Source organism: Amblyraja radiata, chromosome 1 (genome assembly GCF_010909765.2).
Source record: "Amblyraja radiata isolate CabotCenter1 chromosome 1, sAmbRad1.1.pri, whole genome shotgun sequence".
Classification (NCBI taxonomy): domain Eukaryota; kingdom Metazoa; phylum Chordata; class Chondrichthyes; order Rajiformes; family Rajidae; genus Amblyraja; species Amblyraja radiata.
The window spans coordinates 8,498,017-8,640,258 of record NC_045956.1 but is presented as its reverse complement, the minus strand read 5'-3'; the positions used below and the strand labels follow the sequence as shown (position 1 = coordinate 8,640,258).

The 142,242-nt window shown below is 42.4% G+C and overlaps 4 protein-coding genes and 1 long non-coding RNA gene across 8 annotated transcripts; 3 read left to right on the top strand and 2 right to left on the bottom strand.

Moving 5' to 3' along the window:
• Positions 1–24,964: 24,964 nt before the first annotated feature.
• LOC116970749 (alpha-L-iduronidase-like) lies at positions 24,965–55,695 on the bottom strand. The gene is made up of 3 exons (XM_033017232.1): positions 55,507–55,695; positions 44,143–44,283; positions 24,965–25,068 (listed from the first exon to the last, which is right to left on the bottom strand). Exons 1-3 carry the CDS (start codon positions 55,659–55,661, stop codon positions 25,050–25,052), a joined length of 315 nt encoding a protein of 104 aa, XP_032873123.1. The 5' UTR covers positions 55,662–55,695; the 3' UTR covers positions 24,965–25,049.
• On the top strand, positions 25,061–33,339 carry LOC116970674 (sulfate transporter-like). The gene is made up of 2 exons (XM_033017195.1): positions 25,061–25,710; positions 31,326–33,339. The coding sequence occupies exons 1-2, from the start codon at positions 25,078–25,080 to the stop codon at positions 32,850–32,852; spliced, it is 2,160 nt and encodes a 719-aa protein (XP_032873086.1). The 5' UTR covers positions 25,061–25,077; the 3' UTR covers positions 32,853–33,339.
• A 612-nt stretch (positions 55,696–56,307) lies between the features above and the next one.
• LOC116970687 (protein regulator of cytokinesis 1-like) lies at positions 56,308–97,580 on the top strand. 4 transcript variants are annotated; one of them, XM_033017202.1, is made up of 14 exons: positions 56,351–56,489; positions 57,149–57,281; positions 59,287–59,409; positions 62,258–62,491; positions 73,231–73,401; positions 73,503–73,643; positions 73,948–74,095; positions 76,605–76,741; positions 78,570–78,662; positions 78,820–78,966; positions 79,244–79,333; positions 85,889–85,957; positions 89,971–90,111; positions 96,919–97,580. In XM_033017202.1, exons 1-14 carry the CDS (start codon positions 56,476–56,478, stop codon positions 96,985–96,987), a joined length of 1,710 nt encoding a protein of 569 aa, XP_032873093.1. In that variant the 5' UTR covers positions 56,351–56,475; the 3' UTR covers positions 96,988–97,580. The 4 variants fall into 4 exon arrangements, with proteins under 4 accessions (XP_032873097.1, XP_032873093.1, XP_032873090.1 ...); XM_033017199.1 differs by having other exon boundaries at positions 56,352–56,489; positions 78,567–78,662; XM_033017206.1 differs by lacking the exon at positions 89,971–90,111 and having other exon boundaries at positions 56,308–56,489; positions 78,567–78,662.
• An 11,073-nt stretch (positions 97,581–108,653) lies between these two features.
• On the top strand, positions 108,654–120,213 carry LOC116970782. The gene is made up of 4 exons (XR_004411313.1): positions 108,654–108,835; positions 113,921–114,053; positions 116,307–116,401; positions 119,261–120,213. It is a non-coding gene; the product is annotated as an uncharacterized LOC116970782 (long non-coding RNA).
• A 2,930-nt stretch (positions 120,214–123,143) lies between these two features.
• Positions 123,144–126,707, bottom strand: LOC116970773 (interleukin-8-like). Its single transcript, XM_033017266.1, has 4 exons — positions 126,588–126,707; positions 125,010–125,145; positions 124,577–124,660; positions 123,144–123,822 (listed from the first exon to the last, which is right to left on the bottom strand). Exons 1-4 carry the CDS (start codon positions 126,649–126,651, stop codon positions 123,816–123,818), a joined length of 291 nt encoding a protein of 96 aa, XP_032873157.1. The 5' UTR covers positions 126,652–126,707; the 3' UTR covers positions 123,144–123,815.
• Positions 126,708–142,242: the final 15,535 nt, after the last annotated feature.

Sequence of the window (142,242 nt, the reverse complement as noted above, 5' to 3'; positions counted from 1 at the left end):
TGCTAAAAAATAATACGTGTGCTGGCAATAATATAAACCTTTTTTTCCAACCTGGTATCCTTAAACTCCTTCATTTCTCAAAGATGAATCATTACTCCTGGTTTATTTTCAACCATATTTCTCAACTTAATAAGCTTTATGTACGTTCAAGACTTGTTGTTAACTCAATTGTGAACTCTACATACTGAATACATAACTATCATGTTGTAGTTACTTTCCTCAGGACAATCCCTAACTTTGAGATTACTGATTAACCTTATCTCACATACAGGACTAAAATAGATTGTTCCTGAGTTGGTTTCATGATGTATAGCATCAGGGAACAGATCTGAATGCATTATATAGTGCACATAAGGTCACGGAGCCGCTCAATCCATCTGGAGGACATCGCAGCTTCCGGTATATGTTGTTCATACACGAAACGCGTACTTTCCTACCTGTTAAAAAACGCCAAAATGTTTGAATTTTTGCGCTGGAAAAAATTGTGGAAATCGGGGTAAGCGTGAGAGACATGTACCCAACTTCAGAATTCCAAAAGTGAAGCGAAATGAAGGTGTAGAGAAGCGAGAGCTGAAGGGACAACAACAGCTAAAGTGCTTGGCGAACATTGGCCGTGCAGATATCGAAATTGAAAATATTATTGCTTTGCTCACTGCATTTTATCAACAGTAAAGCATTATCTGTGTTTTTTCTTGATTCCTTTGGTATCTAAAAAGTCTCAGAAGTGATAAATCTGGTTGTAAATTTTGCTTCAGAGACGTTTTCTTTTTGTATGTAAAAACCCATTTGAGAACCATGGGCGATTTTAAAATTTTACAGCTAGATTTATCACTTCTGAAACATTTTAGATGCCAAAGAAATCAAGAAAAAACACAAATAATGCCTTACTGTTGATGAAATGCAGTGAGCAAACGGCCAACAACAGCCAAGCACTTTGGATGTTATTGTCCCTTCAGCTCTCGCTTCTATCTACCGTCATTTCTCCTCACTTTAGGAATTCTGAAGTAGGCTAAATGTCTCTCACGCTTATCCCGATTTCCATAATTATTTACAGCGCAAAAATTGACAATTTCGGCGGGTTTTAACGGGCCCGCTACGCTGGAAACAATGGTCAGTGCGTACCTGCAGTTCATCGCGTGTAATCCCTTTGGCGTAGCGTGGCAACAGTACGGGTCATGGGTCGTGACCCGACTGCCATGCAACCTCCCTATAAAATTGTTCTCAAAACTACTTTGCCAATTTGGTTTGCTCAGACTAAATGAGGATTCAAATCCCCATCTGATCACTTTGCCAAAGATTTGCCAAAAGCTTGACTTACTTTTAAGAGGGATAGGGGTGAAACACATGAGAATGGGAACAGTTTAGGTGGCCATATTGATTGGCATGGATGAGTTGAGCTGGAGGGCATGTTTGATTCTTTTAATTCCCTCTTTCCATGTGAGCTGACATCAAAGCAGGGCAGAAACCACTAATCGGAATTTGTTGCTCCGTGAAATCTCTTAGATCTACATCAATGCTTTTGTTTTCCAAGATCATTGTTCACTATTGACATTAAGTAAACCTTTATTAACAGTGCTATCATACCCATCAACTTCCTTACCTCATTTCTCACTTTGATTGCCTTTTCCTAAAGGTGAGAAACCCTGGAATCTACAGTTCACACTTGGCCACCAGTAACAGCTGTTAGATCAAGCCAATTTCTCTCCATTTGTGTCAGTATAATGTCTTTTTGTCTTTAATGCTTAATACATTTAGGTACAATGGTCTATAAATTCATCCTCGCAAGAAACTCAATAACAGCACTTCTGTTTCCAAATATAGTTCTAGTAGTTGATGAGATTTTTGTGGCTTATGCCTTTATTATTAATGTCTTAAAATTAATTTTACTTTGTACACCAATATACTATTACTATTATTTTTTTGTATCCTGCTTATCTTTAATCTGATTTTGCTCAATATGGCTTTGATCTTTCCCTTTAAATCTGTAACGTTTCTCTCAGCTAACCCTTCCCTAGTTTTCATTGTAAACCTCCATATACAATCAACCTTTGTTATTCCACTTAGTTTTAAACAAGGTGAGGTGCAGCCCATCACCGTGGAACAGCGCTCTCCTTTCCCAATATTGGTACGCTCGTGTCCTAGATATGGAGCCCCTGTCTCTTTCAGCCAGGAATTCAATTCTGTTGCACACAGCTCCAGGAAAATCCCCTTCCCTTGAAATTCTGCATTTTAATTTCAACCCTAGATTCACAAACCCCCAGCACAGTCTCACCCTCAGATCCAACAGTACATCAAGTTTCTATCAAAGATCCTATAGCAAGCAAGATGGCCCACTCGACGAAAAAGACCTAGTACGGTCACGGGCAGATTCATGGGTAATTTAAGGCCCCATTTCCGTAACTGGCTTCCGTCTCCGCACCAAAGATCCCATAGGATAATAGTGCGGAGACGGAAGCCGGTTACCGAAACATCCTCGTAAAAATAAAAGTTATTTGGTAAAAATCTTCTCCTCATTTTCAGAATTTTAATTTGTTAACACAAACTGATCCCCCGCAACGTTGATTACACTGCGAGTCGGGTCCGGTTACGGAAATGGATGAAAAAAAGGCCCACGTTCCGTTCCGTTGCGTACTACACGTCAGCCCCATTGCATTTAGCAGGAGTGGTCTATCTTGTTCCGCTATAGGATCTTTGGTTTCTATGTGAACCAGAACAACAGCATATTGCCCATCCCAATGCAAGTTTTTCTGCAATCCAGGGAAGATACCTTAATTTTATCCATCCATTATTCAGACTTTGCTCTTATTCATAAGGGAATCGTGCCTCACATATGTTGGATGTTGGTGCTATTTAATTAAAAAAATAATGATTCTTTTGTAAGAATTCAGCTGGCATAGCTTTATATCTCAGAAAGAAGGCACCATGCAGGAACATGCTCCAGCTAGACATTGAAAATGGCACTCTGTGCCATGGGGGAGCTCATAGCTCTTAAAGCGCTTTCTCACGGGGCGACTTGACGCAAGATGTAACCAGAGTGAAGTGGTCGTGGTCTAGCACGATATCACACGATATAACGGGTGGTAGATAAAGAGTTCCCACGGGTACTCGGCATTTCTGTTATTTGTGCGAATGACTTGTCCGTCTCCCGAGCTTTCCCGTTAAATCTTGAATGAACATTGTGAATCCCCATTCATAAAAGAGAAGGTAATTGCGCGGGAGGGTTAATAATTGACAATCTGTGGCTGCCTGCCCGCTGAGTTAAAAAGTTCCCACGGTCACGATATACAGTGTACCGTGAGTCTTGCGTGGGAACTTTTTAACTCAGCGGGCAGGCAGCAGCAGATTGTCGCTCCCTTCAGTTTCACCCCACCTACACCCCTCTGCTTCCCGGCCATGTGTGTGACCCCTTCCCTCCCCTCTTCAGCTCCCCGCCCATTGCACCGGCGCGGGGGCTTTGCACTGTCTTCACGTCGGCGATGCCAGCAGGTCAGTGCCAGTCACCGGAGACGTCAGGACCAACGGGACACCGACCCCCAGGCCCACTGCAAGCACTGAGATCCCAGAGACCCACAGCCAGCAGCAGCGCAGCCCCGTTCCAACTCCAGAGGAACACGCTCCCCGTAGGGACAGAAGCTGATGGTGTGCAAGGTACGTCTTGTTCTTGGGGTTGCGGATGAGGGGGCGCAGCTCGGGCTGTGACGTCTCCAGCCATCCCCCTGTACAGGAGCTGAGACTGGGAACTGTGGGGTTGTTTGCAGTTGCAGAGGGAGGGGGCAAAGGCGGTACAGTTCACAGTCTCAGCTCCAGTCCAGGGGGGTGGCCGGAGACGTTAGGACCAACGGGACACCGACTGCAAGCACGGAGATCCCAGAGACTCACAGCCAGCAGCAACTCTAGCCCAGCCCCGCTCCAACTCCAGAGGAACCCGGGTTGCGGATGAGGGGGCGCGGATTCCTCTGGAGTTGGAGGGACAGGGAGACACAGCGGCTTTTGAGAATGGTGGGCAATCACTTCCAAAGTTCTGCCCACACAGTCAGTACACCTCTCCTACACTTGTCTCCCGCACTAAGATCATCTCGCAGAGAATGATCCCAGCCTAACAGCATGTTCATTCCAGATTACTCACCTTCTGTCCCCTCTGTCCAGCTTCCGGGTTCACCGTTCGCAGGAGTTCCCACGGTAAACGTAAGAGTTAATACGGATATCGCACTGGCCACTACGTGCATATACTGTTGCAATCTTCAACCACAAGTGTACAAGTCACTCTTGGAGAAATTCAAACTTGCTTCAATTTTGTCCCGAGTCACCAAGTTACACGAGTACCTGCCGTTAGCGCCACGGTGGTCCACGAATGCCGTACGATCATCGCACGGGGTTCCCACGATGTTCAACTCTGGTTAACTCTTGCGTCAAGTCGCCCCGTGAGAAAGCGCTATTATAGAGCCTGTGATCCTTTGTAAAACAAGAATGAAATGTACTCGGCTCTCTTAAAGCAACAGTCCTGAAGAAGGGTGACGTTTCGGGTTTCATGTTTTCCTCATCTCGGTCCTAAAAGATTTCCCCCTTGTCCTTAAACTGTGACCCCTTGTTCTGGACTTCCCCAACATCGGGAACAATCTTCCTGCATCTAGCCTGTCCAACCCCTTAAGGATTTTGTACGTTTCTATAAGATTCCCCCCTCAAACTTCTAAATTCTAGCGCGTACAAGCCGAGTCTATCCAGTCTTTCTTCATATGAAAGTCCTGACATCCCAGGAATCAGTCTGGTGAACCTTCTCTGTACTCCCTCTATGGCAAGAATGTCTTTCCTCAGATTAGGAGACCAAAACTGTACGCAATACTCCAGGTGTGGTCTCACGAAGACCACTTCTTGAGAGTCATATAAATCATGCAGCACACCAAGGTAACTGTGTTACCGCCAATGCCTTGAAGCAGTCTATCCATAGCTGGCCCAGCAATAACCATTTTTTAAAATCAATTATCAAGATGGAAGCATCAGGACTATGCAGAATTCAAGCAACAGTCAGTAGAAACCAATCAACAACTAATCTCCATGTGGCTGGTTTGAGGAGGGTGGATGGGTGGGGGAGAGAATGTGGAGTTGCGACTGAGGTGGGCCAGTATCCCTGCTACCTAAAGCCTGATGTTGTGAATGTACTTGGGAAATATTAACTGGAGCACTGAAGACCAAGACAATGACATTAGCACCAGATCAACCACGCATGGATCAGGATCATGATTGATTTATTGCACATAATTCCAATAATGGATAAATGATACAAATATGTGTGCGTGTCACACCAGTATCATTCTGAACTGAAAACTAAAACGGCAGGAAACCCATGGATGAATTTTCTATGTCCCGAAATGCTAGAGGTATCCCAACGTTTAACAAGAAAAGCATTCTGAGCTCTGTTCACTATTACAATCCCTTCAGAATTAAAAGTGAGATATAGCTTACATCAGTTTTTAATCTTTGAGAAATATTTACACATCACTCATTGTTAGTGCTTTTAAGTGCAGTTATCATACAATGTATAGATAATTTGGACTGTCACCTGCCAAAGCCCTGAACCTACATAAATAACAATGATTCCATAAAATCTAATGCATGCCCTATTCACCTCTACTATTTAATAAAACTTTTATGTATCTATGGTCACACATTTTGTACTTCAACTGTTTCCAAATCTACATCATGTACATATTGAGTAATGCTTTGCATTCAGAGAGGTGGTTGTTTTTGCCTAATTGCTGACATCACCTGCAACTTCACATTCAGACAAGTTGGATGTTAGTGATTAACCTGTATATGTCACTTCCCATTAGTGATTAACCTGTATATGTCACTTCCCATTAGTGATTAACCCGTATATGTCACTTCCCATTAGTGATTCACCTGTATATGTCACTTCCCATTAGTGATTAATCTATATACAGTGCCCTCCATAATGTTTGGGACAAAGATCCATCATTTATTTATTTGCCTCTGGACTCCACAATTTGAGATTTGTAATAGAAAAAAATCACGTGGTTAAAGTGCACATTGTCAGATTTTAATAAAGGGGATTTTTATACATTTTGGTTTCACCATGTAGAAATTACAGCAATTACAACATAGTCTAGTCCCCCACCCCAATTTCTGCTGGGCAATAAAAGTTAAATGCAACTCGACAGGTTTGCATTTATTCAGGAAATCAATTTGTGTTTTGGCTCTTTCAACATGGCGTATAGAACTGTAACAATTTGAAAAAAGTTAATTGTGACAATGGAACTAGTAAAAGGTGACATTCTTATAATTATAAAAATGAAGGGAAAATTGAATAATGTTGCGATATAATATATTTCTAACCGGATTTTGATGGACTTACAATGTCATAACACTAGAATGTTAGAATGTGTCCCACCTGAGTCCCTGAGAAATAGTTGAACATTTTACACGATCCAAGGAGAAATAGGAGAAAATAAGATTACAAAGATATGAGTAACTGAAAAGGAAAGGCAGTAAATCTTGCATCTGCAAATTAATAATCTACAAAGTTCGACAATACTGCATTTGAGGTCAAGTTTGAGGTAGTAATATGGTTCTCAAAAAATGTCATGCCTCACCAATCTGGTGTAAATGTTTTAGGCCATTAAGCTAGTAGATTTGAACTTACAAAAAACACACACAAAAGTACAATAAGAATATGTCCTCGTTGTTCACGATCCCATCTAGTTTTGCTGAATTATCAAGCTTCTGCCATGCAGTCACCGGGTGATCATGCAAACTCCACACAGTCCTAAAGTGTGTTTATGTTTCTTGCCAGTTTACTCTCATAGTCTAAGGCACACATAAATGCTGGAGAAACTCAGCGGGTGCAGCAGCATCTATGGAGCGAAGGAAATAGGCAACGTTTCGGCCCGAAACGTTGCCTATTTCCTTCGCTCCATAGATGCTGCTGCACCCGCTGAGTTTCTCCAGCACTTTTGTGTACCTTCAATTTTCCAGCGTCTGCAGTTCCTTCTTAAATACTCTCATAGTCTATCTCAGTTTTCTTCATTAACATTTTAATCCTTCTATGTTGAGGTATAACATGTTTCCAACCTTAGGCTAACTGCTATTTTTGACAGCGATCTCTTCGCTGGATTAGGCATTTTTTCTTTACTGACCTTTCAATGTATGTTAATGTATCACTGCCAACTCTCCCCTCATACCTCAGTAGTTTCCTTCGCTTCGACCCCTAGTTTTGAATTGAATTGTGCCACCTTCAAACACTAAAAACACTGTCTTGTAATATTCACATTAAGGCTTGTAAGTAAGATTATTGAAAAGCCTCATTGCACAACACAAGATCTTAAAATAGATTGTTTTGTCATTGATCAGGAAAATCACGAAGCATTAATTCCAGATTCATCCACCATCTTATTATCATCGATTTGGCTGTCCAGTCTAATTGTAGATTAATGTTCCCATGAATCCCCATGTTACATTCAACACTCATTTGCTGACTTGCCATGCCAAAATGTAATTTTTACTGATGTTTTATGCCTTTTAGTTTGTTTTTTTAATTTGGCAAAAACGTATACTACTTTTACATCATGATCTGCCAGGCCAAGTCCATTTATCACCACTGTACTAATCACATCCATCGATGGCATATTTTCACCTTATTTTCCCTTTCTAATTGTCAAAAATCTTGGAACATTGAACTCCCAACTTTGTTTGCCCTGCAATTACATTTCTATAATGGCAATCATTTTCTCTATCTGTGCCAATAATTCTATCTTGTTGCAATGGCTGTGAAAATTTAGATATAGCATGTGTAATGTTGCCCATTTCACAATTTTCTGTACCTTGACCTCATTGGCTGCTTATCTGTTTCTGTGCCAATTTACTGTTAAAATGGAAGTCGTTTATACAGGTGCATAAATGCATTTGGCGTAGTTCAGAATGTTGATGTGCTGTGGACACAATTTTCTACATGGACCTTAGGCATTGTCAAAGTAATTGAGACCTGATTTGTATGAGGGGAGAATTGGGAACAATATGATGTTTGCAGGGAAGTTTGGGAAGGGGAGATAAGGGTGGAAGGCATTGTTATGGGGTACTTCATGTGGTTGAGGGATCAAGAGCTGAATCTATGTGGTTCTATCTGAGAAACAGTAGAACATTTATTCTGTTTGCGTCTAAAACATAGGCGATATGTACAGTATTTGGAGGGGATCAAATTTCCAAGCAAATTGCAAAATGATAGAATAACATAGATATTAAGGTCCCTTCAGTTACTTTGGTATAGTGACAGAGTAAAGGAAAAAGAGTTCCAGATAATTTTCATGACCAATAGGTTTACAGTCTTGCAAGGAAGAAAGTAATGCCCCTGTCCCACTTAGGAAACCTGAACGGAAACCTCTGGAGACTTTGCGCCCCACCCAAGGTTTCCGTGCGGCTCCCGGAGGGTGCAGGTGGTTGCTGGAGGTTGCAGGTAGTGGAAGCAGGTAGGGAGACTGACAAAAACCTCCGGGAACTGCACAGAAACCTTGGGTGGGGCGCAAAGTCTCCAGAGGTTTCCTTTCAGGTTTCCTAAGTGGGACAGGGGCATAATGCTGAATCTGATGGAACATAACATTATAGAGCAGTAAACAACATTCACTTGTATCATAATTTCAGCACAACAAATGATTGTGACATACTTAAGAAGAGTATTATCAAACAAAAAGTAATGCTAATGTTAGACCAGCTAATCAAATGATTGATTTGAGAGATACGTTTTATTTTAGGACTCTCATACAAGAGTAAATAATGTTTATTTGTCATATGTACCGAATATGAACTGGAACAATGGATGTTTTACTTGCTTTAGCTATACAGGGACTTTGAATGCAACAACGACAAAACAAAATATACAATTAACTATCAGTTATTCTAAGTAAATTAGAATAAACTAAGTAAAGAGAGTAACGAGGAGAAGACATTTAGAGAAGGCATTCTACAGCTACTGCTCTGTTGGTTGAAATGGTGATACCATTGAATTTGGGGATAATTAAGACAGCAGGTCTAGAAGAGTTTTATAGAGCTGGAATGTATTGGAGATAAGGAGATACAAGTCCAGAGAGTAGTTAAAATAAGAAAACCATTCAATCAAGATTTTGCTTCGGTAGGAGTCAGCAATAAAGGGTAATGAATGAATGGAATTTAGTGGATGTTAGAACATGGGAATAGTTTTAGATGACTTGAAGTTTGCAATTTGCTGAGAGCAAAGTGAAATAGGTTGGCGTGAATAACCAAGTCTGGACACGAGAGTGTGGACAATTTCAGCTGCAGATTTAATGGCATATCTTACAACTAGTGTTGATCAATGCTACAGTAAGTATTGTATTTTGACATTGCAGTAAGAATCATGTTTGTGCAATAGAAATGGTAGGTTTTGTCGGGACAAGTTTAAATCTAAAGAAGGGTCTCAACCCGAAACATCACCCATTCCTTCTATCCAGCGATGCTGCCTGTCCCACTGCATTACTCCAACATTTTGTGTCTATCTTCATCTTAAATTGATCGAGTAGTTTTTGGTGATTTATTATTCACCATCCAAAATGGTGTAAGATGGAAATAAATAAAATGAATGTACGTGATACAGTTCCCTCCATAATGTTTGGGACAAAGACCCGTCATTTATTTATTTGCCTCTGTACTCCATAATTTGAGATTTGTAATAGAAAAAAAAATTACATGTGCTTAAAGTGCATGTTGTGAGATTTTAATAAAGGCCATTTTTATACATTTTGGTTTCACCATGTAGAAATTACAGCTGTGTTTATACAGTCCCCCCATTTCAGGGCACCATAATGTTTGGGACACAGCAATGTCATGTAAATGAAAGTAGTCATGTTTAGTGTTTTGTTGCATACCCATTGCATGCAATGACTGCTTGAAGTCTGTGATTCATGGACATCACCAGTTGCTGGGTGTCTTCTCTGGTGATGCTCTGCCAGGCCTGTATTGCAGCCATCTTTAATTTATGCTTGTTTTGGGGGCTAGTCCCCTTCAGTTTTCTCTTCAGCATATAAAAGGCATGCTCAATTGGGTTCAGATTGGGTGATCGACTTGGCCACTCACGAATTGACCATTTTTTAGCTTTGAAAAACTCCTTTGTTGTTTTAGCAGTATGTTTGGGATCATTGTCTTGCTGTAGAATGAACCGCCGGCCAATGAGTTTTGAGGCATTTGTTTGAACTTGAGTAGATGGGATGTGTCCATACACTTCAGGATTAATTATGCTACTACCATCAGCAGTTGTATCATCACTGCAGATAAGTGAGCCAGTACCTTCAGCAGCCATACATGCCCAGGCCATAACACCCCCACCACCGTGTTTCACAGATGAGGTGGTATGCTTTGGATCTTGAGCAGTTCCTTCTCTCCTCCATACTTTGCTCTTGCCATCACTCTGATATAAGTTAATCTTTGTATCATCTGTACACAAGACCTTTTTCCAGAACTATGGTTGCTCTTTTAAGTATTTCTTGGCAAACTGTAACCTGGCCATCCTATTTTTGCGGCTAACCAGTGGTTTGCATCTTGCAGTGTAGCCTCTGTATTTCTGTTCATGAAGTCTTCTGCGGACAGTGGTCATTGACAAATCCACACCCGACTCCTGAAGAGTGTTTCTGATCTGTCGGACAGGTGTTTGGGGATTTTTCTTTATTATAGAGAGAATTCTTCTGTCATCAGCTGTGGAGGTCTTCCTTGGCCTGCCAGTCCCTTTACGATTAATAAGCTCACCAGTGCCCTCTTTCTTCTTAATGATGTTCCAAACAGTTGATTTTGGTAAGCCTAAGGTTTGGCTGATGTCACTAACAGTTTTATTCTTGTTTCCCAGTCTCATAATGGCTTCTTTGACTTTCATTGGCACAACTTTGGTCCTCATGTTGATAAACAGCAATAAAAGTTTCCAAAGGTGATGGAAAGGCTGGAGGAAAGACTAGGTGCTGAGAGCTCTCTTATACCTGCATTCAGGAGGCAATTAAACACACCTGAGCAATTACAAACACCTGTGAAGCCATGTGTCCCAAACATTATGGTTCCCTCAAATGGGGGGACTATGTATAAACACAGTTGTAATTTCTACATGGTAAAACCAAAATGTATAAAAATACCCTTTAATAAAATCTGACAATGTGCACTTCAACCACATGTGATTTTTTTTCTATTACAAATCTCATATTGTGGAGTACAGAGGCAAATAAATAAATTATGGGTCTTTGCCCCAAACATTATGGAAGGCACTGTATAGTAAATTTCATGGGTGTAACGCCTAAAAATTGATCCTAGCTAGTAGCATTAAACCCAATTGAAAAATAGCTTGATGGTACTTGGACTGGGATGGATTTTTAGGATAGGTTGCCTTGATCAGGTGACTTGTAAAGATACGAGTCAAAGTCAAATAAACTGTAGATACAGGGAAATATAAAATAAACACAGTGAGTGCTCAAAATATTCAGCAGGTCAGGCATAATAATGTTAATGTTTCAAATCAGTAAGTTTTCATCAGTCCAAAGTTATCCTTCCTCAGTCTGCTGAGTGGTCTTTGACATGATTTTTTAACTCTTTCTCTCTCTCCACCAATTCTTCCCGATCCTCTTGAGTATTTCCATCATTCTCTGATCTCATATGTGAAGCCCTATCTGCGGTTGTGGTCAGTAGACAAGATAGTATCATGCCTGACCAGAAGCGTAGAGGAGCAACGAGGCTCATGTTTGGTGAAAGAAGGACAGGGAGGAAGAAATTGGTAGGTTTTTCAAACGCAAAGGAAGCAATTCAGCTATATATAGGAAAGGGAAATATTTAAAATAAGTTCCTTTCATCGTGTCCTGTCCCATTAATTTATCATCATTATGGGGCGGCACGGTGGCAGCCTTACAGCACTAGAGACCTGGGTACTATCCTGATTACGAGTACTGTCTGTACAGAGTTTGTACGTTCTCCCTGTGAGCGCTTGGGTTTCAAAGGTCTGTTTATTGTCACGTATATCAATTAAGGTACAAGTTTTCGCCAGGTGCTTCGGTTTCCTCCCACAATTGGCTTCGGTAAAGATTGTAAACTATCCCTGGTCTATAGGATAGTGCTAGTGTGTACGGGAATCACTGGTCAGCGCAGACTCGGTGGGCTGAAGGCCTGTTCTGTGCTGTATCTCTAAACTATGTCTAAACTAAACTCATTAGTATTTATCCTCCAGAAAATGAGGTTAAATAACTTAGGCCTGATGGTGATGTAGGGAAGAGAAAAAACACAGTAAATGCCAGTTGAACAAAATAACCTTCCCCAAATGAATTAAATTTGGATGTGCTTAGCCCAGTTTCTTATGAACATGCTTTAACTTTAATTATGAAAAACCTCATACTTCGCAAAAAAAAATCAGTAGAATGAAATGAGGACATAAACCTATGGAACAAAATGATGATATCTACTTTTGTTGCTCAAAACAATTTTTTAAATTGTGAAAAAATATTGTAATGTTGATGTTCAAAGGAATTTAAGGTGTCCCTGTACAAAAGTCACCACCAAAAGCCAACCTGCCACAATTAAGAAGGTTAAAAGTACGTTGACCTTTATTTCATTAGGTTTTGAGCATAGGAGTAAATATATCTTACTGTAATTATACAGGGCCTTGGTGAGACTGCACCCAGACGTTTTGATCTTTTTTACCAATGAAAAGGAAACACTTTCCATAGAAGGAGCTCTGGTTTCATCTCACATTCCTAAGACGTACTAATTGGTTGATCAGTTGGCAATGGTAAATTGCCCCTAGTGTGTAGGTTGTGTTATAGATTCTGCGAGGACTTGAGCGGAATGTGCAGAGAGTAAAATGGATAAATGTAGGATTAGAGTAAATAAACAATTGATGGCTGGTGTAGACTCAGTGGGCCAAATGACCTGTTATGATGCCATATAACTGAAAGGTAGACAAAAATGCTGGAGAAACTCAGTGGGTGAGGCAGCATCTATGGAGCGAAGGAATAGGTGACGTTTCGGGTCAAGACCTTTCTTCAGACTCAACCCGAAACATCACCTATTCCTTTGCTCCATAGATGCAGCCTCACCCGTTGAGTTTTTCCAGCATTTTTGTCTACTTTCGATTTTGCCAGCATCTGCAGTTAGCTCTTAAACCATATAACTCAATAAACTTTATGAGCCTCCTCTTGTAAACACTATATTTATGTGGCTGGAATGATTAAGTTATGGATCAAAGGTGGCTTTCATGCTGTTGATAGTGGGTTCAATTAATGTATTAATGCTGAATATCACATAATCATTGAACATGATCATTAACATTAAGTTGATACTTGATAGTAAGCTTGTTATTCATGACGGCAACAATGTGCAAAGATTATCTCGTGTTTTAAGGAATTAGTTAAACATTTTAGAAGCCACTAACATGGTATATAATGGACAACTATTAATGTTATTTGAAGGTAGACGCAAAATGCTGGAGTAACTCAGCGGGACAGGCAGCATTTAAGGAGAGAAGGAATGGGTGACGTTTTGGGTCAAGACCCTTCTTCAAATGCTGCCTGTCCCGCTGAGTTACTCCAGCATTTTGTGTCTACCTTCGATTTATGACAAATATGACTAATGATCCCCACATAAAGATCTATGTGGGAAAAAGACCAACAAAAAATAAAGGTGCACAATAAAAGTTTCCTGATAATGGTAAATTGGGAGGAACAATAGACAATAGACAATAGGTGCAGGAGTAGGCCATTCGGCCCTTCGAGCCAGCACCGCCATTCAATGTGATCATGGCTGATCATCCCCAGTCAGTACCCCGTTCCTGCCTTCTCCCCATATCCCCTGACTCTGCCATTTTTAAGAGCCCTATCTAGCTCTCTCTAGAAAGCATCCAGAGAACCTGCCTCCACCGCCCTCTGAGGCAGAGAATTCCACAGACTCACCACTCTCTGTGAGTAAAAGTGTTTCCTCGTCTCCGTTCTAAATGGCTTACTCCTTATTCTTGAACTGTGGCCCCTGGTTCTGGATTCCCCCAACATCGGGAACATGTTTCCTGCCTCTAGCGTGTCCAAGTCCTTAACAATCTTATATGTTTCAATGAGATTCCCTCACATCCTTCTAAACTCCAGAGTGTACAAGCCCAGCTGCTCCATTCTCTCAGCATATGACAGTCCCGCCATCCCGGGAATTAACCTTGTAAACCTACGCTGCACTTCCTCAATAGCAAGAATGTCCTTCCACAAATTAGGGGACCAAAACTACACACAATACTCCAGGTGTGGTCTCACTAAGGCTCTGTACAACTGCAGAAGGACCTCTTTGCTCCTATATTTGATTCCTCTTGTTATAAAGGCCAACATGCCATTCGATTTCTTCACTGCCTGCTGTACCTGCATGCTTACTTTCATAGACTGATGTACAAGGACCCCCAGATCCCGTTGTACTAACCCTTTTCCCAACTTGACGCCATTTAAATAGAACGATTTATGGAATGTTGGAATTATGGTATGGAGCAATGTTGATGGAAGTAGAATGTTGCAAGAGGTTTTGACGGATTAAACTAGATCAGAAAAACTACAATTCAATTGAGGAAATCAGGAGATTTGTTTTTAGATGACAGGGGGTTAGAAGAACTAGTTCTTGAGAATGTAGGAGATTTTTGGAGGGGGGGGGGCATGTTTGGGATTGTGTACAATTGTTAAAACTCCCACAGGTATAGTAAAAACGCTGAAATTATTCTAGAATGGTGGCTTTCAGCTCAAAGAGACAAAATTACATGCATGAATTAATTTACTCATTAAGGTTGTACAGATTGGATTTAGATTTCCTCATGTCCAGAAGATAATGTATCTATTTAAAGTACTAGAGGATTTTAGATGCAAGAAGAGAGATATTAGTTCATGTGTGAATGAAAGGGCATAAAGCAATAACTAGACCATTCATTGATGTTGAAAGTAAACATTTCCTCAGAGAAACTGGAACATGCCAATTAAATTACTTTTTTTTTACCAAAACACTATCTTTCAAAAGCTGATTAATCTGTTTTGTCTTTGCAGCAATTTTTATTCTTGCGATTTGCCACATTTATATGATGGAAGTCATGATACAGCTTTATAGGACTTTGGACAGATTGTGTCCAAAGCATTCCAGCATTTGTAATGTTGCATGCAGTTCTGGTTGCCCCCATTATAGGATGTGGAGGCTTTGGAAAGGGTGCAGAGGAGGTGTACCAGAATGATGTCAGTATTAGGCAGTATTAACCAAGGGGACAGGTTGGACAGACTTTGATTGCTTTCTCTGCAACACCTTAGGTTGAGGGGAAACCTGATCGAAGTATATGAAATTATGAGAGCACTAGATAGGGTAAACATAATCTCTTTCCTCAGGGTTGAAATATGAAATGCTAGAGCGTATAGCTTTAAGGTGAGAGGGGAAACGTCTTTAGGTGAGAAGGAGATGTGGTGTGGTGAGTACCTGGAATGCACTGCTGTAGGATGGTGATAAAGGCAGATAGGATTGGGGCATTTAAGAGACTTTTGGATAAGCACATGCATATATGGAGAATGAAGGGATATGGATTATGTGCAGGCAGATAAGAGTTAGTCTTGGCATCATGTTCAGCACTGACTGAAGGGCCTGTTCATGTGCTGTACTTTCCTGTATTTTCGATCTACTTATCGATTTTATTAAATCTTGTTGGAGATTTTGATTCCCCCTGATCTTGTGTCTCCATAGTGTAAGACGAGTGTTGTTTTTTTTGTCTAGTTCAGTTAAACCTTTGGTTATTAGGTGGTGTTATGTGTGTGGGGGGGGGGGGGGGGGTGGTGAAACATGGCTTTCTGTCTCTCCCTTCAGGGGAATGCGACTTTTTTGTCGTATCCCCTTCTCTTCCCCCGCCTGAGCTGAGGCCTAATGGCGGAGCTGGCGGCCTCCAACCTGCGACCGACCTCGAGGCTCCGGAGGTAGAGCCAGCCAGGACTTACCAACGCGAGGCTGGCCGTCTTCGAGCTGCGGCAACGTTCGGGCAGCGGCACGACTCGGCGCTCCGGTGAGGGCGGACGGCGCGGGGCTGAGACACTCCTGTGTGGGTGGCCCGGCTACCGGCTGGAAGGCGCTCCCGTGTGGGCGGCCTGGGTCCTGGCTGGAAGGCGCTCCCGTGTAAGCGGCCCGGCTCTCGGCTGGAATGCGCTCCCGTGTGGGCGGCGCGGTGCGGGGCTGAGAAGCTCTCGTGTGGGCGGCCCGGTGCGGGGCGGAGACGGTGCTCCGGTGGCTGAGGCGGCGGCGACCTGAATCCGGGGCTCGGCCGCGGGCCAGTGGACGACATCGTCGGGAGCTCGCAGGTCACAAGCTGGTGCCTGTTTTCCGGAGCTCCCGTGGCAACAGCTGCGTCCGCTGCACTGGAGGGCGGCAGCTTCGACCAACCCCGGGCCTCGGAGCTTGAACCGCGGGACTGACTTACCATCGCCCGGTGGGGTATCACCTCAGCGCAGAGGGAGAAGAGGGAAGAGACAGTAACTCTAAGACTTTTGCCTCCATCACAGTGAGGAGGTGCTTGGTGAACTCACTGTGGTGGATGATAATTTGTGTTTATTGTGTGTTGTTATTATTACATGTATGGCTGCAGGCAACAACATTTCCGGAAGTGGCGGCGCTGTTAACAGCTGTGGCTCGCCTGTAGTCCGTCTGTCTTTACTTTTTTCTGTTGTTTTTTTTGTCTTGTTTTGGTTAAGTTTTAGTTTGTTGGGTTGTGTTAGAGGGGGGGTGAAACATGTTCTCTGTCTCTTCCTTCGGGGGAATGCGACTTTTTCGTGTCGTATCCCCCTTCTCTGCCTCCGCCTGCGCTGAGGCCTAATGGCGGAGCTGGCGGCCTCCGGAGGCAGAGCCAGCCTGGACTCACCAACGAGAGGCTGGCCGTCTTCGGGGCTAAGGCAGCGGTGGCCCGACTTGCTGGTGCGGCGTTCTGGCTTTCGGCGGGGCTCGGAGCTGAGACTGCGGGATCCGGAGCTGGGGCAGCGGCCCGGAGCTGGGGTGGCTGCCCGGAGCTGGGGCAGCGGCCCGGAGCGGAGACTGCGGGACCCGGAGCTGGGGCGGCGGCCCGGAGCAGAGACTGCGGGACCCGGAGCTGGGGCGGCGGCCCGGAGCAGAGACTGCGGGACCCGGAGCTGGGGCGGCGGCCTGGAGCTGGGGCGGCGGCCTGGAGCTGGGGCGGCGGCCTGGAGCTGGGGCGGCTGCCCGGAGCTGATGCTGTGGCGGGCCGTCTCAGAGTGGAGACGGCGTTCCGGCTTTCGGCAGCGGCGACATCACCACGGAGGTTCGCTGGACTGGAGGGCGGCATCTCCGGACTGGATCGATCGCCTCAATGCAGAGGGAGAACAAGGAGGGAAGAGACGGAGACTAAAGACTTTGCCTCCATCACAGTGAGGATGTGCTTGGTGAACTCACTGTGGTGGATGTTTAATTTGTGTTTATTGTATGTTTTGTTTTTATTGGTTCTGTGTATGACTGCAGGCAACATAATTTCGTTAAGACCAAAAGGTCTGAATGACAAATAAAGGATTCAATTCAATTCAATTCAATTTGGAAAATAATGCTTCGGTGGAAAATTAACTATGGTACATGGTAAATATTTCATAAGACGTAATATTCATATAATACTTTTATTTGTTTAAATGAAACATAATGGCTTTTCCCTCCGTAATGCATACATTACACAAATGATTAACATTGAAAAGATTACAAGCAAAATGAGAAAAAATAAAAGTCAGAGATATTTTATTCTAAACAAATAATAATGCCTGGAAATGGAAAAATGTTACCCAAGTCACATGGTAATTTGTCACCACTAAAAGGTTACATTTGCAGTAGCTGGACTAAACTAATTACATTTATCAAAAATAAATATTTAACATTTCACTGCTATACACGCTCATTTAGGAAGCAGAACATATCTAAATTAATCTAAAAAATATTCATCATTTTTTGAAAACCTGGGAGATAACATTATAAACGCATTTACCCTAATCATCCCCAAATCCATTGCAAAATTTCTACCTTATTTTTGTTTTTAACTGATGAGGACATTATATTCAGCGGCAGAATGGCTTATTCAGCTTCTTGCGCCTGCTATGTTATTCAGTAAGATTATGGCGGACGTTACCTCAGCAATACTTTCCTAGACTAACCCAGACAACTTGAAAGGTCTCCCTTCAACCTCTGACACCACACGTTTGTCGAATCTCTCCTTGTAGCTAATACCCGCTAATCCAGACAGCATTCCGGTATCAATATCAATCAATCTTTCACCAAGTAAATACTTTGCATTTCCATCTGCTACCCCCGTTAGCTATTGTTGTTTTGATTGCTTTGATATTTAAATAGAAACCTGTCCTCCTAAAATGGATAAAATTATACTTTTAAAAGCACAGAACAGCCAATACAATTAAAGAATAAGCTCTCACATATACATAGATACATAGCCAATAGGTACAGGAGTAGGCCCTTCAGCCTTTTGAGCCAGCACTGCCATTCAATGTGATCATGGCTGATCATCCACAATCAGTACCCCGTTCTTGCCTTCTCCCCATATCCCTTGATTCCGCTAGCCCTAAGAGCTCTAACTCTCTTTTGAGTGAATACAAGCCCAGTCGCTCCATTCTTTCATCATGTGACAGTCCCGCCATCCCGGGAATTAACCTTGTGAACCTACGCTGCACTCCCTCAATAGCAAGAATGTCCTTCCTCAAATTAGGAGACCAAAACTGCACACAATACTTCAGGTGCAGTCTCAGTACAACTGCAGACGGACATCTTTGCTCCTATACTCACCTCCTCTCGTTATGAAGGCCAACATGCCATTAGCTTTCTTCACTGCCTGCTGTACCTGCATGCTTACTTTCAGTGACTGATGTACAAGGACACCCAGGTCTCGTTATACTTCCCCTTTTCCTAACCTGACACCATTCAGACCATTCACCATTCAGGTGAGATTGCTCTCACCAGGGTTTCTTGAATACCCCGCAACACTGCTCAGTGCCCCTACAGATCAAGGCAAGCACACCATATGCCTTCTTTACACACATATCTTAGTGTGTAGCCACTTTCAGGGAATTGTGACTTGGACCCCAAGATCCTTGCCATTAACTGCATACTTTCCCCTTTCATTCAACCTCCCAGAGTGTAACACCACACGCTTGCCTGGATTAAACTCCATCTAAATTTTTTCTGCCCATTTCTGTAGTTGATCTATAACCTGCTGATTACTTTGACAGCCTTCCTCACTGTCTGCAACTCCACCAATTTTGGTGTCATCAGCTAAATTACTAACCTACCCATCTACATTTACATTCAAGTCATTGTTATGCTTCACAAACAATAAAGGTCCCAGCTTAGATCACTGCAGGATTCCATTGGTCACTGACCTCAAGCCAGAATAACACTCTTCCACCACAACATTTACTCTATGAATAAACCAGTTCTGAATCTAAATTACCCAGCTTCCATGGATTCCATGCATCTTAATCTTCTGGATCAGCCTACAAAGATCAACTTTTTCAAATCAATATAGACAACATCCACTGCCCTACCATCATTGATCACCTTTAGCACCTTCTCAAATACACAAACAAGTTAGAAAGACAAGACCTGCTACAGGCAAAAACATGCTGTCTGTCCCTAATTAGTCCATCCTCTTCCAAATGTAAGTAATCCTACCCTGAATAATCATCTCCCAATGGGTTCCCTGCCACTGACATAAGGATCACCGTCTCACAGTTTGTGGGCTTTGATCAATCTATAGCCGAATTAACAGTTAACAACTAAAGTTAATGTCCCTCCTGGATGCTAGCGTAAAAAAATGGAAAAGCTTATTTGGTCAGGACATGGTATATGGACATTTATATGTCCAGGACATGGTATATGGACACATTTATCTGTTTTGTAGTAAATGCCTACTATTTTCTGTGTGCTTAAGCAAAGCAAGAATTTCATTGTCCTATACAGGGACACATGACAATAAACTCACTTGAACTTGAACTTGAAACTAGAGGTATGAAAAGGTACATAACAAATCAGAGGTGGAACCAATGACCAAGGGAATGTGGAGCCCACAATGGTCCATTGTTGGCTGTCAATGTGATAATGAAGAGATATATGGATGCGAACAGTGGAACTGGCAGAATGACCAGGGTGGGGGAGGGGCGGAGAGAGAGGGAATGCAAGAGTTACTTAAAATGAGAGAAATCAACATTTATACCGCTGGGTTGTAAGCTGCCAAAGTTGCCAAAGTGAAATATGAGGTGCTGTTCCTCCAATTTGCCTGTGGCCTCACTCTGACAGAGGAGGAGGTCTAGGACAGAAATGGCAACATAGGAATTTTGTTCTGTATCGGAAAAGGGGAGGTCAAGGGTGATGGTGAAAACACGACAAGGGTGGGGTTGGGGTCAGAGGGGGGCAGGAGAGTGGAGGGAGGTTTAGACGAGGTCCTGAGGGGATGGTAAGAGTTCAGAGGAGCGGGGGGGGGGGGGGGGGTTGTTGTGGATTAGGGGCCATGGAGGTTCCCCTCCTCTATCATAGATGAGGCCCTCACATATGTCTCCTTGTTATCCTGTAGCTGCGCTCTAGCTCCCCCTCCACCCAGTCGCTAGAGGTACAGAGTCCCGCCAGTCCTCACCTTTCACCCCATCAGCTGTGGCATACAGCACATAATCCTCCGACATTTTCACTATCTCCAAATAATGAAAAAATGTCTTCAATTTTGTTAACTGACCTTTTATTTGGGACTTTGACAAACACCTTCTTAAAATGCACATGGCTGACAAGTCTATTGCAATCCCTGCATTTATTACCATATCTAAATATTCAATTGGTTTTGTGAAACATAATTTGCAAACAAATCACTGTTGACTCAGTGTGATCTACTGTCTTAAACTCTAGGGACAGCACAGTGGCGCAGTGTTAGAGCTGCAGGCTCGCAGCGCCAGATACCCGGGTTCGACCCTGACTACGGGTGCTATCTGTGCGGAGTTTGTACATTCTCCCTGTGACCACATGGGTTTTCTCTGGGTGCTTCGGTTTCCTCCCACATTTCCAAAGTTGTGCAGGTTTGTAGGTCAATTGGCTTCTATAAATTGCCCCTGGTGTGTAGGACGTGAAACTAGTGTGCGGGTGATCAATGGTAGGCAATATTGGTATGTGTGACACACAAGGCAAGTAATAAAAAGTAAAAACTCCGCAACATGAATTCACTTCTATAAAATGTATTTGCAGAATTAGGTTTTCCATGCTGGAGTGGTTGCTTGGCAGTAAATAAAATTAGCCTTGACTCTTGCAGTTGGGGTTAGTGGTTGAGTAATGGGAAAGTGTCCCAACTTTGTAGAATTTGCATGGATTTCAATTATACGTCTATTGTCACAGTTTAAATAGAAGCAGAGTAACTTGGGCCATAACTTCCAGATTCCCATGTTTAATTATCCATGTGCAGAAGCTGCTGGGTGATAAGATTGTGATAGTCTTGTGCTAATCTGTCCCTCACTCCTGCCTGTTAAATCGGGCCCATCTGCCCTCAGAGGAACCTAAATCTGCCCTCAGAGGAACCTCACAAGTATCCGGTGGGCGGCGCGACTCTCGTCAGCAGCGGCCTCTGCAGTCCGTCTGCGTTTTTATTATTTTATGTCTATGTTTTTATGTAGTTTTTGTTATTTTTTGTTGGGGTATGTGTGTGGGGGGGTGGGGGTGGTGTGGGGGGGAGGGGGTAACTTTTAAATCTCTCCCTGCACGGGAGACCCGACCTTTTCTTTGTCGGGTCTCCGTTGTCGTTGGGGCTGCAACGAGGAGCGGCCTCCAACAGGAAGACCGGGGGCTGTGGTGCCGACTACTCACCTCACCGTCGCGGAGCTGGCCGAGTCCAGAGCGGGTGGAGCTGTGGTGGACGCTGCTGCGGCCCGACCTCCGGAGATTCGGTGGCTGCAACTGCGGGTTTGGCGGACAGTGACACCGGGAGCCCGCGGGTCCCTGGAGGGAGACCGCTTTTCGGGGCTTCCGCAACGGCGACTTCTCCCGCCCGAGTTGCGGGGTTGAAGAGCTCCTGGAGCGGGGCCTTACATCACCGCCCCGCGCGGCTTGGAATGGGCGCGGGAGTTTGCGAGCGCGCGCCGGGGGCTCTAACACCAAGACCCGGTGTGCGGCCTTGCATCACCCGGCGTGGCTTTAATGGCCACGGGACAATTCGCCATCGCCCGCCGGGGGCTTTGACTTTGACTCTGACATCGGGGGGGGGGGGGGGGGGGGGGGGGGAGTGCAGGGGAGAGATACGTTTTTTGGCCTTCCATCACAGCAATGTGATGGATGTTTATGTAAATTATGTTGTGTCTTGGGTCTATTTGTTTGTAATGTATGGCTGCAGAAACGGCATTTCGTTTGGACCTCAAGGGGTCCAAATGACAATAAATTGAATTGTATTGTATTGTATTGTATTGTAAAAGATAAAAATGCACTATTTCAAAGTCCAGAGGAAGTTTGATTAATATTTAATTTACCAGCCAACATACTTAATGGCAATTTTTCATGTTTTGTTAATCTTATAATCTTGCTGTCAATCAATCATACTGCATCCAAATTGGATGCCATGTTTCCACAATAGTGACCGCACTACCATGGGATATTTTAGCCGTGAAAAGCAAACTATGCAAAAGCCTTTCCATCCTTCCATCAAAACATTCATAGACATCTCATTATTTATTTTACCAATAATTTACATAGAAAAATGCAATTACACAGACATGAATTAAATAAATCAATATAAAATGTAACTTAAATTGCCGTGCTTTTTATTTAATTTAAAGACAACGTTGTTCCTTTCTTGAACCCATCCAATTCTCCCTACAATTCATCACTTAAGTCTATGTTGTGTGGACGACTAATTTAATATCCAATATAGAGGCACAAATAAACTTCAGGTGCTGGGATCTTGAGCAAAGCAAAAAGTACACGAGGGACTCAGTAGGTCAGGCAGCATCTGCGGAGTTAATGGACAGGCGACGTTTCGGGTCAGAACCCTTCAGACTGATGGGGGGCGGGGGGTGAGAGCTGTAAAAGAGAGATGGGGACAGGACAAAGCCTGGCAAGTGATAGCTGGATACAGCCTGAGAGGTAGTTTGATTGGCAGATAGGTGGAGTATAGGGCCTGTCCCACTTAGGCGATTTTTTCGGCGACTGACACAGCCGTAGTAGGTCGCTGAAAAAGCAGCGACAGGACCCCTCCTACGACAATGTCTACGACAACCTACCGCCTAGTCGGCGTCAAGCTACCGACAACCGGCGACCCAATCGTCGCGACTTAGGATGTCCACTTACGACCACACCTACAACAACCTACGACAACGGAAGTCAATCTACGTCCACAAGCTACGACAAGCAATGACCATGTCGGCGACAACTGAAGTTAATTGAAGACAATTCAGTCGGCGGTTGATGTAGGTTGACGTAGGTAGTCGCCAATGGAATTCACCAAAGTCAGCACCCGGCGACAACCAATGTCACCTGGCGACAACCTGCATCATCCTGGTGACAACCTACGACAGCACCTACGACAGAAGAAGGCAAGCTACGTCAAGCCGACAGTGGCCGAAAAGTTTTGAACATTTCAAAATCTAGCGGCGACCAGAAGAACGTTATGACTCTTTATGCGGCTTGAGGAGACTGCTCACGACCATACAGGCGTCAACACGCGCGCGAGAACATGTGAGAACAGCCTAGTCGCCTGTAGTCGCCGAAAAAATCGCCTAAGTGGGACAGGGGCTTTAGTGACAAAGGCTGGAGATGAAAAGAAGATAACAGCGGATCAGATATTCAGAGGAGTGAAATGCAAAGCCAGTGGGAGAGTGGGGACAGGGGGAGGGAAAAGATGGGAGATGAATGGAAAACGGGAACGGGGATGGGAGATGAGAAATGAAGGATGGGAAAAGAGAAAGATGACGGTGTGGAAGAAATAGGAGCATACCAGGATGGGGTAAGAAAGGAAACGGTGGGGGGAAGGGGGTTAGTACTTGAAGAAAATTCAGTGTTCATACAGTTGGGTTGTGAGTACTGAGATACTGTGAAAAGCTTTTGTTGTGTGCTGAGCAGTCAGTGGAAAGACTAAAGACTATGATAAAAGGAATAACGTTTGGTGCAAGATAAAGTCCAGGAAAGTCCGATTAAAGATAGTCCAAAGGCCTCCAATAAGTAGATAGTAACTCAGGTCCACTTTTTAGTTGTTGATAGGATGGTTCAGTTGCCTGATAACAGCTGGGAAGAAATTGTCCCTGAATCTGGAGGTGTGCGTTTTCACACTTCTGTAACGCTGCCTGTTGCGAGAGGGGAGAAGAGGGAGTGACCTGGGTGAGACTCGCCCTTGATTAAGGACAAATCTCCTTAAAGAAGAAATATTGGGCCACAATTTCCTGGTAAATCCTTGCAGTTCTGCAAAAAGCAATTGCCTACATACTATCAAGAGGCTTTCTGCTCCAGGAGAAATCTGCTCCATTGTCACACTAACTGCGTTGACGTTAGATTTCTTGTGGAGTTCAGCACAAATCTGTTTTTTTTCAAACATTTTCCTGATATTTTAAAACAAGTAAAAGCAGTTCCACTAATGATTATTGATTCTCCAATGCCTTTGAAGTATAGAGTAATCCACATGATAATTTTGAATTCTCACATTTATTTTACAGCTCAGCATTTTGCACATGCCCCAGGATTTAGGAGAAACATTTATTCTATTCATTGCAGTGTTCAATTAAGTTTTTAAATCCCACAAAACGTTCTTCTCTATTTTACTTGTTCTCCCTAGACAAAATCATTGAATGAATAGCATTATCAAAATATTGCAAAATTTGCATGTTTATCTTAGTAACCCGCAATTATGATCCAGACATAAATGAATACTTGGCTGACTCAGAATATTTACATACTATAAAAGTCATGAGAGCGAAGTAGTGTGTTAAAGTTGGTGTTTGCAGAAGCAAAGGTTTGACTTGCTGTGAAATATTTTGCATTTCAATTGCAGAGCTCTAGACCTCCATCTATCATAGTCTAGGGGAACATCTGAAAAGAATGGAAAACGAAGAACAAATGACCAAAATGGAACTTCATTTGGAATCTCAAATACGTATTGAAAGGACAGTGAAAGAAGAAGTTGACACGAAGAAAACCATTGAAAAGAAGCTGCGTGAAAATTGCTCGTGTTCGTTGGATAAGCTTAAAAACCTTATTACTGGTTTCTTCCCTGTCCTCCATTGGCTCCCACGATACAAGTTCAAAGAATGGATTTTAGGTGATACCATTTCAGGTTTGCTTGTTGCTGTTGTTATAGTTCCTCAAGCAATAGCATATGCATTGCTTGCTGGTCTAGAAACCAGCTCCAGTTTGTATGCATCCTTTTTCTCCTGCATTATTTATTTCTTAATGGGTACCTCACGCCACATTTCAGTGGGCATTTTCAGCTTAATATGCCTCTTGGTGGGCCAGGTGGTCGATCGAGAACTTCTTCTGGCTGGATATGAAGTTGAAGATTTCACAGTGTTGCCATCAGCAATGAACAATGCAAATAACTGGACCAGCAGTAATGTTACTACATCCATGATAATGAATATCACTTTTCCTGGATCACTGAATATGGAATGTGACAGAAAATGCTATGCAATCAGTGTTTCAGCTGCCCTAACATTCATGTGCGGTGTTTATCAGGTAAGATTTTCATTATGAGATTATGTGTTTAATGCAAAAGTGAATAATTTTGGTATTTAATTTACCGTTATATTTTAGAACTAATTCAAGAAGCACTCTCTACTATAATTTCAGAATCCACCCCAATTACATGATAATGTTCCATGACAGTATGAAATAATGCAACTGTAGTCATCTCCATTTTAAGAAAAATCACAAAAATCAAAATGATTATGTTTATTAGTTGCCGCAATCTGTATGCAAAAATTTTGGCCACATTCACCATTTCAAGCGTTTTATGTTGTTAACACTTGTAAACCAGATCGGAGTAGAAATAGAGACAAAGAATCATTGCTACTAAGACTGGAGCAGTTACAAACTAGCAATGATTTCCCTTCATATTTTGTAAGTTGTAATCTGAAGGGTAATGAGATTGTTGAGGCAAAAACAAATTTACAACTGTACAAAAGTACAAGATGTAATCAAGCTTGAACAGATGATAAAAACGGATCTTAATGTTAAATTAATATATTTACTACTCTGCTAACTGCTAATCATTTTCGACAATTTACAAATAGAATTTACAAAATAATTCAGTAATTACTCTGCATTCTGTAAATTAATTCAACTTTACTCAACGTTAAGAATAAGGGATAAGCCATTTAGAACGGAGATGTGGAAACACTTTTTCACACAGAGAGTTGTGAGTCTATGGAATTCTCTGCCTCAGGCAGGTTCTCTGGATACTTTCAAGAGAGCTAGATACGGCTCTTAAAGATAGTGAAGTCAGGGGATATGGGGAGAAGGCAGGAACTGATTGGGAATGATCAGCCATGATCACATTGAATGGTGGTGCTGGCTCAAAGGGCCGAATGGCCTTCTCCTGAACCTATTGTCTATTGTCTATTTAGAACATCTCCCATGATCCACTAATTAGTTTAATTGTTTTTGCAACTTATAAGGTTGTAAATATTATTTTAATAAACCTTTCTCATATTCAATTGTTTAGTATCTTGAGAAACAAGTCCAAAGTGTATGTCCAGAGATCACTGAAGGTAGCCAAGCTGGTCAGGCAACATCTCTGGAGAAAAGGAATAGGTGACGTTTCAGGTTGAGACCCTTCTTCAGATTGAGACTTAGGGGAAAACGAAACAAGAGGTATAAAAGGTAAATAGAACAAAAGAATGAAAGATATGTAGAAAGCAACAAAGATCAAGGAAAAGTAGAGCCCATAATGATCCATTGTTGGCTGTGGGGTAGATGATAATGAGTTATACAGTAAAACTCAAAAGGATGAGAGTAAAACTAGTACGACGATTAGTGTGGGGGAGGAACGGAGAAAGAGGCGATGCAAGCGTTACTTGAAGTTAGAGAAATCACTACTCATACCACTGGGTTGTCAGCTGCTCAAGTGAAATATGGGGTGCTGTCCCTCCAATTTGCGTTTACTGAAGGTGACAGCACAGTAGAAGGGACAGTGAAGAGGACGTACGGAATGTTTGGTTTTATTATTGAGGGCATAGAGTATAAAAACAAGGCAGTGTTGTTACAACATTGGTTAAACCATAACTGGAAAACTATATGCAGTTTTGGAGCTGGCATGAATCAAATAGGCTGAATGGCCTCCTGTGTTGTAGTAAGTAGGCACTCCAATGAATATAGAATATAATGAGGTAAGTTTTCAAGATATTGAGCAGAATTGACAAGGTATTTGGAGAGAAACAATTTCTGCTAATTCTGGCTTCTGAGCCATGACTTCCCTATTTAAATATTGGAGCCCACGCTTGCTAAAATACAGAAGCAAGGAACTGCAGATGCTGGTTTACAAAAAATGACATAAAGCGCTGGTGTAACTTAGCGGGTCAGGCAGCATCTCTGGAGAACAGGGATAGGCGACATTTTTGGTCATGAGGGTCCCTCGCTGAAGTGATATTAGGAAATGATCTTAAATGTAGAGGCTGGAAATCGTAAACAGAAACGGCAATTCATGCTAGGTACGTTACGGTTTTAAAATCAGAGACTGATACATTTTACAAACAATTAGTAAGGAATGGATCAAAGATAGGCACACAGAATCTGTGTCACAGATCTGCCATTATCTTACTGAATGGCAGAGTAGCATCCCAGCAACTAACTCATCCAAATTGCCCATTCAGGTGCAGGAAAAGGAGGAGAAAAATGTAGTCTTCATTTTGGTCTCTGAGCTTGCTAGCATTTATGTGACATGATTACATAATGTGGGAAATTGTAGTTTACCTACCCCTTTGTGGTTTCTGTGAAGATGTGCTGGTAGCATTAGCTGATAGAACAATAGCTGGGAAACCACGTGACTTGTCTATCAAATATCCTGCTCAATAACGATGTGGTGCATGAGAAAAGAATGGTCTAGGTAGTACATAAACTTTGCATGTACAAATACTTTTTCTTAGCTAAATACTGATTAAATACTAAATACTATAGCAATATCCCCAATCCCTTACAGCATTCAGTTGACAAAAATTTAGGGCTGACAGGGCTGTAATGAATTTGTTAGTGAGGCCACAATTGGAATATTGTGTTGGTCATCCTGTGATAGGAAAAATGTAATTTAGCTGGAAAGTGCAGAGAAGATTTGTGGGACTATTGCCCAGACTGGAGGGCTGAGCTTTCGGGAGAGGTGGGCAAGTTAGGGCTTTATTTCTTGGAGTGAAGGAGGTTATGAGGTGGTCTTATAGAGGTGAATAAAATAATGAGGGTAATGCATCGAGTCAGGGTAGGGGAATGAAGAATCAGTGGACAAAGCTTTAAGATGATAGGAGAACCTGAGGGGCAACCTTTCACTCAGAGGATGTCGCGTATATGGATTGAGCTGTCAGAGGAGGTAGTTGACGCAGGAACACTAACAACATTTAAAAGACACTTGGGACAGGTACATGGATAGGAAGGTTTAGGGGGATATGGGCCAAATGTGGGCAAAAGTAATTAGCTTAGGCTGCCCATCTTGGTCTGCATGGATGAGTTGGGCAGAAGGGCCTGTTTCCATGCAGTGTGACTATGACTGGATTTGTAGTGTTTGTTACTTGTTAACTTGTTTGAAGATTGGAAAAAGCTATGCTTTGCTTTGTTGGTTGTTAATATCATTTAGTGGTTTCCATAGCTTGCTGCTTTGAATGAGTAGCATATGCATATTCCTGTGTATTCCTTGCACCATTTATTTCATTCTACATCATCTGATGCTGGTCCTGCCATGGTCTTCTATGCTCCAAACTAAACCAGGGCTTCCCCTGATATAGGTAGTGTGAGAGATGAGGGTGGAGTTCAGGTTACCAGTTGTTTCTGTTCCTGTTGATATCATATGATATTTCTTGACTGCAGTCGCTTCAGCTGCTCAACTATCGCAAATGTATCCTATTGTGTGGGAATGCCACATGGTGCACAGTAACGGCAGAATTTTGATTACCAAGAATAGTGATGGACACTCCCACAAAACCTAAAGACAAATCAATGAACAATATGCTGATTGATGAGGGCGAAATGTACTGACAATTGATTTTACACAGTTATCTCTTGCCCATGAGACAGGCAAAGAGGAAGGAAGCAAAGAATGATGTGAAGTCAGGAGCGGAGCAAAAAGGAACCACACCAGAGCTGGTCCAATCAGAGGGCCAATCAATGGAGTGAGCACACCCCAGAGGGAAGGAGAAGCCTGGAAAAGACTGACATAGGGAGGAATAAGCGAGTTTGGTATTCCGACTGCACATGCCCAGGTCATGGGTCACTTGCGATAAACACTCTCGGCGGCTGTGCTGTTGCATGGGTGCAGACCTGCGTTTCGTTTGTGGTCGGGGTTGGACCGGGTCTCTGGTGCTGCTGGGCCGTCCCCGTCCCCTCCTGAGTGTCCCATCCCTGTCCAGGGTGCGGCCAGGGATGTCCGGGGTGGCCCTGGGCTGGCGGGAGTGGTTGCCCAGGCTAGTAGCCAGCGCGGAGGAGGGTTGCTGGCTCCAGCTCGGCTTTGCCTGTCCCGCCGGGTTGATCAGCGGCCCTGGACTGGCGAGACGGGCTGGTGTCCAATCAGTCCAGGGCTGTCGGTTGGCCCGGCAGGTCAGGAAGAATTGAGCTGGGGTTGGCGGTTTTCTCCGAGCTGGCTGTGGGCCTGGGCCGCCGCTCCCGTCTGACTCCCCTCGGTCCAATGGCGGTTCGGCTGCGCTTGCGGTGCCGGGGACCCGGGTTCGATCCTGCTTGTGGCGGCACATTGCCGAGAGTGTTTATGGCGAGTGACCTTTGACAAATCCCATGATTCCTTGCGTTTTTCGGAATACCAAACTCGCTTATTGGTAATGAGAGCGTAGATGAATGATGAAGAGAGGATGGGAAATGGTTTGAGATCTGGAAATAGAACCATTTTGAGGTTTCTACTTCTCGACCTAGTCTTTGATAATTTTAACCAACCTTGCTTTAAAATTAACAAATGATCTGGTATCAATTGCTATCTGCAGAAGAGAGCTCCAAATTTCTACCATTCACTACATGTACACTTCCAAAAGGCCTGGCTCCAACTATTTTAAAGTGCCTACCCCAGGTTTGCCTGCAATAGAACATAAGCATATTTCTGCTCAGTCAAGCAATCTATTAATAATTATTTTTAATTGGAGCTTCCGTATACATTTATACAGTCCTTTAGCGTCGATGGCAAACTTGAAAGTCTCCATTCTATTATTTTAAAGTTATTTAAAATGCTTAGTACATTGTTTGTCAAAGAGATCCTTGTGAGATGTCAAATATCTCCTCATGTTAACTTTGATCAAGCCCCACATGTTTGTTGCCAGTTTAAATATTATGGTTAAAAAATATCTATTAAAGGACATTAACCCCTCCCTTTCAAGTGCTGCATTCCTACTGAACTTTGGTTTTATTTACACAGCAGAGTATTATATCCTCTTTAGTCTGATTTGGTTACGAAAGACTTAGCGGCTCCCATGTTTCCTATCAATTAATGGAGATGTTTCTAAAGCTGAAACTATTCATGCTGAAACATTGTGTTCAGGTACACAGTATAATTTTGTTTTTAAAGAACTGTAGGGCCACACAGTGGTACAGCGGTAGAGCTGTTGCTTTACAATGCCAGAGACCCAGGTTTGATCCTGACTACAGGTGCTGTCTGTACGGAGTTTGTATATTCTGTGACCGCCAGGGTTTTTTCCTGGTGCTCCGGCTTCCTCCCACATTGCAAAGATGTGCAGGTTTGTAGGTTAATTGGCTTCTTTAAATTATCCCTAGTGAGTAGGACAGAATGAATGTATGGGCCTTTTTCCAAGCTGTATCTCTAAACTAAACATTTTGACATCAGTCTAGAGTAGAATTTCACATTTTGCAAAAATACAACAATGAATACACATTTTATAAGTTCCCATATTATGTCCCTGAAGCATTATTTACAACAAAAAACTCAAATGCGGCAAAGTTTTAAAACGGCAGAAAAGAATATAATTTTAGTTTGTCATGTCATGCTATGATCACCATATTTCTAATGATGTCATTAAATCATCAATTAAGTTTTACAGATGTGATAAAAGCTAAAAGTTTTTTTTCTTGGGGATAGGCTTCTGATTTTATTATGAATGGTTGTTATTTATTTATTAATATGTTTCTTATTCCAGTTACTGATGGCAATTTTCCATCTTGGATTCGTATCCAAGTATCTATCTGAACCCTTGCTGGATGGATTTGCAACTGGTGCCTCGATTACCATCGTAACAATGCAAGTCAAGTACCTCATTGGAGTAAAGCTGCCGCGTAGCCACGGACCTGGCAGTGTTGTCGTAACTTGGATAAACATTTTCAAGAACATTCACAATACCAATTTATGTGATCTGATAACAACTGCCATTTGTATGCCTTTGCTAGTTATTTCAAAGGAATTAGGGGAAAGATACAAGGACAAGTGTAAGTTTCCCTTCCCAATGGAATTAGCTATTGTCGTTATCGCTACAATTATATCTCATTTTGTAAACCTAAATGAAATATATGGTTCAAGTATTACTGGCCCAATCCCCACTGGCTTCTTACCTCCCACAGTTCCGAGTTTGACTATGTTACCAAGAGTTGCTATTGATGCTATAACACTTGCAATCATTAGCTTTGCCTTCACAATTTCACTGTCTGAGTTGTTTGCAAAGAAGCATGGATACACAATTCAAGCAAATCAAGAGACTTATGCTCTTGGATTCTGTAATGTAATTCAATCATTTTTTCATTCTTATGCTTCCAGTGCAACTCTGGTTAAAACACTTGTTAAAGATTCCAGTGGCTGTCAGACTCAGCTCTCTAGTCTTGTGAGTGCTGTGCTGGTGTTAATGTTGCTCCTTTTCTTAGCTCCTGTATTTTATTCTCTGCAGAAATGTGTTCTGGCATGCATTATTATAGTCAGCCTCAGGGGAGCTCTCATGAAATTTCGTGACCTACCACAGTTATGGAGAATGAGCAAAATTGACACTATGGTTTGGTGGGTCACAATGTTGTCTGTGTGTTTAATAAGCACTGAACTGGGGCTTTTTACAGGGGTAACATTTTCACTTCTGTGTGTCATAGTTCGCACTCAGGTACCTAGGACAGCTTTGTTAGGTCGGAAGCAGGACTCAACTCTGTATGAAGATCAAGCAGAATATAATAATCTTTCATCTATTCCCCAAATTAAAATATTTCGTTTTGAAGCTGCCCTATACTATTGCAATAAAGATTACTTTATGGAGAGCCTAATGAGGAAGGTTGGTCTGAATCCTGCCCTGGAGATGGCAAAGCAGAAAAAAGCAGAAAACAAGCAAAAAGGAAAAAAGAAATCAGGGGAAACATTCAATGGTAACATCAATCAAGAACAGCCTGTTGTCATCAAAGAATTGATTCCCAAGATCTACAATTTTCACACAATTATTCTAGATTGTTCCGCCATCCAATTTTTGGATAGTGTTGGTATTAATACAATGAAGACAGTCCTGAAGGATTATAACGACATTGGTATTACAGTCCTCCTAGCCAACTGCAATCCTTCAGTGCTTGATTCTTTGAGTAGGGGACAGTACTTTGGAGAAAATTGTAAGGAGATGGACAACTTGTTTTTCTATTCTGTGCATACAGCTGTTCAGTATGCTGAAGTCAAATGGTCTGAGTCAGGTCATTCCTCTCTCTAAATGTTTCTGCATTTGTTGATAAATATTGACCATGCACTATGAAAATGGCAATATGAGTACATTTTAAAAGGCTTATAATCTAAGCTATAGATCACTGGATATTTTAATCATAACTGAAGCTGTTTTTTCATTTGTTACAGCACAGTAAATTAATCTACCAGATATTTGGTCAAATAAATTGGAAATATCCTTATTTAGAGCTGGCTCTAATTTACATGGGTAACTGAGGGTTTTTTACAACACATTTAATATTGCCTAGTGAAGATGGAATTAAATAATGGGGGGTATACAAAAGTGCTGGAGAAACTCAGCGGGTGCAGCAGCATCTATGGAGCGAAGGAAATAGGCAACGTTTCAGGCCAAAATCCTTCTTCAGACTTGGTTGCAAGCCAGTGAACCCTGATGGAATTATTCTTGAATATAAAAGATGACAATAATTGCCTGACAAATAGATATGAATAAATATTCAGTGGGAAGATGAAAGTTTTTTTTAAAAGATATTTTAAAACATGGTCAGGAGTGATTATTTGCTGCAAGTTACGAATAAACTTGGTACAATTAGTTTTTGTGAATTGTGCTGAACTATGAAACTGTACAATCCTCCCAAATGTTGTTGACAATATGGTACAAACCTATACTACTGTTATCAATGTGCTTAATTATCCCTTTACCATAGCTTTTTAAGTAGAAACATTTTACCAATGTCACATTGACAAGCACTGCTGATGTTAATTTGGTATAGCTAATGTAAACCATGGAATGAAGAGTTTGCTACTCGGAAAAGTAAAAAGACACCAATCTGTGCTTTCATCTGTATGTCTTCATCCCCATTGTTAACAACAATGATATTGTTATATTGTTATGATTAGGAGTAAGTCACTTTACTCTTTTATTATTAAATGAGCAGAATTAGCACTGGTCCTGAAGGTCACAGTGTTATTGGTGACTCAAATAAACACTGAATTAAGTGTTTTCTTAAGAGTACCATATTCATTTCATAGTACTAGGGCAGCCTTATTAGATGTAAACCTAAATAAATTATTTTCTTAATTTCTTTGAACCAAATATCTCACACTACATTGTGAAACAATAGTATCTGATAGATTTAATGAAATTATTTGTAACACAATAAATGAGAACATGTCTGATAATGATAAGTTCTGAGCATGGTAAAATAACCGCTAGAACAGAGATTGCAATCATCTTGAAATACAAGTAAATTAAGATTCGTTATTTATAATTCTGGTGTAATATTTGTTTTTTTATTCTAATATTGCTTTCTTACTATATAACAGACCAATAATTTTCAAAGTAGTCTGCACTTTCCAACAACCTGGATTGTTTTCTCTTGAGTGCTGGAGGTTGAGGGGAGACTTGATAGAAATACAGTGCCCTCCATAATGTTTGGGACAAAGACCCATCATTTATTTATTTGCCTCTGTACTCCACAATTTGAGGTTTGTAATAGAAAAAAATCACATGTGGTTAAAGTGCACATTGTCAGATTTTATAAAAGGGTACATTTTATACATTTTGGTTTCGCCATATAGAAATTACAGCTGTGTTTATACATAGTCCCCCCATTTCAGGGCACCATAATGTTTTGGACACATGGCTTCACAGATGTTTGTTATTGCTCAGGTATGTTTAAATGCCTCCTTAATGCAGGTATAAGAGAGCTCTCAGCACCTAGTCTTTCCTCCAGTCTTTCCATCATCTTTGGAAACTATTACTGCTGTTTATCAACATGAGGACCAAAGTTGTGCCAATGAAAGTCAAAGAAGCCACTGTGAGACTGAGAAACAAGAATAAAACTGTTAGAGACATCAGCCAAACCTTTGGCTTACCAAAATCAACTGCTTGGAACATCATTAAGAAGAGAGCACTGGTGACCTTACTAATTGCAAAGGGACTGGCAGGCCAAGGAAGACCTCCACAGGTGATGACAGAAGAATTATCTCCATAATAAAGAAAACTCCCAAACACCTGTCCGACAGATCAGAAATACTCTTCAGGAGTCAGGAATAGATTTGTCAAAGACCACTGTCTGCAGAAGACTTCATGGACAGAAATACAGAGGCTACACTGCAAGATGCAAACCTCTGGTTAGCCGCAAAAATAGGATGGCCAAGTTACAGTTTGCCAAGAAGTACTTAAAACACCAACCACAGTTCTGGAAAAAGGTCTTGTGGACAGATGAGACGAAGATTAACTTATATCAGAGTGATGGAAAGAGCAAAGTATGGAGGTGAGAAGGAGGCATGTAGGCTGCTGAAGGTACTGGCTCCCTTATCTTCATTGATGATACAACTGCTGATGGTAGTAGCATAATGAATTCTGAAGTGTACAGACACATCCTATCTGCTCAAGTTCAAACAAATGCCTCAAAACTCATTGGCCGGTGGTTCATTCTACAGCAAGAGAATGATCCCAACAAGTTTTTCAAAGCTAAAAAATGGTCAATTCTTGAGTGGCCGTCAATCACACGATCTGAACCCAATTGAGCATGCCTTTTATATGCTGAAGAGAAAACTGAAGGGGACTAGCCCACAAAACAAGCATAAGCTAAAGATGGCTGCAATACAGGCCTGCCAGCACATCACCAGAGAAGACACCCAGCAACTGGTGATGTCCATGAATCGCAGACTTCAAACAGTCATTGCATGCAAAGGATATGCAACAAAATACTAAACATGACTACTTTCATTTACATGACATTGCTGTGTCCCAAACATTATGGTGCCCTGAAATGGGGGGACTATGTATAAACACTGCTGTGATTTCTACATGGTGAAACCAAAATGTATAAAAATGGCCTTTATTAAAATCTGACAATGTGCACTTTAACCACATGTGATTTTTTTTAAATTACAAATCTCAAATTGTGGAGTACAGAGGCAAATAAATAAATGATGGGTCTTTGTCCCAAACATTACGGAGGGCACTGTATAATAAATTATAAGGGGCGTAGATAGGTTAGACAGTCTGAACTTTTTTTCCAGGGTGAAAACATCAAAGACTAAAGGGCACACCTTTAGGTCAGAGGGGGGAAAAGTTTAAAGGAGATGTGCGTGGCAAGATTTTAAACAGGGGTGGTGGCAGATATAGAGTAGACACATTTAAGAGGCTTTTTTAATGGGCACATGGATATGTGGGGAATGGTGGGTTATGCGTCACATGCAGGTTCATTTAACTTAGCATCATGTTCAACACAGACATTGTGGGCCAAATCGCCTGAACATGTGCTGCACAGTTCTATGCACATTTATCTATTCTGGTCACCAATCCTGGACTTCAAGTTTGACAGTGGAATTGTGTTCATAAGTAAGGCTAATTAGCTGACAAAATAAATAAATAATGGTACAATGAATCACAAAGCAGAATGATTTTAAGTAAAATGCAAATTGATTTTTATGTACAGTCTAGCTGTTGCATGAAACTTGTCTTTGCTTAAGGGTGTCTTTTGGGAAGTTGGGTTAATGTATAAAATATGTTCCAAAGCAATTATTATTACAACACCGTGATGAGATCCAATATGTATAATTTAATTAAAACAGCATCTGTAATATTAGATTATGAATAAATCAGCAAAATGTCAACAAATATTTGTAAACTGCATTTGTCATAGCAAAAAATGCATTTATTAATTATTCTGTGTACATTTGAAAAATAATTTCATGACTGTATTTGAAATGTACAACTAATAAAATATTAAATAAATAATTGTCACCACAAAATTCATATTGTGAATCAAATAAAACATCGGTCAGATTATGATTAATCAATCTGGAATAAATCAGCAAAACAAAAGCCTATTTCCAGCCTGAAACATAATTAGACAATAGACAATAGGTGCAGGAATAAGCCATTTGGCCCTTCGAGCCAGCACCGCCATTCAATGTGATCATGGCTGATCATCCCCAATCAGTACCCCGTTTCTGCCTTCTCCCCATATCCCCTGACTCCGCTATTTTTAAGAGCCCTATCTAGCTCTCTCTTGAAAGCATCCAGAGAACCTGCCTTCACCGCCCTCTGAGGCAGAGAATTCCACAGACTCACCACTCTCTGTGAGAAAAAGGGTTTCCTCGTCTCTGTTCTAAATGACTTACTCCTTATTCTTAAACTGTGGCCCCTGGTTCTGAACTCCCCCAACACCGGGAACATGTTTCCTGCCTCTACCGTGTCCAAGCCCTTAACAATCTTACAAGTTTCAATGAGATCACCTCTCATCCTTCTAAACTGTCTGCAGAGTGTACAAGCTCAGCTGCTCCATTCTCTCAGCATATGGCAGTTCCGCCATCCCGAGAATTAACCTTGTAAACCTACGCTGCACTCACTCAATAGCAAGAATGCCCTTCCTCAAATTAGGGGACCAAAACTGGACACAATACTCCAGGTGTGGTCTCACTAGGGCTCTGTACAACCGAAGAAGGACCTCTTTGCTCCTATATTCGATTCCTCTCGTTATGAAGGCCAACATGCCATTCGCTTTCTTCACTGCCTGCTGTACCTGCATGCTTACTTTCATAGACTGATGTACAAGGACCCCCAGATCCCGTTGTACTTCCCCTTTTCCCAACTTGACACCATTTAACTGGTTAAATTATAACTGGTTCTGAGCAAAACCATTAATTTCTAAAAACACTAACTTAGTACTTACTGTCAACAATAACCTGTGATATGCTTTACACATTAGACATGCACTGGATGACACAATGGAGTGGAGTCAACTTTTAAGAAGCCAGAGATACACGGATGTGAAGCTCGGCAGACATTTATATTACCGGTTGGTTATCCTTGGTTCTGAAAACTACTGCTTATGTTTTTTTTCCCCAATGACCCAATTAAATTCACCGGTCAGCACCGGCTACAACCTACGAGGTAACCCACTAGGACCTCCTAGCGACCCACCTATGGCACGAGAAATCTCACGACTCTTCATTTTGTACAGTGAACTATTACTGTACAACATGGCTTTGAGATGTGAGGGAAGAGTGGAGCAAAGGGAGAACATAGACACAGGAAGAAATTGAGAATAGGTTCTGAAATGCAAGTAAGGATTTGAAACTGGGTCGATGTTTGCGTTAGTGATTCATTTTGGAGTGTACTGGTAATAACCCTCAACTGTAGTGGTTTTTGAAGGTTCAGCAATTTGGAATAGTTCATTGAATGGAGCTTCAATGGATTACCCATTAGAATTTACTACACGACAACAACAAACAATGACAGCATCTATTTATGTAGCACCTCTAAGGTAAGCAAAATTCCAAGATGCTTAGTCGATCCAAAATTTGACACAACCACGAAAAGAGATAATAGGGAAGATAATTGGTCAAAGAAATAACTTTTATGGAACATCTTAAAAGAGATAGAAAAAAGATTAGTTACCTCCAAGTTAGAGAAATTGAAACCAGGAATAAAGGTTGCAGGTTTAGGGAAGCGGAGATCTGGAAAATTGTTTGCTTATAAAAGGTTGCAGGGAGATAAGAACTGGTGGTGAGACAGGTGGGGAATATGAGAGACCACAATGGTACTTGAAGACAAGGATGCAGCTTTTAAAATGAAGACATGTCAGTTTAGGAGGGAATGTCTGTCAGCTTGCACAGGCATGATAAAAGTACTGGCAGCAGAATGGAGACGCAAGAAACTGCAGATGCTGGAAGAGTGAAAAATTAGGTTTTGAATTGAATTGAATACATTTTATTATCCAAATATGTATACATACAAGGAATTTGCCTTGGCGCTTTGCTCACAAGTAACAACACGATATACAGTGGACAATTAAAAATAAAACATTATAATTTTCAGCTTCCTTCTCTGCTGATCGAACGAAGTGCTGCAGCTTCCGGATGTCATGCTTGGTGGCTGAGCCAAACCAGACCATGGTGGAGAAGGTGAGGACAGACTCTATGATGGCAGTATAGAATTGAACCATCATTGCTTGTGTCAAATTGTGTTTCCTCAGCTGCCGCAGGAAGTACATCCTCTGTTGGACCTTTTTAACTGTGGAGTCGATGGTGGCCTCCCATTTAAGGTTCCTGGAGATGATGGTTCCAAGGAACTTAAACGACTCCACAGATGTGACTGTGGTGTTGTTGATGGTGAGTGGGGAGAGGAGAGGTGGAGCTCTCCTAAAGTCTACAATCAATTCCACCATCTTAAGAGCATTGAGCTCCAGGTTGTTGCAATTACACCAGGATGCCAGCTGTCACTTCCTGTCTGTAGGCAGATTCCTCCCCATCCTGGATCAGTTCAATCAGGGTTGTGTCGTCCGCAAACTTGAGAAGCTTGACAGAGGAGTCTGTGGAGGTGCAGTCGTTGGTGTAAAGAGAGTAAAGGAGAGGGGAGAGTACGCAGCCTTGCGGTACTCCTATGCTGAGGGTCTGCGGGTCCGAGATGTGCTTTCCCAGCCTCACATACTGCTTCCTGTCTGTCAAGAAGTTTGTGATCCACTGATAGAGGGGTTCAGACACAATCAACTGGAAGAGTTTGGAGTGTAGTAGCTCTGGTACAATGGTGTTGAATGCAGAGCTAAAATCCACAAACAAAATCCCCCCGGCATATGTCCCCTGGCGGTCTAGGTACTGAAGCATGAAGAGCAGGCCCAGGTTGGCTGCGTCAGCCACTGATCGATTTGCCCGGTATGCAAACTGCAAGGGTTCCAGCAAGGAGTGTGTGATATTTTTCAGGTGGGCAAGCACAAGTCTTTCAAGGGTCTTCATGATTATAGAGGTCAGTGCGACAGGCCTGTAGTCATTAAGACCAGTAATCCTTGGCTTATTGGGTACGGGAACAATAGTGGAGACTGAAGCAGGCAAGGACAGTACAGGTTGCTGGGACCAATTAAAAATGTCTGTGGAGACTGGTGCCAGTTGTTCGGCACAGAGATTGAGGTTAGAGGGGGAAACATTGTCCGGACCTGGAGATTTCCGGCTTTTCTGCCACCTGAATAGTTTTTCCATCTCCCCAATTGCTATTGTTAGTGATAGAGAAGAGGCCAGGCTGCTGTCATAGAAACATAGAAAATAGGTGCAGGAGTAGGCCATTCGGCCCTTCAAGCCTGCGCCGCCATTCAATATGATCATGGCTGATCATCCAACTCAGTATCCTGTACCTGCCTTCTCTCCATACCCCCTGATCCCTTTAGCCACAAGGGCCAAATCTAACTCCCTCTTAAATATAGCCAATGAACTGGCCTCAACTACCTTCTGTGGCAGATAATTCCAGAGATTCACCACTCTCTGCGTGAAAAATGTTTTCCTCATAGAAACATAGAAATTAGGTGCAGGAGTAGGCCATTCGGCCCTTCGAGCCTGCACCGCCATTCAATATGATCATGGCTGATCATCCAACTCAGTATCCCGTACCTGCCTTCTCTCCATACCCTCTGATCCCCTTAGCCACATCTAACTCCCTCTTAAATATAGCCAATGAACTGGCCTCGACTACCCTCTGTGGCAGGGAGTTCCAGAGATTCACCACTCTCTGTGTGAAAAAAGTTCTTCTCATCTCGGTTTTAAAGGATTTCCCCCTTATCCTTAAGCTGTGACCCCTTGTCCTGGACTTCCCCAACATCGGGAGCAATCTTCCTGCATCTAGCCTGTCCAACCCCTTAAGAATTTTGTAAGTTTCTATAAGATCCCCTCTCAATCTCCTAAATTCTAGAGAGTATAAACCAAGTCTATCCAGTCTTTCTTCATAAGACAGTCCTGACATCCCAGGAATCAGTCTGGTGAACCTTCTCTGCACTCCCTCTATGGCAATAATGTCCTTCCTCAGATTTGGAGACCAAAACTGTACGCAATACTCCAGGTGTGGTCTCACCAAGACCCTGTACAACTGCAGTAGAACCTCCCTGCTCCTATACTCAAATCCTTTTGCTATGAAAGCTAACATACCATTCGCTTTCTTCACTGCCTGCTGCACCTGCATGCCCACTTTCAATGACTGGTGTACCATGACACCCAGGTCTCGCTGCATCTCCCCTTTTCCTAGTCGGCCACCATTTAGATAATAGTCTGCTTTCCTGTTTTTGCCACCAAAATGGAGAACCTCACATTTATCCACATTATACTGCATCTGCCAAACATTTGCCCACTCACCCAGCCTATCCAAGTCACCTTGCAGTCTCCTAGCATCCTCCTCACAGCTAACACTGCCCCCCAGCTTAGTGTCATCCGCAAACTTGGAGATATTGCCTTCAATTCCCTCATCCAGATCATTAATATATATTGTAAATAGCTGGGGTCCCAGCACTGAGCCTTGCGGTACCCCCACTAGTCACTGCCTGCCATTGTGAAAAGGACCCGTTTACTCCTACTCTTTGCTTCCTGTTTGCCAGCCAGTTCTCTATCCACATCAATACTGAACCCCCAATGCCGTGTGCTTTAAGTTTGTAAACTAATCTCTTATGTGGGACCTTGTCGAAAGCCTTCTGGAAGTCCAGATACACCACATCCACTGGTTCTCCCCTATCCACGCTACTAGTTACATCCTTGAAGAATTCTATAAGATTCGTCAGACATGATTTACCTTTTGTAAATCCATGCTGACTTTGTCCAATGATTTCACCACTTTCCAAATGTGCTGCTATCCCATCTTTAATAACTGACTCTAGCAGTTTCCCCACTACCGATGTTAGACTAACTGGTCTGTAATTCCCCGTTTTCTCTCTCCCTCCCTTCTTAAAAAGTGGGGTTACGTTTGCTACCCGCCAATCCTCAGGAACTACTCCAGAATCTAAAGAGTTTTGAAAGATTATTACTAATGCATCCACTATTTCTGGAGCTACTTCCTTAAGTACTCTGGGATGCAGCCTATCTGGCCCTGGGGATTTATCGGCCTTTAATCCATTTAATTTACCCAACACCACTTCCCGGCTAACCTGGATTTCACTCAATTCCTCCAACTCCTTTGACCCGCGGTCCCCTGCTATTTCCGGCAGATTATTTATGTCTTCCTTAGTGAAGACGGAACCAAAGTAGTTATTCAATTGGTCCGCCATATCCTTGTTCCCCATGATCAACTCACCTGTTTCTGACTGCAACGGACCTACATTTGTTTTAACTAATCTCTTTCTAAACATCTCAGTCCTAAAAGATTTCCCTCTTATCCTTAAACTGTGACCCCTTGTTCTGGACTTCCCCAACATCGGGAACAATCTTCCTGCATCTAGCCTGTCCAACCCCTTAAGAATTTTGTAAGTTTCTATAAGATCCCCCCTCAATCTTCTAAATTCTAGCGAGTACAAACCGAGTCTATCCAGTCTTTCTTCATATGAAAGTCCTGACATCCCAGGAATCAGTCTGGTGAACCTTGTTGTTGAGAGAATGTAGATTTGCAAGGAATATACTTGGAAACGGTGTGCGTAATCCTCGTCGCCGGAGTCGGGTGAGTGCTCCAGAGCTCTTCCCTTGGGTCCTCCTCTGTCTCAAGACCTTGAACACAGCCACAGCCCCGCCGACGAGTATGTCCAAATAATCCAGCGAGTGAGAGAAATCCAGAACAATGTTTAGAGGTACCGAATATCTGATGTTAATGAGTGCCTCTCGCATGAAAGTGATCTTTGTGGGATTTTCACAGACGACACAAACTAACAAACACAGACAAAATAGCAAGGAGCAGTACACCGTGGCAGCCATCATCGGCACCACTGTTAACAAAAGGAGGAACTCAGTTAGTCAAGCAACATCTGCAGAGGGTAAGGACAGACAAGGTTTCAAGTCGGAATGCTTCTTCAGTCCAATGGAGTAGAGGGGAAGAAGTGGGAAAAGAGAGTAGAAGAAGTGGTAAGTAATAGGTGGATACAGGTGAGGAGGAGTGGGGTGATTGGCAGATGGGTAGATAGTGACAAAAGGGTGAAAATTACACAACAGTGTGTGAGACAAGGAAAGAAGAGGTGAAATACAAAGCAGGACGGAAGATATGGGTGGAAGGGACGGAGGAGAACAAAGGAAAAATACAAGGAAATTAGGAATCTAGAAGGGAAAAGTGGGGGTTCAGCAGGGGGTGTTAAGTAGTTAGCAACCGGGAAATCCAGCAGGCATAGGCGAAACGAGCGCAAGTGTTTGGTGAAATGGTCGCTCATCATATACTTGGTCTCGTCGATGTAAAGAAGGCAGTTTTTGTTTCACATTTCCACCGTCTGCAATGTTTTGCATATATTACAAAGCAATCTGAATCTCAATAGTCAAATTGCAGTATTCAGATGATGCTTATATTTGTGCAGGCTTGGAGACCAAGCTCGAAGGCAGTTGACTCGTTCTCTGAAACATACAAGCAACCATGCACTCAATATTCATAAGAGAATGGTCCATTATTATCCTGCCTTTGCTATACTTCACTATCCATCAACAATAAAGATTCATACTAGACTGGAAAACGTGGACTACTTCTCAAATCTCATCAGTCACTATCAGTGAAGCCAGACAGCAATAATGAAATTCATTGTTCACTTCAATACACTGGCATTGGCTTTAGTAAATTGCATAAAAGGTATTTGAATATCGAGATCGCAGACGTGGCACAAAATTCATGGTCTACTGCTCAGCTTCCAAGACTTGGATTACATGCAGCAAGCATCTCAAGCAAATCCTCCAAATTTACTAGAAGGATAAGCAAAGAAACATCGGTGTCCTCCGCAAGGCCACATCTGTAGGGCCTGTCCCACTTGGGCGTCATTTGCACATCACGCAGGTGGCGCGCAAGGATTTTGAGAATCCCAAAACCCTGGGGCGCCGCGCGCAATCGCGCGTCAATGCTTACGCCACCACGTCTCACCACGCGCCACGCATGCATAATGCACGCCATGCGCACATTACGCGCACATCATGACGTGTAAATGATGTCGCATAAATGATGTTGCGTAGATAACGCCCAAGTAGGTCAGGCCCTTTACACTCAGTCAGGTCTACTAGGTAGACCACCTTATTTCAATCCATGCATCAGCACACTAAATCGTGTAAATAACGAGTAAACTACATACCCCATTAGGCACTTCCAGGCCCCTCTACACTGGAATCATCACTTATCCAGAATGCTAAGGGACTGCACATCTGTAATCCATTCATTACGCCCACCCAACCTGACCCCATTCCTGAATTTATATCATCCTCTATCAGTTATTTCAATTGCTCAAAATTACCTGCCACAGTAACAACCCTATCAGACCTCTTGGAAAAGTTATCTATGCAAAATAAATGTGGATAATCCTGGATTTGTAGATTATATCTAAAGTAAAAAGTACATATTCAAATAAATAGTTAAGAATGATTAGACTTTGAAGACTTACCGGATTGAGATTAGCTCTAATAGCCAATGAATTCGAACTTGCTCAATGCCACTATGAGGTACTGAGGCAACATATGCAAGGTTCAGTTCTTGGTCTTTGCTTAGGTCAAACAGATCTGCTTTGTTGTGTGGTAGAGGGGGGCTGCAACAATGTATAAAATATTATCAAAAATAAGTAAAATTAGTCAACATAAACAATTAAAATTGTAAACAGCAGAAAGTGTTTTATTTTAAAAAACGATGTTGAGAGTCAAACGCTTCAAATTCCTGGATGTGCATATTTCTGAAGATCTTTCCTGGACCCAGCACACTGATGCAATTATAAAGAAAGCACATCAACGCGTCTACTTCCTGAGAAGATTAGAGATTTGTTATGTCAGAGAAGATTCTCTTGAACTTTTACAGGTGTACGGTAGAGAGCATATTGACTGGTTGCATCACGGCCTGGTTCGGCAACTTGAATGCCCAGGAACAAAGAAGACAGCAAACATTTGTGAACACTGCCCAGTCCATCACGGGTTCTGACCTTCCCACCATCGAAGGGATTTACCGGAGTCGCTGCCTCAAAAAGGCAGCCAGCATCATCCAGCTAGAGACACACACCACCTTGGCCACACACTCATTTCACCCCTGCCATCGGGGAGAAGGCACAGGAGCCTGTAACGTCCAGGTTCAGAAACAGCCTCTTCCCTACAGCCATTAGGCTATTAAACACTACAACCTCAAATAAGCTCTGAACCACATTATTGTTATTATTGCACTATTATTGTTTGTTATTTATGTGTACGTATGTGTGTGTACACACAAAACATTTTTTTCTTGTTTATTATATTGTTTACAGTGTACTATGTTTACATATTCTGTTGTGCTGCTGCAAGTAAGAAGTTCATTTCTCTGGGACAAAAATGATAATAAAACACTCTTGACAAAGTGTAGAGCGGAAATCTGGTATTTCCAAATGGTGATCAACCGTTTTTCTTATGTATAAAGGACTATGTAGGATAATGGAACTAAAATGTAAGCAGAAAACTCAAGATGCTCAATGACTGCAGACAATCATGTTACAGACAGCCAAAACCCTAACCATTATCCAAGAATTTAAATAATGCAGAAAATAAAACATAATGTGATGATAATTAATCTGAAAATCCCTTAGTGTTAATAGCACTTGATGTTGAATGAGACATTTAAAAATGACATGGTTTCTCTGTAATTATCTGCTGCACTTTAAAAACAATTCAAATATGATTTAAATAATTTACAATAAAAAAATTAATAAATAATGCATTGATTAGGAAACAAAAATATGAACTAATATTAAAAAAAGTTATCTTTGGCCTTGGTCCATGGAGACTCAAGAGCCTGCAGTTGGTGGAAACATAAGCAAAAATCAAAGCACTGGAGCAACTCAGTAGGCTTGGCAGCATCTGTGGAGAGAAATGGACATTCCCACCACAGAAAAAGACACTAAGTGCTGGAGTAACTCAGCGGGTCAGGCAGCATTGCTGGAGAATGTGGATAGATGACTTTTCGGATCTAGATCTGTCTTCAAACTGATTGTGGTGAAGTGGGGCTATTAAACACCCCCACCCCCGTCAACCACAAACAGTCTGAAGAAGGGTCCCAACTCAAAATGTTATCTATCCATGTACTTCAGAGATGCTGCCTCACCTGCTGAGTAGCTCCAGCACTGAGGTTCCTTGGTCCTTCACTTATATTTGAATCCAAGTGCATGACCCCACTCAAATGAACGGAGTTGTACTACTTACAACCTGCAGACTGTAGTGAGTAGTAGGTTCATTACACAAATCAGTACACGCCAGACCAATATTTTCAAAAACTGAACATTTATCCAACTTCTCTTCACCCATGCTAGCTGTTATTAAAAATAATTTTATTTTACTTTGTGTGCACAGACTTGAGTGTAACCAACCTAGATTGGGAAATAGCTTCTAATCCCATTATGTTCAAGATAGTCAAGTCAAGTCAAGTTAAGTTTATTCGTCACATACACATACGAGATGTGCAGTAAAATGAAAAGTGGCAATGCTCGCGGACTTTGTGCAAAAAGACAAACAAACAAACTATAAAAACAATCATAAACACACATATTCTTTTACATAATAAATATTGGAAGGAAAAACATTCAGTATAGTTAGTCACTGGTGAGAAAGGCATTTACAGTCCGAATGGCCTATGGGAAGAAACTCCTTCTCAACCTCTCCGTTCTCACAGCATGGCAACGGAGGCGTTTGCCTGACCGTAGCAGCTGGAACAGTTCGTTGCATGGGTGGAAGGGGTCTCTCATGATTTTGTTGGCTCTGGAGTTGCACCTCCTGATACCACCCTACCCTGCTGCTCATCATCAAAAACATCAATATCATTACTCAAGGCTCCCTGATCCTCCCAAACCTCCTTTTATCCTGATCCTTCATGGCACCTTTGATGCCCATACCTTTTGATTCCCTATTTTTACCATCCCTTCTACAATTGAGTTTCCTTCTGTGATACTCATTCTCAGCTTCCAAGACGTAGAATGTACAATTGTTTCCAAGATGGTTTAATATTGTGAGCAGTTGTTCCTAACGATGCAGGAAAGATGTGTTAGCACCAAAGATGTTGAACAGTGCTGAATGGATTTTTATAATTTACCAGATCAAGTGCAGACGCGTTGGGTCTGCTCCCCCAACGCAATATTCCAGCACTCACCCGTTCCCCCAACGCAACGCGGGTGTGTGTGGGGACGGGGCAGAGGGGGGCTGTGGGCGGGGGGAGGGGAGTGTTTAGGCGGGGGGGGGGGGGGGCGGTTGGGGTGGAAGGGATAACTTTATGGCTTTGCAATTTTGGTCCTTCTCTTGCTCAGAGCAAATTTCAGAACTATGTGCATTGAAGTCTCTATGGTTTCTGAGCTGTTGTCAGGAATGTGAAGTTGGAGAATGACCTTGAATAACTTTAGAAGCTGGTCTGTAAGTGGGATTGAATTCGTTTACTTTCAAATCATAAATGGTCTGCGGTAGGAAGTGTGTGGGAGGGTGGGAGGGGCGGTGAGGACGGAGCACCACGAAATGGGAGGGAGGGAGGGAGGGAGGCCGCGGGGGCGGGCGTGTATCTGAGGAGACCCGAGCGAGGCCATGGGCTGGCATGGATCTGAGGACCCGAGCGAGGCTGCAGGCAGGCGTGAACCTGAGGAAGCAAGCAAGCAAGCAAGCAAGTTTATTTATATAGCACATTTCAGCAACAAGGCAATTCAAAGTGTTTTACACAAAGCATTAAAAAGCAATCAAAAGCAACTAAAAACAATCATTAAAATGAATAGAAAATAAAAACATGCTAAAATGGAATAAGACAAGTATAAAATACAAGAATAAAAGTTACAGTGCAGTGTAAGAAATGAATAATTATTTTATTTAATTAAAATTAAAAGCAGCGTGAAACAAAAGTCTTTAGCCCCGATTTAAAAGAACTGAGAGTTGGAGCGGACCTGGATTTTTCAGGAAGTTTCTTCCATATATATGGCGCATAAAAACTAAACGCTGCTTCTCCGTGTTTAGTTCTGACTCTGGGGACAGAAAGGAGAAATTTTAATTGAGGCGGATAGGAGAGGGCTATCATGAAAACATGATAGAACAATCTATGCTAGCAAAAAAACAGGGAGAAGCCACACATCGGAAAGATGCTTGAATCTGTAATTGAAGATTTGCACTTAGAAAACTATAATGTGATTAAGCTAAGTCCACATTAATTTATTAAAGGGTAATATACAATAGGTGCAGGAGTAGGCCGTACGGCCCTTCAAGCTAGCACTGCTTGACTAATCATGTTTGACTAATCATGTTTGACTAATCAATAGGAATTCTTGAAAAGACATCTTATGGAATAGATAAATGGAAAACAATGGATGTGAGGTAATTAGTTCAAAAGGATTCTGATAAAGTTTTACATGGTGTAAATAAGCAAACTGTACAATCTGGAGTTCAAGATCATCTTTAATTGGTACCCATAGTATAGCGGTACAGCAGGTTATTAGTTGTTAGTTCATCGTTAGCGCTTCCAAGACTGACCAGTATAGGAAGTGGGCGTTAGTATGAATCGTACAGTAAGGTGGGGTTAGTGATGCTATTTCTACTATGATTTGTTCACATGCAATAACCAATCTACACATGGGATATGGTGAAGTAGTTAGAGCGCATAGAACTGGAGATGATATTAACAGACAAAAAACAACGAGTAGAAGTAAATGGATCTTTCTTGGGTTGGAGGGCTGCGACTAGTAGAGTACCATAGGGGTTTGTGCCACAACTACGTACAAATCGATAACATTTCCAAGTTTGTTGATCACATGAAACTGAGTAGTAATGAGAACACAGAGCTTCAAGACAAGCTATGTGGATGGACAACAACATGACAGATGAAGTACAATGTGGAAAAATGTGAAGTTTGCATTAATATCTTGTTTTTTTTAAATCTTCTGACATCTGATTTATGTATGTGTTTTTGTGTGTTTGTCTGATTCTATGTGCCTGTGAATCTGCTGCAAACAAGATTTAATTGTACCTGTATCTCACAGTACTTGTGCATATTGATTTGACTGTTGTACTGGAGGTAAATCAGTTGCCACTTTGCATAAACATGCACCCACAAACTACAATTGATAATGAAAACAATATCTGCCCTTCATGGTTTTGATTGAGGGGTAATTACTAAGCACGATAATAACGTTGGATATGTGCCTTTTAAAAGTATTTGCTGAGCCTCACCAGATTTTCTGACAATTGCTTGCTATGATCAGGTGAACAATGGTTTTGCATTGTGGACACATCTGGCTACACTGTAAGGAATTGAGGCAATTCTGTACTACAAGTTCTGAGAAGTACGAATATGAACAGTCTGAAGAAGGATCCTGACTCGAAATATCACCTTTCCATTTGCTCCAACACTGTGTTTTACTCAAAATGTAGTTAAGTGGAGGACCGAGGAACTGCAATGCTGGAGCTACTCAAGTGGGTCAGGCAGCATCTCTGCAGAATGTAGATAGATGACGTTTTACTCAAATTGTCGGTATCTGCAGCTCCCTGTGTCTCCATCATTAATAGAGTCGTACAACACAGAATCAAGCTCTTGGGACCAACTGGCCCACGCCGACCAAGATGTTCTATCTATACAATTCACACCAGCCCACGTTTAGACAATATCCCTCTAAACGTTTCCTATCCAGGTACTTGCCCAAAATGTCTTTTAAATGTTGCTATAGTCCTTTACTTCTCTGGCAACGCTTTCCATATACCCATTACCTTCCGTGCAAAAGTTGTCCTCTCAGATCCCTTTTAAATCTTTCCATCTCATCTTAAACTTATTGTTCTTGATTCCCCAACCCTGGATAAAAGACTCTGTGCATTCACCCTATCTATTCCACTCATGATTTTATACACCTCTATAAGAAAATCCCTCAGCCTCCTGCATTCCAAGGTATAAAGTCCTAGCCTGCCGGACTCCCTATAGCTCAGGCCCCCAAGTCTGGGCAACAATCTCGTAAATATTTTCAGCACTCTTTCCAAATTAACAATATCCTTCCTATAGCAGGGTGACTAAAACTAAACAAAATACTCCAAATTCAGCCCTCAGCAACATCTTGTACAGCTGTAACATAAGATCCCAACTTCTATACTCAATACCCTGAATGATGAACGCCAATGTATTGAAAACTTTCTTGACCACACTATCTACCTGTGACGGCCCTTTAAGTAACGACTAGACTAAGTGGGTCCCATTGGGTCCCACTCACACGGGAGGCCTGGTCCCCCAACGCATGAAGCCAATTCTTAGATCTTTATAAATAAAAGTTTTTTCTCGCAGATTCTAATGGAAAAATATATATATAGTGGTGAGGTGGGAGGTATTTATGTTGTACCATGGCCATTTTAATTCTAGGTATCTTGTCTGATTTACTTGTTATAGAATGCAATTAAATTTACTTATAATTAATTAAATTAACCTACTGAAAAAGGCAATCAGGAGGGCAGGAAGGGATCAGGAGATAGATAAGGATAATCCCAAGAGAATTTATGTCCATTAAGGTAAAAAGGGTAGCCAGAGAGAGAATGCCCCCCCTCAGGAATCAAAGCGGTCAACTCTGTGTGGAGCCACAGGAGATGGGCAAGGTCATCAATGAGTATTTCTCCTCTGCTTTTACCATGGTGAAAGACACGAGGACCACGGAACTTGGGGCAGTCAATGGAAGTGTCTTGAGAGCAATCAGTATTATAGTCGAGGAGGTGCTGAAGGTTCTAACATGAAGGTAGACAAATCTCCCGGGTGTGATCAGATATATCCAAAGACAATGTGGGGAGCTGAAGAGGAATTTGCAGGTGCCCTGGTTGAGATTTATAAGACATCATTACATACGGGTGAGGTGCCAGAAGACTGGAGGGTGCCTCGATTTAAGAAGGTCTGCAAAGAAAAGCCTGGAACTAAAGGCTAGCGAGTCTAACATCTGTGGTCGGAAGGTTACTAGACATAATTCTAAGGGATAAGATATACATGCATTTAGATGGACAAGGGCAGATTAGGGATAGTCAGCACTGTTTTGTATGTGGGAGATTGTGTCTCATAGATCTGATTGAGTTTTTTGAAGATGTGACCAAAACGGTTGATGAAGGCAGAGCTGTAGATGGTGTTTATACGGAATTCAGCAAGGCATTTAACAAGGTTCCGCATGGCAGGCTGCCTTAAACGGTTAGATTGCATGGGATCCAAGGAGAAATAGCTGACAGGATAGAAAATTAGCTTCATGGAAAAGAAGCAAAGGGTTCCTTCCTTTGGAAGGTTGTTTTTTGGACTGGAGGCCTGTGACTAGTGGTGTGCCTTAGGGTTCAGTGCTGGGCCCAGTCCGGTAGTGGCGGCGCTGTGATACGGCTGCGGCTCGCCTGCAGTCTGTCTGTTTTTACTTTTTTGTGTTGTTTTTTTTGTCTAGTTTAGTAATTTTTTTTGGTTATTAGGTGGTGTTATGTGTGTGGGGGGAGGGTGAAACAGGGCTTTCTGTCTCTCCCTTCGGGGGAATGCGACTTTTTGTCCCCCTTCTCTTCCCCCGTCTGCGCTGAGGCCTAATGGCGGAGCTGGCGGCCTCCAACCTGCGACCGACCTCGAGGGTCCGGAGGTAGAGCCAGCCAGGACTCACCAACGCGAGGGTGGCCATCTTCGAGCTGTGGCGATGTCCGGGTAGCAGCACGACTCGGCGCTCCGGTGAGGGCGGACGGCGCGGGGCTGAGACTCTCGTGCGGGCGGCACGGCTACAAGGCGCTCCCGTGGGGGCAGCCCGGTGCGGGGCTGAGACGCTGCCGTGTGGGTGGCCTGGCTACCGGCTGGAAGGCGCTCCGGTGAGGGCGGACCGGCTCCCGGCTGGAAGGTGCTCCCGTGGGGGCAGCCCGGTGCGGGGCTGAGACGTTGCCGTGTGGGCGGCCCGATGCGGGGCGGAGACGGTGCTCCGGTGGCTGAGGTGGCGTTCTGGCGGCGGCGACCTGGATCCGGGGCTCGGCCGCGGGCCAGTGGATGACAATGTCGGGAGCTCGCAGGGCACAGGCTGGTGCCTGTTTTCCGGAACTCCCGTTGCAACAGCTGCGTCCGCTGGACTGGAGGGCAGCAGCTTCGACCACCCCCGGGCCGCGGAGCTTGAACCGCGGGACTGACTGACCATCGCCCGGTGGGGTATCGCCTCGGCGCAGAGGGAGAAGAGGAGGGAAGAGACAGTAACTCTAAGACTTTTGCCTCCATCACAGTGAGGAGGTGTTTGGTGAACTCACTGTGGTGGATGTTAATTTGTGTTTATTGTGTGTTGTTATTATTACATGTATGGCTGCAGGCAACAGCATTTCGTTCAGACCGAAAGGTCTGAATGACAAATAAAGGATTTAATTCAATTCAGTTCAATTCAATATGGATGAGAATGTACAAGGCATGATTAGTAAGTATGCAGACAACACCGCGGTGGGTGGTATTGTAGATAGCGAAGGTGGTTGTCAAATATTGTAGCAGGATCTTGATCGGTTGGGCAGGTGGGCTGAGGAATGGTTGATGGAATTTAATACAGCAAACTGTGAGCTGTTGCATTTTTAGAAGTCTAACCTGGGCAGGACCTACTCAGTGAATGGTAGAGCTCTGGAGAGTGTTATAGAGCAGAGGGATCTAGGAGTGAAGGTACATACTTTGTTGAAAGTGGCACCACAGGTAGATAGGGTGGTCAAGAAGGCTTTTAGCACATTGGCCTTCATCAGTCAAGAGTAGGAAGTAGAGAAGTTGGAAGATATGTTACAGTTGTACAAAATATTGGTGAGGCCAAATTCAGTTTTGGTCAAGAGTCAAGTGTGAAGAGTCAAGAGTGCTTTTATTGTCAGATGTCCCGGACGGGACAATGAAATTCTTACTTGCTGCAGCACAACAGAATGTGTGAATATGTAAACATTGTATATAACATAAAATAACAAATAGTGCAAATAACAAATAATAATATAGTATTTTGCAGTTCAGAGCTCATAGCTTATTTGTTGTGCTTAATAGCCTGATGGCTGTGGGGAAGAAGCTTTTCTTGAACCTGGATGTTACAGTCTTCAGGCTCGTGTACCTTCTTCCTGATGGCAGTGGTGACATAAGTGTGTGGCCAGGATGGTGTGGGTCCTTGATGATTTTGGTTGCCTTTTTGAGGCAGCGACTACGATAGATCCCTTCGACGGTGGGGAGGTCAAACCAATGATGGACTGGGCAGTGGTCACAACTTTTTGTAGTCTTTTTCGCCCCTGGACATTCAAGTTGCCGAACCATGCCACGATGCAACCAGTCAGAATACTCTCTACCGTGCACCTTTCCTCTCACCTTATGAGAGGAAAGATGTTAATAATCTGGAAAGGGTGCAGATATTATTCATGAGAATGTTGCCAGGATATGATGGCCTGACCTATAGGGAAAAATTGAGCAGGCTAAGACTTTATTTCTTGGAGAGCAGGAAGATGAGGGGTGACATTTAAATCAATGTTTTGAGTTATGATCCTACATTAGGGCTGAGAGGGAAAGGGAAACATTGCCAGTAAATTGCACTATGAGGAAGAGATAGGACAAAGACTAGTAGGTGATAGATGGAACTAGATGAAAGGTCAACATGATGATGGGCAGCTGGAAACAGGTGTGGAAAAGGTGAACAAAGGGACAGGAAACTAGGTAGTTGGCAGTGTGTTTGGGAAGAGAACATGGGGTATATGAGTTACTTGACAAAACGTAAAATTCTATGTTCATACCTCTGGGTTGTAAGTTATCCAAGCAAAACATGAGATGTTGTCGACCAATTTCCGTTTAGCCTTGCCATAGCAATGGAGGAGACAAAGGACAGACTAATCAGTGTTGGGGTGAAGAAGAGAATTAAAATGATATGCAACTGGAAGTTCGAGATGCCCAATGCAGAGAACGCTAATGCGATGCAAAAATGTCACCTTGTATACGCATGGTTTCTCTAATGTAGTGGATGCCACATCATGAGCACCACATGCTGTAGACCAGGTTGGAACAGGTGCAGATGAATCTTTGCCTCACTTGGAAGGGTCTGTTTAGATCACCATAATGGTGATGAGAGAGGTGAAGGGTCAGGTGTTACACCTCCCACAGTTGCAGGGGAAAGTGGTAAGGGGTGGTTGAGAAGGGCCAAGAGGTCCAGAGAGTCATAAAGAGACCGGTCCTTGTGGAAAGCAGAAAGAAGGGGAAGAGGGGAAGATTGGAGTGTTGGTTCGATCATGTTGGAGGTTTCAGAATGGTGAAGGATGATGTGCTGGATGCAGATTTTAGTTTTGTTTATTGTCGTGTGTACTGAGGTACAGTGAAAAGCTTTTTTGATGCGTGCTATCCAACCAGCAGAAAGACTATACATGATTACAATCAGTATAGACACAGGATAAATGGACTAATATTTAGAGCAAGATAAAGTCCAGTAAAGTCCGATTAGTGATAGTCCAGGGGTCTCCAATGAGATAGATGATATTTCAGGACAGTTCTCTGGTTGGTTATCACTGCCTTAAACAACCAATTCAAGTGAGGCAGCGATTCATCTACCTTTTTCCAACTTGGTCTACTGTATTCGATGTTCATGACATGGTCTCCTCTGAATCCATGCATTGGCTGGGTGACCATTTTGCGGAGCACCTGCACTCTGTATACGATAGCCAACGCAAGTTTCCGGTTTTATATCATTTTAACACTCATCCCATTTTCACACCGGCCTGTCTATCTTTGTCTTCTCCACAGCTAAAGTGAGGCAAAACACAAATTGGAAGAGCAGTATCTGGTTAGCAACAACCCAAATGTATGAATATTGACACTTCCAGTTGCGGTAACCCACACCCGTGTTCTCCTCCTACACACATTCACTTGTTTTTTTTTCCCTTTGCTCCCTCATCTTCTACTTCCCTCCTCTCCCCCACTTGGTTCTACTTCCCCAGGGTACCAATCCACTCCCACCCGTCCTCATCTGGTTCCACCTGTCCAACTCATTGCTCATAGTGGCACTCTTTCCTTTTCCCTCTCACTCCTAATACAAGGTCTCAACCTGAAAAGTTAAACTACACCTTTTGCCTCCATGGATCAGCCATGGTCTTGTTGAATAGCAGAGCAAGCTCAAAAATCAAGTGGCCATTTCAAGCCTCTGTTTTTAACTTCCTCATATATTGGCCATGGGAGATTGCAACCTTCACATGGTCCACCCTGTTTCGACCTGGCGTGCACAAACATAAGATCAAACAGAACAAGTTATCTTACAAGGTACACAAAATTGCTGGGGAAACTCAGCAGGTGCAGCAGCATCTATGGAGCGAAGGAAATAGGCGACGTTTCGGGCCGAAACCCTTCTTCAGTTTGAAGAAGGGTTTCGGCCCGAAACGTCGCCTATTTCCTTCGCTCCATAGATGCTGCTGCACCCGCTGAGTTTCCCCAGCAATTTTGTGTACCTTCGATATTCCAGCATCTGCAGTTGTTTTTTGAACAAGTTATCTTACAACTTTAGGCTGTGCACGCCATACGCAAGAAGAAGACATATTGGCCCAATAAAATATAATAAATGATTGGATCGATATAAATTATTGTACTTGAATCTGACCTTATTGGAAATTACACAGGTTATGCTTACAGTTAAATAACAAAAGTGTCCTCTAGATCTAGTATTAAGTGAAAGAAAATAAAAACAATTAAACTCATCATTTCCTTGATGTTCATGAATGACACTTCTCAGATGTTTCAATGAGCTTGGATCCCTTTTGAATTCAAATCTCACTCTCAATTCTCTTCATGGAGACGGTGCAGAAATATTTACATGGCAAAATAAAATTCTATAACCTACCAAAATCCTGTACTCCTCCAGAAGTGCTTTAGTTCTTTTTGTGGTTTCGATGCATCCACTGCTATTGAATAAGATTGAGGTCCATGTTCTTGTGGTTGTGGAGAGGAATAGCAGTGCTGCAAAACACTCATGATAACAAAAATCCTGGGCTTCATGATCAACGCCAATTATCTAATGCCAGTAGCTTAAAAGTGTGGGTAATGTCCTCAGTAATAGGACATCAGGTATTGTTGTGGGGTGGAAGATTGCAACCTTCACGTGGTCCGCCCTGTTTCGACTAATGCAATCGACTCGACTTGCACAAACGGAAGATCAAATAGAACAAGTTGTCCAACAACTTTAGGCTGTGCACGCCACACGAAAGAAGAAGAAGTAGGTATTGTGTTCAAAAGGGAACTGCAGATGCTGGAATATCGAAGGTACACAAAATTGCTGGGGAAACTCAGCGGGTGCAGCAGCATCTATGGAGCGAAGGAAATAGGCGACGTTTCGGGCCGAAACCCTTCTTCAAGGAGATTTGCCCAACAGCAAGAAGTTGGTATTGTTGTGAGCAAACTTCTGCTCTTTGATTTTGACAACAAGCGCTGATGCACCATGCAGTTCATCTACTTTCACAGCCGCTCCTCCTCATTACCTCTCGTGTCGACTCTCGGCCTCGGTGTTCGCTTCCTAGCAAACCAGACGGACACTTTAAATAATAAAATCAATCCTAAATCTTTCAAAGTAGTTCCAAACCGAACATTATTTCCTTCATCACAGGACGTCGATGCTGGGTGGTTGCGTCACGTGTCCGGCGCTCGGTTACTGATTGGCTCTTTGCGTGACCATTGGCTCGCGCTGACGCAACGGCCGAGCGGCGGCGGCTCGATTCAAACGTTTAACGGTGTGAGCGCGGCCTTCCCTCCCTCCCTCCCTCCGCACCAGCGACACCGGAGCTAGAGCTTTGCCCCGCACCAGCCGCCTCCAAAGATGCCTCGACAGAGGTGCGTTCCGCCCTTTTTATTTCCTTGCAAATGCAAAGCTACTATTAATAACCTGCTATTATTGTGCTGTGTTTTGGTGTAATTTGTTGCGGACGGCCGGCTATTTGTTTGTTGGACAGAAGCCCAGTCTGAAGCCCAAGGAACACAAAAATGCTGGGGAAACTCAGCGGGTGCAGCAGCATCTATGGAGCGAAGGAAATAGGCAACGTTTCGGGCCCGAAACCATTCTTCAGTCTGAAGCCCAGTCTGAAGAAGGGTCTCGACACGAAACGTCGCCCAGGAATGGGCGACGTTTCGTGTCGAGACCCTTCTTCAGACTGGGCTTCAGACTGAACCTTTCTCCAGAGATGCTGCCCAAAGATTATGTATAATCTTTGATGCTGACTGTCCCGCTGAGTTATTCCAGCATTTTGTGTCTGTCTTATTTGTTGGAGGGTGGTTGCTGCTCGTCCCGGGTGGGAGACGGTGAAGATCACTCCAACACACACCACCATTCCACCTAATATCTAAAGTAACAATAGATATTTCCGCTCTTGGGCTTTGATATGGGTTGTCGAAAACCTGTGAATGCAGGTCAAATATTCCTGTAAAAGTTCGGAAAATTAAAAAAAAAAAACCCCAATTGGTTTGCAATTTAATGTGCTTAAATTTGATTCCAGTGAAGCTTTGGCCTCTTCAATAATTCATCTGCTGAACGTTAAAATGGCGAAGCTCCAGGATGTCTGGGATGCTATTGGCATTCAAGAAGCGAAGCGGCTTGAGAGGATGGGATCTGTAAAGATTCACATAGAGGTAATTTCAAATAAATACTTAGCCCAAACTTTATTTTCCATCCTGCAAAGCACAGAGTTATCTGATTAAAGTTACAAACAGTATTTTGGGATGTGAAGGGTAACCTGTTGTAGATTTATAGCCTTTTACAGACATTGTGATTTAAAACTATTTTCAGTTAAATGCAATAGTTGACTTCGTTTAGTTCAATGTTAATGTTGCAAGTACTGAGCTTGCCCCTCCTTCCAGTATCAAATTGACAATCCATTTAAAATTTAGCTTCCTCTGATATAATGTAATTTAGAACACTGGCAGTGGTGGTTTCATCTTCCCAAATGCACGTTCCTGCTCTGCCAAGTCAGTAAAGTATAATTGGATCTATATCCCACAGTAATCTGTTTATGGCATTTCTGTGATTTGGAGTAAGTACTAAATAAATTGTCAAAAAATTACATTGCAAGTCTGAGCTATTTTTTGAATATAACCAACTTTGAGAAGAATTCTCCATTATTCACTAAAAACATACGATGTAGATCAGTTGACACCTAGAGCAGCGGATGCAATCGATGAGGTTGGAGGAGGTGCAGGTGAACCTCTGCCTCACCTGGAAAGACTGCTTAGGTCCTTGGATGGAGTCAAGGGGGGTGGTAAAGGGACAAGTGCAGCATTTCCTGCGGTTGCAAGGGAAAGTACCGGAGAGGGGGTGGTTTGGGTGGGAAGGGACGAATTGACCAGGGAGTTATGGAGGGAATGGTCTCTGTGGAAAGACAAAAGGGGAGGAGATGGGAAGATGTGGCCAGTGGTGGAACCCGTTGGAGGTTGCGAAAATGTCGGAGGATTATCTGTTGTATGTGCCGGCTGGTAGGGTGGAAGGTGAGGACAAGGGGGACTCTGCCCTTGTTATGAGTTGGGGGGGGGGGGGTGAGATGGGAATTGAGAGCAGAGTTACGGGGTATAGAGGAGACCCTGGTGAGAGCCTCATCTATAGTCGATAATTAGTCTTTGTCCCAAGGCATGGGAATCTAAACAAGAAAATGCAGGTACGGTGAACGGGGGGAAATTTAAAGGGGATCTAAGGGAAGTTTTTTCATATGAGGATGATGTGGACTTATTTGTAGGTAGTTAAAATGTGATTAAATAGTTTAAAATTCTTTTGCACAGGCAAATAAGAAGGGCAGAGTTTGATATGGGTCTAATTTGAGCAAGATGGGTTAGCATAGTTAAGCATCCTGTTTAGCATTAATGAGAGGGGCCAGAGGTCTTGTTTCTGTATTGCATGATTCAAGGGGGCACTGTTTGACCACTATTAAGCTTTTGACTTTCAAACAAAGTGAATAATGGAGCATTCTTCTCGAAGTTGGTTATATTAATAAAATCATTCCATTCTGTCTGCCATATAGTGACAGCGATGCCTTAATTGTGTGTTTGGTGTGTTTTGAAGATGCATTACTCAATATACTTTGAAGGCACAGAACATGGGTCCTATGGTCCACATGTTTGCAATTTAGTTTATTGTCATTTTGTCGCCTCTCTTCGTGCCTTTTTAACCTTGTTTATAGATCTGTCCATCTTTGATTTGACATTGATTATTTACTTAGTGTCACCAATTTGGGCAAGCAGAAACACCATGCCCAGGCTTGTATGTATAGAAATTTTCTCTGAACATACTCAAAATTTGTATTTGATCTTTAGGTAAGGTCCCTTGTCTTCGATTCCCGATTTGTGACACTGCTGCTTTCTCCTCAATGCTTAAACATTCTAACTAAAATATAATCTCTTGTTCTATTTCTTGTAATTTATCCCTGGGACCATGTGTAATTATTTGCAATACAGTTGTGGAATGTAGAACTTGTCTCAGATTTAGCAATAGATTTATTACATTAAGATAATTGGAGAAAACTCCAGACTATTGGAGTCAAATATTGGAGACTATATTTCTGATAAGCACTTTAATGAAATTGTTTTAATAAGAAATAATTAAAGTAATCTGTATTAGAACCTCACTTTTTCTAACATTTTCTAATAGATGCTTCTAAATGAAATGATTCATGAAGAGGAACTCCTGAATGATCAGTTAAATGAGGCCATTCATAATTGGCAAGAAAAGCTGCAGGCTTTATGCTCTGAACTTCTTTTAGATCTTTATAAGGTAATGCATTTTAGTGTAAATCTTTTTGTGAACAGTGATCTTTTTTGTTTAAAAACAAAAGGTGAAAAAGAGTGGAGTCTGAAATATTGTCAAACTTTCATTTGGGTAGATAATCTTGTCCTCCTAACGACAGAAAAATTAATGCTGCTGTCAAAAGAATCATTGATCTATCTTTATGTGGCGTTTGCTGAAGGATGCTCCCTACATTTTTGTCCCAAATTTTGTTTTTGAATAACATTGACCCAGCTTTGTTTTCTTTGAGGTCTAATTCATCAGTTCAAACCTATAGTTAGAGGCCTAATTTCTCATGGTAACAGAAATGTTTCTAAATTCCATAGTATTTGTGGCAGTGTCCTTTTGTGCTGCATTGGAACTCTAGGGACATATAGCATTTGGTCAAATCAACACTTGGGCTTTTTCTTGATCCATTTCTTAAAATGCCCCGAAAGTTATCCTACAGCAAAAGTTGAGTTTTTGTTATAATTTTGTAAAATAAAGTGTATTTGATTAACTTTCTCATGGTGTTAATATCATACATTTTGGGGTACTTGACAAGATGGAAGATGTCTATTTCAAAGTTCTGTAAAATCTGCTTGGCATCTTTTGCAAAAGGCTGCAGGGCCATGGCTCAAAGTCTGACCTGGGAAGGGGTTGAATAGAGATTGATGTCCAGATGGCCTTTAATTGTTAATATGTATGAGATTTTGCAGAAGGGGTTGGGTCCTGTTGCAAATGCATGGTTGGGGAAATGATGGGATACAATTATGTTGCGGAGTCTTCCCGCTGCTAATTGCGATTGGTCCAGGAGAGGGGCCTCACCAAAGATGTTTACTTTACCTGGGGATATTTTTTCTTTACTTAACAGAAGATGTGCTATTATACGATTGGGTTAGGGAACTGTCATTCAATGTATTTTGCAGCCCATATCGATAATTGGCTTGTAGGGGTTGACCCCCCCCCCCCCCCATGTATTTTCGCACCAAGGATCTGTAAGGGTATAAAAGGGTGTGCCAATCTTCTGGGGTGTGTTCTATTTGCGTGAGGCTGTTGGGCTGGAGAGAGTAGAGACGAGGATCGGTCCTGCGGTATTGGACTAGGTATTGTATTGGTATTGTGCGCAATAAAAGAGAGTTGGATTTCCAGTACTCTTATTCAGTGTTTGACAGAACCAGACTAAGGGGGGTAAGTTTAGGACCGGAATTACAATAGAAGTATAAAATCCACGATATTCATAATTGAAATGCTGGAAATATTCCAATCAGGCGACAATGTAGAAAGAAAAATGAGTTCCACAAAATGAGTTCATTAGAACTGACCACTGCTAATACGAACCAGAAAGACAAGTTATATGAAATTGTTGGATTTGGTAAATCCTGGGAGTTGTAATGTGCCTTGTCAAAGATAAGATGTTTCTCAAACTTGTAGTTTTCAAGCAAAGCCCAATAAGACCAAATACGGATGGGTATAGTGCCTTAAAATAAAAGGCAGCAACACCCAGGATCAACAGTTTTGATGAAATGTCATTGATCTGTAATGCTAACAATCCTTTCCCCTCCACAGATATTGTGTGACTTGTATATTTCCAACACATTTTTTATTCGGGTTTCCAGTGTTTGCAAACAGCAAAAACAGCTGATGTTGGGGAAACAAAACTAGAATATAGTGCAGAAGGGAGAGAACGATTATATTTTTTAGGTTAAGGACATTTCATAAGAATTGGGGAAAACACATTAAAGGGAGGGTGGGGAGCATGGAAAGTGTGTGATGGGTTGAAGGTTAAATTTGGCATGGTAACAATGATTAAATAAACAGTTGAACAATGCATTTGTTGCTTTCAATTCAATCTGCCCAGCTTTCCATCTGATTTATTTTCTGTTGTATTCTTAGACAACGTTCCTCGTACCACTATGAATTTTCACATCCGCTGCAAATTGCTAATCATGTTTACTCCATTCTCGTCCAAGGCAGTAATACATATCACAAATGCCAAGATCCCAACACCAATCCCTGCACTATAATAGTTAAGAATTTCAATCAGAATGACATCCTTTCAGCTGTAACCTTTTCATTTTAATCTCTACGCCAGTTTTGAATTTAATTAGCCAGTTCACTTTGGGTCCTACCTTCTGAGACAGCTTGATACGTGAACCTTAATGCCTTAATGAACCACACCTATCACCCTAACACACCTCTATCTCTGAAAAAGGGTTTCGGCCCGAAACGTCACCTATTTCCTTCGCTCCATAGATGCTGCTGCACCCGCTGAGTTTCTCCAGCATTTTTGTGTACCTTCGATCTTCCAGCATCTGCAGTTCCTTCTTGAACACCTCTATCTCTTCCTGTTTCTAAATTATTGCCACATTGATAACTTTGGTCCGCATCCTACTACAGACGCCTCTTCCTTCTCTGTCTTTCTGTTGCTCTGCAACTTTCACACTTTACAGATCTGCCGGGTGTCTTTGTCTTGAATTATTGACTTTCCACCACTACTTCAAGCCTTTTCTTGTATTTTCATTGTGATCGCTTATTTATGATATTGTCCTGTTCACACAAATGTGCTGATCGCTCGTGATCATAATTTGATGAAGGATTAGCAACGGATAATTTAAATGAAATTTTCAGTTGGTTGGATTTTCATTGAACCTATGGTTAAGAATAATCTTCCTTGAAGGGGTGGGGGGCGGGGGGGAAAGAAAACGGGACAGATGGGTGCTCCCAATTGTTTCATTACTTGGTGCTGTCCCTATCAGGCAGACTTTGATCTATAGTTAAAATTTTTAATTTTGCTGTTATTGCTTCTCAAGTAACTAGTTCCACTTTAACTAAATTGTGTTCATTAATCCCGCAGGCTGACAAAAATTCTACTCCACTTCAGTTAGAAAAAGAACTTCGAGATGAAGTGACCACTTTGCTTAAGGAGAGAATTTTTCGAATGGAGCAGTGTGAAATTCTTCTAAAAGAAGATCAAGCTTTGTGTAATGACCTCTGCAAGACACCTTATTATATTCCTACTGGCAAAGTTCCCTCCCTCCAAGAAATAGAGGAACTTAAAAATCACATCATAAGTGCAGCTAAAGAAAAGGTGCTGTTTATTTTATTTTTTTTAGTATTCTGCAATAATATCTCCGAATCATAACTGCTAATGTTAGTAGCTTATTGGAGGGGAGGAAGAAAAGCAGAATTATATTTTGACTTTCCACAACAATGGGTGATGTTGGTCTCCTATGGGAATTAAATGTGGTTATTGGAGCTATGTGGAGCAAGATTAAACTTCAGAATTTTTTCCAAACTCTGACAATAAAACGTATGTTTTATAGTCATGCCTTTTAGGGATTGTGCTTCCTAGGATGGTGGTGGAGGCAGTGACATTTAAGAGGCTTTTAGAGGCAAATGGACAAGCTGGGAATGGGGGGGATGGATCATTTGCTGGCGGAGATTATTATAAGCAGCATGTTTGGCACAGATTGTGGCCCAAAGGGCCTGTTCCTATACACTTCTATATTCTATAAATATACACAATAAAAACACATGCTATCTATATTACTAAATCTCTGATCTTGACCGCTTTTGGCCCACTGTGCTGCAATTTCCAACAGAACGCCGCGACCTACGGTCGTCATTTTTGGCCACCTCGCTCAGAGCTCCCCTCCGCCTTACGGGTGTGGAGGATTTTTCCCGTCGATGACAAATCAGAGAGATGTTAATGTTTTTTTTTAATTCACCCTTCTCTCTGCTGCCCCTGCTGGAGGGGAGAGGAGGGACTATAAAACCAGGAAGTGGTGTGCCTCACCCAATCTCTGCAAGATGGATGAAGTCAAGGGTCACGTCTCTCTGAGCTCTGAATAACACTGAACAAATGTCTACAAAACTGAGTACCCTTAATGTGGTTTGAAAATGAAAATATGGTTTGTTTGAAGTAAAAAGGCACTGCCTGCAAATGGTGGCCTGGGTGCTTTGGCTTGAAGTTGAAAGGCACTACTTACTGCAAATGGTGGCTTGGGAGCTTTGGTTTAAAGTTGAAAGGCACTACTTACTGCAAATGGTGGCATAGGTGTTTTGGCTTGAAGTTGAAATGCACTACTTACTGCAACTGATGGTTTGCGTGATTTGGCTTGAAGTTGAAAGGCACTATTTACTGCAAATGGTGGCTTGGGTGCCTTGGCTTGAAGTTGAAAGGCACTACTTACTGCAAATGGTCGCATGGTTGAAAGACACTACTTACTGCAAATGGTGGCTTGGGTGCTTTGCTTGAAGTTGAAAGGCAGTACTTACTGCAAATTGTGGCTTGGGTGCTTTGGCTTGAAGTTGAAAGGCACTTCTTACTGCAAATGGTGGCTTGGGTGCTTTGGCTTGAAGTTGAAAGTCACTTCTTACTGCAAATGGTGGCTTGGGTGCTTTGCTTGAAGTTGAAAGGCACTACCTGCTGCAAATTGTGGCTTGGGTGCTTTGCTTGAAGTTCAAAGGCACTTCTTACTGCAAATGGCGGCTTGCCTTTGGCTTGAAGTTCAAAGGCACTATTTACTGCAAATGGTGGCATGCAGTTACATAGAAAATAGGTGCAGGAGTAGGCCATTCGGCCCTTCGAGCATGCACCGCCATTCAATATGATCATGGCTGATCATCCAACTCAGTATCCTGTACCTGCCTTCTCTCCATACCCCCTGATCCCTTTAGCCACAAGGGCCAAATCTAACTCCCTCTTAAATATAGCCAATGAACTGGCCTCAACTACTCTGTGGCCGAGAGTTCCAGAGTTTCACCACTGTGTGAAAAATGTTTTTCTCATCTCGGTCTTAAAGGATTTCCCCCTTATCCTTAAGCTGTGACCCCCTTGTCCTAGATTTCCCCAACATCGGGAACAATCTTCCTGCATCTAGCCTGTCCAACCCCTTAAGAATTTTGTAAGTTTCTATAAGATTCCCCCCTCAATCTCCTAAATTCTAGCGAGTATAAGCCGAGTCTATCCAGTCTTTCTTCATATGAAAGTCCTGACATCCCAGGAATCAGTCTGGTGAACCGTCTCTGCACTCCCTCTATGGCAATAATGTCCAGTTGAAAGGCACCACTTGCTGTAGCAATGTTACAAAATTTTGAGATTTTAAAAATCAAGTCTGTAATTTATCCCATCAGATAAAGCATAAAAATAAGTTTAATTTGACACCTAATTCACTTTCATATCTCAAGTATTTTAAAAAGTTATGGCCATTTTCATACTGGGAAATGAGCATCTTGTTCCCTATTGATTTTCTATGGACATAACAAAAAAGCTGTGATCGTGAACAGTCAAAAGCCCATAACTTTCTTAAAAATTAAGAGAACTGAATGAAATTTTCAGTTATCATAGATTGAAGCATTCTGAAACAAATATAAAATAATCTTACTTGGATGACCTGAAATTAAAGCATATAATTAGTTAGTTACCTAATTGTAGCTAATTTCAGACTTCAATTACTAGATCTAAACATCTATCCATTTCTTAATAAATGATTAACATTTTTAAATAGCCTAAATGTCCAAATAATATTCACAAATAATTCACAATAAAACATGATTTTTAAATCTCATTTACATTAATTTATAGGCCAAATGGAAGGAATTTAGTGTTTAATTGCTGTAAATAAATGCCCATTTAAATCAGCTTTCCAGTGGGTCCCCGTGGAACGCGCTGGTTTAGAACGTTCACATTGCGGTAGATTTGTGCCCCAAATGCCGAGAAAAATACTGCGCGATATAATGGGCCCAAATTGAGCTACTTGCAATATTAAACTTAGTATAAAGGGATCTTTAGAAGCCCTTTTTAATGTAAAAATATACAACCTAACTTCAGTTGTTTGCTTTATGAGACCCTGCGGTTGCTGGCGGTCGCGGGTTTAGAGATTGATTTTTAAACTACTATAACTATTATTCAAGGCCTTTAAACCTAATAATAGCTTTTGCGACGGGGTCTTCCAGCGATTTTTCGTTAATAATTAACTAGGCTGAACATTTTCGATTGGAACAGCTTACAGAAAATCGCGTTTTAAACCCGCCCCCTCTAAACGGCGCCAAAATCGCGCACACCCTCAGCAGCAGATCTTCAACGACGCTTCAGGTAGGCTTTGCAACATACCTACTTGCTGCAAATGGTGGTTTGGGTGCTTTGGCTTGAAGTTGAAAGGCACTACTTACTGCAAATGGTGGCGGGTGATTTGGCTTGAAGTTGAAAGGCACTACTTACTGCAAATGGTTGCTTGGGTGCTTTGGCTTGAATTTGAAGCACTACTTATTGCAAATGGTGGCATGAAGTTGAAAGGCACTACTTACTGCAAATGGTGGCTTGGGTGCTTTGGCTTGAAGTTGAAAGGCACTACTTACTGCAAATGGTGGCATGAGGTTGAAAGGCATTACTTACTGCTAATGGTGGCTTGGGTGCTTTGGCTTGAAGTTAAAAGGTACTACTTACTGCAAATGGTGGCTTGGGTGCTTTGGCTTGAAGTTGAAAGGCACTACTTACTGCAAATGATGGCGTGGGTGATGTGGCTTGAAGTTGATAGGCACTACTTACTGCAAATTGTGGCATGAAGTTGAAAGGCACTACTTACTGCAAATGGTGGCTTGGGTGCTTTGGCTTGAAGTTGAAAGGCACTACTTACTGCAAATAATGGCTTGGATGCTTTGGCTTGAAGTTGAAATGCACTATTTACTGCAAATGGTGGCTTGGGTGCTTTGGCTTGAAGTTGAAAGGCACTACTTACTGCAAATGATAGCGTGGGTGATATGGCTTGAATTTGAAAGGCACTACTTATTGCAAATGGTGGCATGAAGTTGAAAGGCACTACTTACTGCAAATGATGGCTTGGACGCTTTGGTTTAAAGTTGAAAAAAATCACCATTCTCTGCTGCACCTGCTGGAGGGAGGGGGAGGGACTATAAAACCAGGAAGTGGTGTGCCTCAGTCTCTGCAAGTTGGATGAAGCCAAGGGTCATGTCTCTCAGAGCTCTGAATAACACTGAACAATATCTACACAACTGTGAGTACCCTTAATGTGGTTTGAAAATGAAAATATGGTTTGTTGAAGTAAAAAGGCACTGCCTGCAAATGGTGGCTTGGGTGCTTTGACTAGAAGTTGAAAGGCACTACTTACTGCAAATAGTGGCTTGGGTGCTTTGGCTTGAAGTTGATAGGCACTACTTACTGCAAATGGTGGCTTGGGTGATATGGCTTGAAGTTGAAAGGCACTACTTACTGCAAATGGCGGCTTGGGTGCTTTGGCTTGAAGTTGAAAGGCACTACTTACAGCAAATGGTGGCTTGGGTGCTTTGGCTTGAAGTTGAAAGGCACTACTTACTGCAAATGGTGGCTTGGGTGATATGGCTTGAAGTTGAAAGGCACTACTTACTGCAAATGGCGGCTTGGGTGCTTTGGCTTGAAGTTGAAAGGCACTACTTACAGCAAATGGTGGCTTGGGTGCTTTGGCTTGAAGTTGAAAGGCACTACTTACTGCAAATGGTGGCTTGGGTGCTTTTGCTTGAAGTTGAAAGGCACTACTGCAAATGAACTTCCTGTTTGCACTGTATATTGATTTTAGATAAAACGCTACCACTTGCGGCTGTGATTTTTGGCCATCTTAGTCCGTCCCCCCTCCGCTGAGCAGGTTGAAAGGCACTACTTATTGCAAATGGTGGCTTGGGTGCTTTGGCTTGAAGTTGCACTATTTACTGCAAATGGTGGCTTGGGTGCTTTGGCTTGAAGTTGAAAGGCACTGCTAATGGTGGCTTGAGCTTTGGCTTGATGTTGAAAGGCACTGCTAATGGTGGCTTGGGTGCTTTGGCTTAAAGTTGAAAGGCACTACTTACTGCACATGGTGGCTTGGGTGCTTTGGCTTGAAGTTGAAAGGCACTACTTACTGTAAATGATGGCTTGGATGCTGGTTTAAAGTTTTAAATAATCACCATTTTCTGCTGCACCTGCTGGAGGGAGGGGGAGGGACTATAAAACCAGGAAGTCGTGTGCCTCAGTCTCTGCAAGTTGGATGAAGCCAAGGGTCACGTCTCTCAGAGCTCTGAATAACACTGAACAATATCTACACAACTGAGTACCCTTAATGTGGTTTGAAAATGAAAATATGGTTTGTTGAAGTAAAAAGGCACTGCCTGCAAATGGTGGCTTGGGTGCTTTGACTAGATGTTGAAAGGCACTACTTACTGCAAATAGTGGCTTGGGTGCTTTGGCTTGAAGTTGATAGGCACTACTTACTGCAAATGGTGGCTTGGGTGATAGGCACTACTTACTGCAAATGGTGGCTTGGGTGCTTTGGCTTGAAGTTGAAAGGCACTACTTACTGCAAATGGTGGCTTGGGTGCTTTTGCTTGAAGTTGAAAGGCACTACTTACTGCAAATTGTGGCTTGGGTGATATGGCTTGAAGCTGAAAGGAACTACTTACTGCAAATGGTGGCATGAGTTGAAAGGCACTTCTTACTGCAAATGGTGGTTTTGGTCCTTTGGCTTGGAGTTGAAAACCACTACTTGCTGCAAATGGTGCCTTGGGTGTTTTGCTTGAAGTTGAAAGGCACTACTTACTGCAAATGATGGCGTGGGTGATATGGTTTGAATTTGAAAGGCACTACTTATTGCAAATGGTGGCATGAAGTTGAAAGGCACTACTTACTGCAAATGATGGCTTGGACGCTTTGGTTTAAAGTTTTTAAAAAATCACCATTGTCTGCTGCACCTGCTGGAGGGAGGGGGAGGGACTATAAAACCAGGAAGTGGTGTGCCTCAGTCTCTGCAAGTTGGATGAAGCCAAGGGTCACGTCTCTCAGAGCTCTGAATAACTGAACAATATCTACACAACTGTGAGTACCCTTAATGTGGTTTGAAAATGAAAATGTGGTTTGTTGAAGTAAAAAGGCACTGCCTGCAAAGGGTGGTTTGGGTGCTTTGACTGGAAGTTGAAAGGCACTACTTATTGCAAAAGGTGGCTTGGGAGCTTTGGTTTAAAGTTGAAAGGCACCACTTACTGCAAATGGTGGCTTGGGAGCTTTGGCTTGAAGTTGAAAGTCACTACTTACTGCAAATGGTGGCTTGGGTGCTTTGACTTGAAGTTGAAAGGCACTACTTATTGCAAAAGGTGGCTTGGGAGCTTTGGTTTAAAGTTGAAAGGCACCACTTACTGCAAATGGTGGCTTGGGAGCTTTGGCTTGAAGTTGAAAGTCACTACTTACTGCAAATGGTGGCTTGGGTGCTTTGACTTGAAGTTGAAAGGCACTACACTGCAAATGATGGCGTGGATGATATGGCTTGAATTTGAAAGGCACTACTTATTGCAAATAGTGGCTTGGATGCTTTGGCTTGAAGTTGCACTATTTACTGCAAATGGTGGCTTGGGTGCTTTGGCTTGAAGTTGAAAGGCACTGCTAATGGTGGCTTGGGTGCTTTGGCTTGAAGTTGAAAGGCACTACTTACTGCAAATGGTGGCTTGGGTGTTTTGGCTTGAAGTTGAAAGGAACTACTTACTGCAAATGATGGCGTGGGTGATATGGCTTGAAGTTGGTAGGCACTACTTACTGCAAATTGTGGCTTGGGTGTTATGGCTTGAAGCTGAAAGGGACTACTTGCTGCAAATGATGGCTTGAAGTTGAAAGGCACTACTTACTGCAAATGATGGTGTGGGTGATATGACTTGAATTTGAAAGGCACTACTTATTGCAAATGGTGGCTTGGGTGCTTTGGCTTGAAGTTGAAAGGCACTACTTACTGTAAATAGTGGCTAGGATGCTTTGGCTTGAAGTTGAAAGGCACTACTTACTGCAAATGGTGGTATAAAGGTGAAAGGCACTGCTTACTGCAAATGGTGGCTTTGGTGCTTTGACTTGAAGTTGAAAGGCACTACTTACTGCAAATAGTGGCTTGGGTGCGTTGGCTTGAAGTTGATAGGCACTACTTACTGCAAATGGTGGCTTGGGTGATATGGCTTGAAGTTGAAAGGCACTACTTACTGCAAATGGTGGCATGAAGTTGAAAGGCACTTCTTGCTGCAAATGGTAGTTTTGGTGCTTTGGCTTGAAGTTGAAAATCACTGCTTACTGCAAATGGTGCCGGGTGTTTTGCTTGAAGTTGAAAGGCACTGCAAATAATGGCTTGGACGCTTTGGTTTAAAGTTTTTTAAAAATCACCATTGTCTGCTGCACCTGCTGGAGGGAGGGGGAGGGACTATAAAACCAGGAAGTGGTGTGCCTCAGTCTCTGCAAGTTGGATGAAGCCAAGGGTCACGTCTCTCAGAGCTCTGAATAACACTGAACAATATCTACACAACTGAGTACCCTTAATGTGGTTTGAAAATGAAAATATGGTTTGTTGAAGTAAAAAGGCACTGCCTGCAAATGGTGGTTTGGGTGCTTTGACTGGAAGTTGAAAGGCACTACTTATTGCAAATGGTGGCTTGGGAGCTTTGGTTTAAAGTTGAAAGGCACTACTTACTGCAAATGGTGGATTGGGAGCTTTGGCTTGAAGTTGAAAGTCACTACTTACTGCAAATGGTGGCTTGGGTGCTTTGGCTTGAAGTTGAAAGGCACTACACTGCAAATGATGGCGTGGATGATATGGCTTGAATTTGAAAGGCACTACTTATTGCAAATAGTGGCTTGGATGCATTGGCTTGAAGTTGCACTATTTACTGCAAATGGGTGCTTTGGCTTGAAGTTGAAAGGCACTACTTACTGCAAATGGTGGCTTGGGTGTATTGGCTTGAAGTTGAAAGGCACTACTTACTGCAAATGATGGCGTGGGTGATATGGCTTGAAGTTGGTAGGCACTACTTACTGCAAATTGTGGCTTGGGTGTTATGGCTTGAAGCTGAAAGGGACTACTTACTGCAAATGGTGGCATGCAGTTGAAAGGCACCACTTGCTGCAAATGGTGGTTTGGGTGCTTTGGCTTGAAGTTGAAAACCACTACTTACTGCAAATGGTGGCTTGGTTGCTTTGGCTTGAAGTTGAAAGGCACTACTTGCTGCAAATGGTGCCTTGGGTGTTTTGCTTGAAGTTGAAAGGCACTACTTACTGCACATGGTGGCATGAAGTTGAAAGGCACTACTTACTGCAAATGATGGCTTGGACGCTTTGGTTTAAAGTTTAAAAAAATCACCATTCTCTGCTGCACCTGCTGGAGGGAGGGGGAGGGACTATAAAACCAGGAAGTGGTGTGCCTCTGTCTCTGCAAGTTGGATGAAGCCAAGGGTCATGTCTCTCAGAGCTCTGAATAACACTGAACAATATCTACACAACTGCGAGTACCCTTAATGTGGTTTGAAAATGAAAATATGGTTTGTTGAAGTAAAAAGGCACTGCCTGCTAATGGTGGTTTGGGTGCTTTGACTGGAAGTTGAAAGGCACTACTTACTGCAAATGGTGGCTTGGGAGCTTTGGTTTAAAGTTGAAAGGCACTACTTACTGCAAATGGTGGCTTGGGAGCTTTGGCTTGAGAGTTGAAAGTCACTACTTACTGCAAATGGTGGCGTGGATGATATGGCTTGAATTTGAAAGGCACTACTTATTGCAAATAGTTGCTTGGATGCTTTGGCTTGAAGTTGAAATGTACTATTTACTGCATATGGTGGCTTGGGTGCTTTGGCTTAAAGTTGAAAGGCACTAACTGCAAATGATGGCGTGGGTGATATGGCTTGAATTTGAAAGGCACTACTTATTGCAAATGGTGGCTTGGGTGCTTTGGCTTGAAGTTGAAAGGCACTACTTACTGCAAATAGTGGTTTTGGTGCTTTGGCTTGAAGTTGAAAATCACTACTTACTGCAAATGGTGGCTTGGTTGCTTTGGCTTGAAGTTGAAAGGCACTACTTGCTGCAAATGGTGCCTTGGGTGTTTTGCTTGAAGTTGAAAGGCACTACTTACTGCACATGGTGGCTTGGGTGCTTTGGCTTGAAGTTGAAAGGCACTACTTACTGTAAATGATGGCTTGGACGCTTTGGTTTAAAGTTTAAAAAAATCACCATTCTCTGCTGCACATGCTGGAGGGAGGGGGAGGGACTATAAAACCAGGAAGTGGTGTGCCTCGGTCTCCAAGTTGGATGAAGCCAAGGGTCACGTCTCTCAGAGCTCTGAATAACACTGAACAATATCTACACAACTGTGTACCCTTAATGTGGTTTGAAAATGAAAATATGGTTTGTTGAAGTAAAAAGGCACTGCCTGCAAATGGTGGCTTGGGTGCTTTGACTAGAAGTTGAAAGGCACTACTTACTGCAAATAGTGGCTTGGGTGCTTTGGCTTGAAGTTGATAGGCACTACTTACTGCAAATGGTGGCTTGGGTGATATGGCTTGAAGTTGAAAGGCACTACTTACTGCAAATGGTGGCTTGGGTGCTTTGGCTTGAAGTTGAAAGGCACTACTTACTGCAAATGGTATCTTGGGTGCTTTTGCTTGAAGTTGAAAGGCACTACTGCAAATGCACTTCCTGTTTGCACTGTATATTGATTTTAGATAAAATGCTACCACTTGCGGCTGTGAGTTTTGGCCATCTTACTCCGTCCCCCCTCCGCTGAGCAGGTGCAGAGAATTCTTCCCATCAATGAAAAATAAAAGTGTTATTAGTGTTTAAAAAATGTTGAGAATCTCTCTCCTGTCAATCACGCCCTGAAAGCCACACCTTTTCCAATGGGAGGGGGAGGGGTTATAAAACCCAGAAGTGTGGGTGTGGCTCAGTCTCTGCATGATGGGGGAGACAGAGGTCATGACTCTGTCTGAGCTGTGTATCTACTGAACACACTGAATGTCTACTGAACTGTGAGTTTGGTGTTTTGTTTGGTTTTATGGTGGTTTCACCCTGCATGAAATGGTATGAAGCTGCATTTCAATTTGGTGGCCTTGGACCCTGCTTGAAGTGGAATGAAACCACTTGAATTTGGTGGCCTTGCACCCTGCTTTAAATGGAATTTCAAGGAACAGTCGTGAGTCAACTGCCAGCCCACCAGCCGTGAGTGAGCTGCGAGCAGATCAGGCTTGAGGGACTGAGCTGCCACCCCAAGAACCCACACCAGCACTCCAGAAAGCCCCCCCCGCTGGCCACCAATATTGGAATTGGTGGAGAGGTGGAATATTGCGTCGGGGGACCCGCCCTCCCGTGTGAACATGGGACCCAACAGGTCCCACTTAGTCTAGTTGAAGATATAAATTGCAGCATGGATTCAAAATTGGTTGACAGGAGTAGTAACTATTGTTGGGTCTTTTTCAATGACGGGTAATCACTAAAGGTTTTGCAGGAGTGGATGATTGGGCTCAAATGTGTCACAATTATTTTTGAGGGCACTAAATTTAATATCTCTAAATTTTCTGACAACATTTATGGGATTATGAGGAGAATGCCAAGAGGTCTAAAGTTTGAGCAAATATATTTTCTGAATACTTTAGGCCATTTGTCTGAGAAAGGACTGAAGCTCTTTCTCTTGTCGGATTACGAATTGTGACATATTTCGTTTTTTTTGTGTAAAATGAGATGTAATTATCCTTCTTTTGGTGCTGTGAGCTTTGACTTTCACCTGGATAATTTATCTAGTTTTATGGTAAATCTGTTCTATACCGATTAGCAATACAATGAATGACCATTTGCATTGCTAAAGGCACACTATGCAAAATATGTACCTTAATCAGGGCAAATCTGAATTTTTAAGAGTTCTGTCAAGCTTTCCCCATTAACCACATCACGCATTCATGTATTTCATTGTCCTGTGCAACCTTTAAATTGACATTTGTAGGTTGTATGCTTGTAGATAATTAGGTTTGACTCTTCAGAAGACATTTTCTTAATGTCTTGCTCTCTGTTTGAAGGAACACCGTTTGGCTACCTTCCTAGGACTTCGACATGAGATCACAAATCTTATGGCAAATATTGAACACGTTCCTGATACAACATTTGAAAAGGATGCAGTTCTAGAACAGGAGGATCTTTTTTTCCTTTCTGACGAAAACATTAAATCACTAGAGGTACTTCGTCAACAGGTCAGTGCTCTAGTTTTTTTTTAATTTTAAATGAATAGTTACATTATTGAACTAAACTGTTGACATTGTATAATTGGTCATTTTTTATTTAAAAATTGCAGTTGGTAAAGAGAAAAGAAGAACTGGTGACCATGCAGGAGTCTCTGAAAGAACAGATTCATTCATTATGGATCACATTGCAGATTCCTACAGAACAGCAAAATATGGAAACAACAGGCCCCATATGCGAAGTCAATGCAGTGGTTGGTATTGCATCCCCACAAATTGCTTGCAGTGTTAATTTGTCAAAATTTATCAAAATGTTGTTTCTGCTATCCTTGTGATATTTACAAATGGAAATAATGAACCTAAAGGTTTGAATTGCTATGATTAATACTTGCAGAAGATCTGTAAAAGATAAATGTGAGGTATATTGCTTGTGGTTATTGAATGTTCTCATCTGTGTGATTCAGGCTCCTTTGTAAAGATAATGCAATCCATTTTTTATTTTTAATGGACATAGCGTAGTTTTTTTTTAATCTTTTTTTTTTTTTTACTGACTTGTAGTTGCAGCAGAACCTTGAACAACTTCAACAAATGAAGATTAAGAATATCAAAGAAGTCATCACTGGCATTCGAGAGAAGGTGCACACCTACTGGGATAAGTGCCTCTACAGCCAGAAACAAAGAGAAGAATCTGATTTCCTTCGGAGTGGTATATTTGACACTTATTGTTAATGTCCTTTTTTTTTTTTTTTGCCCAGTACGTCATGATTTCAGGCTCAAATTATTGTATTTCAAAACCTAATCCCTTTGGAGGACAGCTGTGGCATATTTAACATATCAAGCTCTTGCATGTTTGCCACCTTTATCTTGTCCAATTACTTACTGATGAACTTGCTGCGTGTCTGCCTAGTAAAATCTCTCGTGTCAAAGGATGAGATCTTTTGATAGTGGTTCATTGATAGTTTTGCTGAACTATCTAAAGCAAAACCACTTTTCCAATTTTTACATTATTTTAATTAACATAAATATGGTGTAATGCAGTGAGAGCAAGATGCTAAGTCATTGCCTGCCAAATATATGGTGTAGAATTAGTTTGCATAGTTTAGACTTTGTTCCTAATGTATACACAATGCATTCAGAAAGTATTCAGACCCCTTCACATTTACCACATTTTGTTACCTTCCAGCCTTAATCTAAAATGGATTAAATTCATTTTTTTTAATCATCAATCTACACACAATACCCCATACGAAAACGAAAATAGGTGTTTACGAAGCCACTCCTGCATTTTCTTGCTTGTGTGCTTAGGGTCGTTAGAAGGTGAACGTCCGCCCCAGTCTGAGGTCCAGCAAGCTCTGGCACAGGTTTGCATCAGTACTTTGTACATATACTCTCTGTACTTTGTTCCGATCATCTTTCCCTCGATCCTAACTAGTCTCCCAGTTCCTGCCGCTGAAAAAATATCCCCACAGCATGATGCTGCCATCACCAGGCTTCACCAATTTGTATAATTTATATTTTTGTACATTGTCAGACCTGCCATCTATGATGCTGTTACAAGCAGGTTTTGCATTGTACTTATACTTCACCCTACTTGTGCAAATAACAAATTTAATATGATAATGGGCTCAGCGTACTTTAACCTTATTCACAATGCAAGCAACCTGTAGTGAATCACCATTTACACCAGCCCCCCACATGGAAACTACTGTGCATTCAGAAAGTATTCAGATCGCTTCAATCTTTTCCCATTTTGTTACATTACCACCTTATTCTAAAATTGATTAAATTCATTTTTTAATCATCAATCTACACACAATACCGATAATAAAAAAGCAAAAACATGCGTTTAGAAATTAAAAATAAATAACTGAAATATCACATTTAAGTATTCAGACCCTTTGCTATGACACTCAAAATTGAGCTTGGGTTCATCCTGTTTCCCTTGAGATGTCTCTATAACTTGATTAGAGTCCACCAGAGATAAATTAAATTGATTGTAGATGATTTGGAAAGGGGCACATCTGTCTATAAAAGGCCCCACAGTTGACAGCGCATGTCAGAACAAAAACCAAGCCATGAAGACAAAAGAATTGTCCATAGACTTCCCAGACAGGATTGTGGCGAGACAGATCTGGAGAAAGGTATAAAACAATTTCTGCAGCATTGCAGGTCCCGAAGAGCACAGTGGCCTCAGTCATTCTTAAATGAAAGAATTTTGGAACCACCAGGACTCTTCATAGAGCTGGCCGCCCGGTCAAACTGAGCAATCGGGGGAGAAGGGCCTTGGTCAGAGAGGTGACCAAGAACCCGATGTTCATCTGACAGCTCCAGAGTTCCTCTGTGGAGATGGGAGAACCTTCCAGAAGGACAACTATATCTGCAGCACTCCACCAATCAGGCCTTTACGATAGAGAGGCCAGACAGAAGCCACTCCTCAGTAAAAGGCACATGACAGCCCGCTTGGAGTTTGCCAAAAGTCACCTAAAGGACTCTCAGACCATGAGAAACAAGATCCTCTGGTCTGATGAAACCAAGATTTAACTCTTTGGCCTGAATGCCAAGTGGCACGTCTGGAGGAAGCCAGGCACCGCTCGTCACCTGGCCAATACTATATCAATGGTGAAGCCTGGTGATGGCAGCATCATGCTGTGGGGATATTTTTTCAGCGGCAGGAACTGGGAGACTAGTCAGGATCGAGGGAAAGATGATTGGAGCAAAGTACAGAGAGTATTTGTACAAAATACTGATGCAAACCTGTGCCAGAGCATCCTGGACCTCAGACTGGTGCGGACGTTCACCTTCCAACGACCCTAAGCACACAAGCAAGACAATGCAGGAGTGGCTTCGTAAACACCTATTTTCGCTTTATTATGGGGTATTGTGTGTAGATTGATGATTTAAAAAAATGAATTTAATCCATTTTAGATTAAGGTTGTAAGGTAACAAATGTGAAGGGGTCTGAATACTTTCTGAATGCATTGTGTATACATTAGGAATAAAGTCTAAACTATGCAAACTAATTCTACACAATTTAAGGTATGACATACTTCATGTTAAAATCACTTGATGAGTAGAATTTCTGATCAACAGCCAAATTTGACTGGATCATTGTCCAAGGGATAGAAGCTGGGAATGCTGTTCCACGTAGTTAAATGCTCAATATGTCACTTTTTTGAAGTTCTGCATGGCTAATGATAAATGTTATCCATGTACAGAGAACTTCACAGAAGAGTTGCTGCGAGTGCATGATGAAGAGTTGTTAAAGATTACCCTTTATTACGAAAAGTACCAAGAATTGTTTGATAACTTTGAAAAATGGGAACGTTGGTGGAAGTTGTTCCTAGAGTTTGAGGTACTGTATCTTTCTTCCCAACCAAATGACTAAAATCTGCTTGTTAACTCTGCTTCATGACCATTACAAAGTTTGTTCATTTGCTGTTAACAAGTTGGCTATTTCAGTAGCTATGACAGTTTTTTAGATATTTTTGGACAAATATGTCAAACCAAATCTTGTTAAATCAAACTCCAGCCTACTTTCTAGCATGAAAGCTTACATTGTCATTGCCATTAGGTTGGCAAGTAAATGTTTTGGCCTGAAGAAAATTACTTTGCTGGAATTAAATTGAATTACTTAGAGAAAAATGACATGGTACTTTGCAATCTTATATTGTGCAAGCAATTAATAATTCTGACTTGTGTCCGTATATATGTATGCATGTCCAAGATGCAATGTCAATTGAGTGTTTTCAGAAGCAAAACTCACTGATTTTAAATGCATATTATGCTCATCACAATAGATTCTGCAATATATCTTAATTTCATTGCTCTAGAAAAAATGATGCAACCAATACATTTGGTGTTTATAACCACGAGTAGTAGTGTTGTAGAGTGCTAAATGTAGGTGCAAGTCCATGGCTCCCTGAAAAATGACAGCTCGATACATAGGGAGGTAAAACAAGTGGATATAACCCGTGTTTTTATTAGTTGGGACATTGAATAGAATAGTTGGCAACAACTATTGAATAAAATAGAAAAGTTTTATACAATCATAGCCTAAACAAGGTTTTATATACTTGGAGATGTCTGCAGTTCTGGATGCCCCATTACAGGAAGTATGTGAAGGCTTTGGAGATGGTGCAGAGGAGGTTCACTGGGATGTTGCAGCCTGGATTAGATCATTAACTATTAGAGGTTGGACGAACATGGATGGTTTTCTCTAGTTGCGATGGCTCACGGTGACCTAACACCTATAAAATTGCGAGGCATAGGTAGGACCGACATTAAGACTATTTCTGCTGGATGAAATGTCAAAAACCAGAGGGCAAAGATGTAAGATGAGAGGGGGAGAGTTTAAAGAAGATTTATGGGGCAATTTTTTTAACTGAATTTAAGGATCTAGAATATGCTGCCACAAGTGGTGAAAGCAGAATAGATAGCAACATTTAAGGGGTATTGAGACAGGAATTGAGCAGGATGGTTATGGAGGGGTATGGACTGTGTGCAGGCAGATTGAATCGGTCTAAATCGGTTTCATGGTCACACATTGTGGGCAGAAGGACCTGTTTCTGTGCTACACTGTTTTTGAGTTCTAATCATCTTCAAGACCTCCTTGGAACTTGTGATGTAACTCTAGTGCAACGACAGCGGATGCATTTTTGAAAAGTCTCCATTTTTTTTAGATTGATGGAATTCTAGTTTAAATAGAAAAGCTTGATGTACTTTAATTGTATATTTAGTTTAAAATAGGCTGTTCACAGTTAGTAATTTAAGTTTAAATGGTAATATGATCTAATTTATCACTTAAAAGGTGTGGTTTTAAGTTTTGAAACTCCATGGGTGAAATTGATTGTGTATTGTGTCCTTTTTATTCGTATGGCTGTATGGTAACCCAAATCTCACTGTACCTATTGGTGCATGTGACAATAAATGTAACGTGAAAATGATTTGTAGCAAATTTGATATTTGCATAAGAAATACTAGAGGTCTTTATAAAGGAGCATAAGTTGCACTAACTTCCGTTGTGCTAAACAAAAATTGTACTCCTTTGCAGTTAATAACAAGTTGCTGGTCACTTCTATACCTGAAGTCTACAAATATAAAAAGTAATCAGATGAAATGTATTTTTAACATTCACTTTAAAACTAAAGCAAATTTGCACATACATTTGATTTGTATAGAAGAAGGCTTCCGATCCCAACAGATATGCTAATAGAGGGGGAACTCTACTGAAAGAGGAGAAGGAACGTACTCAGCTCCAGAAGAAACTACCCAAGGTAAATGTATAGCAAGAGTTATTTTTTGCACACTCTTGAATTTTGAATGTTTTTCTTGGAATGTCATGCTGTGCTGATTTTTAGCACCTTGCCATGAACTAGATTTTACAGTCATATTTACAGTGTTTATGTTTTTTTTTTTGTTTTTTTTCTTCAGCTGGAAGAAGAATTGAAATTAAACATTTTAAAATGGGAAACTGAGCAAAGCGGTCCCTTCATGATTAACGGTCAAAAACCTATGATTTACATTACCACACAGTGGGAACAGCATAGATTCAAGAAGGAACAGGAAAAACAGGAAAGGGTACGTCATAGGATTTGAGCAGTCTCTTTCCATATTGCAAAGTTAACAGTTTACATTTTTTTAAATTATTTAATCTTAGCGTAAAAGACAATTACATTTAAGTTGCTATTTGTATTCTTGCGCTTGATATTGGTTAAACTATTTAAAAAGGTCAAACAAAGCTCTTGTTCATATGCAGTTCACCAGGTGAATGTGTGCCTTCATTTAATTATAGAGCTAAATCTGACTTGCCTGATTGAATTTGGAGTTTGAGTCCTGTTTTATGGTTCTGTTCCAGTGTATAAAGAAGGATGATGCACCCGTCTGTAGAACACCTTTAAAAAGACCCTTGTGCCCATCAAATACACCACTGAGCAAAATCAGAAAGGTAAGTAATATGCAGATTTTTACACTCTAATTAGTGAAGATTATTTAATTTGTAGTATGTAGAAAGGAGCAGGAGTTTGGCCTCGTCTAACTTGCTATTAGAGAGAGAGAGAGAGAGAGAGAGAGGTAAAGCACTAATAATAATAATTTTTTTTAAAATTTTATTTTTTATTTTTATTTATTTATTTTTTTTTTTAATTAAAAAAAAATAAAATAAAAAAGCACTGTCACCTAGGTCTCTGCCACCTCCCCATTCTCGCTCACCTTCCCACTTTTTCACAAAAATTGGATGATACTCGAAGAGTAGTGAGTCTGGGTCAAGCTTTTATATCTGTCAAGCTGAAGGGAGACCCTCGCCATCCTCCTGTTGCAATAAACCAGGTCATTCAGAAAAGGGGACCACCTATTGGAGTATGGCAGAATGTGGAGGCTTTGGAAAGGATGCAGAGAGCATTTACCCGAATGTTGCCTGGATTAGGGGATATTGGCTACAGGGAGGTTGGACAGACTTGGATTGATTTCACTGGAACGCTGGAGGTTGCAGAAGTATATCAAATTGTAATTGTAATTGTCACCTCTAAAATGTTCAAACTATTGTTTCAAATTTTTAGAATGTTTAACATCACAAAAAGAATGAAAGAATAAATAAAGTAATAAAAGCACTGCGTAGATGGTTATACAGGTGCACAACCTTTTATCCGAAAGCCTTGGGACCAGACACTTTTCGGAATTCTGAATTTTTCGTCTTTCGGAATGGAAGATTTTTAGCGTAGATTTTAACGGCTGGCTCAGTGATAGAGTGCTCGGCTCATATCCGCAAGGTCGCGAGTTTGCGCCTCGATCCCGGCAGTTACTCGATCGCGAGTTTGAGTCTTCAATGTAGGTTTTTCTTGCAGAATAGGAGAGAATAGGGAGGGTTAGGCTGGGATCATTCTCTGCGAGATGATCTTAGTGCGGGAGACAAGTGTAGGAGAGGTGTACTGACTGTGTGGGCAGAACTTTGGAAGTGATTGCCCACCATTCTCAAAAGCCGCTGTGTCTCCCTGTCCCTCCAACTCCAGAGGAATCCACTCCCCGATGGGCCGCTACGGCGACAAGTGGCAGTTCGCCCACAGCCTGAGCTGCGCCACCCCAAGAACAAGACGTACCTTGCACGCCATCAGCTTCTGCCCCTACGGGGAGCGTGTTCCTCTGGAGTTGGAGCGGGGCTGGGCTGGAGTTGCTGATCTGGGATCTCCATGCTTGCAGTGGGCCTGGGGGTCGGTGTCCCGATGAGGGGGCGCAGCTCAGGCTGTGGGCGAACTGCCACTTGTCGCCGTAGCGGCCCATCGGGGAGCGGCTTCTGGTGGTCCTGACGTCTCTCGGCTCCTGTCCAGGGGGGTGGCCGGAGACGTCAGGACCAACAGGAACCCGCTCCCCGATGGGCCGCTACAGCGACAAATGGCAGTTCGCCCACAGCCCGAGCTGCGCCCCCTCATCCGCAACCCGGGTTCCTCTGGAGTTGGAACGGGTCTGGGCTAGAGTTGCTGCTGGCTGTGAGTCTCTGGGATCTCTGTGCTTGCAGTCGGTGTCCCATTGGTCCTGACGTCTCCGGCCACCCTCCTGGACAGGAGCTGACAGGACGTCTCAGCTGCGCCCCCTCATCCGCAACCCCAAGAACAAGACGTACCTTGCACACCATCAGCTTCTGTCCCTACGGGGAGCGTGTTCCTCTGGAGTTGGAACGGGGCTGGGCTGCTGCTGGCTGTGGGTCTCTGGGTTCTCCGTGCTTGCAGTGGGCCTGGGGGTCGGTGTCCCGTTGGTCCTGACGTCTCCGGTGACTGGCACTGACCTGCTGGCATCGCCGACGTGAAGACAGTGCAAAGCCCCCGCGCCGGTGCAATGGGCGGGGAGCTGGAGAGGGGAGGGAAGGGGTCACACACATGGCCGGGAAGCAGTGGGGTGTAGGTGGGGTGAAACTGAAGGGAGCGACAATCTGCTGCTGCCTGCCCGCTGAGTTAAAAAGTTCCCACGCAAGACTCACGATACACTGTGTATCGTGAGTCTACCGTGGGAACTTTTAAACTCAGCGGGCAGGCAGCAGCAGATTGTCAATTATTAACCAACCCGCGCAATATACCCTCACCTTCTCTTTTATGAATGGGGATTTAGATTCAGATTCAGATTCAATTTTAATTGTCATTGTCAGTGTACAGTACAGAGACAACGAACGGTCATCCCCTTCCTTCGATGACCGACCCGGAGGTTCCGCTGTCACCTCTGCGGGCCGCCCTCGGTGAACGTCTTCAAGGAACGAAAAAATGTCCGCTATTCGGAGCTTTTCGTTATTTGGAATTTCGGATAAAAGGTTGTGCACCTGTATAAGGTTTTTGGTATATCTATTGCATTGTGGCTTTAAGCTGTGCAAATATTTTAGGCAATTAGAAATAGTTCAAGTCAAGTTCAAGTGAGTTTATTGTCATGTGTCCCTGTATAGAACAATGAAATTCTTGCTTTGCTTAAGCACACAGAAAATAGTAGGCATTTACTACAAAACAGATAAATGTGTTCATATACCATGATATAAATATATACCCACATGAATAAATAAACTGGTAGTGCAAATAACAGAAAGTGGTTGCTAATAATCAGAGTTTTGTCCGAGCCAGGTTTAATAGCCTGATGGCTGAGGGGAAGTAGCTATTCCTGAACCTGGTTGTTGCAGTTTTCAGGCTCCTGTACCTTCTACCTGAAGGTAGCAGGGAGATGAGTGTGTGGCCAGGGTGGTGTGGGTCTTTGATGATACTGCCAGCCTTTTTGAGGCAGCGACTGCGATAAATCCCCTCGATGGAAGGAAGGTCAGAGCCGATGATGGACTGGGCAGTGTTTACTACTTTTTGTAGTCTTTTCCTCTCCAGGGCGCTCAAATTTCTGAACCAAGCCACGATGCAACCGGTCAGCATGCTCTCTACTGTGCACCTGTAGAAGTTAGAGAGAGTCTTCCTTGACAATCGGACTCTCCGTAAGCTTCTCAGGAAGTAGAGGCGCTGATGAGCTTTTTTGATAATTGCGTTAGTGTTCTCGGACCAGGAAAGATCTCCAGAGATGTGCACCCCCAGGAATTTGAAGTTCTTGACCCTTTCAACCATCAACCCGTTGATATAAATGGGGCTGTGGGTCCCCCTCCTACTCCTTCCAAAGTCCACAATCAGTTCCTTGGTTTTGCTGGTGTTCAGGGCCAGGTTATTGCGCTGGCACCATATGGACAGTTGCTCGATCTCTCTTCTGTACTCTGACTCATCCCCATCAGTGATACGCCCCACAATAGTGGTGTCGTCAGCGAACTTGATGATGGAGTTCGCACTGTGGTTCGCTACGCAGTCATGGGTATAGAGTGAGTACAGCAGGGGGCTGAGCACGCAGCCTTGAGGTGCTCCCGTGCTGATTGTTATTGAGGCTGACACAGACTGTGGTCTGTGGACGAGGAAGTCGAGGATCCAGTTGCAGAGGGATGCGCAGAGACCCAGTTCTGCGAGTTTGGTAACCAGTTTGGAGGGGATGATTGTGTTAAATGCCGAGCTGTAATCAATGAATAACAGCCTGACATATGAGTTTTTGTTGTCCAAGTGGTCCAGTGCGGAGTGGAGGGCCAGCGAGATCGCATCCACCGTTGATCTGTTGTGGCGGTAAGCGAACTGCAGTGGGTCCAGGTTTTTGTCGATGTAGGAGTTGATTTGCTCCATGATCAACCTCTCAAAGCACTTCATCACCACCGGCGTTAGTGCCACTGGTCGATAGTCATTGAGGCAGGTCACCTTACTCTTCTTGGGCACCGGTATAATTGATGCCCTTTTAAAGCAGGTGGGGACCTCAGACCTCAGAAGTGAGAGGTTGAAAATGTCCGTAAAAACTCCCGCCAGTTGGTCCGCACAGGTTTTTAGAACACGGCCGGGTATACCATCAGGTCCAGGTGCTTTTCGGGGGTTCACCCCTCTGAAGGATTTCCTGACATCGGCCTCTGTGACTGAGACTGAAATGCCATCACAGCGAATGGGGGATCGGGAAGGCACATCAGTATTCTCCCTGTCAAAGCGTGCGTAAAACGCATTGAGCTCGTCAGGGAGTGATGTTACACCGGCATTCGAGCTGCCTCCTGGTTTTGCCTTGTAGGAGGTGATTGCATTCAGACCCTGCCACAGCTGCCGAACATCTGTCTCGTCCTCCAGTTTGGAGCAGAAGTCCCTTTTGGCCTTTTTGATGGCCTTACCAAGGTCGTATCTGGTCTTCATGTAGGCCACTGTATCGTTGGATGTGAATGCCCTGTGTCTGGACTTCAGGAGAGTGCGGATCTCAAAGTTCATCCAAGGTTTCTGATTGGGAAACACTCGGAAGGTTTTTGTAGGGATGCAGTCCTCCACACATTTCTTTATAAAGTCTGTAACGACTGTGGCATATTCGTTCAAGTCCGTTGCCGAGTCCTTGAACATTGCCCAGTCTACAGACTCCAAACAGTCCTGGAGTTGTTCTTCTGCCCCCCCCCCCCCCGACCAGCTCTGTGCTGTCCTCACTTCTGGGGGTGCGCTCTTTAATTGCTGCTTGTAGGCAGGAAGAAGCAGCACCGTGGTATGGTCGGTCTTACCGAAATGAGGGCGAGGGATAGAACGATAGGCATTCTTGATGGTGGTGTAGCAGTGGTCGAGGGTGTTAGGTCCTCTGATGCAGCAGGAGACATGTTGGTGGAAGTTGGGGAGTGATTTCTTGAGGTTCGCCTTATTGAAGTCCCCAGCAATGGTGGTAAATGCCTCGGGGTAAGACGTCTGGTGTTTGTTGACCACGGCGTGCAGCTCCTCCAGTGCCAGACGGACGTCTGCCTGGGGTGGGATGTAGACCGCGGTCAGGATAACGGAGGTGAATTCTCTCGGGAGGTAGAAGGGACGGCACTTCACCGCCAGATGTTCGAGGTGTGGAGAGCAGGAGTTGGACAGGACTGCCACGTCGGAACACCACGCAGAGTTGACCATGAGGCAGACGCCCCCTCCTCTCCCTTTCCCAGATGCCAGGGTACGGTCCATGCGGTGGATGGAGAACCCTTCAGGCTGGACCGCTGAGTCTGGGGAGCTGGGGGTGAGCCATGTCTCTGTGAAACAGAACACAGAGCATTCCCTCAGCTCCCTTTGATAAAGCAGTCTTGCCCTTAAGTCCTCCACTTTGTTTTCAAAGGACTGTACATTAGCCAGTAGGATAGTTGGGAGAGGGGGCCGAAGTCCCCTGCGCTTCATTCTGACCTGAAGTCCTGCCCGACGGCCACGTTTCCGGACACAATGGAGGCTTCCCCTTTGTTTCCAGGTACTGTACTTGCAATAGAATAGAATAGAATAGAATATTCCTTTAATAATCCTTTTCAGGAAATTATTTGCCACGACAGCTTCAAGACAAACATAACACCACGCTTTCATACATAACAAGTTAAAATACGTTAAAATACAAGTTAAAATACAATTAATTTAAAAAAGTGCAGTTATTTATGCTCATTAAAAAGTCTTATAGCAGCTGGTAAACAGGACTTCCTGTATCTCTCCGTTTTGCACATTGGTGCAATCAGCCTCTGGCTGAAGATGCTGCTCTTGATCACCTTCAGGGCATGGAGTGGGTGAGTGGGGTTTGTCATTATGGAACCTAGTTTATTTAGAGTTCTGGCCTCTGCCACCTGCTGGACCGTTCGTTGCTCAGCCCCGACCACTGAGCCGGCCTTCCTGATTAGTTTGTCCAATCTGTTTTTATCCGCTATACGGGCGCCATCTCCCCAACAGGCCACAGCAAAGAACAGAGCACTGGCCACCACTGAATGGTAGACACTGCACAGTAGGGGTTGGCAGATATTAAAAGACCTCAGCCTCCTTAAAAAATACAGTCGGCTTTGTCCCCTCCTGTACACCGCCTCCATATGACACTTCCAGTTCAGCTCACTGTCAAGCTGCACCCCAAGGTACCTGTGATTAGCAACCACCTCCACCTCAGTGCCCTTAATGGTGATCGGCGTTGCTTGAGTCCTCCTCCTCCCCCTCCTAAAGTCCACCACTATCTCCTTTGTTTTTTTGGTGTTGAGATGGAGATTATTGTGTGCGCTCCACTCCACAAAGTTACTTATAATGTCTCTGTATTCCTCCTCATTGCCCCCTTTAATGAGGCCGACAACAGCTGTATCATCCGAATACTTCTGCAAAAAGCAGTTGTTGGTGTTCCATTGGAGATCCGCTGTGTAGATGGTAAACAGGAACGGAGCCAGCACAGTTCCTTGTGGAGCCCCTGTGCTGCTCAAGATGGTGCCCGAGACACTGTTCTGTAGGCGCACGTACTGTGGTCTGAGGGAAAGGTAATCCAAACACCACAGTACCAGTGATGGATCCACTTTCATCTTCTCCATCTCCAATAGATGGAGATTATGTCATTATAGGAAGATAATTCATCTATTTCGAAATTTAATGTATGGTAAAATCTTCCTCTAGGGGTAGTTACTAAAATGACTTGTGTAACTTTCAGACTGAGGCATATTCAAACTAACATCTCTTCTTTTCAGTTAAACGGGACTTCGACTATTATAAGTAGTGGAAGCGCTTGTAATAGAGTGGTAAAAACACCACGAAAGGTCAGTCTTTTACAATACTTTGTACGGCCTGCAATGAATACAAGACATTCAACACAAACTTAGCACTTTGCAGAATAAGACTAAGTAACCAATTTGGTAAATAAGGCTTGTCAGTCTTGCGTGCATTCACCTATACAGGAAGATGCATCTGCTCAAAAGACTTTCTAAAACAACAAAATGGAACTCAATTTTTGGGACGTAAAATGATATACTTCTATGTAGTGACATTTTGGTTTAGAATAATTACATTTAGTCTTGTTGACATTCAAGCTATGTAAGTAGTTTGTAGCACTTGCTATTCTTGTGCCCAATTCTTAACAGATTTACTATGTTTAGAAATTTGACAATTTGGACTGGCTTGCTTTCAGTATGTTCATATTTGACTAAGTATATTGAAGTTTTTAAGCCCTTATGTAATCGCCGATCAAGGCATTGGGTCATTGTGAAAGTGCAATTCCATTCCCATAACTGTTCTATGCTAGTTTAATGTCAAAACTTATAGGAACTTGAAAACATTGAAGTTTCCCTGCTTCTAGTGAATTCGTTCAGAGACTTATGTACCACTACCTTGCATTCTCTTGTGTTTGGGCTTGTTTGCCTGGAGCCAAAATTGAGAAGTATAGAGAATTATCTTATTGTATCAAATAATCCTTAAGTTATGACAGGATAGATAGTAAAGTCTTTCCATGAATGGGAGCATCTCGAGCAAGTGGATAAAGGGTAGGTATAAAGGGTTTTTATTTGGATTTTTTATTATTTCAGTATCTGTTATTTCAGTTATATAAATATTAAGGCTTTAACTAATTACTATATACGAATTAAACAAATCAAGTGGCATAATTGAGATATGGTAGCCTATTGTGGCTTTTGATTTTGAAAACATCATAGCCTTTCCATTGGATTACATTTTTCTCCCTTGGGTCATTTTGCCCCAATTTAAATGTAACTGGGGCAAAATGTTGCTATCTTGTATCCAAATTACACCTGTCGCAGCATATTTTTCAACCATTGAGCTACTTTTAATAGTTTGATACTTTTAATACATAATTGATTAAGTTCAGGCAACAGAATTCTACAAAAGAGAAGCTTTTTAAATCTCCTTATTTTTTTCCTTTTTGGAGAATAGTTAAATTCTCTTCACTAGGAATATATCTCCTACAGTGCATTCAGAAAGTATTCAGACCCCTTCACTTTTTCAACATTTTGTTATGTTATGGCCTTACTGTAAAATGGATTAAATTCATTTTGTTTATCAACAATCTCCACACAATGCCCCACAATATAAAAGGGAAAACGGGTGTTTAGAAATTTTTGCAAAATAATTATAAAATAATTGAAATGTCACATTTACATAAGTATTCATACCCTTTGCTATGACACTCAAAATTACTGCATCCTCATTCCATTGGTTATCCTTGCTGTTTCTACCACTTGATTGGAGTCCAACAGTGCTAAGTAAAATTGATTTACATGATTTGGAAAGGCACACACCTGTCTATATAAGGTCCCGCAGTTGACAGTGCATGTCAGAGCAAAAACCAAGCCATGAAGACGAAGGAATTGTCCTTAGACCTCCGAGACAGGATAGAGCTGGCCGTCCTGCCAAACTGAGCAATCCGGGGTGAAAGGTCTTGGTCAGGGAGGGGACCAAGAACCCGGTGGTCACTCTGACAGAGCTCCAGAGTTCCTCTGTGGAGATGGGAGAACCTTCCAGAGGACAACTATCTACAGCACTCCACAAATCAGGCCTTTATGGTAGTATGGCCAGACGGAAGCCACTCCTCAGTAAAAGGCACATTACAGCCCACTTGGAATTTGACAAAAGGCACCTGAACAAGATTCTTTGGTGTGATGAAACCAAGATTGAACTCTTTGGCCTGAATGCCAAGTGTCATATCTGGAGGAAACCAGGCACCACTCATCACCTGGCCAATACCATACCTACAGTGAAGCATGGTGGTAGGAGCAGCATCATGCTGTGGGAATGTTTTCCAGCGGCAGGAACTGGGAGACTAGTCAGGAACGGAGCAAAGTACAGAGAGATCCTTGATGAAAACCTGCTCCAGAGGATTCTGGACCTCAGACTGGAGCAGAGGTTCACCTTCCAAAAGGCCAACGACCCTAAGCACACAGCCAAGACAACGCAAGAGTGGCTTTATGACAAGTCTGTGAATGTCCTTGAGTGGCCCAGCCAGAGCCTGGACTTGAACCGGATCGAATATCTCTGGAGGGACCTGATAATAGTTATGCATCAACGCTCCCCATCCAACCTAACAGAGCTTGAGAGAATCTGCAGAGAAGAATGGAATAAATTGCCCAAATACAGGTATGCCAAGCTCGTAGCATCATACCCAAGAAGACTTGAGGCTGTAATCGCTGCCAAAGGTGCCTCAACAAAGTACTGAGTAAAGGGTCTGAATACTTGTGTAAATGTGATATTTCAATTATTTAATTTTAATTACTTTGCAAAAATGTCTAAACGCCTGTTTTCACTTTTTTATTAAATGAATTTCATCGATTTTAGAATAAGGCTGTAACGTAACAAAATGTGGAAAAAGTGAAGTGGTCTGAATACTTTCTGAATGCACTGTATTTATTTCCTGTTTGAATACTAAATAGAGGCATAGTCATACAGCATGGAAACAGACCTTGTCCATGCCGACCGGGATGCCCCATCTACACTGGTCTCACCTGATCGCATTTGGCACATATCCCACTGTCTTCACCCTGTTATAGGAAAGATGCTCAAGCTGAAAAGGGTGCAGAGAAGATTTGAGGGTGTTGCCAGGACTTGAGGTCCTGAGCATTAGGGAGAGGTTGAGCAGGCTAGAACTTTATTCCTTGGAGCACAGAAGGATGAGGGCTGATCTTGCAGTGGTGTATAAGGTCATGAGGGGATAGATAGGATAAATGCAAAGCCCTTTACCCTGAGTAGGAAAGTCAACAACCAAATGTCGTAGGTTTAAGGTGAGGGGATAAAGATTGGAACATCACTTAAAATAAAAATGATAGTTAGCATGGGCAAGTTGGGCTGAAGGGCCAGTTTCCATGCTCTATGACTATAGTAAATGCTCTGACTATGATAAATGCTCTGACTTTGATAAATGATAGTACTTGCCTCAACATCCCCCTTTTTGCCTTATTGGTAAAATAAAGATGCTCTAAATACTAAGTGGCATCTGTGACAAACTCTTCATGTTCCAGATTGAATGCTGAAGTCACAAGTTGTCTTTTGGCTGAGACAATAAACGGGTGTCTGCCATGTTGAGTGAATGTTTATATAAATAAATCCCTCTTTTGTAGTTTATTTCCAATTTTGTCCATCTGAAATTTTCTAATTCTTCCTGAACTCTGAATATTCTGTTTGTGCATCCTTGTTTATGCTTTCTATGCCCTACTGCTTCTACCGCTTTTTAAAAATTCCTCCTTTAGGCTGTGACTTTTTTTTTAAATCTCCAATTCTTGTGTTTTAGTATTAATTCAGTTGGAATCTGCAACACATTGATTACTAAATACTGTAGAAAGCAAAGTTTGAAAGCTCTTTTCATGATCACTACAGAAGTAGGTGTTGGCCAAGGTAGAAGTCCAGGTCTGGACTGGAAAATTGGTTTGTATTCGCTAAGTGTGGTAGACTACTTTTGTGATCCTGAATTACTGAAAATCAGTCAACATTCACTATTTAGAATTGTTCCCCATGGGATTGATCAGGTAATCACTATCTTCAAATACAAATTAACTGGAATGGGTTTAGGAAGCAGATACTTTTTCACTGGCAAACTGGAGATGAGAATTAAGGTCTTGTATTTAAACAAAGTAGCTACTCATTAGTGTGATTTAATTAGCATTTTGCTAGAATTATGTTGGTATACAATATCAGCTTGGAGTTTTCAAGGGAAAGTGTGAGGATATTTTGCAGGTCTATTGTGTAAATTGGATTGTTCTGACTAAAAGTGTATAGGAGCTCAACATTCAAATGGTGCTGAAGGAAAGTTTGACTTTTTCCTGTTTGTTAGACTCCAAATGCAGGCAAGTTGCCGGACCCATTACAAAGACCATCTCTACAAGACAAAAAAACAATAGATACTTCAATCCCCAACGTGGCACGGCAGCCTGGTACATTTAATGCTTTGGTTACCAGCTATTCAGAATTTTCGGTAAAGTCTATTTTTTCAAAAAAATCTTCTCCACGCTTCTAACTTTCTGAAATGGAAAGGATTTTAATTTGTAGTGACTAGTTTATTGAGCGGTAAACCTTTTTACCTGTGTTTTAGAAAAAAATGTTAATCTTGTACAAAATAATTGAACTTGGGGGTTGGGAGGAATACCTGCTTGCTTTTGCACAAATGGTGACATATCACATTCTTTTATCTTTAGCGAAGTGAAAATTGATTAGTTACAAAGCTAGAAAGTCATTTTAAATTTCTTTAGTCTCTTGGATCATAGTGCATATTCTAATTCTGGTCCAGTGACTCATCCAGTACATGTGCAGGCAGGATGATGTATTTTCAACTTAACACTAGATAGGAAGTAGATGCGTTTCATTTGCTTGCCATTGGTAATCCAACCAACATTTGAGGTAATTCAAATATTGCATTATGAAATTATGAAAATGCATTAAAAGCCAAGCACTTTTAATAGAAACTGTCTTCAAGCTGTCCTTGATTGAAGTTTTAAAATATTTCTTATGGGGTTCCCAGACATTCAAGCCGAGGTATTCAGTTTCCAATGAAGAAAATGTTGGTACAATATTCTTGACGAAAAACTTTGTTACCCCATTCTGCATCCATTTCTAGGCCCTTCACAAGAAATAGACTTGACATCTTATCCATCTCTTCACTCATAAGCAGTTTTGATTTTTGCCAAACTTAGACGTAGAAAATGCTCAGATCTTGGTTCGAGTGAGTGACCTGTTACTTTTTGTCTCGTCCCCCACATTTCTGCATGTTTGATTGATTGATGCCTTTGTTGCTTTATTTTCCTAAATCCCACCCATCTGACACGGTTTTACCTGTGAATTTGATTTGAGTGCTTCTTGGCAACTTTCTGTTCTACTTGGTATGCATCTAACAGAGTATGAACAAATATAAATGGTAGGCTCTGTCACTTATGGTAGCTGTTAATGACTCCAGTAAATATTGTTGATGGATGTCGCTTGTTGTACCCTGCCAATTAGAAATCATGGTTAGGAGCTAGCAGAATACTGACCATTCCCCATGCTTAACAGGGAATGCCCAGTTTCCTATCTTGGTCTTAAATCACTTGTGAAACTTTACAAAAACTGCATGTTACATGTACATGACATTGTGCCTTCCCCCACAGTGGGAACCATTGTGGGGGGATGTTTTTATGTTTATTGTTAAATCTCTTTAATGTTATGTCTGATCTTTATCTGTGTGCTGTATGGCAAGACAAATTTCACTACACCATTTGGTGTACGTGACAATAAATGTCCTTTGTCCTATAAACACACCTGTATTTGCTATTGGGTATCTTCTCAAAATTCAACCATATTATGTAGTAATGATTTACTCTGCATACATTTGAATGAGTCCACTTCTGCCAAATGCTCATTTGTACTGTAAATTATCAATTTCAGTGCCTTAAAGTTAAATATTATAAATCTTATTGACTGTTTTTGTTGTTATTCATATCTCTTTATGACAGAGGGATGGGTCATTTGTCCCAGCAAATCTAACATTTTCCCCTCACCCAATTCTCCTATCCTCTAGTACCTAATACAAGGAGGGAATTTGTAGTAGCCAATGAATCTATCAGCACATCCTTGATGTGGAAGGAAACTGGTACCAAGAAGGAATCTGCACAGTCGGAGAGAATATGCAAATTCCGCATAGGACTGAGGTTAGGATGTAATGAGTTGCTGGAACTAAGACAGCAGTTCTATCTTGCTGTGGCACTCTGCCTCGAAGCTTGAAGCAAATGAGTTGATTCTGAATGCAGAACCAGAATTAATTAGATTTAATTATCAAGAAAATCAATCAAAGAAATCTGTAAATTTCTAATTATCAGGGAAGGGGAGTAAGGTGTGGGCATTAATAGCCAAATAATTGAGCCTTGATATTCACATTGCATTTAATTTAACATAATTTATGCTTTTACTGCTTAAGTAATCTTTGCACAGCCAGAGGAAAATATGTCATTGCAGTCCTAAAAAAACACCCATAGTAAAGCGTGTAGCACTTGAGCAAACACTTGTCAGACTTTATGATTTATATGCTAAAGCTGGGCTTTTATAAAACATCTCATGTCAATTTAACCAAAGATCCCATAGCGAGCAAGATAGTCCACTCAATGCAAAAGACGTAGTACGGTCATGGGCAGATTCATGGGTAATTTAAGGCCCCATTTCCGTAACCGGCTTCCGTCTCCGCACCAAAGATCCCTTAGGATAATAGTGCGGAGATGGAAGCCGGTTACGGAAACATCCTCGTAAGAATAAAAGTTATTTGGTTTTAAAAAAATCTCATTTTCAGAATTTTAATTTATTACCACAAACTGTTCCGCCGCAACGTTGATTACACTCCGAGTCGGGTCGGGTCCGGTTACGGAAATGGATGAAAAAAAGGCCCACGTTTCTTTGCGTACGGGACGACAGATGGCACAATGGGCTAAGTGTTCGGCTGGCGACCGGAAGGTAGCCGGTTCGAATCCCGCTTGGAGTGCATACTGTTGTTGTGTCCTTGGGCAAGACACTTCACCCACCTTTGCCTGTGTGTGAATGTGTGTGAGTGATTAGTGGTGGTCGGAGGGGCCGTAGGCGCAGATTAGCAGCCACGCTTCTGTCAGTCTGCCCCAGGGCAGCTGTGGCTACAGAAGTAGCTCACCACCACCGAGTGTGACTGAGGAGTGAATGAATAATGCGATGTAAAGCGCCTTGAGTATTCTAGAAAGGCGCTATATAAATCCCATCCATTATTATTATTATTATTATTACTACACGTCAGCCAATTGCATTTAGCAGGGGTGGCCTATAGGATCTTTGAATTAAACTAACTACAAATCATTTAAAAAAAAAATCATCACAATTATCTTTTTGGCAGATTGACCAGCTCTTCTGTTCAGTAGTGGCTTAAAGAAACAGATGTTAATTACCCATACTATATAATGGGGATATGGATTTTAATTTTCAAACTTATGGAGGTGCATAGTGTGGTGACAACCAAAATTGGCAAGCGACCTAAACTAATTGGGGTAAGGATTTTTAAAAGCGTAAAACAGGAAAGGAATAGTACAACAGTGAAAACATGTCAAAAACTTAATCTTTTACTTTTAGTAGACAGTAAGTGAAGGAGCAGGCCATTCAGCCTTTCGAGCCAATACTGCTATTTAATGTGATCATGGCTGATCATCCACAATCAGTACCCCGCTCCTGCCTTCTCACCATATCCCCTGACCGCTATCTTTAAGAGCTCTATCTAACTCTCTCTTGAAATCATCCACGGAATTGGCCCCCACTGCGTTCTGAGGCAGAGAATTCCGCAGATTCACAACTCTGTGGGTGAAAAGTTTTTTCCTCATCTTTGTTCTAAATGGCCTACCCCTTATTCGTAAACTGACCCCTGGTTCTGGACTCCCCCAACATCGGGAACATGTTTTCTCCCTCCGGCGTGTAATCTTATGTTTCAACTATCCCATGTTCACACGGGAGGGTTGGTCCCCCAATGCAATATTCCACCTCTCCACCAATTCCAATATTGGTTGCCGGTGGGGGGGGGAAGGGGGCTTTCTGGAGCGCTGGTATGGGTGTTGTGTGCTGAAGGGACTGGTTTCCAGAGGGCTAGTATGGACATTGTGGGCCGAATGGATTATTAGTCTGGCGGCTCAGTCACTCACTCGCGGCTGGTGGGCTCGCAGTTGACTCACGGATATTCCTTGAAATTCAATTTCAAGCAGGGTGCAAGGCAAAGACAGCGAGTCGTGGCATCTCCCTCCCCATCTTCCAGAGACTGAGCCACGCCCACACTCCCACCAGAAGGGGCGTGGCCTTCATGGCGTGATTGACAGGAGAGAGAATCCCAACATTTTTTAAACACTAATTTTATTTTATCTTTTATTTTTAATCGATGGGAAAAATCCTCGGCACCTGATGAGCGGAGAGGGGCTCTGAGTAGGTTGGCCAAAAATCACAGCTGTACGTGGTAGTGGTTTTACTAAATCAATATAAAGCGCAAACAGGAAGTGGTCAAGATTAGACTTTTAATTATATGGAAGGCAAGGCAGCTTTAATTGGGCAAGGCAGCTCGCTTTAGCACTTTCAAAATCAAAGGCAGTTCTATCCATACTGACTCCACATCTCCTGATTCTATGTCACCCCTTGCAAGGGACTGAATTTCATTCCTCACCTACAGAGCTACCCCACCCGCCTCTGCCCACCTGTCTGTCTTTTTGATAGAACGTATAGCCTCGAATATTCAGTTCCCAACCGAGGTCCTCTTGCAGCCATGTCTCTGTAATTCCCACAACATCATACTTGCCAATTTCTAACCGAGCCTCAAGCTCTTCCACTTTATTTCTTATACTTTATGCATTCATATATAATACTTTTAATCCATTACCCCTCACCTTTCACATCAATTCCTATTTCACGGCCATATTCTATCCCTTTCTGAGCTTTCTGCCCAGTTAATTCTGGTGTATTTTGTAACTTTGCTTGTATTCTCTTTCCCTTTAACTCCATCCTTGTATCTCCAGTTTGTCTCCTCTTCCCCCTTCCCCCTACTATTTAGTTTAAACCCACCTGTGTAGCAGTGGCAAACCTGCCTGCCAGAATGCTGGTCCCCCGCTTTGTTGCATGACGCCAGCACATGTGACGTGCCCCGCAAGGTGTGGGTAGAATTGACTGAATGGCACTATATTTTGACGTGAAGGAACATTTGTAAGTTGAGTTTACTGTCATATGCCCAAGTCCTGTGCAATGAAAAATGTTACATGCAGCAGCATCGCAGGCACAGACTCAGACCCACAGAAATAAATTAATGCAAACAGTAAGACATTAGTGCAAAGGCATGATTAGGGAAGAAAAATCCTGATAATGTATGAGGTAGACGTTGGTGTATAGTTGTTGATGTAAGATCAAGGTTCTCTTCATTGGTTAAAAAATCTGATAGTTTGGGGAAAATAGCTGTGCCTAAACCTGATGGTGTAGGACTTCAGTGGATCCTAGATAATGCTGCCATCTTGAGCATCTTGTATATATGCTATTGATGGAGGAGAGGGCCATGCCTGCGAAGGAGTCTACTACTCTAGACCCTCATTGTGATCCTATGGTGGAATTGCCATGCCTGACCATGATGCAACCATTTGGGTTACTGTTTACAATACGTCTGTTGAAGCTTGTTTTTAGTGTATTTGGAGACATAATGAATCTCTTTTTTAAATATCTTTTACATCTCTATGGTAGGCCCAGGACAGGCCATCTAAGATGTAAAAGCTTGCTAATTTGCATCTTCAACTCTCCTCCAGCGATTTTAAAAACTGGCTCATGGGCTCCTTGGTCTTGTTAACTTTGCAAAATAAATTGTTGGCACCAGTAAACCAGGTATTGTGTTTCTTATAAGCTAATTCCTCACCACCAGTGATTCAGCCAACCACGGTGGTATTGTCGACGGATTTATAAATGGCATTGGAGCTATGCTTAGTCACAGTAATGGCTGCCGAAAGTAGAGCAGGGGACTAAGCATGCAGTTTTTTGAGGTGCATCTGTGCTGGTCGGTGAGATGTTACTGATCCACGCTGGGGTCTGCTGAAATAAAGGACCCCCTTGCAAATGGGGGAGAGGCTAAATCTTGGAGCTGGGTGAATCACTAGTTAATAAAGCATTGTACTGACTTTGTGAAAAAGTTTTTAATAATATTTGAATCTGGAAGGCATAGTGTTTGAATATTTAAATTCATTAAACAATATTCAACTAATCTATTTAAAACTGGGGAGATGGGGGAGAAGGCATATAACCTTGGCTCCATGTTTCCAAATGAAGCAAATGATTGTTGATGAGAACACACATTAATTGGACAGATTCAGACAAATTATAATGCAGAAAATTGGGACCTTTGGGAAGAATGGATTATATAACTAAAATATCGATGAGTATGTGACTCAAAGTTAAATATTGGTCTACAAATCAGTACAACTGTTTTAATGCTATTTGCTTAAACAGTATTCTGACCATGTCATGTCACTATAATAGCACTAAACAATTCTTGATGTATGAAATTGAGTCATTCCAGCACAATGCTCTTTTTGAGCAACATGTGGAAAAGTAGATAGTGTTCCAGGAGAAACCAAAATATGGCACTGCAGTATCCTGTGTCTTTGAAGTATATTGTTGAATTAAGCCAGTTGTGGTACAAATGCCATAATGTGTGGACTACAGTCCCTTGAATCTGTTCCTCCATTCATTGTGGTCATAGCCTCTACTTTTTCTTATCTTTAGCTCATGTAAATAAAACCACCTACTTTCATGCAAATATTCAATGATCAATGTTTTTCCCCCTACTTGTATGTTTGTGCCTTTTATCTTGCACCCATCTGCTTAATTTAGCATATCTTCTGATTGTTATTTTTCTATTATGAATGTTTTTTATTTATTTTCCATGTCGCACTCTTTTGGTCTGAGCCTGTTTGCCACCGGCCTATCTGGTGGCTTTGTTCTGCATTCCTTTTCATGACCATATAGCATGACATTTGATTATTGGTATAGCGTTGCTTTTTTTTTTGTGGTCATCGTTCCGTGCCAATCTGCACTCCTTTTACCTTTGTAGTTTCTAAAATACCACCGTTTAAGATTCTAAACTGAGTTTCTTTCATGAGATGTTGATACTTTCGGTTTAAACATTTTTAGGAGTTAATGATAAGAAAACAATAACTGCACTTTGAAATGTCAATTCTTTGCTTGTGAAGAAATTCATAATTTTATTCACCTGAAACTTCATTTCCTTTCTTAGCGCGACTTATCCAGAAAATCTAATTGCGTCAAAGGACAGCTCAATTCTACAACACTTGAAAATCCATGATTTCAGATCCTATTATTCAGTGACAAGAGTTGTTCCAGGTGTTTTGGAAGATCATTTGATATTTTTGGAAACATCGTATTCTTGTTTGAAGTGTATTGTCATGGGAAAAGATCTGCTTTTTTTTTTTTTCCAGTTATGAATGGAAATTGGAATGTTACATGTTACAGCATACCATTTTTGCCTATTTTTGGGCACCTTGTGTATATATGGGACTATTTAGAGTCTTTGCTCACATCCTTCTCCATTTTGCATTTCTCTTATTTCACCTATTTATAAATTAAACTTTTCTATTCTTTCAAAGGGCAATTCATAGTTGCCAATTCTAATGCTTTTTGTAAAAGTTTAAGGGAAACATTTCCAATGAATCTAAACATAAGGTTTTAAAATAAAATAAAGACTTGGGTTTTTTTTTATCGGGAAGGGAACTGTATTAGTTTTAAGATATTAATATTGGACAAAAATGCTGAAAGTGGAGTAATTGTTTTCATTACTTAAATCAAACTGCTTAAATTTATTATGCGATTTGATATTTAAAAAATAACGTTGCCTTTTGTACCTGCATTGATTAAAAGTGAAATCTGTTTATACAATAAGATATGTTGGTGTTTTGTTCTGTCTAGGTAAACTTGAGAATTTCATATTCAATACTTTGTTGCCAAGGAAATATTGTTGCTCAAATACCTAGTCATTAAGCTTTTTCTTTTTAATGAAAAATTATAAAAACCTAGTCTGCTCATGGCACAGAATGGAACTAATAGGTAACGGGTCTGTGTTCTATATCAGGCAGCTTTTTACTTGAATCCAATTTTCTGTTCCTACTGATTATGTGTACTTGGCTAGAGGGGAAAAAAGAATTCTGATTGACTATTTTGTCAACATTCCTTATCCTGAGCAACAAAATATATTTGAAAATATATATGTGCAGGAAAAGACCATTTGGCCCTTCGAGACAGCACTGTCATTCAATATGATGATGGTTGATCATCCAAAATCAGTAACCCTTCCTGCTTTCTCCCCATATCCCTTGATTCTGTTCGCCCTATGAGCTATACCTAACTCAAACATCCAGTGAATTGTCCTCCACTGCCTTCTATGGCAGAGAGTTCCACAGGTTCACAACTCTCGTGGTAAAGTTTTTCCTCATCTCAATATTTAAATACCACTTATTCTTAAGTTGACCCTTGATTCTGGACTCTTCCCAAAATCAGGAACATTGTCCCTGCATCCAGCCCTAGAATGCATCTAGCATTCTAAATCCCTTAAGGATTTTATGTTTCTATAAAATCCCCTCTCATCCTAAATCCCAGTTAATACAAGCCAGTCGATCCATTTTTTCATCATGTGTCAGTCCTGCCATCCCGGGAATTAATCTGGTAAACCTATGCTGCACTCCCTCAAAAGCAAGAATGTCCTTCCTCAAATTAGGACACCGAAACTGCACACAGGGACACCCAGGTCTTGTGGCACCTCCGCTTTTTCTAATCTTGACACCATTCAGATAATAATCTGCTGCCTTGTTGCCACCAAAGTGGATAACCTCACATTTATCCACATTATACTGCAGCTTCCCACTGACCCAACTTATCCAAGTCACCCTGCAGCCGCATAGTATCCTCGAGGTACTCACTGCCACCCAGCTTTGTGTCATCTGAAAACTTGGAGATGTTGCATTTAATTCCTTTGTCTAAAGCACTCGCTCTTGAGTAACCACTCTTACAAAATGGAGAATGCTACCGTTTCAAAGGTTACATTTATTAAGTGATTTTTTTTTTGTTCTGTTCTGTATCCAAACTGACAGCCCAAAATGAAACCCCCAATACCAGCAATGTTTCTGATCCCTCTTTCAAACAAGCCCTCAACATTGGCAGTAACTTCCCAAAGTCACAACTCTCCTCCGATAGTCTGATTTCCAACAACTATCCTGATCCTTCGTCCAAGGAAATGTTTAACCTAATCTAATTTTTCACTTAATAAATACAGTAGTACCTGCTATCCTCACCTCCAAAACAAGTGTCTCCGCTTCCCTTTTGACCAGTTCTTCACCTCTACTCCAGCATTGCCTTCAATTTAGTTTTCAGCATTAATTTTAATTTATATAGAAACTGTTGTCAGTACATTGCTCTTTTGAATAGAGGTGATAGTATTGTGCACAGATGTGATCTCACCAGTGCCCTCTATACCAAGATATTGCTTCTCTGCTTTGGTATTCAATACATATGGCATTAAGCAATAACATAATAGCTTTCCTATTTACTGGATTCATTCATTTAATATCCGCATTCATCTTTGTGAATTGTCCAAAAGGACATCCAGCCCCTGCGTTTTTGGTGTTGTGTGATCTTGTCATTTATGGAACATGCCTTTTCCCAGCAAAATAGACTCCTCCCCCCCCCCCCCCCCCCCCCCGCCACTTCCCTCATTGCGTTTACTTTTCCAGATCTGTGCCACTAGCATAAGCTATCCCTGTGTAGCCTCCTTGTGTCCGCTCTAGTTTACTTTCCAATTTGTTTTGCAAATTTAGCAACTACTCTTTTGGGGCCCTTTTCCAGGCCATTTATATAAATCTGTTATAATAGTTTTGCAAAAACTTCTTCAAGGTTTAAACCAAATAATTGAAGAGAAAATTAGGGCAAAGGTGAAGTAGATAGTGATAATCAGTCTGTCAGGAAGAGTTAGAAAGATGAATGGATCTCCAGTCAGAATTGGGGCAAAATGCTAAAATGACAATGAAGCTATATCTGAAAACATGCATCTAAAAAATATAGATGAATTAATGCCAACATTAGAAATAAACAGGCAGGATGATACAACCATGATGGAAATATGGTTGCAAATAGTCCAAGGTTGGGAATTTAATAATTTGAGATACTTTTTCTTTCACTGAGTTCTACAACCAAAGGTAACCCGATTGCTTCATCTCTATCAATACCAGCTGTGATATTGGCTCGGCTTGTTTTTAAACTCTCTTTCTCTTTATTTCCTCTGGAAATTGAAGATGTTTCACAACTTCTGTTCTTTTGTCTACATTCTCACCGCCTCCATTCACTCGTTGACTGAATCTTATTTACAGTATTTCTCGGTGTTATCCTATCCGAGTCATCATCACCACCACCCACCCTCCCAGACGTTTAACAAGATTATTTTCTATTCTTTCCAGTTCTGGTGAATGATCTCCAGCAGGAGGCACAACTCTGTTTCTCTTCTATAGATGCGGCCTTATCTGTTGAACATTTCTGTTTTTAATTTAGAAACATTGATCAGATTAATAGGATTAGAGCTCAAAGGTTTGTTAACTTTGAAGGAATACCAGGTCCATGAAACATTCCTGCAGTTTAAACCAGTTATAAACAAAACAATCATGACTCAAAGATAAAATAAAATACAGTTCTGACAAAACTGCAGAGGATTAACAGCTTTCAGCTTTGAACAGATTAATAACTGATACTGAACACAAGCAGCAGACAACTTTATAAAGGTGTGCTTACGCAAAAGACCTACCGTGTCAAATTTCAATACCGCTTTCATTCAAATGGAACCAAATTTCCATTTACTACATTAATACCTTCTGTGAAGCTTGCCATTTAAAGTCTGATCTGCTTTGTTTCCCAATCCTATCAAGTATTTACTTTATGGTTAAAAGAAAATGTATCATGTTACCTGTTTACTTATCTGTTGTGTTGCTGCAAATAAGAATGTCATTCCGTTTCAGGGCATATGACAATAAAACACTCTTGAATCTTGATTCAGACTCTTGAGTCTGAAGAACGGTCTCGACCCGAAACGTCGCCTATTTCCTTCGCTCCATAGATGCTGCCTCACCCGCTGAGTTTCTCCAGCATTTTTGTCTATCTTTGATTTTCCAGCATCTACAGTTCCTTCATAAACACTTGAATCTTGATTAATACTTTGGTCCTTATTTTTTACAAGACCGAGTGTTCCGTCTTATAAACACAAGTGACCCAATTTAGAAACATTGACACCATCCTGGGTCATGGATAAGATCACCCACAGCCTCACTAAACATAATGTTAATTGCTATTACTAACAGTTGTTGTTTACTTAGCTCCTCTTGTAAGTCTAAAATTTTAAGGTTATATATGGAATAGTTAGTGTCTTGTTTGAGTTGGCCTCCTTCAACGTGCTCTTTGCTCCCATTTCCTTTTATTTAAGGACAACTTGACTAAGTGCAGCGTTTGGGGTCTGCTCCCTCAATGCAGTATTCCACCACTCACCCGTTCCCCCAACGCAATATTCGACCCATAGCCAACTGCGCAGGGGCGGCTCATTTCCCCTCATCCCCAGCACTCCCTCCCCCTCTTCATACTCCCTCTTCTTCCCGTCTCCTCCTCCCCTCCCCAATCCCTCGCCTCTCCTTCCTCCTTTCCCCTACCCTCAATCACTCCTTCCCTCCACAACTCATCTCCCCCCCTCTATCCCACTATCCCTCCTGACCTGCCCCACTGCCCTCTATTCCCCACTCCCTACCCCATCCTTTCCATCCCCCTCCTCACCTCCCCTGGATCTTTCCCCTCCCCCAATCCCTCCCTCTCATTTCCCCTACCCTCAGTCACTCCCTCCCTCCATAACTCCCTCCCTCCAGTCACTCCCTCCATACCCTCTCCTATCATTTATCCGCCACTCCTCACCTCCCCTATCTCCTCCTCCCCCACTATCCCTCCTCTTCCTCTATTCCCCACTCTCCCTCCTCGCCTCCCCAGGCTCTCGAGGTTGCTGCTCCTCTCCCTTCTTGTGTGCCCCGGAGGAGCATCAGCCGTCAGGGCCAGGCTCAACACCCAGGCCTCGGGATCGTCAGCGCGGCCCCGGAGCACCAGCAGCTACAGCCGCGCAGGCAGAGACCGCGCCGACCTCCTGCCGCTGCTGACCGACTGACAGCGGACACGGCCCGTCAGTGCAGCGATGGTGCAGGAAGGGGTGGTGACTGACAGCGGATGCGGTCAATCAGTGCGGCAATAGTGCAGGAAGGGCGTCGCCGTCCTGGCGGTGACTGGCAGGAGAGGAGACCAATCTGCACATGCGCAGTTTTAAAGATTTTTAAACCTTAATAACTTTTAAAATATACCATGGGGGTAGAGAGGGAGGGGATAGATAGGGAGGAGGTAGAGAGGGTGGGTGGGTAGAAAGGGAGGGGGTAGAAGACTTGTTCTATTTGATTGTGCACGCCAGGTTGATTGCATTCGTGGAAACACGTGAAGGTTGCAATCTCCCAACCCGTCCCATTGTGATGTCATATGTAAATGAGATCCATTGTGATTAGATGGATAGAAGATAGATAGATGTTATCAACCTTTGCAGAGAATGATATAATCTTGTCTGAGGTTTATAGATGTCTTTTGACATATTACATGAGGCTCCTTTTTGGTCACTCCTGCTACAACTATGTATTTTTTTAGAGACACAGCATGGGAACGGGCCCTTCAGCCCACAGAGTCCACACTGACCATCGATCGCCCATTCATACTATTTCTATGTTTTCCCTGCTTTCTCATTCAGTCCCTACACATTAAGGGCAATTCTACAGTGGCCAGTTAACCTACAAAACCTGCATGTCTTTGGGAGGTGAGAGGAAACTGGAGCACCTGGATGAAATCCACATGGTCACAGGGAGAACATGCCAACTCCACACAGACAGCACCAAAGGTCAAGACCAACCCCAGAACCATTCACCTGCATGTGAATACCTAAGGTTGGCCTCACATTGAGATTACCGGAGAGCTTATATTAATAGTCCCGTGATTCCTCTCAGCTGCTTCATGAGAAGGCCTTTTTGTTTAGTCCAGATTTTGATCTGATACCTGTCCTGTCAGAGATCCAGCATTACTGAGACCATGTGAACCGCATTCACACACTGCTGATCTGTTTCATGGTCCAAGCACACTGATGCAATTATAAAGAAGGCACATCAGCGCCTCTACTTCCTGAGAAGATTACGGAGAGTCGGTATGTCAAGGAGGACTCTCTTGAGCATCTGCAGGTGCACAGTAGAGAGCATGCTGACTGGTTGCATCGTGGCCTGGTTCGGCAACTTGAACGTCCAGGAGCGGAAAAGAATGCAGAAAGATGTGACCACTGCCCAGTCCATCACCGGCTCTGACCTCCCCACCATCGAAGGGATTTATCGGAGTCGCTGCCTCAAAAAGGTTGCCAACATCATTAAAGACCCACACCATCCTGGTCACACACTCATCTCACCGTTGCCATCGGGAAGAAGGTACAGGAGCCTGAAATCTGTAACACCCAGGTTCAGGAACAGCTTCCCCACAGCCATTAGGCTATTAAACGTGACGTCAAAGAAGCTCTGAACAATAAGTCTATCATCCCCCCCCCCCACCCTACATCGGTCTGGAGAAGGGTTTCGGCCCGAAACATTGCCTATTTCCTTCGCTCCATAGTTGCTGCTGCACCCGCTGAGTTTCTCCAGCACTTTTGTCTACCTTTGATTTTCCAGCATCTGCAGTTCCTTCTTAAACACAACAGCCTATCATTATTATTGCACTATATCTGTTTATTTATTGTGTATCTATGGTCTATAGACACACTGAACTGTTATCTTCCGTTTTGTATTATGTTTACATATTCTGTTGTGCTGCAGCAAGTAAGAATGTAATTGTCCTATCTGGGACACATGACAATAAAACTCTTGACTTGACCATTGACTCTTGATTTGGACAGTTTGGCTCTGCAGAAACCTGACCCGACTCTGCAACTTGGTCATTTTTTTTACAAAGCAACTTGGTCATCTTCCCGCTCTGAGTCAAAATAACATCATTATGCCACTACGCACAAAACATGGCAGCATTCAACATTGAACTCATTGCCCTTTCTGGCTTCCACTTTTAACTGGAGAGTCTGGATAAACTTCACCCTTCTTACACGTGAACACATTAATATCCTCCCAAACATACCCAACTGACATCTCAGTTAATTTAAATACTCTCTATCAGGAATCCATTGGTGATTATATGACTCTTGTGTTTGCTCTCTTATGCACAGTCGAACATAGCATCTGTGGAGAGAGAATGTTTCAGGTCGAAGATCTTCCATCAGAACTGGCACTTTTTAAATACCTGGTTCCAGTGGTTAGTCAGGCCCCAGCTGGATCACCACTGTAAGATTTGCCGTTTTTGCCAGAATTCAATTTAATTTAACTGAAGGGACTTGTTTGTGAACTGCCACCAAGGACACAGCTACATAGCTTTATAGTTGACCCCTTTATAGTGGACTTTGGTGATAGCAGACGGAGTGTCCCCACAGTTATCAGACACCACTGTCTCTTTAAGAACACAGGCAGCTAGTTACTCTTTAGGGGGTCATTGAAATTGGCAAGCAATTGCTTCGATTGCCATTTGTGCAATAAAACTCTATTAAACAATGTAACAAACAACCTTTAGTATTTTTAGCTTGCAGTAACAAAATACATTTTTAGCTTTTAGGAATTGCTTTGTATTTGAAAACATCTTGCTTGGTGGTCGAAGCGAATTCCTTACTTAGTTACAGTGGACAATCAGCAATACCGGACACCATCCACTCCCTTTGGGTCCATTATAATGAAGGTTATCTGTATTACATATAAGCATTCAGTAAATTGAAACAATACTTGCCAAAAATGGTAGTCACCGCATCAGAGGTTGACCCTCTGAGTGACTGCAGAGCAGTCCCTTTTCTATTTGTTGAGTCCAAGAAAATTCAGTCTCTTGCTTCATGGTCACTTGTGCTTCCTGTCTTTGATACATGTTTTCTTTTTGATCTTAATGTGTAAGAAACATCCTCCTGAGTGAAATTACCCCTCACTTCTCTTTGTGAGAAAATAGGGCCCCTTCAAGGATCAGTGGACATGTGTGTTTGGAGCTGTAGGATATGGGCAAGATCCTTAATGAATATTTTTCTGATTTTACTGTGGGGAAATACATGAAGACTAGGGATCTTAGTAAAATAATGGTGCTGCCTTGGGGATAATCTGCATTACAGCAAAGACGGTGAATGCACACAGATTTTTTCCACCAGGGTAAGGAATTGAAGAACCAAAGGGCACGCTTAAAATGAGAGGGAAAAGATTTAATTGGGACCCAAAGGACAACCTTTTCATACAGAGAGTAGTGTATATACCCGTTCACCATTTCAGTTGATGGCTCACCCATACCCACCTCCTCCCATGTCAAAAGTCTCGGCGTCATTCTAGACAGTACACTTTCCTTTGGCCCCCACATCAGCAATATCACACGCTCTGCATACTTTTATCTCCGCAACATCTCCAGACTCCGCCCCTCCCTCTCCAAAGACAATACAAAAGTCCTCATCCACGCTCTGGTCACATCCCGCATCGATTACTGCAACGCCCTCCTCACTTGCACCTCCAATAAACTTCTTCATCGCCTCCAATGCATTCAGAACTCTGCAGCCCGGATCATCACCCGCACCAGATCATCGGACCACATCACACCCATCCTCACTCAGCTCCACTGGCTCCCTGTGCACCACCGGATTAACTACAAGATTTTACTGCTGACCTTCAAAGCCCTACACCACCTTGCTCCCCAATACCTCTCTGTCCTGCTGCTACCATACACTCCTTCCCGGTCACTTCGTTCCTCCTCAGCTGCAATTTTAACTGTCCCCACATTTAGACTCAGCACCATGGGTGCCAGAGCCTTCAGCTGCTCTGCCCCACCTCTCTGGAACACTCTCCCACCTCTCATCCGTCACCTGGACACTCGATCAATTCAAATCACAACTCAAAACACACCTGTTTAGATTAGCATACCCGACATAACTTCCACCATGTTCACCCTGATTTTAATGACTTAAAATGTTTTGTGTATTTTTTGTTTTTTGTTTTTAATCAACTTGATTTTAATATTGATAAATGTATTGTGATTTTATGTCCTGTAAGGTGTCCTTGGGTGTCCAGAAAGGCGCCAGCAAATAAAATGCATTATTATTATTATTATTATATATGGTACAAGCTATCGGAGGAGGTTGTTGAGGTAGGTACAGTAACAACATGTACATGGATATGGCTCAAACATGGGCATTGGGTTTAGGATATATGGGCATCTTGGTCAGCAAGGATGATTTGGGCTGAAGGGCCTGTTTTTGTGCTGTACAACTCGATAACTTTATCCAATCCAATTTCTATCTCTGGACTGCTGAGTTATTTTATTCTGTTTCCTTACATCCCGTACGCTGAGACCAATGTGTCTCTCATTCCTATGCTTTTTCCTTGCAGATATTTCTTCTTTATCTTCCTCTGTCGCTCAATTAAAATTCTACCACAAATCTATCTTGTTTAACAAGCATTCCTCATTTCCACATTCCTGGCTGTGGGGATTAATGATACCTTATGAAAACTATCCTCAGTAACACATTAATTGCAGACATGATGATATTTTACCCTGGTTGTTTGTTGCATGATAAGTAATGTTCCAGCTCTTCTTGTGCCTAACCTTCTGACCCTTGCAGTCTGCAAGCCCCGAACATGTTCCAGCTCAGCACATTCTTTGCAGTTAGCACAGTTTTTGACATAATTGACTATGGTCTTCACTGAAAAACATTTACTGCAATTCATTTAACAGTGTTAGGGTGACCCGGTGGCACAGCGGTAGAGTTGCTGCCTTACAGCGCAAGGTTTGATCCTGACCTCAGGTGCTGTCTGTACGGTGTTGAGTTTAGTTTATTGTCACGTGTACTGAGGTACAGTGAAAAGCCTTTGTTGCGTGTTTGCACGTTCTCCCTGTGATCTCGTGGGTTTTCTCCGGGTGCTCCGGTTTCCTCCCACATCCCAAAGACGTGCAGGTTTGTAAATTAATTGGCTTCTATACATTGTCCCTAGTATGTGGGATAGACCTAATGTGAAGGGGTGTTTGCTGGTTGGTGCGGACTTGGTCGGCTGAAGGGCCCGTTTTCACACTGTATCGATGACAATAATAATTAGCAAATGGATAAATCCCGAAACATTTCTACCTAATTTGAGGAAGGACATCCTTGTGATTGAGGTAGGTTTACGAGATTGATCCCTGGGATGGCGGGACTGTCATATGAGGTAAGATTGAAAAGACTAGGCTTGCATTCACTGGAGTTTAGAAGGATGACCCCCTCATCCTTCTAAACTCCAGTGAATACCAGCCTAGTCTTTTCAAGATTCCCCCAATCTTACAGAAACATATAAAATTATAAAAGGACTGGACAAGCTAGATGCAGGAAAAATGTTCCCAATGTTGGGCGAGTCCAGAACCAGGGGCCACAGTCTTAGAATAAATGGGAGGTCATTTAAGACTGAGGTGAGAAAAAAAAATTTCACCCAGAGAGTTGTGAATTTATGGAATTCCCTGCCACAGAGGGCAGTGGAGGCCAATTCATTGGATGGATTTAAGAGAGAGTTAGATAGAGCTCTAGGGACTAGTGGAGTCAAGGGATATGGGGAGAAGGCAGGCACGGGTTATTGATAGGGGATGATCGGCCATGATCACAATGAATGGAAGTGCTGGCTCAAAGGGCCGAATGGCCTCCTCCTGCACCTATTTTCTATGTTTCTATGTAATCTTCCACATTTAAAATATTTCACTTTGTTTAAGCTGACTTTTACATATCTATGGAAGAATGTCCCTGCAATAGAGTTTGGGCAATTTTGAGTCCTGGGGGGTGATGTTTTCTCATGAGGGGAAATTAAGCAGACTGGGCAAATGGTCTCTAAATTTCATTGAACCGTGCAACTAGTTTACAGATTAGGATGCTGCTTCTCTGTAGGGATGTTTAGAACTTAAGTTTAGTCTGAAAATAAGGAGTCAACCACCCAGGACTGAAATGAGAAGGAATTACTTCACCCAAAGTACAATGAATCTTCACCCATCTCTATGAGAGGGTTGTGGATGCTGTCACCTGGTGTATTTGAGACAGAGAAGGAGTGCAGCTTGTATAGAAAAAAAACTAGTGCAGGAGAGTGAGATTGAGGTAAAAGATCTGCCATAATTTTATGGAATGCTTCCTCTTCTGACTTACTTGTGGCTTACGACTATAAAAGCAAAGGAACAGGAGCAGGAGGAGCACAAAGCCCAAATAGGTAGCAAATGTTGGAATCTATTACAATAAACAGAGTGCAGGATGAACTCAGTGAGTAAGCAAACTTCTTCAGCTATTCTTCATATGTCTACCCCTTCTCTCAAGGGTCAAATGCAGGAATCTATCTAACCTGCGTCCTGTGCAAATATTTTCCACAAATGATTAGCGAAACAATATACAGTAGTCTAGATGTGACCTCAACAGCATCCTATAAAGATATAACTAGTTCTGCATAGACATTGGGGACCGAAGTGCCAGTTCTATGTTCTAAACTTCCCTGTTTTAAAATTCCACGCCTACTGTAAAGTCCAACATTATATTAATCTTCCTAATTATTCACCGGCTGGGTTATTGTATTTCATGTATCAGGAACCCCCCCCCCCCAATTCCTTTGTACCTCATCATTTTGTGGTTTCATTCTGTTTAAACAATGATTTATATTTTAATTTATCCTTCCAAAGTGGACAAGCTCACATGAAATGAAAATTGGAGCGGAGTTTAGTTTACATATTGGCTACAACGCATGAATTTTTACTTCACTGGTAAACAATAAAGTTCATGTTTGTCAAGGTTGTTTTTAATATTGCACAATTCCTTGTTTTCAATCCAAAAACTTGGCTTCAAACATCACAGTTGAACAGTGCGGAGGGAGAGAGTTTGCTGCAGAACAGCAGTGCGACAATTAAAATAGAACCATAAAACTACAGCAAAATGATTGTCAAAGTTTCTGTTATTACTCTTGCTTTCTTTGTGCTGTCCGTGTCATCGACAGGAGGTAAGCAACGACAAAGAGACACTGAACTTTAGCAATCAGTTTAAATTCCTGTCTGATCAGATAGTAATGGGCTCCATACCAGAATCCTTTTTTATTTTTCAGCATGGCGATCGAACCTTTAATTAACACATAGAACTATGATCTTGTTGCCATAGTCTTATGCTACAGAGAGGTATCAATGTGTTGTTGATATGGCCGATGTATGACCAACGGGTTTTCTCTGAGATCTTCGGTTTCCTCCCATACTCCAAAGATGTACAGGTTTGTAGGTTAATTGGCTTGGCACAAGAAATGCAAGAATTGTCCCTAGTGTGTGCAGGGTAATGTTAATGTGCGGGGATCGCTGGTCGGTGCGGACTCAGTGGGCCGAAGGGCCTGTTCAGAGCTGCCAAGTAGTACGGATTTTCCGTATTTTGTACAGAAATGCGATTAGAATACTGATGTACAATTTTGTGTTGTTAAATACGGAGTTCAGTTCAGTCTGAAGAAGGGTCTCGACCAGAAACGTCACCCATTCCTTCTCTCCAGAGTCGCTGCCTGTCCCGCTCCAGGTTTAAACAGAGCGTTGTCAGTTTAACGTGTGGGAATTTAAATGAAGCGCTGTGGGTTCTAAATATAGCGTTACTGGCTGCAGCGCTATGGGCTTTAAACATAGTGCTATGGCCACAGCGCTATGGGTCACAGACTGTTCGGGAAAATTCTCATATAACAATGAGTCTTCAGAATTCTCTTTCTCAGTGGAAGTTGAACCTTTGATTATTTTTCAGGCAGTGGTAGAATTCCAGATAAGCCTAGTGGTGAAAGGTTACTTGTGGGATTGCAGTTCCATTGGGATTGGCCTTGATTTTACAGAACGGTGGGTGGGCTCAAGGGGTAGAGAGGGAGGGGTGGAGAGAGAGAAGGGTGGAAAGAGGGAGAGGATGGAGAGAGTGAGAAGGAGGGAGAAGGAGGGATGGAGAAGGAGAGAGGGAGAAGGAGAGAGGAGGGAGGAATAAGAGAGGGAGGGAGAAATAAAGGAGGGAGGGTGGGAGGAAAAGGGGGAGGGAGAGAGGGAGGGCGAGTGGGATGGAGAGAGGGAGAGAGGGAGGGGGAGAGAGCGAGGGAGGGAGAGGGAGGCTTCCAAAATGGCTTCGACATCATCTGGTGCTAAAAGCAGGAAGCAGCCGTTCAAACAGCAGCACACAAAGAGATGGCAATGAATGCACTGTCAAGTAAGGTGCGTAGAAGACATGTCAATTGATAGCAAAGTTATGCATTCTTGTACTGTTACATGAGTATGACTGCACGTAAAAAAAACATTTTTTTCAGCAAAATGGCACCGTGTAAAAGGACTGATTTCCTCAGCAAAATACTGATTTTCAGGTACTAGAATACTGAAATGCTCTGACAAAACTTGGCAGCTCTGCCTGTTCCCGTGCTACACCTCTAAACTAAACTAAACGAAATATACAAAGTACGTAAAGTGTCACCATGTAACTGACGCCCACAAAGTATTTATAGAGGCCCCGATGGTCTTGTTGTTCTCGGCGGCCCCCACTCCCGCCGGGTCCCTACTTGTGCTCAGTATTCTGGTGCCCAGGTCCCTCCTTGATCTTGCTAACTCCCTGGGTCCCTCTCCGTGGCTTCTCACCCCGGTTCACCAGCGAGCCTCCCCTCGCCTCTCCGCTCCTTCACCCTTTGAAATGCCCCAGGGGCCACCTTCCACAGCCGACCTTGAGGGTTAGACACCCTGGTCCTTCTCCTACTGGCCCTTTGTCCAGCATCTGCCGGTCCCCAACTCTCTCCTGCCAGTTCCTGGTCTTTGGGGTGAGCAGGAGATGAGCATCAGACCCACTCCAGGCGATGGCTGACCTAACATAAAATGCTGCACATCTTTGACTGCTGAATCATGAGTGTGGTTTCAACTTAATGTCAAAACACAATGAACAATTGTGAAAACTGGCGATGAGGATTTAGGAGCAAATACTTAACCAAGTTAAAGGTTAAAATCCCAGCATTCGTTAAAAGGTCCTTTCCCTGTGTTGAGTAAGGTTGGAAAGTCCAGGGTTAAAAATATAAATTAATTCCTTGCAGATTATCCTGATAGTGTCCTCCTGCAATGAATTTCCTTTGGGTTTACAGGGTACCCCTGAATACCCTGTGTGTTAATGCCATGCATTACCGGCCTGTTCCTCTCCTGAACTTCAAGTAAATTTGTCCCATTCACCTAAATAGCTAAAACAGAGTTCCATGGGTGAATATCATTTAAAAATCTCAGATTCAGATTCATTTATTGTCATGTACATCAGGATGTAATGAAATACCTTGTTTGCATGTAGGTCATCGAGAAATCATAATACATATAGTAATAATAAATACAATGATGAGTGCAAAAAAAAAAAACAGGATGCTGCAAAGATTTCAATCTGAAGTCGTGCAAAAATAAATACTAAAGTGCAATAACAGAATTATTGAATGAGGTGGAACTAAAGTAAGAATTCAGCACCTCTGGGATGGGAGTATGAAAGAGATGAGATGAAAGAGAGGGAGTACAGACAAGGTTCACCAGACTGATTCCTGGGATGTCAGGACTTTCATATGAAGAAAGACTGGATAGACTCGGCTTGTACTCGCTTGAATTTAGAAGATTGAGGGGGGATCTTATAGAAACGTACAAAATTCTTAAGGGGTTGGACAGGCTAGATGCAGGAAGATTGTTCCCGATGTTGGGGAAGTCCAGGACAAGGGGTCACAATTTAAGGATAAAGGGGAAACCCTTTAGGACCGAGATGAGAAAAACATTTTTCACACAGAGAGTGGTGAATCTCTGGAACTCTCTGCCACAGAAGGTAGTTGAGACCAGTTCATTGGCTATATTTAAGAGAGAGTTAGATGTGGCCCTTGTGGTTTAAAGGGATCAGGCGGTATGGAGAGAAGGCAGGTACGGGATACTGAGTTGGATGATCAGCCATGATCATATTGAATGGCGGTGCAGGCTTGGGGCCGAATGGCCTACTCCTGCACCTATTTTCTATGTTTCTATGATTGGTTCAGTAGTCTGATAATCGCTCATCTCTAGATATCTGCACTTTCAGCTCCTTAACTTCTACCAGAAGGTAGAAGAGACAAAGGGGAATGGCCAGGGTTAAAGGCATCCTGAACATTGTCAAAGGCATCCTTGACATTTAAGGCGTACTTTCAACCTTTCTGATGCAGCACGCAGTGAAGATAGACTGGATGGAGGGAAGTGACAAGCCTGTGATGCACTGGGACATGTTCACCACTCTCTGCAGGTCCAGTCAGTCAAGGCCAGAGACATTTCCATTCCAGGCTGAGATGCTGCCTGTCTGAATCCTCGTGTAAATGCCAAATCTTCTCTGACTCCTGAGAAAGTCAACATGTGGATGTACTTACACAAAAATGCTGGAGAAACTCAGTGGGTGCAGCAGCATCTATGGAGCGAAGGAAATAGGCGACGTTTCGGGCCGAAATCCTTCTTCAGACTGAATGTATTTTCCTGATCACCATATCAGTGTGAAGGACCAGATTAGGATGCTGGTGATATGGATGCCTAGGAACTTGAAGCTGTTGGCCATCTTTACAGCAACTCTGTTGATGAGGATAAGATGGTGTTCTCCATATCCCCCTCTCAACCTCTGCTTCCTACAGTCAACAAAGAACTCTTTCATCTTGCTGAAATTAAGGTGTAGATTGTTGTTATGCCATAGCACAAGGTTTCTGACACCTTTCCTGTACTCCGTCTCATGATTGCTGTTGATCTGACTGGCAACCGTAGCTTTATCAGCAAACTTAAAGATAGCATTGGCATTGTACACAGCCACACAATCATGGGATACAGGGAGTACTGGGGTTAGGTTAGGGAAGGGGGAGGTGCAGCGAGACCTGGGTGCCCTTGTACACCGGTCACTGAAAGTTGGCTTACAGGTACAGCAGGCAGTGAAGAAAGTTAATGGAATGTTAGCCTTCATAACAAGAGGATTTCAGTATAGGAGTAAAGAGGTTCTTCTGCAGTTGTATAGGGCTCTGGTGAGACCACATCTGGAGTATTGTGTACAGTTTTGGTCTCCTAATTTGAGGAAGGACATCCTTGTGATTGAGGCAGTGCAGCGTAGGTTCACGAGATTGATCCCTGGGATGGCGGGACTGTCATATGAGGAAAGGTTTAAAAGACTAGGCTTGTATTCACTGGAGTTTAGAAGGATGAGGGGGCTTCTTATAGAAACACATAAAATTATAAAAGGACTGGCCAAGGTAGATGCAGGAAAAATGTTCCCATTGTGGGGCGAGTCCAGAACCAGGGGCCACAGTCTTAGCATAAAGGGGAGGCCATTTAAGACTGAGGTGAGAAAAAACGTTTTCACCCAGAGAGTTGTGAATTTATGAAATTCCCTGCCACAGAGGGCAGTGGAGGCCAAGTCACTGGATGGATTTAAGAGAGAGTTAGATAGAGCTTTAGGGGCTAGTGGAGTCAAGGGATATGGGGAGAAGGCAGGCACGGGTTATTGATTGGGGATGATCAGCCATGATCACAATGAATGGCGATGCTGGCTCGAAGGGCCGAATGTCCTCCTCCTGCACCTATTTTCTATGTTTCTATGAGTACAGCAGGCAAATGAGCACACAGATGGAGGAATTGTTATGAAGCTCACTCCAATAGAGGTGGTGTTGCAAAAAGCAACATGTTTAATGCAGTATGGTTCAGATGCGATGACTATATTAACTGAACCTGACATATGTCAATCAAGCAGCACCAAATGAACAAGCATTTTTCACTCTGAAGAATGAATCTAGCCAAAATAAACTGGAAGTTTCACAATCTTAGGATGGAACAACCCACTGAAAACTCTGCCTTGACTTGACTTTGTCGTAAATGTCAGTTTTTTGATATTTAAGGTGTGACGGAATCTACATGTGAATTGGTTGCGGTGAAACTAGGTAATGTGCTCTCCAACTATTCGAAAATGCTAATGATTGGACATCTGGCACATCAGGAGATGCTCGCTACACTCCCTTCCACTGACCATGTCCCCCGTTGCTATGTAGAGACCCATAATTGCAAGGGTTCACTGTATTTTCTTTGTACAGATGGAAATCTCATAGAGAGAGTGGACCCTCGCTGCCGTTGCGTCAATCATACCTCACAATTCATCCATCCAAAGCGAATGAACGACCTTGATCTTATACCAAGTGGCCCTCATTGCTCACAGGTGGAAATAATGTAAGTCTCAACGATTGGATTTATAAATTCTTAGTTTGACCATCTTCTGTGGATGCTCCATTGAATAATTCATGGGAGAGGAATGGGGAATGATTCAGGAAAAGGAAACAGTCATGAAAATACAAGGAAGTAGGGGGTAGGAATCTTAATCATTTAAAGCTGTGCTTGAAGCCTTTTAATGTCTGTGAGGTTACTAAATTCGCAAGTGTGAAATGAGCAACAATTCAGTGAGTTGTGGCCAGGAGCGTAAGTATTTACGGGACTGAACTGAGACAGGAACTATCTGGGCAGAGGAAATTTCTGGTACTGAAATGGTGGCCTCCTGCGCTGTTATCTTTGTTGTACAATATGAAGAACAAACAACTCCCCTTCTCCACCACAGAACAAGCAAAGTACTGCGGCCTCTGAAAACCTGAAATTAAAACAGAAAATGCTGCAAATACCTAACAGGACAGGCAGCATCTGTGAAAAGGAAATAAAGTTTAGCTCAGCTTTCGCTTGATGTAAAATATGTATTTCTCTCAATCGGAAATGTGCCTGATCTGAAACATGTGTTTCTCTCCACTAATGCAGCCAATATGCTGAATGTTTCCAGCATTTTCTGTTTTTACTTTCTTCTCCACCTGCTCATTCCATGGCTGAAATCAAAAGTAAATTGTTTTGTGGCAGCATTTAAAATATGATGCTTAATTAGTTCATAGTTGCAAAGGGAAGCTAAATTAAATTGAATCTAATTGAATTGAATACATTTTATTAGCCATGTATGTATACTGTACATACAAGGAATTTGCCTTGGTGCTTTGTTCGCAAGTAACAACACGATATACAGTGGACAATTAAAAATGAATGAATGAATAAGTTTATTGGCCAAGAATGTTCACATACACTTTTTTTTTGTGTGGTTCTAGTGAGTCCTGTGTTTTGTTTGTGGGAGAAATAGACGTTTTAATGTGGGGGGAAGGGGGTAACTATATTTCTAGGTCCCTACCTGGTCGATGGGGCAGCTTTTTCTCCGGGCTGCCCCGTCGACCCATCCTCGTGGCCTACCAGCGCGCGTGGAGCGCCGTTTCCTGGCGGGGACCGCCCAGCACCTCGGCTTCGGTGGCGGCACAGCGCTGGAGCGCTATCGCGGAGCGGAGCGGGCGATGCCTTGCCTGGGTCGCCGCGCTGGATCGACGCGCTGGAGCTCCGGTGAGCTGTGACCGCCGAGTTCAACACCTCCGGGCTGCGGGTCTGCGGAGCGGAGCAGGCGGCGCCGACTTCAACATCGGGAGCCTGGGAGCTCCAAACCGGCGCGGCCTCGTCGGCTTTGGAAGCCGCGGTCTCCGGTAAGGAAGTGGCCGTTCCAGGTGGCCCAGCCGCTGAGTGGACTTTCCCGACGCCGGGGCAACAGCACCCGGCGAGAACGGCCAGGAACATCGGGCCTCCGTAGAGGCAATAGCGGAGGCCTCAATAGGCCTGACTTTGGGAGAACTGGGGATGGGGACTGGACATTGTGCCTTCCCCCACAGTGGTAACCATTGTGGGGGGATGATTTTTGTGTGTAAGTGATTATTTTAGTTTGTGTCCAAGATGGCTGTCGGAAGGGAGAGTGGACGCTGGCGCGCTTTAGCTGCCGCTGCTCTCTCTTCACATTGTGTTTTTGATTTTTTTGCCTTTGGATCGAATTCTGTCTTTAATTTGTGTATTGGTGATGTCTTTACTATTTATTTTACTCCGATTATATGTTTTTTACTCTTGTTAAATTCTGTAAGGTGTCCTTGAGACTTTTGAAAGGCGCCCACAAATAAAATGTATTATTATTATTATTATACAAGGAATTTGCCTTGGTGCTCCACTCGCAAGTGACAACATGACATACAGTGACAATTAAGAATGACACATAAAACATTAAACATCAATAATAAAACATTATCAATGTGAATTAAATAAGCGAAAGGAGGCTACAGATTTTTGGTTATTGAGTAGAGCTACTACTCGTGGAAAAAAAGCTGTTTTTATGTCTGGCTGTGGCAGCTTTGTGTCATCTTCCAGAGGGAAGTGATTCAAAGAGTTTGTGGCCAGGATGGGAGGGGTCATTAAAACGTTATAAAATGTTATAATAAAACATTATAATTTGAACATGTGAAGAATGAAATAAAATACCAGAGCAAAAGGAGGCTACAGACTTTTGGCTGTTGAGTAGAGCTGAGTCTGTTACATTGGGCAAGTAGATAGCTGAGAGATTGAATTAATTTCATCATTCTTTTTCAGAGCCACACTCAAGACTGGTAGGAAAGTTTGTCTAAACCCTGAAGCCCCGTGGGTCATGCTAATGATTCGGAAGATTTTAGAAAAGCCATAGCTGGGTAAGTTCCCATTCCTGTATTTGTTTAAGAGAGGAGGGAGTGGGGTAGCAGATTGGCACAGTGGTAGAACTGCTGCCTCACCGCGCCAGAGACCTGGGTTCGATCCTGACTACGGGTGCTGTCTCCGCAGAGTTTGTACGTTTTCACTGTGACCATGTGGGTTTCATCTGGGTGCTCTGGTTTCCTCCCACATTCTAAGGACATGCAAATTTGTATGTAAATTGGCATGTGTAAATTGCCCCTAGTGCGTAGAATGTGAAAGTGGGATAACATGGGACTAGTGTAGGGTGACCAATGGTTGTCATGGACTCGGTGGGCTGTTTCCACGCTGCATATGTAAACTAAAGAGTCTAAACTAAGATAGTTCCTCTGGGTATATAGAACAACATAAAGTGACATTGTACAGAAATGCACAATGCACAAACATACATGCAATTGTGGCTAGAAAAATGGAGTGAGATTACTCTCTGCACAGAACGTCACCCCACAGTTACCTCACACTCTGTACTTTGTGGAGACCCACACCATCCTGGCCACACACTCATCTCCCTGCTACCTTCAGGTAGAAGGTACAGGAGCTTGAAGACTGCAACGACCAGGTTCAGCCTACTCTGTTCTGTTGTGCTGAAGCAAAGCAAGAATTTAATTGTCCTGTCAGGGACACATGACAATAAACTCTCTTGAGATCAACACTATCTTGCAGTCCTTTGCAGAAAAGCAGCACAGTGGTGCAGCTGGCAGAGCTGCTGTTTCGCTGAACTAGATATCCGGGTTCGATCCTGACCTCGGGTGTTGTCTGGGTGGAGTTCGCACATTCTCCCTGTGACCGTGTGGGTTTCCTTCGGGTGATGTGGTTTCCTCCACGTCCCAAAGACATGCCCACTTGTACGTTGATTGGCCTCTGTAATTTGCCCCGAAAGCGTAGAGAGTGGATGAGAAACTGGGATAATATAGAACTAGTGTGAGCAGGTGGCGTAGATTTAGACAATAGACAATAGACAATAGGTGCAGGAGTAGGCCATTCGGCCCTTCGAGCCAGCACCGCCATTCAATGTGATCATGGCTGATCATCCCCAATCAGTACCCCGTTCCTGCCTTCTCCCCATATCCCCTGACTCCGCTATTCTTAAGAGCCCTATCTAGCTCTCTCTTGAAAGCATCCCGAGAACCTGCCTCCACTGCCTTCTGAGGCAGAGAATTCCACAGACATTTGATGGGCACAAGGCCTTGTTTCCAGGTTGTTTCCATAAAACTAAACCTAAACAACATTAACTCACAATATATTTGTTCAAGAAGGAACTGCAGATGCTGGAAAAGGGTTTGAAGAAGAATGGTTTCGGCCCAAAACGTTGCCTATTTCCTTTGCTCCATAGATGCTGCTGCACCCGCTGAGTTTCTCCAGCTTTTTTGTGTACCTTCACAATATATTTGCCTGCTTGCAAGAAACAGTGAAATTCACTACTCCTTGTCTGTCTTCAGAGTTTTGAATTATCAGTCAGTCTAGCTCCTGAAGGCAAGAGGTGGTCGAACCTACAGCTGACGCACATCTGCTCATTGCTACCAGGCTCATTCACCCACAATTTACCTTGAACATTCCCCATTGCTGCCATAACTCACATGTGTGCTCTCAGCTGTCATCTGCACAAACTCGCTCGTGCATTCCTGTTTAATTTTCCACCGGGGGAAGTGGCGGTGGACACAAAATGTAAACTGTAATAATTGATATTGTGCTGGCTGAGGGCTGTTTTCTTTCCTGCTGCTTGTCATCTATAGGATTACGGAAGTCTCTTACGCAAAGTAAAAATAAATGGCATGATAAACTAGGATTGTATTTTTCTGGACTGCCGAAGGTTAAGGGGGAACGTTATAGAAGTAGATAAAATTATGAGAGGCATAGGTAGCATGAACAGGGTCAGAACCTATCTAATAACAGAGAGCGCAGCTTTAAGGAGAAAGGGGCAATGTTTAAAGGAGATGAGCGGGGCACTTTGTTTTACACAGAGGATGGTGGGTATTTGGAATGTGCCGCCATTGATGGTGGTGGAGGTAAATACTAGAGTGGTATTTAAGAGGCTTTGAGATGGGCACATATATATATACAGGGAATGAGGAGATATGCAGGCAGAGGAGATTGGTTTATCTTGGCATCATGTTGGGACAAACATTGTCAGCCTGTTCCTGTGCTATATTGTTCTATGCTCTATGATATTTAATATATAATATTAAATGAGGCAATTTGACTCAGTAACTCTATGCTGGTTCTCAGAGCAATCTTATCATCCCATTTCTCCTGCTAGCTCATGCTCTCTCACTTGTCCATAAAACATTCACCTGGTTCTGTTGCCATCCACTTACACTACGGGCAATTCACAACCTACCAGCTCATCTTGGGTATGTGGGTAGAACCCACACTGTTTCAGGGAGTATGTGCAAACTCCACACAGACAGCACCAGGAGGGAGGGTCAAGGCCAAGCTGCTGAAGCTGTGAAGCAACACTACTTTTTGCTGCACCGTTTGGAAGCAAGGCCATCAAATCTATGCCACACTCGAAATTTAGCTCAAATGATAAGTTAAGATAAAATGAAACAGCCTTCCTCGATGTTTTAGTTTCTTACAGATCTTTAAAGACTTGGCTTCTTGCGATAATGTGCTGATTATGTACTGTATGGAATTCTGTGTATGCTTTTAGGGCAATTATTAATCTAAACCGTAAAGTGGAAGGTATTCTAACCATTATCTACTGGAAGATAGGAAACATTGTTGCTTCTTTACTCTTTGTTCTGAAATACTTCTGTGTTTATGAATTAATGTATAAATTATAATTTTTTTAAACATTAATTTGTTTCCTGAACATGGAGGTGACTCGGGATAAGTACGACATCAGAGGCGTGCACAATTTGGAAAACCCTTGCCTGCGCCAACCTCCAACCCCAGCATGCGTACTGAAAGTACACAGCCTGTAGCACATCCTTGCTTCAATCCTCATCAGCCAATTGATTTATTTTCAGTTGAAGTCTACTAAACAATATAATCACATGTGTATCTGAGTAGTGTCTTCATTTATGTCTCTTTAAAATATACTCGGCATTGTATATCGAACAAGCATTTAGGAACAATTATGTTATTCTTAAATCAGTTAACTGAAATCAAAGATTCTTAGCAATCTATGGTTCACAATGAGTCAATTGTCTGAATAACAGCATTCTAATCCAGCTGTACTTTCCAGCTTTGGGTCCATACTCTCAAGGTAGTATCAGTTTAACAATCTGGGGGGAATTGATGATAATACATAGAGAGAATAAAGTTCAATGACATTAGTGTAAAAGTGGTGGTCAGCATGGAGTCTGTGGACCAAAGGGCCTGTTTCCATGTTGTAACGTTCAATAACTCTATAACTCAATAACGGTTCCATGGTTCTTTATTGTCATGGGTGCACAACCCACAAATACACAGTCTCCATATTTTGGTGCTATTTAGAAAGTAAAAGTCCAAATTCCAAACTCCAGATTTGGTCCACAAGGTGGAGGTACTGGAGTGCCCCAGATCCAGGGAATTTCAGGTAAGCCTCAGTCTGCTGCAGGCCCACAGCCCAATGTCCCTCTCCTCACCCGACTGCCTCTGTGTCCTGGGGATGCCTCATGCAGCCGACCTTGAAGGTGCTGACCTTGAAGATCCCTCACTTAGATTAGTTGATTATGTCATGCATTCCAAGGTACAGTGAAAAACTTTTTGCATGATGTAACGATGAGGTCCAATAAAGTATGATTAAAGATAGTTGCTGCCAGTGTGGATAAGCCTGCAGCAAAGATAACTCTTTTCACTGAGTAGTGCTTTTGTTCATCATTTGGTTTTGAATGGATATTTCTTGTTAATGATAATTTAAAACCCCGGGAACTGAAACAGCCCGTTTCTGTTCTTTGAAATAGTTGATAAATGGTTTTTGAACCTCAAGAGATGTACAAGGGATCCAACAGCTGCAAGAATTCAAGATTTCTCGGCAAATCTGCAGATTCAGCGCTGTGACTTTGGAATGAAAACTTTGCCTGACAGAAAATTGGTGAAATTTTCCAAATTTCAAAATAAAAAAAACAGTGAAAGATGCTTCGGTGCCCAGGTTGTGATCAGATCTTGGTTGCAAAGAGGACAAAGAGAAACGCATTCTGCGGAGATGCTGAATGCCAGGAATGGAGTTTCAGTTGGAGAAGATGCTTTTAGTTTAGGAATAGGAAATATGAATCAATGTATAATATATCAGGAAACATTGTTTTTTTTGTGTGATTTAAATGTAATATTTGGTAATTGTGAGCGTAAAGGTGCAACAGAAATGATATTTTCTCAATCACAACTGGGAAATTATGCCACCAAATCCAATGTTTCATAAAATGATTTTATTTATTTATTTTTTAAAATATTTTTATTAGAAGCAATGTACAGTCGTAAAAGCCGTGGCATATAACATAATACATTTCATGGGGGCGTAGGGGGGCGCTCTTCTGTGTGCAGCCATGTCAGCAGCGCGTCAGTTTTTCCAGCTTTTTTTTATTTTTTAGTATGTTTTAAAGTGTGTATTTAATGTTCCTTCGTGTGTTTTGTGTGGGGGTGGTGTGGGGGGGTGAGGGGGAAACCGCTTCGGTCGCCTCCTCCACGGAGAGGCGACTTTTTCCAGGTCGCCTCCCCCGTGGCCTAACATCAAGGATCGGCGCGGCCTTTCCCGGAGACACGCCCGGGGCTTCAGCGGCGGGCGCAGCGTGAACTCTCGGCGTGGAGCGGGTGAGCCGTCGTTGGGGCTCGCTGGAGGGGAGCGCTCCGTTTCGCTGGCCCGGGGCAGCCGGCAGCCTGAAGTCGCAGCCTGAAGCCGCCCGCGGTCTGCAGAGCTCCAGCTGGTGCGGCGTCTACAGCCCGGGATCTCACGTTGGGGACCCGGGGGAAGAAGAAGCCATCACTGCCGGCCCGCGGCCAACTTCTACCGCGGGTCCGGGTCTTACCATCACCCCTGGAGGGGAGCTTCGACCGCCGGCCCTGCAGTCTACGGTGCTTCTGGCTGCGGCGGGGACTTTAAATCTTGACCGCCGGCCTGCGGCCTACACCATCTTAAAGCCGCGGTCTCCGGTGAGGAAGAGCCGATCCTGGACTGACTCTGGACTCTGGTCCTGTACATGGGGGGGAAATGGAGGAGGACTGGCCAAATTTTTGTGCCTTCCACCACAGTGATGAATGCTGTGGTGGATGTTTGTGTTACAGTTTTATTGTGTGTTCTTTATTATTGTACTGCTGCTGACAACCCAAATTTCCACCAACCCTGGTTGTGTGGCAATAAATTATATCTATCTAATTATATCTATCTATCTATCTATCTATCTATCTATCTATCTATCTAACTCAAATCAGATTACCTGACAGCTGTCCATTACCCAGCAAGCAGTTGGCGACAAATATGACCAACAGCCTTATCAGTGAATACTGGGACCAAATAGTCTTAGATTACTTTAGAGATACAATATAGAAACAGACCCTTTGGCCTCAGTCCATACAGACCATCGATCACTCATTCATAGTAGTTCCATATTATCGCACTCTCTCATTCACTCCATACTCACCAGGGGCAATTTACATAGTTCAATAAACCTATACACTTGCACGTCTTTGGGATGTGGGAGGAAACCGGAGTACCTGGAGGAATCCCACATGGTCACAGAAAGAACATGCAAACTTCACACAGGCAGCACCCGAGGTCAGGATCGAACCCAAGTGTTTGGCAATGTGAGCGAGCAGTACTACCAGCTGTGCAACTGTGTCAAGGATAAGAATGACGGGAAAAGGATGATCCAGTCCTCTGCATTTGATTGGGAACATGCAGCATGGAACTGGAGGTTATTCAGTGGCAACTATCACAGCTTACACTGATCCAATACCAATGTGATTGACAATTAGTGTTTCCAATCAATGTTCCCACCTTTTGCGTTTTGTCTCAAGGGATATTCAACTGTGTCAGAGGACAAAACTGAAATCATGTGCAAGAATCTAGATGGAAATTGTGGTGATGATTCTCTCAGACATCTCCGTCATTATATTGGATGTGACATTCCTGAGATACTAGAACATTTACTGAACTAATGGGATGTGAATGATCTAGAGACATCAGTATTTCCTAACACAAGGCCACGGGGAGATTGGATCTTCCATTTCCACATGTAACACATCAATGGAGGACAGGGATTGAACTTGTAGAAACATCTTAAACAAACACAATATATTTATGATAAGCATCGCCCACATGGTGCATACAAATGTTGTGTGGCACAACAGAATTTCTAGACTGGTAGGTTTCATATTTTTTAATAAAGATAGAAAATAATTCTTAATTTATCCAAATACAAATATTTCACAATAGACACACAAGAGACAGCAGTTACTATAATCTAGAATAAAAGAACTGCCGGAGGAGTTTAAAAGGCCAGACAGAATGTGTGGAGCAAAGGGATGGTTGACTCCTGGGGTCAAGACCCTGCTCCAGTCCTGATGTGGAGCTTAGATAGAAAACATTGACCACCCTCCTGCTGCCTGATCCTCTCAGTTCCTCCAGCAGTTTGTTTTTTGGCTCCAATATTTCACAATACGCATTTACCACAAAAGAAAGTTACAGATCAATTGCACAAATACAGATTTAAATAACATCAAAGCAATTAATTACTTTCACAGGAAGTCATAAATACACATAAATAAGGCAATACATATTAAGGGCAAATAAATTAAGTGCAAGTGGAACAAATTACAATAAAAATCTATGCCGTTACTGGCATGGTCCTTTGCTGAACTTACAATTCCATTTCTGCCAAATTCTGCAGAACCATAACTTGACATTAAGTAACTGCCAGTGCGATAACAGAATAAAAAATACTCCAGGTATTTAACGGCATAGTCCATGTGTAAGCTCTGGATGCCACTACATGGACGAATGAAACCTCAACAAAGGGAACACCTGTGTCCTGAGTTTTCATTCATCTCTTGCCAACACGTAAACAGGGATTAACACACTCATGGTGAAACCACATTGTTTTTCCACAGTTAACCCATTTCCAACTAATTTCTCACTACAGATCCTTTACAAGGTGCCACATTCAGTTTTCAAGCAGTCAATTTCTCAAATAATTTAATACATAAATACATATTAAGCTACAAAACCTCAGATTAGAGATAGCAAACAAATGGTGTAGATAGTCTGAGTGTCCTAATTAGTAAGAAAAAGATGAATACTGTTTTAAACGAGCCATTCTTTCACAGGCCGATGTAAATCCGTGACAGGCCTGAGTATAAAAGTACATTCCTGAGCTGGTCCAGAATCTCGACTTCGAATGAGCCTAACACACTTGACATTCAGCCTTTGATCTTTGAAGAGCGAGCTTCATTAGTCGTCTAAGAACTGTAGAGAATATAAAAAATTATGAAAATTATTAGATATAATGATACTTCAATCCTGGTTTTCTAAACCTATTTTATAATAGGTTTTAAATACATCCTCCCTTCATTTTGCCTTTTTCCGTTTTCCTAACCTTCTTCGTGAATTCAATTGATAATGTTTCTGCTCAGTGAAATAAATGTCTGCCTGACACATAGGGGCCATTTGCTCAGTGAACATAGGGGCCATTTGCTCAGTGAAATACATATTCTGCCTGACACATAGGGGCCATTTGCTGGAACATATGTGTTTAACATTTATTCCCAGTTTCAATGTTGTTTGTGTAAAATTCAGGCAACCTTCCAGATGGAGAAAGTAAAAAAGCCATTCTGCAAATGTTATGTTTTTCTTTCCTATGATTTCGACATTGTACCTGCAAGAGCTAGTTAACTAAATTCAATCCTTATTTCTGGTCTCTTCTTATCCTCTGTTTTAGCCTATGTTTTAGAATCACAGAGTGACACAGAGACAATCAGCATGGAAACAGGCCCTTCATCCCAACTTATCCATGGTGACCAAGATACCCCATCTAAGATCATCCCATTTGCCCATATTTGGCCCATATCCTTCTAACTCTTTCCTATCCATGTACCAGTCCAAATGTCTTTTAAATGTTGTTAATAAACCTGTCTCAACTATCTCCTCCAGCAGCTCACTCCATATACCGACCACCGCCTGCGTGCAAAGCTTTTAGTAGATAGTAAGGTCTGAAACTTACCTATTGGTCATCATGGCAATGATTTTTTTCACCCAAACGGCATTAGGATTCAAACACACCAAGGAACCATTTTTAAGGATTGCACTGAAGGAAGTAAAAGATAACAAGTATTTCAATATAAAATATAATAATGCACCATGAACACTGTGCAGATATTATTCACATAAACTAAGTTTACCAATAACCACTCTAATTACAATTTAAGATCGACACACAAAGCTGGAGTAACTCAGCGAATCAGGCAGCATCTCTGGAGAGAAAGAATAAGTTTTGTTTCGGGTCCTTCTTCAGACTGAGGAAAGGTCTCGACCCAAAATGTAACCTATTCCTTTCTCCAGAGATGCTGCCTGACCCACTGAGTTAGTCCAGCTTTTTGTATCTATTTTCAATTTAAACCTACATCTGCAATTCCTTCCTACGAATTAAAACTTACATGATTTCAACTCGTGAGCAGTGTGGACCACTTGGAATAATTTTAATATTCTCCATGCGCCTGGGATGGATGAATTTGGAGTGTGTATTGATGCACTGGCAGCGAAGACTCACTTTTGAATTTCCAATAGATGCAGCTGTGGAAGGAACAAATTGTAAACATTTTATATATGTCGCTTGAAATTTTAATCTTATTCCTTATATATTCATATTTACCTTTTGGGGGAAATTATGTCACCACTACAAGGAAGCTCCTTAAGTTATCTGTCTACAACAAGGCCTATAATTTATCTAGATACCTCGCAACATAAAATCAGATTCTCGCTTTGGAAGAGCAAAGCCCATGAGAAAACAAATGGTGCTGTTGTGGGTATTCCTGGCTTTGGATTAGAAGTTGGTGTGCTTAGTACCTCCTTCCCTTTTCCTGCCGTTGAATGCTAAGGACAGGTGGTTAGGTTTTGTCTTGTTGGAGCTAGTTGGATATAGACCCTCTTGTTGGAGAGGGTCTGAAGAAGGGTCTTGACCTAAAAAGTCACCTATTCCTTTTCTCCTGAGATGCTCTCTGACCTGCTGAGTTACTCCAGCTTTTTGTGTCTATCTTTGGAGATAGTCATTGGCTGCCATTTTTGTGGTATGGGTTTTACTTACTACTTATTAACCCTTGTCTAAATCAAGTCTAAGTCTCCCTGCACATGAGACCTGGATGGCTTCATTTGCTGAGGAGTTGTGAATGGAATTAAGCATTATGCCATCAGCATCAAGCATCTCCACATCCAACCTCATTATGGAAGGATGGTCATCCATGGAACAACTGAAAATTATTGGGGCTCGGACACTGCCCAGCCCTGAGGCAGAGATGATTGACCTTTGTCAACCTCAACAATCTTTATGTGCAGTATTTTCTGGATGCCGATTGATCTAACCCTTGATCCTACTCAATATATTCTTCTGCAATAATGGCTCCAAACTGCCCACTGTGCAGCGACTGGATGGTAGGCCTGTTAATTAATTTGACTAAGGCCATGACATAACTTTACAATGAATTGTGTTATCTCAACACAAGGAGCCTTGCGGGGAGAATAGCAGTAACAGATTTTAATCGCCTGGAACAGGAAGCATGGGGCATCTTCCTTGAACCAAAGCAGAACTGTGGTTATTGTGGTCCTACAATTATGTGATTATAGCTGACTCAGTCAATGGTAAATGATCTAAATCCATCCAAGTTTACTTTGATTCACATTTCAAACTACTTAACAAACCTCGAAAAGTTTCCCGTAATCTGTGTTTTAACTGCAATAGCTGCGTGTTACACACTATCAGTGTTATTTGAGTCTATCTGTGAACTATGTCTACTATATTATAAACTGCAAATGCAGTCAAGTATTAATAAATATTATTGTCTCTTAAAGGGTTAATATATTTTGATGTTTGTGTCAAAATTAAATTCTTATAAAAACACTTTGGATTCATATAGTTATAGTAAGTTATTAAATGTATTAAATAAACAATTTTAACTGTTTTCACAACATTGTAGATTCTGCACATTGCTGGTTAAAGATAAAACCAGGTAATTGCTTACCTTGTGTAGATGCCACATAGAGTACAAACAGGGTCAGGCTGGTGAGAAGAACTCGGCTGTTCATTTTCTTTGCTTCAACAATTCTCCAACTATTCTGCTCACTACTCTTGAGCTGCTGAAGATGCTTCTGACCGTCATGGTTGAGGCTCTCTACTTATAATCGGAACCTTGTTACGAACTTGTGAGATGATATCATTGAAAATTTCCCGGACATTACGAAATACTATTACAGATGATGGGCTGAGAATGAGTCAATGCTTTCAGAGCAGGATGCTTCGACTCAAGAAAAAAAAGTTGTTTGGATAATTTGATAGTTTCCCCTCAGGATCATTCACGTGAACTCTAAATAGTCCTGAATTTTTATTGATCTGGTTTTAAATACCCTGTGATAAAAATACTAGTTTTGCTTTGAAACATTCATGTTACGCTCCAGTGTATTTAGAGTTAAAGCAATTAAATAATATTCATTTTTATTGAACTACAGGCATTTGTTTTTGCTTAACTAGTCTGAACATGTCCAATGGAATATATATAAAAGCAGGTAGTATTATAGTCATAGAATCATGGAGTTTAACATCATAGAAGCAGGGCTTTTAGCCCAAACTGTCCATGCCGATCAAAGTGCCTGCTTAAGTCAATGGGATTAGGAGGGAGGGATAGCTCAGCCATGATTGAATGGCGGAGTAGACTTGATGGGCCAAATGGCCTATTTCTGCTCCTATTACTTATGACCTATGACCCTATGACCTTCTGTGTGAAAAATCTCACATCCCTTTCAAATCTTTGTCTCCTCTCCTTAAACCTGTGCCCTTTAATTTTACACTCCCCTATCCCGAGAGTGTGAGTAAAAGAACATTCGTATGATATTCCATATTCTACTGGTTAGCCCAGTGAAATGGAAAAGTTATGCCACCGGACCTGGTACAAGTTAAACGTGTTCTTGGCTTTATTCCCAAACTACACAACCCCACTCTCACCTTAATAAGGATAAAATAATTAGTAAATGTAATCATAGCCCTAAACGTATGTTGAAGCTCTCTCTCATTGAGATTGCAAGCAAGAATACACATTGAAAGCAAGCAATAGATTTACATTAAGAGTTTCAATTAAACATTCTGAAGTTTCAAAATGATTATTTCAAAACAAAGCTAATCGGACCAGGACATTCATGTTGATGTGTAATTGCAGATGAAACATAGAGTTAGTTCCAAATAATTGAATGCTCACAGTATAGATAATTTGAATACATTTTTATAAATTATATATTTGAGTATTTTTTATAATTTGCCTAGATAATTTGAATAAATATCTATATAAGTTTATTGTCATTGATCAGAACTTAATTCTCCTAAACTGTATTGCATGAATCAAGCTTTGTTATTAGACATGCCTGTATTGTATTGTTATTCCCACTGAAACCACAACTCACGGGAAATTTTAGATGTTTGAAGCTGTTATATTTGTCGAATGATTGAACTGGACATTTTCCATGAATATGTGGAAGAATGCCATCGAACAATGTCATGTTTTGGCTGCAGACACACACAAATACATTCAGTCTGAGCGCGGTGGATTTCCCAAAGAGCAAAAAGTACACTGAAGAATTGTGTGGTAGTTGTCACAAAACCAATGAGGTAGAAATAGGATAAGGTGGAAAATAGGTACTGGGACTGTGATACGTGATGTAATGCATGCAACAGTGCAGAAACACACCTGATTAATGCTCTGACTTCAATACAAAGTTTTCAGTGACCAGCCAGCACTAACCTTGATTTTGTTTATTGATTAATTTAACTCATTGAGCCGGATTCTATAGCAACAGGCAACAGTTCAAGTAAACAACAGCTGATTCAGGCCACAAAAGGACAGAAGGGGCTGGAGTAAATCAGCAGGTCAGGAGAACGTGGATAGGTATGTTACCGGTCGAAAATTCTTCTTCAAATTGAAGAAGGATCCCAACCCAAATCGTCACCAGTCAGAAGAAGGGTCTCGACCCAAAACATCACCTATCCATGTTCTACAGAGATGCTGCCAGACCTGCTGAGTTACTCCAGCACTTTGTGTCCTTTTGTGTATTAACTATCATCTACAGTTCTTTGTTTCTACATTTTGGCTGATTCAGGCCGGCCCTTTTAAAGGGCTGATATCTGAGGACTGAATCCAGTGTAAATAAGTGTATCACCTTGCGGGAAGCCATAGCTGATCATATATGTGAGAGGGTGCCCTGTTTCCAACATAACTTTGGTTGATAAGGTGGAGGAGTGGTTTACTGGACCAGATGGTGCCAGCACAACATTGAATGCTGTGGGGTACATCATGAGTCACTGAGCATGAGGGGTCAGCAAGGGTGAAAGAGCAATTCTGAGGTCAAACATGAGTGCACTCTGCAACTGGGTCAGATAAGTCCAAGTCCAAGGGGGGGTGGAGGGGGGAGGGGGGGGGGGGGGGGGAGGTGGAGGAGGGGGGGAGGGGGGGGGGGAATTGTGGGGAGAACCTTACAGTGTTGGTCAAAGAGCTGCAGGAAGCATGTCAACATCAGAAGTAGAAGCACGACAATCATCCAGGAAAATCATGCCTGGGTTTTAACCTCAACTCTAGTTTGCTGCCTGTTAGGCACTCCCCCCACTGGTGAATGCTATGTACTTACCTTTCTCTGTTTCTCTCCCGAGTGCAGGCCTCGTGGCTGTGAGTCTGGAATCAAGGGGTTAAAAGCTCCTGTACCCGATTGGCCAAGCTGCGTCAGGTGACGGGTGACTCATCTGAAGCTTAAATACCAGAGTCTCCCAGGATTCTCTCTCTTCTTCGTCGACCCTGACTTGTGAGCAGACTGCTGGTGTGAGCTGCGGAAGGCCTGGCCACATGGCATAGAACTTTGTGTACTTTCACCATTACTTGTTAACAAATATTGAATTGGGATGGATAAGGGCTGACCTTAGTGTTTTCTTGTATTTTGTTTCAGGGTTATATCTCTTTAGGCAGGTTTTAGAGTCTCCGGTTCGACGGTCCATCACGTGGCTGGCTGGAGCACTGTTAAATTGTTTGTCAGTCCATCCATATCCCTGACTGGGTTGTTTGAATCAGGTTTGGGTTTTGTGTTCCATTGAATAATTAAAACTATTTTTGAACTTGAACCTGATTTTTGAAATATGTTACGCGGCTCTGAAGTACCTGCTTTCGGGAGTCGTAACACTGCCTAACTGTAGATTACCTGAGATTCTAAAAAGCCATCAATCTGAGCCTGGAATATAGTCAGTACGTCAGCATTCACACACCTCAGACGGAGTAGAGAACTCAAAATTCACTTCCTGGTTCGGGAGCTGCAAGGCGTACGAACGGCACCAACTAGACAGGATTGTGAAGACCGCCAGCAGGATTATTGGTGCTCCACTCCCTTTCCTGCTGGACATATACAGGAAGAGATGTACCAGCAGAGCCATCTCCATCATCAAAGACCCCTACCACCCATCGCATCACATATTCTCCATCCTGCCATCTGGGAAGAGGTACAGGAGCATTAGCTGCAAAACCAGCAGGATGCTCCTCAGCTTCTTCCCGCAGGCTATAAGACTGATAAACGGACTTTGCCCCCTGCCAAAGTATCGCGCACCAACCACCAACCTGGACACACTGCAGCAGAGCCACTGTCGTGCCGCTGCCGATCGGAACGCCTGTTGATGTTTAGTAGAGAGTAGAGCGTTTAATTTGTCATGATATATGTATTTTTATTACTATCCATTGTTAAAAATACTAGTTTTGCTTTGAAACATTCATGTTACGCTCCAGTGTATTTAGAGTTAAAGCAATGAAATAATATTCATTTTCATTGAACTACAGGCATTTGTTTTTATAACCATATAACCATATAACAATTACAGCATGGAAACAGGCCATCTTGGCCCTACAAGTCCGTGCCGAACACTTATTCTCCCCTAGTCCCATCTACCTGCTGTAATTGTTATATGGTTATATGGTACCTGCACTCAGACCATAACCCTCCATTTCTTTCCCATCCATATACCTATCCAATTTATTTTTAAATGATAAAATCGAACCTGCCTCCACCACTTCCACTGGAAGCTCATTCCACACAGCTACCACTCTCTGAGTAAAGAAGTTCCCCCTCATGTTACCCCTAAACTTCTGTCCCTTAATTCTGAAGTCATGTCCTCTTGTTTGAATCTTCCCTACTCTCAATGGGAAAAGCTTATCCACGTCAACTCTGTCTATCCCTCTCATCATTTTAAAGACCTCTATCAAGTCCCCCCTTATCCTTCTGCGCTCCAAAGAATAAAGACCTAACTTGTTCAACCTTTCTCTGTAACTTAGTTGCTGAAACCCAGGCAACATTCTAGTAAATCTCCTCTGTACTCTCTCTATTTTGTTGACATCCTTCCTATAATTGGGCGACCAAAATTGTACACCATACTCCAGAATTGGTCTCACCAATACCTTGTACAATTTTAACATTACATCCCAACTTCTATACTCAATGCTCTGATTTATAAAGGCAAGCACACCAAAAGCTTTCTTTACCACCCTATCTACATGAGATTCCACCTTCAAGGAACTATGCACAGTTATTCTTAGATCCCTCTGTTCAACTGCATTCCTCAATTCGCTACCATTTACCATGTATTTGTCCTGCCAAGATGTAGCACCTCACACTTATCAGCATTAAACTCAATCTGCCATCTTTCAGCCCATTCTTCCAAATGGCCTCAATCTCTCTGTAGACTTTGGAAATCTACTTCATTTTCCACAACACCACCTATCTTAGTATAATCTGCATACTTACTAATCCAATTTACCACACCACTATCCAGATCATTGATGTACATGACAAACAACAGTGGACCCAACACAGATCCCTGAGGCACCCCACTAGTCACCGGCCTCCAACCTGACAAACAGCCATCCACCATTATTCTCTGGCATCTCCCATTCAGCCACTGTTGAATCCATCTTGCTACTCCACCATTTTTGCTTAACTAGTCTGAACATGTGCAGTGGAATATAAATAATAGCAGCTAGTATTACAGTCATAGAATCATGAAGTTGAACATCATAGAAGCAGGGCTTTTAGCCCAAACTGTCCATGCCGATCAAAGTGCCTGCTTAAGTCAATGTTTGGTCCATATCCCTCTAAACTTATCCTATCCATATACCTGTCTAAATGTCTTTAAAACGTAATTTTACTTGCCTCTACCTCCTCATTTAGTTGCTTTTTCCATATATTTGCCATCCACCCATTTTTAAGACAGTGATAGATTCTTGATTAGCATGAGTGTCAGGAGGTTTGCGGAGAAGACAGAAGAATGGGGTTAGGAGGGAGGGATAGATCAGCCATGTTTGAATGGCGGATTAGACTTGATGGGCCAAATGGGCTATTTCAGCTCCTATTACTTATGACCTATGACCCTATGACCTTCTGTGTGAAAAATCTCACATCCCCTTTAAATCTTTGTCTCCTCTCCTTAAACCTGTGCCCTTTAATTTTACACTCCCCTATCCCGAGAGTGTGAGTAAAAGAACATTCATATGATATTCCAGATTCTACTGGTTAGCCCAGTGAAATGGAAAAGTTATGCCACTGGACCTGGTACAAGTTAAACGTGTTCTTGGCTTTATTCCCAAACTACACAACCCCACTCTCACCTTAATAAGGATAAAATAATTAGTAAATGTAATTATAGCCTTAAACGTATGTTGAAGCTCTCTCTCATTGAGATTGCAAGCAAGAATACACATTGAAAGCAAGCAATAGATTTACATTATGAGTTTCAATTAAACATTCTGAAGTTTCAAAATGATTCTTTCAAAACAAAGCTAATCGGACCAGGACATTCATGTTGATGTGTAATTGCAGATGAAACATAGATTTAGTTCAAAACAATTGAATGCTCACAGTATAGATAATTTGAATACATTTTTATAAATTATATATTTGTGTATTTTTTATAATTTGCATAGATAATTTGAATAAATATCTATATAAGTTTATTGTCATTGATTGGAACTTAATTCTCCTAAACTGTATTGCATGAATCAAGCTTTGTTATTAGACAAGCTTATGTTGTATTGTTATTCCCACTGAAACTCTTATAATTAAACTGCAAGTCATAGGAAATTTTAGATCAGTTTGAAGCTGTTATATTTGTTGAATAATTTAACTGGAAATTTTCCATGAATATGTGGAAGAATGCCATCGAACAATGTCATGTTTTTGCTGCAGAGACACACAAATGCATTCAGTCTGAGCGCGGTGGATTTCCCAAAGAGCAAAAAGTACACTGAAGAATTGTGTGGGACTTGTCACGAAGCCAATGAGGTTGAAATAGGATAAGGTGGAAAATAGGTACTGGGACTGTGATACGTGATGTAATGCATGCAACAGTGTAGAAACACACCTGATTAATGCTCTGACTTCAATACAAAGTTTTCAGTGACCAGCCAGCACTAACCTTGATTTTGTTTATTGATTAATTTAAGTCATTGAGCCGGATTCTATAGCAACAGGCAGCAGTTCAAGTAAACCACAGCTCATTCAGGCCACAAAAGGACAGAAGGTGCTGGAGTAAATCAGCATCTCTGGAGGACGTGGATAGGTATGTTACCGGTCGAAAATCCTTCATCAGATTGAAGAAGGATCCCAACCCAAAACGTCACCTATCCCTTCTCCGGAGATGCTGCCTGACCTGCTGAGTTACTCCAGCACTTTGTGTCCTTTTGTGTATTAACTATCTACAGTTCTTTGTTTCTACATTTTGGCTGATTCAGGCCAATCCTTTTAAAGGGCTGATATCTGAGGACTGCAACCAGTGTGGAAATCATTGTATCACCTTGCGGGAAGCCATAGCCGATCATATATTTTCCGTGCCTCAGGAAGGCCCTCAGCATCCATAAGGACTCATCACACCCCTGCCACGGTCTGTTTCAACTACTTCCCTCCGGCAGACGTTACAAGGCCTTCTACGCCCGAACCTCCAGACTCAGGAACAGTTTCATCCCAAGAGCTATAGCGGCTCTGAACCGGCCCTAATGAGTCCCCACCCACCCACCCCCTTTGGACAGTCTCCCTCAGATGGTCACGTCAATCAATTCAGCTTGTTTATTTATGTATTGTATTTATTTACCTTTCTTGTACATCAGTGGAGCTGCATACTAAATCTCGTTGCACTGACGTGCAATGACAATAAAAGATATATTATATTATTATTATTATATGTGAGAGGGTGCCCTGATTTATGAGGACATTTCTTTTCACACAGAGAGTGGTGAATCTCTGGAATTCTCTGCCACAGAATGTAGTTGAGGCCAGTTCATTGGCTATATTTAAGAGGGAGTTAGATGTGGCCCTTGTGGCTAAAGGGATCAGGGGGTATGGAGAGAAGGCAGGTACAGGATACTGAGTTGGATGATCAGCCATGATCATATTGAATGGCGGTGCAGGCTCGAAGTGCCGAATGGCCTACTCCTGCACCTATTTTCTATGTTTCTATGATTTCAAACATAACTTTGGTTGATAAGGTGGAGGAGTGGTTTACTGGACCAGATGGTGCCAGCACAACATTGCATGCTGTGGGGTACATCATGAGTCACTGAGCATGAGGGGTCGGCAAGGGTGAAAGAGTAATTCAACTGTCATCTCTCAGAGACTGAGGTCAAACATGAGTGCACTCTGCAACTGGGTCAGATAAGTCCAAGTCACCAGTGATGTCCATCTCCTCCACAGGCAATCAGTGGCTCATCACAAGCCTTGTTGCAGCCATGGTGGTGGTGGGTGGGGGAGGGGGATTGTGGGGAGAACCTTACAGCGTTGGTCAAAGAGCTGCAGAAAGCATGTCAACATCAGAAGTAGAAGCACGACAATCATCCAGGAAAATCATGCCTGTGTTTTGACCTCAACTCAAGGCCTGTAATATGGTCAGTACATCAGCATTCACACTCCTCAGAGGGAGTAGAGAACTCAAAATATCCTCAATCTTCCCCATCACCCCTGCACCAAGTGTGAACCCTGATCCCAGGCTGTACGTCACAGGAGACAATTGACACCATCTGCCATGTGAGGCTCTCCCAACATCTTATATGGTTCAATGCAAGAAGCTCGCAATTTTCTAAACTGCAGAGTGCATGGACCTACCCTGCTCCATTGGCCCTCAAGGGACAATCCACATAGACCTGGAGTCAACCTGTTGAGTCTCTGCTACACTGCTTCAAAAGCAAGTACATCTTCATTAATGAAAGAGACCAAAACTGTACACAGCTGTGACCTCCCAGAATTCTGCACAAAATCTCCCCCATTTCACATCACAACCCTCAGCCAACATTCCACATTCCATTTGCCTTTCTAATTAAGACATAATGGACTGTGGATGCTGGTTTTAAATAAACACAAGCATATTGTCAATTTTGAAAGGGTTCAGAAAAGATTTACATGTTGCCAGGACTAGAGGGTGTGAGCTATGGGGAGGGGTTGAGTAGGTTGGGTCTCTATTCCATGGAGCGCAGGAGGATGAGGGCTAATCTTATAGAGGTAGACAAAATCATGAGAGGAATAGATCGGATAGATGCACAGAGTCTCTTGCCCAGAGTAGGGGAATCGAGGACCAGAGGACATAGGTTCAAGGTGAAGGGGAAAAGATTTAATAGGAATCCGAGAGATAACTTTTTCACACAAAGGGTGGTGGGTGTACGGAACATGCTGCCAGAGGAGGTGGTTGAGGATGGGGCTATCCCATCGTTTATGAAACAGTTAGACAGGTACATGGATAGGACAGGTTTGGATATGAACCAAGCGCAGGCAAGTGGGACTAGTGTAGCTGGGACATTGTTGGCCGGTGTGGGCAAGTTGGGCCAAAGGGCCTGTTTCCACACTGTAACACTCTATGACACTCTGACACAAAGCACTGGAGTAACTCAATGGGTCAGTCAGCATCTGTGGAGGACATGAATAGGTGACGATTCAGGACAGGATACCTCTTCGGATTCTTTGTTTTGGCAGTGATTGTAATTAATTTTAAACCAGTAATTTTGAAGTGAATGCATTGTTCAAGGTTTCAGTGCAGTAATCTATTATGTGCATCTCACAAAAAGATGCTTGGTCTTTAAGGATAGTTTTCCTGAGTACTGATGCTACAGGTGAGTTAACGGTGGGGGTAAAAGGAGTGGAGTTGCACATTTGATTAAGGAGAACATTGTGACAGTCGGCCCTGGTGACGTTACTGAAGGATTGTTCAACAATATGGGTGGGGCTGAGAAATAAACAGCAGATGATGACTTTGTTGTAATTGTACTATAATGCCCCAAATATTCAACAGCAATTAGAAGAACAAATGTGCTGGGAGATTGCTGACAATGTAAGACTAATAGGATTTGTCATCGTAGGGGATTAAAAAATTCCCAATTTAATCTGGGATTGCTATTGTGCCAAGGCCTCAGATGGGATGGAATTTGTCAAGTATGCTCAGGAACGTTTCCTCAGGCCATATGTAGAGGGGCCTTCAAGCGAGAGAGCAAAGCATGAACTACTTTTGAAGAGTTGGGCTGGGCAAGTGACCTAACTATCAATGGGCCAGCCCTTTGGGACCAGCAACCACAGTTTTATTAGCTTTAAAATAAGGGTAGGGCTGGTCCACAAATTAAAGTTCTTAAACACGACAAGGCCAATTTAAATGGAATTACACAGGTACTGCTAAAGTTGATTGGAGCAGGTTGTTTACGGGCAAAGGGACACCTGGAAAGTAGGATGTGTTCCAAAGTTAAAAGGACAAGGCAATCCTGGATGATGAGAGAAATTGAAGCTCTGGTCAGGAAAAAGAAGGAGACATGGTAAGGAATAAGCAGCTTGGATAAAGAGCATCCCTGGGTGTGTATAGGGGGACCTGGAGGGCAAAACAGTGGCAAGAGATCGCTCATGCAGATAAGATTATGGCAAATCCAAAGAGATTTTATAAGTACATTAACGAAAACTTATTGCCAGGACTTGAGTGTCTGGGCTATAGGGAGAGGTTGGGCAGGCTAGAACGTTATTCCTTGGAGCTCAGGAGGCTGAGGAGTGATCTTATGGGGATGTATAAAATCATGAGGGGAATAGGTAAAGTGAATGCAAATTGTCTTTTACCCAGAGCAGGGGATCAAGAACCAGAGGGCATCGGTTTAAGGTGAGAGGGGAAAGATTTAAAAGGAAACTGAAGGACAACTTTTTCACACAGAGTGCGGTGGGAATACGGAATGAGCAGGTAGAGGGGGTAGTTGAAGCAGATACTATGACACCATTCAAAAGACATTTGGACATGTACATGGATAGGAAAGAGTTAGAGGGATATGGGCCAAATGCGGACTGGTGGGACTAGGGCATTTTGGTTGGCATGGGCAAATTGGACCTAAGATCCAGTTTCCGTGATGTGCAAGTCCATTACTATGGAAAAGGGTAACTATAGAGGGAATTGGGGCCGCTCAGTACATGTGTAAAGCTGCAGAAGATAGGGCAGGTCAATGAATATTTCTCCTCTATTTTTACCATGGGATAAGATATGAAGACTAAGCAACTTAGGAAAAGTTAATGACGATGACTTGAGGACAGTTCATATTACAGTCTGCTAAATGTCCTGAAGGTGAATAAGTCTCCCGAGCCTGATCAGCTACATCCGGAGACACTGTGGGAAACAACAGAATACAATTGCGGGTGGCTTGGCTGAGATACATGAATCATCATTAGACATGGGTGGAGGCATGTGATGTGCCTCAGGGATCAGTGCTGGGGCAGATTCTGTTTTCATTTATATCAACGATATTGATCAGAATGTAGAAGGCAAGATTAGTAAGCTTGCAGGCGACAGGTGCTATGGTAGAGAGTGCAGAAACTTATCAGCTTGATTTGTTACTAACACCTATGAGAGAGAAGCGAGTGTCACCAAAGATCTGAATTCTCTGGGGTGGAACCTTCTCCAAGACAGACGTGAAGCTCACCGTTTGACCTGTTTTTACAAAATGTTAAATGGTCAGCTCGACATAGATTACAAGACCGACCCCAAACCCAAACCAATTAGGAGCAGACGAGGGCATTCGATCCAATTTGTGATCCAAGCTATAAAGAGATGTGTACAGCAATTTGTTCTTCCCCCGCACAATTAAAGCATGGAATAATCTCCACCCAACTATAGTTACCCAACCAGTTGCAACTAAATTTAAAGTAGCTCTTTCTTCCCAATAACCCTTTTCTGGCTTAAGCCCTCCCTTCACCACCTCCAGTTTAAATTCCATTTGGAATATTTTGGAGGACCAAGAAACCAAGAACCAAGCAGGAATTACAGTGGCATCTTGAGCAGGTGGGCAGGTGGGCTGAGGATCTACTTCAGATCATTGTGGGTTGTTGCATTTTGGGAAGTTGGGAAACAGAGCAGAGCCTGTATGATCCTTGTGGAGCAGCAGGATCTAGGAATACAAGTTCATAGTTCACTGAAAGTGGCATCACAGGCAGATAGGGAGATGAAGGGAACTGAGTACAGAAGTTGGGGATTGACACAAAAAGCTGGAGTAACTCAGCGGGTCAGGCAGCATCTCTGGAGAAAAGGAATAGGTGACGTTTCGGGTCGAGACCTTTCTTCAGACTGAGAGTCAGGTGAAAGGAAAACGAGAGATACAGACGATGATGTAGAGAGATATAGAAGAAATGAATGAAAGATATAATAAAGGAAACAGGCCATTGCTAGCTGTGTGTTAGTTGAGAACAAGTTACAGACAAGGAGACTACACAAGACAAGCTTGGGCAGCTTACAACCCGGTGGTAAGAAATTGATTTCTCTAACGTCAAGTAACCCTTTCATTCCCCCCTCTCTCTCCATCCCTCCCCCACCCAAGTCATACCAGCTTCAGAGCCGTCTTGTTGGGTCTCATTTTGAAAGAGCATTTAGAAAACTATTTCTGTGAATAAGTTTGTCTTGGCTTGTTTATGGCTAAGGCAAAGAGAAACGTGGAACAATGCAGCACAGGAACAGGTCCTTTGGTCGACTATGTCAGTGTTGAATATGTTGCCAAGTTGAACTAATCGCCTCTGGCAGCAAGTGTTCCATATCCCTCCATTTCCTGCATATCCATGTGACCAGTTAAAAGCCTCTTAAACGCCACTGTTGTATATGTTTCTAACACCACCCTGCCTGCACCTTCCAGACACCCACAATACTCTGCCCAAGACTTGGCCCGCACATCCCCTTTAACCTTCCCACTCACATCGAAAGCTTTACCCTCTAATCTTGGAGGATAATATGGATAAACTGTTGTTTCAATGCGGTGGCTCCAATCGAGTTGATTATCTAGTGACGTGGATAAATTGTGACACAGGATGAATCATTTAGTTAAGGGGATGGTGTATATTAACTGATTGTTCCCTTGCCAGCTAACCTGTCGAATCTTGCCCAGACCGGTAAGTGATTACATTGGAGAGTAAAGGAAATGGTTATAAAAATTTGCAAAATATAATTAATTGATGTCTGCTTGACAGTGCAAGGTGCAGATAGAAATTCAGCTGCAGTATCAGTAGCATGACTTCAGTAACCATCCACTCTAACCACACCTTGGGGCATCTTGACACTGGATTACAAAGATGCCCTGGAGTTGAGAGGCGACGTGCTTTGTTGCTGCAACTGCAGGTGGAGGTCATTCTCCGGGTCTTCGGAACTTCTGGAAGTCTTGGCTGTTTAGAGGCAAAGTTGGACATCCCCATATTCTGCAGTGATCCTGGCGAGTCGACAAATGGGGAAAAGGCCTGAGGTCCTGTACCTAGATGAGTCTAGAATGTTCTCCAGGCAGACATAGAAGAAGTACAGTATAAAGGGGAAAGTCCCAAGAATTTTGATGATGCGTTGTAAGATCCCACACTGATCATCAAGAATAGTTCATAAGTTCATGTGATAGGTGCAGAATTGGGCCATTCGGCCCATCGTCTACTTCACTATTCAATCATGGCTGATCTATCTCTCCCTCCTAACCCCATTCTCCTGCCTTCTCCCCTCTGACACCTCTACTAATCAAGAATCTATCTATCTCTGCCTTTAAAATATCCAATGACGGCCTCCACAGCCTTCTATGGCAATGAATTCCACAGATTCACTACACTCTGGCTAAAGAAATTCCTCCTCATCTCCTTCCTCAAGAAACATTCTTTAATTCTGAGTCTATGACCTCTGGTTCTAGACTCTCCCACTAGTGGAAACATCCTCTCCACATCCACTCTATCCAGGCCTTTCAGTGACAACATCATCAAGAAACATAGAAAATAGGTGCAGGAGGAGGCCATTCGGCCCTTCGAGCCAGCACCGTAAGAATTGGCAGCAATGATTTTGAATGTTGTACCAAGTTGTCTTGATAATATATTAATTCAGTTTAATCTATTGACATGTGTACAGTGAAAAGCTTTTGTTGCATACCATTCATTCAGCGGAAAGACAATACATGATTATAATCGAGCCATTTACAATGTATATCTATGATAAGGGAATTACGTTTAGTGCAAGGCAAAGCCAGTAAAGTCCGATTAAAGATAGTCCAAGGATCACCAATGAGGTAGATAATAGTTCAGGACTGTTCTCTAGTTGTGGTGGGATGATCCAGTTTTCTTTGACTATGCAGCTACAAGGGAGGGGCCTATCCCACCTCCTCTCCTTCCAGTTATGCTGGAGTTCTCTACCCCATAAGTTGTGCCAGTTCATTAGAAGTATTTAAACTGGAGTTAGATAATGTTTTGAAAAACTAGGAATTGAGGATTATAGGGATCTAGCACAGAGGAGGAATTGAGGCCAGGGATCGATCAACCTTCACTACATTGAATGGCAAGACAGGTTTGCGGTGTCTGGTGGTCTGCTTCTATTTTGAGATGTTCTTGTGTCCTGAGGTCAGATTTTGGCCGTTAATAATCCAAATAATCACTACTAGATAATATGGGATCAGTACCATATCGTACTGCTGTAGAGGACCAGTATTGGTTGTAGAGGGTGCATCAAGATACTCATTCGGGTTGGGTGTGTGTAGCCATGTTTCCCCAGTTACCATCCTTTGATCTGAAGTATGGGTGTAGCAGACCCATGCATTAAGAAGCCCTTTGCAGAGCTTAGAGTTTAGATGAGTATATTTTAGTTTAGAGATACAGCGGGGAAACAGGTCCTTCGATCTACCGGGTCTGCGCCGAACAACGTTCCCCGCACACTAACACTACCCTACACACACTAGGGACAATTTACAAGTATACCAAGCCAATTAACTTACAAACCTGTACGTCTTTGGAATGTGGGAGGGAACTGGAGATCCCGAAGAAAACCCACGCAGGTCACAGGGAGAACGTGTACAAACTCCGTACAGACAGCACCCGTAGTCAGGATGGAACCCAGGTCCCTGGCGCTGTAAGGCAGCAACTCTAATGCTGCACAACTGTGCTGCTCCACTGATTATCAATACCTTCAGCCTCTGGTCGACATATATTGTGCAACTGAAACTCCTTTGGTTTTTGAACAGTTTGGTGATCCAGACGAGATCCTTAGTTCTATTGGAAAGTCCATGCCCCCTATTCTTTACCCAAGAAGAAGAAGATGTTCTTGGCTCTCTTTGTACTGAAAGCTTTTCCAACCTCCAAAGGACAGTTAATTACTGAGAGGTGATTCACATTCCAACCATACACTTCAATGAAATCTGAACTCAGAAATGAAGCATGATTAGAACTCTGACTGTCAGTGCCAAGGTGATTAAAGTGCAAAATCTGCTTCAATACTGCTCCTCTATAAGTTCACAGACCAGCGCTGACTAATTCACCATCTGAGGACCATGTACCAGGATCACATTCAGAAGGGCTGGACCTCTGCTGGACCTCTGCTTGACCTTTGCTGGTCCTCTGTTCCCTAAGGTTCAAACAAGGTCTGGGCTCAGGCTGTGAGTTATGGACACCTTCCCTCAAAACATTTTGTCTTGCCTTTTATTTGGAACGTTGTCAATGTGAAAGCTGGCATTAATTTGAATAGTTTATAAATGTCTCTGTAGTTGTATCTTCAGTAAAATTCTACTGCCAGCTAAACCATTCTCTCACAACCTGTGAAACCAGATGATCTGCAGCATTGAAAATCAAGCAGATCTGTATAATCAAGTCTCCTTCCGATCAGGTACCAGTATAGGATGGCACAGTGGTGCAGCTGGTAGTGCTGCTGCCTCACTGTGCCAGAGACCTGGGTTCGATCCTGACCTGCCCGTGTGTCATTCTCCCTGTGAGCACCAGACTTTTCTCCGGGTGATCTGGCTTCCTCCCCCATCCCAAAGACCTGTGGGTTTGTAGCTTAACGGGCATCTGTAAATTGCCCTGAGTCTGTAGGGAGTGGATGTGAAAGTGGGTCAACATTGAACTAGTGTGGACGTGTGAGTGATGATCAACATGGACTCAGTGGGCCTTTTTTTTAATCAACCAAAAGCTGCAAGCAGTGAGAATTCCTTCAAAGAAGGAGCCAGTGGCTGGGTTATTCCATTTGTGATTAAGATGTGTTAATAGGGTTGGGCCATGCTGACATCAAATAAAATACTGCAGTCACAATCTATTAGCCTGTAAATGTCTGGAAATACATTACTTGCAAGTCTACTGTGTTGCCTGTTCTACCAGAGCACAAGTGGTGCTGAAGATGCA

Coding starts and splice junctions, on each gene's coding strand:
- LOC116970773 (XM_033017266.1), bottom strand. CDS start 126,651: ATGAACAGCCGAGTTCTTCTCACCAGCCTGACCCTGTTTGTACTCTAT. Junction 125,146..126,587: donor CTATGTGGCATCTACACAAG/GTAAGCAATTAC, acceptor TTCCTTCCACAG/CTGCATCTATTGGAAATTCA. Junction 124,661..125,009: donor TGCTCACGAGTTGAAATCAT/GTAAGTTTTAAT, acceptor TACTTCCTTCAG/TGCAATCCTTAAAAATGGTT.
- LOC116970687 (XM_033017199.1), top strand. Junction 78,663..78,819: donor TCCAGAAGAAACTACCCAAG/GTAAATGTATAG, acceptor TTTTTTCTTCAG/CTGGAAGAAGAATTGAAATT. Junction 90,112..96,918: donor CCAGCTATTCAGAATTTTCG/GTAAAGTCTATT, acceptor TTCCTTTCTTAG/CGCGACTTATCCAGAAAATC.
- LOC116970674 (XM_033017195.1), top strand. CDS start 25,078: ATGGAAAACGAAGAACAAATGACCAAAATGGAACTTCATTTGGAATCT. Junction 25,711..31,325: donor TCATGTGCGGTGTTTATCAG/GTAAGATTTTCA, acceptor TTCTTATTCCAG/TTACTGATGGCAATTTTCCA.
- LOC116970749 (XM_033017232.1), bottom strand. CDS start 55,661: ATGAAGCCCAGGATTTTTGTTATCATGAGTGTTTTGCAGCACTGCTAT. Junction 44,284..55,506: donor TGGAGGAGTACAGGATTTTG/GTAGGTTATAGA, acceptor ACATTGTTGCAG/CCCCCCTCTACCACACAACA.